Source organism: Cyprinus carpio, chromosome A5 (assembly GCF_018340385.1).
Source record: "Cyprinus carpio isolate SPL01 chromosome A5, ASM1834038v1, whole genome shotgun sequence".
In the NCBI taxonomy this organism is placed as follows: domain Eukaryota; kingdom Metazoa; phylum Chordata; class Actinopteri; order Cypriniformes; family Cyprinidae; genus Cyprinus; species Cyprinus carpio.
In genome coordinates, this window is record NC_056576.1 from 21,698,440 (window position 1) to 21,842,618 (window position 144,179).

The 144,179-nt window shown below is 37.8% G+C and overlaps 5 protein-coding genes across 17 annotated transcripts in view; 4 read left to right on the top strand and 1 right to left on the bottom strand.

Annotated features, from left to right (window-relative positions):
- The first annotated feature begins 8,564 nt into the window (after positions 1-8,564).
- Positions 8,565-80,958, top strand: LOC109088768 (spectrin beta chain, non-erythrocytic 1-like). Of its 4 annotated transcripts, XM_042756457.1 has the most exons (42): positions 8,565-9,050; positions 29,247-29,431; positions 59,435-59,586; positions 59,948-60,121; positions 61,939-62,030; positions 62,135-62,215; positions 63,059-63,174; positions 63,346-63,458; positions 63,573-63,760; positions 64,363-64,480; positions 64,583-64,741; positions 64,824-65,126; positions 65,631-65,784; positions 65,866-66,260; positions 66,352-66,456; positions 66,596-66,754; positions 67,366-67,577; positions 67,680-67,817; positions 68,023-68,242; positions 68,336-68,689; positions 69,299-69,481; positions 69,691-69,893; positions 70,353-70,443; positions 70,659-70,805; positions 70,914-71,177; positions 71,389-71,613; positions 71,892-71,981; positions 72,092-72,385; positions 72,547-72,677; positions 72,767-72,971; positions 73,148-73,525; positions 73,641-73,885; positions 74,207-74,345; positions 74,502-74,586; positions 74,749-74,945; positions 75,050-75,165; positions 76,741-76,816; positions 77,661-77,774; positions 79,251-79,432; positions 79,529-79,702; positions 79,812-79,854; positions 79,960-80,958. In XM_042756457.1, exons 2-42 carry the CDS (start codon positions 29,275-29,277, stop codon positions 80,167-80,169), a joined length of 7,182 nt encoding a protein of 2,393 aa, XP_042612391.1. In that variant the 5' UTR covers positions 8,565-9,050; positions 29,247-29,274; the 3' UTR covers positions 80,170-80,958. The 4 variants fall into 4 exon arrangements, with proteins under 4 accessions (XP_042612391.1, XP_042612394.1, XP_042612393.1 ...); XM_042756459.1 differs by lacking the exon at positions 77,661-77,774 and having other exon boundaries at positions 8,566-9,050; positions 79,960-80,957; XM_042756458.1 differs by lacking the exons at positions 8,565-9,050; positions 29,247-29,431 and adding an exon at positions 31,443-32,762.
- A 4,459-nt stretch (positions 80,959-85,417) lies between these two features.
- Positions 85,418-97,773, top strand: LOC109088766 (cdc42 effector protein 2-like). Of its 6 annotated transcripts, XM_019102898.2 has the most exons (3): positions 88,844-89,796; positions 89,907-90,034; positions 94,486-97,773. In XM_019102898.2, the coding sequence occupies exon 3, from the start codon at positions 94,812-94,814 to the stop codon at positions 95,580-95,582; it is 771 nt and encodes a 256-aa protein (XP_018958443.1). In that variant the 5' UTR covers positions 88,844-89,796; positions 89,907-90,034; positions 94,486-94,811; the 3' UTR covers positions 95,583-97,773. The 6 variants fall into 6 exon arrangements, with proteins under 6 accessions (XP_018958446.1, XP_018958444.1, XP_018958445.1 ...); XM_019102901.2 differs by lacking the exons at positions 88,844-89,796; positions 89,907-90,034 and adding an exon at positions 85,418-86,592; XM_019102899.2 differs by lacking the exon at positions 89,907-90,034 and having other exon boundaries at positions 88,843-89,862.
- Positions 97,774-102,370: 4,597 nt separating this feature from the next.
- On the top strand, positions 102,371-118,387 carry LOC109088764 (zinc finger protein ubi-d4-like). 4 transcript variants are annotated; one of them, XM_019102893.2, is made up of 12 exons: positions 102,371-102,590; positions 106,631-106,791; positions 108,251-108,358; positions 108,558-108,736; positions 108,851-108,943; positions 109,421-109,502; positions 110,146-110,187; positions 113,529-113,666; positions 114,094-114,225; positions 114,308-114,420; positions 114,628-114,709; positions 115,748-118,387. In XM_019102893.2, exons 1-12 carry the CDS (start codon positions 102,412-102,414, stop codon positions 115,828-115,830), a joined length of 1,392 nt encoding a protein of 463 aa, XP_018958438.1. In that variant the 5' UTR covers positions 102,371-102,411; the 3' UTR covers positions 115,831-118,387. The 4 variants fall into 4 exon arrangements, with proteins under 4 accessions (XP_018958438.1, XP_018958439.1, XP_018958441.1 ...); XM_019102896.2 differs by having other exon boundaries at positions 102,493-102,590; positions 106,699-106,791; XM_042756465.1 differs by lacking the exon at positions 102,371-102,590 and adding an exon at positions 106,511-106,545.
- Positions 118,388-119,283: 896 nt separating this feature from the next.
- On the bottom strand, positions 119,284-121,259 carry LOC109085375 (muscarinic acetylcholine receptor M1-like). The gene has a single exon (XM_019099936.2). The coding sequence runs from the start codon at positions 121,168-121,170 to the stop codon at positions 119,644-119,646; it is 1,527 nt and encodes a 508-aa protein (XP_018955481.2). The 5' UTR covers positions 121,171-121,259; the 3' UTR covers positions 119,284-119,643.
- A 996-nt stretch (positions 121,260-122,255) lies between these two features.
- LOC109085365 (unconventional myosin-Ic-like) overlaps positions 122,256-144,179 on the top strand; it is a 25,989-nt gene continuing 4,065 nt past the window's right edge. Inside the window, exons 1-23 of one of the 2 annotated variants that reach the window (XM_042756464.1) lie at positions 122,256-124,195; positions 125,391-125,523; positions 136,409-136,567; positions 136,976-137,091; positions 137,456-137,654; positions 137,729-137,809; positions 138,009-138,191; positions 138,328-138,426; positions 138,510-138,623; positions 140,339-140,410; positions 140,553-140,672; positions 140,849-140,931; positions 141,110-141,215; positions 141,897-141,977; positions 142,067-142,158; positions 142,256-142,350; positions 142,440-142,486; positions 142,565-142,645; positions 142,735-142,840; positions 142,949-143,066; positions 143,163-143,276; positions 143,853-143,929; positions 144,072-144,140. In XM_042756464.1, the coding sequence (XP_042612398.1) occupies positions 136,442-136,567; positions 136,976-137,091; positions 137,456-137,654; positions 137,729-137,809; positions 138,009-138,191; positions 138,328-138,426; positions 138,510-138,623; positions 140,339-140,410; positions 140,553-140,672; positions 140,849-140,931; positions 141,110-141,215; positions 141,897-141,977; positions 142,067-142,158; positions 142,256-142,350; positions 142,440-142,486; positions 142,565-142,645; positions 142,735-142,840; positions 142,949-143,066; positions 143,163-143,276; positions 143,853-143,929; positions 144,072-144,140 (2,179 nt within the window). In that variant the 5' untranslated portion in view covers positions 122,256-124,195; positions 125,391-125,523; positions 136,409-136,441. Of the gene's footprint in view, positions 124,196-125,390; positions 125,524-133,370; positions 133,756-136,408; positions 136,568-136,975; positions 137,092-137,455; positions 137,655-137,728; positions 137,810-138,008; positions 138,192-138,327; positions 138,427-138,509; positions 138,624-140,338; positions 140,411-140,552; positions 140,673-140,848; positions 140,932-141,109; positions 141,216-141,896; positions 141,978-142,066; positions 142,159-142,255; positions 142,351-142,439; positions 142,487-142,564; positions 142,646-142,734; positions 142,841-142,948; positions 143,067-143,162; positions 143,277-143,852; positions 143,930-144,071; positions 144,141-144,179 lie in introns of those variants that run through there. The other variant, XM_042756463.1, reaches the window with a different exon arrangement.

Genomic DNA, 144,179 nt, shown 5'->3' on the forward strand with positions numbered 1-144,179 from the left:
ATTATTGTTATAACTGTTTTTAGAGTTATAAGCCACATCTGCTTCTTCTTGCCTCAAATGTCATCATCTAAATTACGGAGCAGTCTCTTTTGTTTCAGACTGGTCCTTTTTTCCTTCACTCTGCCTCTTTATCTCCTACAACCATTTTATGTTAATGGAAACAATTCTAGTGATCTAAACTGGAGGTGACCTTCATAACTTGTTTCTGGAGGATAGGTAGAACTTGGTGGTGTGAGAATGAGAAAGAGAGAGAACAGAAATAGTTTGCTTGTCCCAGTGAGATGACTAGGAGGTTGTGAGAAGAATATAAATATCTTTTGGTAGGTCAGGGAGAGAGAGAGAGAGTGGAAGAGAGAAAGATACAGGGGAGAAGAAAGAGAGAGAAAGGGAAAAGGAGGGCCATCGTAGTTTGTATTTGCGTTTAATCATATGGATTCTCTTGGGCACAGTTGTGGCTTCAGCATCAGGGTACATCATCAGTCAATGGTGTCAAGAATCAAGAGCTATCATAAACTACACAGTCATCCATTTCATCTACACAGCATTGGTACTGTGGGAGTGTTGTGCACAGCAACAGACTTGAAAGCCTCCATCTATCTAAGCACAATCTCCCTGGTGTTCAGAGCCAAAAGATTTGGAGATCCATAACTGGACATGCAATGAGCCCGAGACAAAAATAATTACTTCTGCACACAAAACACACAAATACACACACATTCACATTCAAATACACACATAATTCAGTGACACACATAATTCAGCTTATTTTTGTTTGCTATTGCAAATGGATTTACATCACTTTTTTTACACACACACACACACACACACATATATATATTTACATATATATATACATATATACATATATACATATATATATATACACATACATACACATACATACACACACACACACACACAGTCACGATCTCCAGCTGGAGTGCCCATGAGCTCCATCCCATACCTTTACCACTCAACCCCGGACTCCATTTCCCAGATACCCCAGGAACTCTTTAGTGGACTACACCTGTTTCAACTCAGGAGGACTATTAAAGTTGCATCCTTTTATCCACTTATTTCTGTGTGTTGTGTGTTTGTAACTGCATTCCTAGCCATCTGTTGTTGCTGTGTTTCCTTCTTGCCATGCCTTGGTGTTTTTTGACCTTGGAATGTTTACCTTCCTGTTTGCCGTGCTGCTGGTTTGTGATCGTAGCTCCGTGTAGCTTTGTTTTTCTGTAGAATCTTTATCTTACTATCACTCTCTTGTTTAAAGTGATAAAATATAACTTAATATTATCTATCAGTCCAATCTGATTAATTTGATCGTTAACTTTTATTCTAAATCCGCGAGTGCAGCACATCTGCAGCGCGTTAGCATTGTTAGCTCATCATTAGTGTTTCCATTCGTGCCTATCGCTTTTTTCTTTTCTCCTCTCCTCTCTCTCGCTATGTTTCTTTTCTCTTTCACTCCGTTTTTTCACAAGTTCATCAAACAACTATGGTAAGAATCATTCATCAATCACGGTGAGTAATGGCTTCTCCTGCTATTGTTATTTGCACTGCTTGCCCCATGTATAGTTTATCTCTCTCTGTCGGCAACGAGGGATTCACATGTGATAAATGCAGGGAATTAGTTAGGCCGACAGAGAAGATTTTAGAATTAGAGACATGCATCCAAACTTTGGTTGAGTGTAGTGGGGTTGTTAGATATTTATATATTGGTTTGGATGATTCTAGCTCAGCGAGTCCTGTACATTGTTCGGTTCCGGTTACAATGCCTCTGCAGCAGGGCAACTGGGTGACTATGAGGCGGCATAGTCGGGGGTCAAAACACCGCTCCTCCATTCCGATCAAAACATTAAACAGGTTCTCCCCACTCAGTGAAGCACCCACTGAGAAACCTGATGAAAGTGCTCTTGTTATTGGTGATTCTATTATACGGAACGTGAAAATGGAGACACCAGCCACCATAGTCCAATGTTTACCGGGAGCCAGAGTGCCTGTCATCTTGGCAAATTTAAAAGTGCTGGCTAATGCTTAACGTAAATACAGTAAGATTGTTATTCACGCCGGCACTAATGATGTTTGATTTTTAGTTTAGATCACTAAAAATAACATTCAAGAGGTGTGTGAACTTGCAAGCACAATGTCAGACACTGTAATATGGTCTGGTCCCCTCCCTGCTTACTGTGGTGATGAGATGCATAGCAGACTGTCGTCACTCAATGGCTGGATGTCTAAGTGGTGCCCGCAGAATAACAGGTTTCATAGACAATTGGATGAGCTTTTGGGGCAGACCTGACCTGTTGAAATATGATCACTGATCATAACCTAGATGTGCTCTGTTTGACAGAAATCTGGCTAAAACCTGATGATTACATTATTTTAAATGAGTCTACCCCCCAAGATTACGGTTATAAACATGAGCCACGTCCAAAAGGTAAAGGAGGAGGTGTTGCTTCAATTACAACAATGTTTTCAGTATTTCTCAGAGGGCGGGCTTCAAGTATAACTCGTTTGAAGTAATGGTGCTTCATATAAAATTATCCAGAGAAACAAGTGTTAATGATAAAATCCCCTGTGATGTTTGTACTGGCTACTGTACTGCCACCAGGGCACCATACAGACTTTATTAAAGAATTTGCTGATTTTATATCTGAGTTAGTGCCGGCTGCAGATAAAGTTTTAATTGTTGGTGATTTTAATATCCATGATGATAATGAAAAAGATGCATTGGGATCAGCATTTATAAACATTCTGAACTCTATTGGGGTTAAACAACACGTCTCGGGACCTACTCATTGTCAAATCATACTCTAGATTTAATACTGTCACATGAAATTGATGTTGATTGTGTTGAAATTATGCAGCCAAGCGATGATATCTCAGATCATTTAGTTTTGTGCAAACTTCATATAGCTAAAACTGTAAAGTCTACTTCTTGTTACAAGTATGGTAGAACCATCACTTCTACAAAAGCTTCCTGGTGTATCCCAATTCCTTAGCATATCCAAAAACTCAGAACAACTTGATGATGTAACAAACTATGGACTCTCTCTTTTCTAGCATTTTAAATACAGTTGCTCCTTTATGCTTAAGGAAGATTAAGGAAAACAGTCTAACACCGTGGTATAATGAGCACATTCGCACCCTAAAGAGAGCAGCCAGGAAAATGGAGCGCAGCTGGAGGAAAACAAAACTAGAGGTATTTCGTATTGCTTGGCGGGAAAGTAACCTATCCTACAGAAAAACATTAAAAACCGCTAGATCTGATTACTTTTCACAGCAGTAATGACTTTATGAACTACCGTACTTCTAAGATCGATACAAATAGAGATAAAATTGTAACCATACAGCCGTCAGCTACAGTATCACATCAGACAGTGTACTATAGATCCCCTGGGGAACAGTTCCACTCATTCTCTACTATAGGAGAGGAAGAATTGTATGAACTTGTTAAATCATCTAAACCAACAACATGTATGTTAGACCCTATTCCATCTAGGCTCCAATGATGCGCACTCCACAGACGTGTCACGTCTTTAACTGCCGAACACATAGTTTTCCACGACTGTACGACCACTCACACCTTTGATAACTGTGCATGTCTTTTGGTCTGACTGTACATGTACCGGCAGCACGCAGCACCTGCCGCCACTAAATTACATTATATTTGTCCCATTGTCATTAATATACATACTGACTTCAACTTGGATCACTAAATAAATAGACTGCTGTTGTTATGTAAGTATGAAGGTTAGATTATTTAGTGTACAGGTTGAAAAATGTGGAAACCACTCATTGCATCACACCATCTCCTGACTGCATTATTATTTGTAAAATAGGGGCTTTATGGAGTGTGTGTCTACATGGTTATATGTATAACAGTTTGTATTTCATTAATTTAGGGAAATTAACAAGTGTCTTAGCCCTCAAGGGACTATTTGGCCAACCAGCTTATTCCTGCTTGAAAAGCAAAATGTTATTGATAGTGTATTTACTTACTACCTTCCAGCAACACTACATTCAATGAAGGTAAAATAGTAAAAAAAAAAAAACATCAGTTTATTTAAATGGAACCAGTTTCTAACTATACCCAACCCTACTTATGAAGATCTGTATAGTGTAATATGTTGAATTTTGACACTGCCAACCTTTAAATTAAGTTGACAGTAAGTAATAAACAGTATTGAGCATTGAGTAGAGTATTGTGCATTTTTCCTTACCACTATTTTTTTTTAATAGTTGTTTAATTTTAATGGAACCAGAACCGTTAGGCAAAACCGGAACTGCTTTCAGTACCTTCCTGTCCTGTGGTTCCTGCATTTGAGTCAGTTCACAAGATGGCCGCCGTTCCAGAGTCTCATCATGTCATAGCCGCCGTTCCAGAGTCTCTTCATGTAATGGTCACTGTTCCAGAGCCTCTCTACAAGATAGCTACACCTTGATTCAGAGCCCACTCTAATCCATGAGTCTGCTCCAGAGCGCTTCAGTCCATGAGTCCACTCTAGCTCCTTCCAAAGTGGCAGCCTCTGCCACAGGACCTCCAGAGGTGGCGTTCACTCCAGCTCCTCCCAAAGTGGCAGCTTCTGCTGCAGACTGTCCAGAGGCAGCGATGTCTGCTCAAGCTTCTCTCAGGGCGTTGGTGCCCACTCCTGAACTATTCGTATGTCCTGCAACCACAGAGGTCCCCCATGAACTATCTGCCTGTCCTGTCACGGCCAAGGAGGCCATCTGTGAACCCTCGGACTGTCCTGTTATGGCCAAGTAGGATCTTCCTAAACTCTCTGCCTGTTGTTACAGCCAATGAGGCCATTCCAGAAGGCATTCCAGAGGCATTCATAGCCATCCGTTGTTCCCGTGTTTTCCTGTTTTGTTGCCTTGCTTTGTTTTTTGACCTTGGACTGTTTACCTGGTTTTTATGATTGTTTTTATGACACTGCCTTGCTACCCATAGTTGATTGTTTGCTTTTATTTATATACATGCATACATACACAGTAGGTATAGAAAAGCATCACCACCCCTGTAAAATAATCACATTTGCTTTGCAGCATGAAATGAAGATGGACAGTATATTTTGTATTTATTCAGCTGTATTTATTCAGTGCAACTAGTAACATCCAAATGAAAGATGACACCATGTCTGAAAAAAAAAAAAAAAAAAAAAAAATCACTCAATTAGAAAGGTTTAGAATTGGTGTAGGCCTCTTGGTAGCCTCTCTGACCAGTTTCCTTCTGGCTCTTACATCCAGTTTTGAATGACATCCTGATCCAGGGAGGAGTGTCTGTGTTATACCAAATACCTTTCAGTTCTTAATAATAGACTTCACTGTTCTTCTAGGCATTGATAAAACCTTTGAAATGTTTTGTATCCATCTCCTGACTTGTGCCTGTCCACAGCTTTATCCTGGAGATCTTTTGACACTGCCTTGCTACCCATAGTTGATTGTTTGCTTAAAGCCGGGAATAAACTACATGATTTGTGCCCCAATTTTCTGCTGATTTACAGTCTGGAGAAGTTGACGCTAGTTGCTGAAAGTCAGAGTCAGTCTGCAGATTTAAGTTGACAGATTTAATAGAAAATTGTGTAGTGTATGATGGCCACAGACTATGATTCCATTCAGTCAGAAGATATCAAACATATTTGATATTTTCAGCTGATTTTAAAAAACATGTTTTCATTTGTCACATGTCTCCTAGCATCAACGTGCACATTTCAGCTTGAATTCATTGTGATTGGAACAACTTTAAAGTCTGGTAGTGTATGATGGCCAGTTTTCCTTTGTCACTGTTTACAAAGTCTGTAAGTGTATGATGCCTAGTGTTTTAAAAATCTGTTTAGATTTTAAAAGTCATATAGCCTTAAGTTGCACTGCCAAGAATTGAAATGTTCCAGGAAAGCTTTTTCATGCTGAGCTAATCAAAATGACCACGGCTGATCACAATTGAAAGTCAAACGTCTTTGTGTGCCATTGAAAAGTTGATTAGCTACACCTGATTGAGTTTACAATTAATTTTTAGGAGGGGGGTGATCCTTTTTCCAACTCAGTGATTCTGTTTTTATATTTTATTTGATTTCTTCTGGCATGTTGGTGTTATTTCTTTCACTTGGATGTTATGAGTAAAAACAGCCGGGTTAAAACAAAAACTGTGTCGGTTTTCAATTCAGACTGCAAAGCAACAAAATTTGATTATTGGGGTGATTCTTTACTATACCCACAGTAAGTCAATTAATTTTGGCAACCCCAAAACCTGTCCCACCTTAACCTCTCCACACCCATACTGCCATGTCTTTTATATGAGGACAGTAGGACAGATTTACAGAGAAACTGCAGACAGAGAGACAGACATTAAAAGATAAAACTGAAAAAGAGTGAGAGACAGAGTTTTGATCTTTTGACAAAGATTGAATGTGCTGTAGTGAGCAGAAAGCAGTTCCATGTTAGCATAGCTTCAGCCAGTTTGTCCCAGTCTGAGTGGGACCCAGTACACACAGATACACAGTGCCGCCCACTCAGCTCTTTTCCTTTGTCTCCCACACTATTGTGTGCTCTTTCAAAAGAGGGGACCAGGTAGAGATGGGGACCATTGTAAGTGGGATGGGTGGAGGTTTAGATAGAAAGAGAAAGTCAAACAGACATTAGTAAGAGAGAGACATTTTTCACAGGATAATAAGGAAAATCAACCCCTGAGTCAGGAAGAAACCTTATCTGTAAACTAGGATCATATATCAGTTTTAATCTGATTAAAAGAATATCATTATCAAAAGAATACTTATGCGTAAACTTGAGATGCTTGTGTTGTGTGTCTTTATAAGCCCATTATGAGAGTGTGTGCATCTAGAAGTGTGTCGGTCCAGACTGAGCAATATTCTGGTTCTCTTGAAACAACTTTTACAACAGAGAACTCAGATAATGAGCAACAGCTAAAAAGATCTCTAGTATATGTAAATTTGAAAGTGAATTACATGTAAGACCCAACAGAATTAGATAAGGGCATGAGCATGGTCAGTTGGCATACATAAAGGATATGTTTGAATACCTATCTGCTGTTATGTAAATGTCAATGACAGTGTCCATTTTATATTCTATTGGCAAGAGTATTTTTATGTGAGAACAAACTAGACTAATGTTTAGCAATCTCCACCAGGACCAGTACAGACCTGCTTGCACGTGTATGTGCTTTTCTATAGTGTAAGATGCTCATTACCATCTGCAAGTTAATACGTTTGATTTGTGTAACCACCCGCCATCAGATCTGGCAAGTGATGGATGTAGCACATGCATTGTTTATGTGCTGGGTTTGTGATTACGACTAAGTGAAAATGAAAGTGACATACAGCCAAGTATGGTGACCCATACTCAGATTTTGTGCTCTGCATTTAACCCACCCAAATAGCACACACACAGCAGTGAACACACACACACACACCATGAACACACACCTGGAGCAGTGGGCAGCCATTTATGCTGCGGCGCCCGGGGAGCAGTTGGGGGTTCGGTGCCTTGCACGAACCCACAACCTTAGGGTTAGGAGTCAAACTCTCTAACCATTAGGCCACGACTTCCCTAAGTGGAGAACATGTCCAGAGGCCCCAACCAGTCTGACTCTCCCACCCTGAAATGAATTAAAGACACCATCTCCCCAGTCACCTCTCTTCAAGGGTAACACAAGGGCCCCTGTTTCTTTTATGTATCTACAGGAGCCTTGAAGAGCCCCATCTCCATGTCCCAATCAAGAGCAAATTTACCTTGAAACAACTATTATTTTTAATGGTACAGATTAATCAGAGGTGTCTCTTCCTGTTAATAAACATAACAGGAATTTTGTCCTTTTATCACTACCGCCAGCAAATGGCTATGGAGGCCCCAACGTCCAGCACAAACTATTCCCTATTGTGACTCATTGTATATCTGAGTGAAACAGCTTCTCCAAACAGAAAAACTGTAGGGAGGGACTTGATTTTGTCCATTAATATCGATTAGATCGTTGTGGGTGGCTAATTGTAATTGACAGGTAGATGGAGGGAAGGGACTTTTGTCCCACCCAATGTACACATGGTCAGAGAAGATGATGAATGTAGAGGTGTCATTGCAAGGGGGAGAGGATGATAATGCTTTTGAATAATGTTTATGAGGGCACATTGTCTACCCAGGGCCTGTCCATTTTATGGGGGTCCTTGTTTGTGTAGACGCTGCCACCAGTGAACCAGTGTGTATTCACTGTTTCCTAGTTTGTTTTGATAGTTTTTTGTTTTTGTAGTATTTTATTAACTACAGAAGCAACCTAAATTACAGTCTGTCACACATGGTACTTACAAGTTTGCTTATCTCATGATCTAATTTGCATCATGGTGCCAAACAGGCCTATCCATCCGCATGCAGGCAAGCAAGTAGTCTAGTCTTAGTCTTCTGATGTTCACCTGCACAACTGTTGTTTTAAAGCACCCATAGACTTTACGAACACTGTCTTTACTAGAAAAAGAACAGCGAAATTAATTCCCTCGTTTATTGTGCATCCGTGGGCGCGAAATGCGTTCAACATACCAATCAGACGTAACCCTCTCTCGCACTGCTGTCCTTCGCGTGTAGGCGCGCGCTCGCGCTATATGTGAGCGCGAGGATGCGACTGAGCCCCCGCTACCCCCCTTCGATCATTCATCCTTTCGTCTATCAGTCGGACTAAAGAAAGACAAGAGCGACACGCCGGAGGTCGCGTGGACACCAAGGCTGTGTGACGATTACGGAGGAATTCAAATATTCGACGAGATCTGAAATAACGGTTTGAAATCTGCGTCGTTACCTGAGATCACCGTCACGCGAGGGATTCGCTTTATGTTTCATAACCGCCCGCGCAGCTCGGGCTGAGAAAAAAAAAATCCCACACACAAGGATGCGGATTTAACGGAAAAACTATCGAGAGCTATCCGACTTTTAAAACGGGAGGAAAACAGAAACACCTATGTGAGCTGGACGAAACCATTCCGCTTTGTCTTCGCAAGAGAGAAACGTTGAGATTCGCTGGATTTGAAAACACAGCAACGCCATCGGTAAGTGTGCGTGTCTGTAACGGGCTGTTCGTTTAAAGATCAAGCTTTGGTCACGGCGAATTAATAATGGCCACTACACATTATACGGTTGTCAGAATTGTGAGGTAATGTAACGTTCAGTTATCTCACACGGGTCGCGTGTGTGACTGAGTGTGAATGGCCATGCTGCTCGCCTTTTGTTTCGGCGTGTGTCTGCGCGTCCTCCGCGCACATTCACTCCTGCCCAGACTATCATGTGAGCTTTCCACCCAAACATTACAGTTCAACACACTGTGAGCGATATGTGTGCGAGCGGAGGGTATCTGGCGTTTTAAATGCAATGCAATGTGATATAGCGCGCTTCTTGCATGCCATCTGCTGTGTTATTTTGATTTGTCATAGGCGGTGGAGGGGGATGCATGGCCCCACTTGCAAGCATCACTACGATATTGCCAAATTGTTGTGAAAGGGAAGGACAGGTAGCTACTAAACCTAATGCACTCAACTGTACTGCACAGCATTTAATGGCAGTGTTTTGGACGGCTGTCTTTGGCAGATTAGAGCGTTTAATGATTCAATTAAATCGGACATGGCAGTGCCTGCTATTGCATGAGGTATAAATGGAGTGATACGGAGAGAACACGGGATTTGATGACATTAACGCAGCATGCGGCGAAGGATGGAGGGGGATTACGGCCGGTTCTGCGGTGGGGTCTCGTGCTGTTGTTTAAGGTCTGTTTCCTGTTGTTTTGGGTAGGTTTTCATTTCGTTTGGATAGGGTATTTTGTGGTGTTTTTAGTGTTTTGGATAGACTTTGAGTCATTTTTCAGGTAACAGAACAAAATATTCTTCCATTTCAACAGCAGCTAGTGCAGCTGAATGGTGTTGAACTTTCTGATCGTTCCTTCATGATTGGTCGAATAGAAATGTACTGTATGTATGTGATGTCTAAACAGAAATGTTGAGATCTGGTCCTTATGTAATCGCTCTCAGTAGGCCTTTAGCTGTTGATAAAAGGGAATAATTGTTTTTGCCTGTTTGTGAGTTGAACTATTGGTTTAATCCCATTTGTTTTTGTATGATGTTCATGCATAGGTTTTCAATTGTCCTGCATTTCTTCCTCTCTCTCTCTCTTTCACACACTGACCTATTTCAGCATTTCTTGAAAGGGATAGCTTACCCAAAAATGAAAATTCTGGCATTGTTTACTCAACCTCAGGTTATTCCAAACCTGCATGAGTTTCTGTTGAAAACAAAATAAGACATTTTGAAGAAAATGGGTAACCAAACAGTTGATGGTCCCCATCCATAGTAATGAAAAAAAATCTTAAATGAATAGGGACCATTTTTGGATTTCTTTTTTTTTTTTTTTGACCATTTCTTTTTTTTTCTGCCAAAATGTCTTTTTTTTCTGTTCAGCAGAAGAAATAAACTTATACAGTATCATATTGTGATGCCACACATGAATATGAATATAAACCTTACAAAAAAATTTGAATTATGTCTTTGCTTACTCACCCTCATGTTGTTCCAAACGACTTACTGTTTTTAAGATATTTTGAATAATGTTGGTAGCCAAACAGTTTTGGTTAACATTGACTTCCATTGTATGGACAAAAGCACTGAGAGTTTTCTCACACAGTGTCTATACTGGATGCGACAGTTGTCGTGTCGCACCACGCCGCACTGCAACAGCTAAAGTCTGTCTGTACTGGATGTGACAAAGCATTTGTATTTGTATTTGTACTTTGTGTCAGTACATCATAAATAGAATGAGGCATCAGTTTACTGTTGGGGATTTTTCGTGTCGTGTCGCCTTGTGCCGCACCGCATCCAGACAGCATCACTGATTATAATGAGTTCTATGGTCTTTTGGCATGTCGCTTTGCGCCACTCACGTCCAGGATAGACATGGTGTGAGAGTATCTTCTTTTGTGTTCCACAGAAGAAAGAAAGTCATACAGGTTTGGAACGTCATAACTGTGAATAATGGATGACAGAACTTCCATTTATGAGTGATCTCTTCACTAGAAACTAGGGGTGCATAAGAATCCATTTTTCTATTCACTAGGAACTGGGGTGCACGGATACCATTTTTTTTCATAACCAATCTGATCCGATATCAAAAATTCTGAGTATTGCCTGATACTGATCTGATACCAACACAGTTTTTTTTTAATCAGTTTAGAATTTCTATACCTAAATGTGTGTTGACCTGATCATCTCTCTTTTGTGTGTTAAACACAATCTACTAAATTTAAACAACTTCATTATAAAGAAAAATAACAAATGAAAAAATATATAACCATAATCTTTGGCAAAAATACTATTATAAACTAGGTTAGTCAATAATTCAGCAGCAAAAGGTACTGTAGAAAAAGTCATGAGTGCACAATAATTTTATAAAATCTAAACATGTAGTGAAAAGAACATTTATATTTAGTGGGGAACAAATAAAAGTGAATAAGTGTACTACAGATGGGACAGAACAAGAAAGGCTATTAATAATCTTTCATTGTGCAAAAGTATTATAACATGAAAGGCTCCAATACAAAGCGGCACAAAGCACTTATGCCCATTCCATGCACAGAATGATGCGCTTGAAGCAACACAGAGTCACAGTGCACAGCCCTCTGCATAGAAAAGTTCAAAGGACAAAGGGAAAAGCTATTGATGTGTAGTATATTACATCTGTGCAACAGTCTTTTAACAGTTTTAAATTTCAGTTACTATGCACGTGAAGAACAATACATAGTGCTCTCTACTCCAGTGTTGTGATCTAACAGACAGCTGGTACAAAGTAACATGATATAGAAACAGCACTAAAATCCAGCGAAATAAAGTCCTTTTAAAGTCATTGATCTTTATCTACAGATTTATAATAATAGCAGGGCTCCAGACTGCAGTCAAATTTGCGACTAAAAATATGAATTTGTGAGTTAAATTTTTGCTTTAGGTTGCCACTGGCGACTATAGAAATGTACATGATTTTAAACTTTTTTTCTGATTGTTTTGCGATCACATCTTTTGTTATGTTGATGTAATAAACTGAGATGATGCGCATCAAAGAAAAACAGACTGGATGTTTGCAAAACATATGATGCTGTGATGCTGAAATAATTATGGTCCGTGATATTGGCACAGATTCTGTGTAATAAACAATTCTTTGAGACTGTATATATCAATTTGGAAAAGACATTTAGTTCCCAATTTAAGTGATCCTTAGTTCCCAGGACATCTACAAGATGGATTAATATGCTGATAAAACAATAAAGATTAGACATAAACACATGACAGTATGACTGAAATGTTAAGTGTTAAAAAAATAAATAAATAAATAAAACTCTATTCTGTAGCACATAAAAAAATAATTTGGTGCATATTTTTTTTTTCTTGTTGGAGCCAATTACTCTTGATTATGATTTTCAGGAACACTGAATCATCTTGGAGATTGTTTTATTGTTTTGAGTGTCGTAACTAGGGCTGCACGATTAATTGAAATTAAATTGCAGTCGCAGGGCACCCGTTTTATTTATTCCCAAATTCTGTTTTATTTTTTTCCGTTTTAATTTTTCTGGATTCTGTTTTTTTCTGTTTAAATTTTTCTTGACTACTTTTTAATGGTTAAATTACATTTTATTAATCAAAAAGCATGTCTAATTAATTTAAATCATGAAACATAAATTTTCACATCAATTTATTAAAAGTTTAACAAAAATGACATGTTTAGGGCCCTATAAAATGTTTTATTTTTTCTTCGTCATATGTTTTATTGTTACCCAATTCTGTGTTTTAGCATGTCTAATTATTTAAATGCATAAAAACAACTTAATTTATTCCATTTTTTCTTAAAATAGACTTATGAAATTACAGATACTAGTCCATATCACATTTTGATTTGTGTAATGACCTACTTTTGATTAGTTCATCCAAAATTTGACAAATTCCGTGACATTATATGTTAAACTGTAAATTCCGTTTTTATGACTGTATTTCACGATTCCGTCTCAGTTTAGGGCCCTAGTTGATGAATGGAAGAAGAAAGAAATGGATGGATGCATCATTGTAGTGGCAGTGATGAGAGGAATGTGACATTGGCCCCCCCAGAGTGCTGATGGTTTAAATCCCCCTTACTTTCCTCTCTGTATGTTGCTGTGAGTGAGACCACTATTGTACCTACGCACAGGGTCCTGTGTTTCTGTAAGCCAAGTCATCATTACTACTGCTGGTGCTTTTGTTTTCACTAACACCCCTACATCCCTGCCCACCGCAACACTAGGGCACAGAGAGCAGAGATGGGCATGATGATAATATGATCTGTAACAGGATTTAGGGTTAGTGTGACTATGAAGCTTCAGGTCAGTTGGACACTCAGCCAACACTCCCCAAACCAGAATCAGTTCCAGATTCACAGCTATCCCTCCACTGAGTTGAGTTTTGATTTTTGTATAGATTGAAATTCATGCCACTGGAAAGGTTTCATGATATGTTTATTATCATTATATTGAATTGGTTTTGGATATCTTCTATCAGAGCAGGGTGAAGGGAAGGCTTTTATCCAATGTAAAATCAGCTGGACAGCGGCCCAAATGTCTTTTAATACCTCAATTTGCTTGGAGGAAATGTCTTCACCTGCCACAAAACTCGATGTCTGGGTCAGAGATATTCTAGTCAAGATGGTTTATATGGCAAGTAATTTTAACTCCATTAGCAGTTTTGCAGAGCTAAATTCTGGCATGTTCAAGTCCTATATAAGTGCAGTAAATATGATGCTGTGGTCTCCCTATTAGGGATGCAATGATACCATTTTTTCAGAACAGATCTGATCCGATCTGCCGATACGATCCACTCCGATACCAGCACAGTCTTTTTTTTTTTTAATTCAATTTAGAATTCCTATACTTCTCTGTGTTGACCTGATTGTCACTCTTTTGTGTGTTAAACACAATCTACTACATATAGACAACTTAATTTGAATGAAAAATAACAAGTGAAAAAAAAAATATTCATAATCTGACAAAAATACTATTATAAACTAGGTTAGTGGATAATTCAGCAGCAAAAGATCACGGGTACACAATAATTTTATAAAATCTAGTCAAATATTTTATTTACCAAATAAAAGTGAATATGTCTAAAATCTGGTAAAATGTTACACATAGCTCTTTGTATTGTTGTAAAATACATTCATGAAAAAACAAGTAATTAAAAAAAATAATTGACTATACTTTTATTTAATCCAAACTGTGTACATATTTAATTTTAAAGGATTTTGAATTTTAAAGCCAGGAATAACAATTAAGTTAGCTTAGGAAAAAAAAAAAAAAAAACAGAACTGCTTGTCTGACTGGTATGACAAACAATGTTAATTTGTACATTCTCGAACACATATATTTTAGATTCACAATTCATTAAAAATCCTCTGGTGTGTAAAAATAGTAAATATCATCATGTCATCCAGTTTTTTTACCCTAATAAAAGTTAAAGGAGCATTAAATAGTTAATAAAGAAACTTAATTCTAATGCTCATTATATTAGCATTAGCTGCACTTATGCTAACGATTAACTACTCTAATAACAGCGTTCATTTCAATCCGACATTCAAATTAAAATATTTAGTATTCATAACAGAAGCGGTTTCCCACAGCAGCATATGCAAATTCATTCTCTGCCAGCAGGAGGTGCTTGTAGAGCGCAAGAGAGAGCGGTTTCCCCGGTAACGGCTGTAATCAACCCATCACGAATGCAGCCCACGTGCTGAACGCATAAGAAATATAAGCTGTAGCCTAATGTTTTTATGTAAAATAATTTTGTTTAGTTTTTCATAGGCTAAATTATTTTCAGACATGAGCAGACCTACTCACATAATTAACGCGTTTAATGAACATTTACAAGCGCGGACTTTGGCAGAATTCATTACAAATAGTCATCAACTGCTATTAGTTAAAATTGAGCATATCAGAATGGATAAATTTGTTTTTAAGGGAGAAAAATTCAACAGTGCAGAAGCAGCAGCGAGAGCTCGTTATTGTAACGTGAAAGCACATTAAAATAATGCGCGAGCGCAAATCTCTCCGCTCGCACGCAGATTTCCTCTGCTTTGTCACAAAACCAGACACGCGTTCTCAGATACATGCTGCTCTCTTAAACGTGTCTCCTCTCACTCAAACTGTGTCCTGTGCACTCACAACTCTCTCTATGCTCATGCATATTAATTAGATATTAATTATTTTCGCACCTTTTTATTTCTAATCTTTTCTGTTCACATCTTTAGCATCGTTCTGGTAGCACGTGAAGGCAGCATCAGTGTAAACAGACAGACAATGGTAGCTTTAGCAACATAAGCCTTACAAAGTGCCGAGAAGCTCTTTCAGAAAGGCAATTTGGGAAACTAATGAATGAATGAAATACTTCTGTAGCTGGATCACGAACCATTGGCACTGCTCCATCAACAAGGAGCAACTTTTGTGCAAAACCTGTTTTATGCTGACCATCATTCACAAAGCAGTCCAGTATCAGGCTCAGATTTCGGGAGTAAGGAGAGAGCTATGTGGATTCATACATCCAGCTACAGAACACCTAAAGCGCTTGGGAGACATTCTTGTCAGTGCACCAATGGCGGACTGTGAATTCGCTGTGTACTCGCTCAGGACGGTTCAATGTTATAACGGCAGTGTCTGTCAACATTCGTGGGCGCGGCCTGTGGCTAATGTGACGTCACATTAGCACCAGCTCAGAAAACAGGTAGTTGGGAGACACTGCTTATGATCTAAGGGGATTTAAAAAAACGAAGTGGGTGGATTTTTATCATTATAGGGTGATTGTGTACACACACTTCCAACACACATTTATGTCCAAACCTATCCTATCCTATTCACCTAAAGTGAATTTAGCATGATAGGTCCCCTTTAAGGTGACAACACTGTCGGCTTTCATCGGTGCTAGTTCTTTGAAGTTGGCTTGGTGTGTCCTGGCCTTTTCAGTAACATTATCCACTGCATGCAGACAACTGTCAGCATAAAGACCGGGTAGTTATAAGAGACAGTGAAATGTAAACAAAAATGTCTGAGTGCACCTTTAACAGTGATCTTTCCCTTCAGCATTAACTGGACCAAGCCAATGTTTAGTGTTAAGTAGAGGAACTGCCTCTTGTGTACAGTTTGTTTTTAGTAAGCAAGAATAATTGAAATGCAGGCTGCCTGACTTATGATTAGCATGCTCATAAATACAGCTGTGAATTCATACAGTAAGCAAAATGTAAATTATTCAATGAATGCTAGTCATTACATGGACAGCTATTATTTTGATGTTACCACATGCACAGTAGCATTTAAATATGTTGCAGCTGCAGGGATCCAGACTCATTCTTCCTACTGGTCATTCTTTTTGCGACTAACTTTCTCGGTTGGTCGCACGAACACATGATCTGGTCACAATATTTTTTTATTTTTTGCACTACAACATGGGATTAATCAATGCGGGCTGATGAACTTTTATCATAGTTTATAATTATATGGAAATGAAAGTGGTTAACATTCAGCCCGTTCTTTTTCATCAGTAGTATTATTTGTGATTCGAAGTCGTGAACTTGTTGTCACATTTTACAAGAAAAGAAAATTGTCTGTTTTGCTTACATCTACACACCTTTCACTTTTCAAGACTAAAACAAAAGATGAATTCATTATTAATCTTTATTTAAAAGCACAACAATAATAATCGTTTATTAACAAAAACTAAGAAGATGAGGCATGGCATTGTAGTGTATTATATACCGACTAATAAATTACAGAACGTTTAGCAAACACTGAGGAATCAAATAAAATAAAATAAAATAAAAGAGAGCCTCCATAGCCTAATGTGAGGTAAACTGCAAAGATAACAAGCTTTTCAAAATGAAACAAAAAAAAAAGAAAAGTAAAATCTAAACTTGCTGTCGGTGACAGTGCTTGCATTTTTATTCCCCAAAAGAATACCAACATGTTCACCTTTTCTGGTTTAAGAACCGGTCTTTTACTTTACTTTAACTTGAAAACCACCGTTTCCTCAATATTTTTGATGCACGCTCCTTTGTGCTTGTGCTGATGCGGCAAGTATAAATAGGGCCCTATGAAATCCATTTTATTTTTTCAAAATTCTGTTTTTTCCATTTTCCGAGGTATATTTCTTATGTAATACAGTCTCAAGGGTCTACATATGCACAAACAGCCTCAGAATGTCCCTTTATCATCATACAGACACAGTATGAATTATATAATATATTTCAACATTCTTCGCACACCGTGGCAATATAATCGCCATTGGCTAGTAAATTTTTTAGCTTACTTGCCAGACTGATATACTGTTTTACACACACACACACACACACACACACACACACACACACACACACACACACACACACACACACACACACATACATACATGCACATACACACACACATTTGGTGCTTTCCCACAGCATGGTACGGCAGTGGCACTGCACAGCACAGCTCGCTTTTGGGGGGTTTTCCACTGTGTACAGTACCTGGTACCTGGTACTTTTGTCAAGTACCAATTCGGCTGAGGTTCTAAGTGAACCATACCATTAGCAAATTGTGACGTGTAAACCCTGCTGATCACTGATTTGTCGGAGAGGATCGTCACTACTAGTGGTTAGGGCTGGGTAAAAAATATTGATATCTTGATATTAATTGATTCTCATTTTTACAGAACTATATCGATTCTCAAATCCCAAGAATTGATTAGTCTAGCCTGTTTTCAGTTAATGGACTGAATATTAAAGGGCACTTCCCATCCAATGTATTGTGCTTTGGTACTTTTAATATGAAATAAAATCTCAAATTTCAAACACTCTCTATTGTATTGCAGTATTTAAACAAAAAATGCCATTTTGGCACTGTTAAATGTGGATTGATAAATCGCTGTAGCACCTCAGTTCAACAGACGCCACAGCGCAAGGTGCACGTGAACTAATCATCTCCTCCACATTAATACCAGTTTCAGCACAAAACAAATAGACATGACTAAACATCCGAAGGTAAGTTAAAAGAAAGAGTACAACTTTACAATCCGTATCCTGTCCCTTGTAATTGCTCAATCAGTGTTTCCTCTGCACAAAGACGTCAATATAACGGCTTATAAACAATGTCACGTAACGTCACATTTACCTCAGAAAAAATATTTGGTGACCATAAACCTATTGGTCAATTAGAAAATAAACTGTAGAGAGGGGCATTTTAATACATATATGCACCAAATAACATATTCATTATAAATTTTACTTTTCTTCAGTGTTTAATTTATGTTCGAATAAATCCATCAAGTTTTAATGACAGCCACCATTATGTTTATATATAAAAAATACGAATTGAAGTAGAAATATTATTATGTTACTGTAACTTTATTGTTAAGTTCATTAAGTGTAATTTTAACAAATCAGTTAATTTTTAACGTTAAACATTATAGTAATGTAGTACCGACTGACTTTTTTTTCCTTGAGAAAATTTGGAATGTACTGTTCTTTATATATTCAAAAGAATCGATATTGAATCGAATCAAATCAAACTGGTAATTGAATCGAATCGCAAGCTTGTGAATGAGAATTGATTTGAATCGTGAAATTTGTGTCAAAACCCAGCCCTACTAGTGGTCAACCAATATTGTTTTTTTGCCATTTGCAATAATCAGTCCCTGTAACATTCAATGTTATTGAACCACTTTTTGTGCAGTACGAGTCAAGGGTGAAAAATTCAAGTGCTTGCAGGATTCTTTAGTTAAATGTAAATGTATAAAATGTATTTTATAAAAGGACTAGGGCTGGGAGATATATACAAGCTGTATGTTATTATGAGAATAATTTTGAAAATGATTTAATGTTTGAGTGTATTGTGAATATTGAATATTTCAAATTGAAGCATACTTTACCAAAAGAACATGCTGAACGTCCAAAAAAGGAACATGTAACTGTGGACTGCTCTACATGCCTCTACCACGAGAGCTTTAATGAGAGCGGTTGCCAGATAACAAGAGTTTAAATCCCCGAATCAGAGCTTCGATGTTACAAGGATACATTTTCTGCTCTGTGTTTGCTTATTTTATGGAATCTGGCAACCATGCACACGTGCTCACTCCTCATTGCAGAAGCACCGCCGCCGATGATCTGAAAACACTAACAAGCTGGAGTTTAATGATCTAATGCAGGGATAGGCAACTTGGAAAGGAAAACATATTGTCCACAACACGAGACTGTGTTGTTTAACTGTTTTGGAGTCATTCTCTTATGCTAGGTTTTATGTATTGTTTTGTGACTTGTGGAAATGGGTGTTAACCGATCAGTTTCATTGATCAACTCAGATCACACAGTACTGACAAACTAAAACCAGAATTACATAACAGGGTCTGCATAACATCCACTTAAATGGTGTGTTTTTGTGAAACTCGAAATAATTCTTTCACCTTATGGTGGAAACTGATTTTTCAAATTGTGTGTTTGCATGTGATGGTGGTGTGCTCGAGTGTGGGTGGTTGGAGGAAAGGAATGATTGTGTGCATGTGAGTAGGAGTGAAACAAATAAAAAAAAATATTCTCTCTCTCTCTCTCTCTCTCTCTCTCTCTCTCCTCTTCACATACATTCAGTCAGTGTAACGATCATGTACTCTAGCGGTACTCTAATCAATTATGAGACGAGAGAGAGATGATTTAAACAGGGATAAAATAGAGGCCATTTCTGTGGCAGTGGGATTCCAATATGAAAGACCGTCAAGAGGAGGACAACAGAAGAACACACACACACAATGCCCAGGAGGCATATGGTCTCTTATTTGATCTGTTTTGTTAAAAGGGTGCAGCCAAAAACAGATCAGCCAGCTGAGACCCAGAGAAAGGAAAGTGAGAGTAATGAAAGTAAGGCAATGAAGAAATGATTGTCCACTGAAAAATAAAGGCCGTAATGTGTTGATGTTGGTGCTCTGAGGTCCAATTTTGTGTGAACATATATATTCTTTTTAAATCATATATATTGTTTTTTTGTTGGTGCTTTGAGTTTATTTTTTGTGTGAATATATTTATTCTTTTTATACATATATATGCAAATTCATTTTCTGCCAGCAGGAGGCGCTTTAAGAGCGGGAGAGATACAGGATTCTCCGGTAACGGCTGCGAAGCAGTGCTGAGCTCACAAATGCTGCCTTATCAAGCATTACATGCAAAATGAAATGAAAATGAAATTGAATTTTTTCTAAATACAGTCGGTTTCCTTCTGAAATACAGTGATATAAAAAACACCCGCATTGGTTTTTGATTTGAAACGTGCAGTGCTCATGTTTATTCAATGAAGTCAAAGCCTTTTGGAAAATCTATTTGTGGCGGTCAGTTTTGATATTGTGGCGGCCCGCCACAAATAAATCAATGTGTGGGAAACCCTGTATATAATATATATCATTTATTTAGAATACTGTGGTAACTAGAGGTCGACCAATATTGGGGTTTTGCTGATAGTGGTTTTTGGTTTTGATGATAGTTGGGTTTGAAGATTAATTAACCGATTAAAATTATGATTAAAAAACCGATTAAAAGAATGATTTTTTAAAAATGCATACTGAACAAAAACTAGAATAGTGCTTTATTTAAAAAGAAAAAAGGGCTGAATCATACTAGTAGTAATAATAATAGTAATAGTAAATGTTGAAATTATAAATAAAATCCGTTTTATTTTTTCCTAAATTGTTTTATTTTTTTCCAAATTCTGTTATTTTCGTTTGAATTTTTCTGGATAGTTTTTTTTTTCTGTTTTCATTTTTTTCTCCACTCCATTTTAATAGTTAAAGTTTATTAATCAAAAAGGAAGTCTAATTAATTAAAACCATATAACTTATACATTTTCACATCAATTTAATAAAAGTTTAACAAAAATGACATGATGTTTAGGGCTCTATGAAATGTTTTATTTTTTCTTACCATATTTTTTTGTTACCAAATTCTGTGATTTAGCATGTCTAATTATATGAATACATAAAACAACTTAATTTATTCATTTTTTTCTTAAAGAAGCCTTATGATTTTTTTCCCCTCAAAAATTCATTGTTGTATATTTAAATTTTTTTTCGTGTTTTTTTATTGTTGCATGATTCTTTGATATTTTGTTTTTTTTTTTTTTAATGTAAATTAATGAAATTTTTTTTTGTTGTTCAAAGGGGATTTACTATTAAAATGAAAACATGGAAGAAATGTTGTGCGATTATTCCTTAATTTTTTTTTTCTTTTTATTAGTAGTAGTAGTAGTAGTAGTAGTAGTAGTAGTAGTAGTCTATGTACATTCTACTGAAAAATAGACTGGACTTTTATTTTGACGGGTTGCCGTGAATACCTTTACAGTTTGTGATATGATGCTAGTTTTTATTAGTTTATGTGGTTTGTAGTTCATGAAAGCTCTCTCAGAGCAGTTCTGGAGATGTTGTTCATGTGTTTACGTCCTCATTTAGAGAGACGACAGAAGCTGAAATCACCGCGAGCATCACACGTGCTTCAGTATAAATGAAACCTCGCATCTGAGTCACGCAGAACATCCAGGATTCATATTTAAATCGACTTTTAAGGCTTAATAGTTACAGAAACTAGACCATATCGCGATTTGATTTCAGTGTAATGACCTACTTTTGATTAATTCATTCAAAATTTGACCAATCCTGTGACATTCCACGTTAAACTGTGAATTCTGTTTTTGTGACTGGATTCCGTCTGCATTTTCCGCATCATGGAAATCACAGGGCACTACTCACGGACGCGTCGCATTCAACTCGAGCAGCGGTCTAAAACAGTTTATTTATTCACCAAACGGACACAAGTTTACTTCAAGAATGAACAATGAGGCATAGATAAGTTTGAAGTTCAGTGTTTACAAAAACGGAGCAAACAGAAAGAGCGATCTGTATTATTGCTCTATAAATGAAACCTACAGACTTTATTAGAGCCACAAAGACAAACATTTAGATGAAAATGCTCAATATACAATTCATTATGTACATTAACAACGATTCGGGGAGAATTTAATGTATTTTAATGGAAAACTATGTGAATGGCGCTCTGTGGCGTGGCACGATTTTCTGTCAGCTACATTTAAATCCAGGTCTGAAGTTTCTCGCTCTGTTCAGCGTGCAGCATCACGTGTCTAAACAAATAGCACATGCTGTCAGTGATTTCAATCACTAGAGGCCACTCTCGCACTGTATAATGAAAACAGACCCTTCTCAGCCGCTCCAGCAACGGACGCAACCCGGAAAACTATCGGCATGGATTTTTGCCAATAACTGATTGTCCGAGCAATCAACTATCAGTGTCGATTAATCAGCAAAACCAGTACATCAATCGACCTCTAGTAGTAACACATTATTGCAAGCTGTTATGATATAACACAATAAATCATTGCATCTCCACAGAGCTCCAGACTGAAATGGCCACAGTTGCAACAACAAAAAAAAAATAGTAGCCATTGGCAACAGACAAGAAAACTTCATTAGATTTCATCTGGTGAGTAGGCGTTAATTATATCTTTAGACATGAGCAACAGTTTCCTGCACCTCTATTCAGAAGCTTTCTGTTGCGTCACCCTCTCTGCACACAACAACAAACATCTGATTCACTATTGAATAACTTCTGACTCAATGAATCAATCTCAAATTCAGGAGTAGTCAATTCTAATTTGAATGTTATTTAAGGCAGAAATGGATGAATGGGAAGAAAACAAACCCTAACAACACCCCTGGTTAGTGGTTATGTAATGGAATTGGAAAAGGTGATGATAGACGTATTAGTTTTGTTTTTAATACAGCTCAGAAAAGAGCCTTTAAAATGCTCTGTGTGGACTTGTTGGTGTGTGCTTTTATGTCTCTATTGCGACTATTATATCACTCTATTGCTGCCAGTCATATTCTACAGGGCTCTTATGTTAATATATTACAATAGACAGTCAATGGCAAAAATGAGGACAGAATAGGTGTTACTTTTTCTCTCCCCCTACCCATGATGCTAGTTAAATATAGTTGAATTCTGACACTCTGTTCTCAAATGAAGGCATATAACATTAATTTCATTTATCTTTTAATTATTGAAAATTAAGCAAACTTAATTTTTTGGCAAACCAAAGGGGATTTACAATTAAAATTAAAACATGGAAGAAATGGTGTGTGTTATACCCTAATTTTTTTTGTTTGTTTGTTTGTTTTATTCTAGTAGTAATAGTAGTCTATGTACAATCTACTAAACAATAGTAATATATTTCTGGTACAAATGTCTTCAAAATAAACCGGACTTATATTTTGACGGGTTGCCGTGAATACCTTATAGTTCTGTGTGTATATGATATGACGCTAGTTTTACTCAAATTAAATGGTAAACTGCTCATGAAAGTGAGTTTTGGAGATGTTGTTCATGTATTTATGTCCTCATTTAGTGAGATGAAAGACACTGAAATCACTGCGCGCATCTTCAGTATGTGTGTAGTAAGTGAAACTGCGTGTCTGTGCTATTCACACACACAGAGACACACAGAACATGCAAGATTTATATTTAAATAGTATTTTTGCGTCTTAATAATATTTACAGGGTCATGGGCTGGAGTGGGATGGGTGTGTCTGATCTGCCCCCACCCCACCCCAGCTTCACCCAACCAGACCTCCTCAGCACACTTCAGGCAGCATTCTGAAGATAAACACTAAAGCAGGTTAAAGAGATTTGGGAGAAAGGACCGGTTTTGTCTGAAATGGCCGCACTCAGGAGAGTTTTTCTCTGAGCGTTTGTGTGTGTGTGGATTTTGGCAGTATAAGTCACCTTAAATTTTCATTGTATGAAAAATTCAGCTTGGACATTCTGTCTAATACCTATGTGATTCACATAAGAATGAAAATTATACAGGTTCGGTATTTTTGACTATTGCTTAAATTTACATTTACATGAGGATAAATGCTTTATTGAATATGAGCTACAGACAACAAGAGGAAGTGTTGTTTTTATTCTGCAGGGAATTGACAAATGCTGAGATATGATAACTGGAAATGTATTATGTCTAAAGAAAGTTAAGGTAGTTATGCATAAATTAGCTCACAATTTCTGAATTAGGATACTGAAACATCTTATCAGATTTTTTGTCAGACAGGGTTTTACTCTTTAGTCTGACTAGCTGTAAATTCTGAACAACCTGAAACAGAACAATATGAAACCCTATTTCATTGAACCACATTGATATAAAGCATCTGTCACTGGTGTTATGAAACTTGCTGAGAGCTGAGCAAATCAAAATGCTGATTTTAGAAACATGCCTGATAGATTTGACAGAAGAGATGTGTGTATGTTGCATCAGTTCCAGAGGCTCTAGAGGAGTGTGTGGGTGTAATCCAGGATAACTGCTCTATGTCCAGTCTCTATTTTCAGCACTTCCTAATCTACACACTAATGGGATTGGAAACAGCCCACCTTCTCTCTGTTTTGGTTGAGATCCCTCCAAAATACGGGTTTATCTCTCTCTGTGTGCCTCATGCACACAAACTACCACTCACACACATTAATTCTGCTATATCACAGAAATACACCTGTTTTCAGTCTTCCCAGACCCAATAACACACATATTCTATTTATCTGTCCGTCTGTTAATTATATACATTTTTGGTTGAAGTTTTTTAGTCATATCTGTTGAGTTATATTCGAGTCTCTGCTTTTGAGTTCATTTATGTTTCTGCAGCTATAGACCATGCACAAATAGGAAGTTATTTGTCAAGTGACATTAACACAGCTAATGCTTGATACTTGTAGCCACCCACAACACAATGGTAACCACAAAAAATTCAACATGGCAGACACTCATTTAAATGTCGAGCATAACTGAACATTTTACATACATGTTAGTGGATTGAACACAATGAAATTAAGTCAGAACAAAATGTATAGCAGTTGTGCTGGTTGAGCTCATTTTGAGTAAATCAAACAAGCAGCAGTTTTTTTCAGATATTTCCAAAAATCTCAGTGTAGAGTATTGTTTTCTAGAAGTCCCCCCCCCCCATATTTCATTCCAGTCGTTGAAATAAATAGATGAAACCAGGTCTATAATTCCAGGTCTATAAACCACTATAATACATCTCTGTCCCTTGCAAGATCATCAGTAAATCTGAATTTCACCATCATGAGCACCTGGGGTTCCTTTGTTTGCGTGTCCCTGAAAGACACTCTGTATCCTCTAGAGTCCAGTCCCCCACTCTTCCTGCTCCCTTTATGAATGATGGAACTGTCAGTGAGGTGAGTGGATTAAAGCTGGACCCTGCCGAGAGATATCGGACACTTCGACACATGCTTGCTCACACTGATGTGAGAACTACACAAGCTGTTCCATACCACATGAACAAAAACACATGCTCATATGCCTCCCCTGATTTAGGCCAACAAATCCATCACCTTATAGCCATGCACACAGACCTCTATGGCCTCTGAGGCACTTAACCATGAAAAGATGCAAATACTGGCTTTGTTTCCATTAAAAAGCTATTGACCTGCCTTCCTGTCTGCCACCGACATAGACATATATATAAAATACATTTAATTGAACTATTTTGTAATCAATAGTAATACATTTTTTAGTGATAAGTTATTTTATAAACATTACTCCCACTTTGCATCATCTTAGGTGGATGTTTTTTTTTTTTGTATTCCATTTTTTTTTTTCTTTTGTCAAAATGCTTTATGCTCTCCTTTTCATAAACCTATGTGTATTTATTTATTTTGCCCATCAAAAGGGTACAGGTTTAGAAATATTCTGGTTGGACTTGGTGTTTAATGATTTTATATGCATACCACCCTTACAAACCCGATTCCAAAAAAGTTGGGACACTGTACAAATTGTGAATAAAAACAGAATGCAATGATGTGGAAGTTTCAAATTACAATATTTTATTCAGAATATTCATAGATGATATATCAAATGTTTAAACTGAGAAAATGTATAATTTTAAGGGAAAAATAAGTTGATTTTAAATTTCATGGCATCAACACATCTCAAAAAAGTTGGGACAAGGCCATGTTTACCACTGTGTGGCATCCCCTCTTCTTTTTATAACAGTCTGCAAATGTCTGGGGACTGAGGAGACAAGTTGGTCAAGTTTAGGAATAGGAATGTTGTTCCATTCTTGTCTAATACAGGCTTCTAGTTGCTCAACTGTCTTAGGTCTACTTTGTCGCATCTTCTCTTTATGATGCACCAAATGTTTTCTACGGGTGAAAGATCTGGACTGCAGGCTGGCCATTTCAGTACCCGGATCCTTCTTCTACACAGCCATGATGTTGTAACTGATGCAGTACGTGGTCTGGCATTGTCATGTTGAAAAATGCAAGGTCTTTCCTGAAAGAGACGATGTCTGGATGGGAGCATATGTTGTTCTAGAACTTGGATATACCTTTCAGCATTGATGGTGCCTTTCCAGATGTGTAAGCTGCCCATGCCACACGCACTCATGCAACCCCATACCATCAGAGATGCAGGCTTCTGAACTGAGCGCTGATAACAACTTGGGTTGTCCTTGTCCTCTTTAGTCCGGATGACATGGCGTCCCAGTTTTCCAAAAAGAACTTCAAATTTTGATTCTTCTGACCACAGAACAGTTTTCCACTTTGCCACAGTCCATTTTAATTGAGCCTTGGCCCAGAGGAAACGCCTGCGCTTCTGGATCATGTTTAGATATGGCTTCTTTTTTGACCTATAGAGTTTTAGCCGGCAGCGGCAAATGGCACGGTGGATTGTGTGCACAGACAATGTTTTCTGGAAGTATTCCTGAGCCCATGTTGTGATTTCCATTACAGTAGCATTCCTGTATGTGATGCAGTCCCGTCTAAAGGCCAATTTATACTTCTGCGTCGGTTGCATTTCCGGAATGATCTTCTGCACTCTGGACCGCCCGCCATTTTTAAATTCCGAAATTCAGTGAAGAGCCAACATGCAAATGGACCAAGTGACCGAGCGATTAATTGAAGAAGTGAGGAAATACAGCCATCTGTACGACTCCTCTTCGGGAGATTACAAAGACTGCCAGACGGCAGCGAATTCGTGGACTGTAAACACAGTGGAACCCGCTCGCGTCAACTAGCGTTTCGGCGGTGTAACTGCAGAGCAAAACAGACATACGCAGAAGTATAAATGCTCACGACGGCGTCGCCTACGTGCATAGCCTACGACGTACACTACGGCGTACACTCGACGCAGAAGTATAAATTGGCCTTAAGGGCCCGAAGATCTCTGGTATCCAGTATGGTTTTTCAGCTTTGACCCTTACGCACAGAAATTGTTCCAGATTCTCTGAATCTTTGGATGATATTATGCACTGTAGATGATGATAACTTCAAACTCTTTGCAATTTTTCTCTGAGAAACTCCTTTCTGATATTGCTCCACTATTATTCACCGCAGCACTGGGGGAATTGGTGATCCTCTGCCCAATTCGACTTCAGAGAGACACTGTATTTGAGAATTTTCTCACAATCATGTTGCCAATTGACCTAATAAGTTGCAAATTGGTCCTCCAGCTGTTCCTGTACATTTAAATTTTCCGGCTTATTTTTGCTTAATGTTTTTATTTTTTTGGAATGTGTAGCTCTCATGAAATCCAAAATGAGCCAATATTTGGCATGACATTTCAATATGTCTCACTTTCAACAATTGATATGTTATCTATATTCTATTGTGGATAAAATATAAGTTTATGAGATTTGTAAATTATTCCATTCCTTTTTTACTCACAATTTGTACAGTGTACAAACTTTTTTGGAATCGGGTTTGTAGATCGTGTTCAGTGTCATTGAGTGCAGGTATATCTTTCAGGGTAAAACAGAGAGAAAAAAAAAAGTAAAACAGTGTGTGAGGGATGCACGTTTGACCTGATCTCTGTTTCTCTCTTCTGGCCCTGGAGATTTGTAATGCTGTGAAATATTTATGGGATAAACTTTGTCCTACAGGCAATTCTCTTTTTCTTTCCAGAATCTCTGGATTCTAAGAACTCATCTTTATGGTGGGATTAGCATCAGTCTGAAGGAAGGAATGAGGGATTTGGTTTAATCTGTATTTTGTTTAGGTTTGAATTAATCTTAGTTTAGTTAATCTTTGCATGTGTTCGCCTAACTATTTCTTCCTGTGTGGAGAATAGTTTTTTTTTTTTTGCTTTTTCCCTTGACAGACAAAATAATATGCCTTAATATTTTATTCTGCAGTAACACTTGTGCATACCTTAAAGGCAGAATTCAAATATGCGGGTCCTGAATTAACCTTCATATCTGGCAAATGGGTGACTTAAGAAAATTTACTGATCATAAATATGTACTGGAATTGTATTTTGTATTGTTTATTTAATATAATTAATTATATCATTAATTAATTATTATAATTTAAAAAAAAATAAGCAAGTATAAAAAAAGAAAGAAAAAAAAAGCAGTTACAGCATAATATATCAGGTGAGCCAGTCTCTGTCTGTCTGTAAAATCTTACTGGTGACAAATGTGCCAGGACACATCCTGTTTTTTTTCTTCCTAATATTTTAATTCTGGTGGCTTAATGCTTGTAATATACAGTATCATATGAATTGCCACACAGAGTTAGATTAAAAAAAAAAAGTATTGTCACTTACATCGGTGAGGGCCAGAATGTCATTCATAGTGTATAATAAACCGATTTAAATGATAAATTATGTTAATTCCTCATAAAGTTATTGACCAGCTGGCAAAAAATTAATTTATTCAGCAAAGCTTTTTGTTATTTCCATTTGGCACTTGGCACTTGTTAATTTTGGCCCATGTTCTGATGTTATTGTGGTAAATGTTCAGAATACTAAATGTGTGCCAACTGCAGGACAGCTAATGGGCCCAATCTGTACTGCACCAGGTTAGACTTACCTCGTCTGCTTACAGTCTGTTACTACTACAGTCATTTCACCACTGGTACGATTTTAAATCTGCTTTCACCTTCAGCAATATTTGAAGGTGTGGTTTATAAAGTAATTGTAACAATAATATTTGATTGAATGTTATAAAGTTTTGAAACACTTTACCAGTGTAAAGCTCAAAATGTTTGTTGTAAAAGGTGTTGCAAATGTGATGTGGATATCTGTCCTCCACCTTTCCTCTGTCACATTTTTCTGAGAACACCAATAAAGTTTGTTTGTCATCTCTTCACTTGTTTACTTCTCTGATTTCCAGGGCAGCTGTTGAGTTTCCAGCTGCGACCATGAGCACCATCTCACCGACTGATTTTGACAGCGTTGAGATCCAGCAGCAGTACAACGACATCAACAACCGCTGGGACATCGCAGCTGAAACAGAGTGGGATAATGAGAACAGTTCTGCTCGTCTGTTTGAGCGTTCCCGCATTAAAGCTCTCGCAGGTCAGTTTTATTTTTTATTTCCATGTGTGCCAGTCGAGGTTTGGTTTTTGTGCCAATGTGCTTCATGTTTGTGTTGATCTCTGTGTGTGTGTGTGTGTGTGTTTGCATGCTTGCTTTATCAGATAGTTTTCAACAGGTTGTATTGTATGATTGTGTCCAGTAGGGGGTGGCATAAGGAAACATGTGGGGGAAAAAATCTCTTGAACTACCTTAATATGCTCCACATGCTCTTGCAGTGATCAAGGAGAACTGTATGCATTATAATATAGTTATAATAATAAAGTGGTTTCGAGTATGGTTTTGGAGTATGGAACATGGTTTTACATTTTTCAAAAGGTATTCTATATATAGACGTCAGCGTGTAACACAGCGGTTGATTTGTGTGTTGAAGTGCAGTGAGATACCATCTTTTGACAAGCAGTGACTTGATATCCACATTCTTCCAGTGCTGTTATTTACCTTGTGGCACTCTCTCATCTCCGGGGCTTTTCTGTTGTCATATTCATGACCCGCTGTATCTCTTTCTGCTGTCATTAGATGTGTTAAGGCCAGTTGTTGTCTGAATGTTTTTTTCGCACGTGTGTTAGGCATATCATGATTTGAAGCACATGATGAATCAATTTATACATACTTTTAAAAGTTGTTTGTGCCAGTTGTTGTATGAATTTTTTTTTAGTTTTTGTGGTTGTGTTATAAGAATATGTTTTGATTTTTGGTTTATTTTGATATAAATTTTTCATTTATTATGTAGTATGATGTTATGTATTTCTCTTTTTGTATTTAGAAAGTTTTTTTTTGTATTGTAATAAAACTAATATAAATGTATTTTTTAGATTAATATTAAATGGATATTGAATGAAAATGATTCAAGTTGATGTGTATGTTTGCTTATGGCATTAATATGTAAAAGATGGCTTGTTTCAAAGCCAAAAGCCCACACAGATATGTGTGCTGGGAAAGTAGTGGGACTGAGAAGAACCTAACCCTGTCATCAGGGCTGTGTGTGTATTTGGGACAAAATGGTCCCCAGGAGTTAGCTAAATCTGACAAAACCTCCCTTCGGGGATAACCGGGGGAAATCCTCAAAGGTAAAATGTTTCATAGATAAAGTAATTAATGGCTGGAAAAAGACATGAGTTACATGAGGCTTAATGGAACTGATAGCAGTATCTGCTGGTCTTTATAATTGAGTTAAGCTTGAGAGGAGTTTTAATTCTCTCTGTTGCTTTTATGCATCAAACCCAGAATGTGAAAACCACCATATCAACCAGAATAAACTACAGGCAAAACATTAATTCCTGAAAGTACTGATAGGGGAATGGAAACTGAGAATACTGAGCTAGAATGTCTTTTGAAGCTCTTAAAAGACAGAGCAGAGGAGGGTCTCAGAGGCCCAGTGCCCATGTCTCTCACACCCATACACAGTTAACTTTAGCTGTTCTTAGACATTTCTGTCCTCCTCTTTGTCTCTCTCACGCTCCATGTCTTTTTTTCATTACATAAACACATATGCATAATAAAAGCATTTTATTAAAGCAAAATGCAAGTCATATTGTATATACAGTAACACAGTGAACTCAATTTGTTCTCATTTTAAGTTTGGGTTTTAAATCCTGAAGACCTCGTCTTGGTCAAATCGTAATCTAGCGATAGTTGGTGTCAAAAAAATTCATAATAGCCTATGTTATTTTGAGATTATTGTATATAACAGATAGGCCTACCTGTTTACTTTTTATCCGTCTCATCATCCCATTCTGTGTGCTGTGATAAAATGCTTTCTTCCAGTGACTGTTGGCCTAGTGCTTCTGGCTGTGGTTTGACCTGTGACCTCTGTTTTTTGATGGTCACTGTTGGTGACATTTGCTAATCAGCACAACCTGCCACTGGACTGGTCTTCATTACACCACTTGCTCTTGTAAAATCTGCACACACAAGAAATGCATTTCCGAAAGTGTGTGTGTGTGTGTGTGCTGCAGTTCTAGTTGTGAGAGCTCGAAATTCTTAGATCAAATTTTTTTTTTGATATGTCTGCGCTTACATAACAGATTCTGTTTTCGGGTTCATTTGGAGGCATTACAAGATGAGTTTTCTGTCACTGCCGATGTTGCCAGTTAATGGGTGTGAGGTGGTGCGCCCTCACACTTGCACAGGAAGAAAGACAACGCTCGTGTGAGTGTTTCTCAAATACTTCCTTCCTGCCTTAACGTCTTATTTATCTGTGCACGTGCTCGAAAAGGCGAGAGGGACTTTTTGACATGATTAAAGGTAAAGGTCTTACAACTGCTTAACACCCACAAAAATCACTAAAACATAATATTACCCAACATAAAAATCCAGGCAGTTCTAATATAAGCTCAAACTCATGATTTCTGCTGACTATCTGATCACCTCCAAAGGCTGGTCCCGCACGCCCATCTCTCCTGTAAAACCATCCATTTCTTGACTTCTCCTCCTCCCCCGTCCACCTTCAGAAATGGTTCAACCCACACCTCCTCACCCTGCCTCTGTCTGTCATTCTCGCTCACTCAGCCTGGGATTTGCTCCTCCCACACACACCTTATGCAAATGCCAAAGCTCAGAAACCGAGAGAGAGAGAGAGAGAGAGAGTAGGAGGCTTTGTTTACTTAGGAAGCTGAGCGCAGCTAGATCTGTGGGCTTACTCAAACAAGGAGTGTGTGTGTGCGTGCACACAGACACACTGAGTCTGATCTGAGTGGCCGAGAGAGAGCAAGAAGAGTTTTCCACTGAGAGAGGAGTGCGTTTGAAGCAGTGAAGAACAGAAGAGAACAGAAGTATATTTCGTTTTTACTGTACATTTTTCTCACTTCAACTGCATGTGGGTTCCTTTAAGCCACAAAAAAGGAAAGAACGAGAGAGAGTCAATTAAAGAAGAGGGTTTTTTTTTCAAACGGATGAAGCAGAATGGCGCGGTTTTGCGTGCACTGATGAAGAACTCGGATAAACACGCACACCTGCAGAGTTTCTGTTTCAAAACCCAACGTTTTTGGACCTTTGAGAAAAGTTAAACATTTGGCTTTTTTTATTTTTATTTTTTCTTGGTCTGTTTTCTATTTTAATTTTTCAACTACACATTTTATGCGCTATGCTCATGACTCCTGGCTTTACTCTTGTGGAGTGATTGATTTGTTTTGGATGAAAGTTGAGAGTCAGGGTTGGAGGGACGGTCCACAGTAAAAGAAATTGAAATTACAGTGAAAAAGAAGCATGGATTTTGATCAGCGTGAACCTGAGCCATGTCTCTCGGCAGCTGCCTTTATAAACCAGGTGCAATATTCCAACATCCTGGAGGGCCGTTTCAAACAGCTGCAAGGTAAGACTGTTTGTTCTCTGTGACCTCATATTCTCTCTCTCTCTTTTCTTTCTCAGATGCATCTGTAGGTATAGCTCAGCCTCTCAGCTAATCATAAAACCATGTCAAATAACTTTTGTCTTTTGAACCACTTTATAAATCCACTGGGATGATCAACAAACTTGAATGTCACATTCAAAAAGTTCATGTGACCTCAGATCTAACTGGAAGACATGTTTGCCCTGACAGACTTAACCCCATCATCATGAGTGTCACTTATTTTTAAAAAGTTAGGTGGTGCACAGATGTGGTGGTTGTGAGATCACAAATTTGCTCATTTTCATGTTAAAACATAAGAAATGTACTGAAATCAATTCAACAGCACATTAAGTTGATATCAGACTAAGTTTCTAAGGTCTTGCTGATCAGTTAGAGTTCTCAAATAAATGCATGACATTTAAAGTAACAATACTTCCAATTTGAAAACTGTCATAATGTAGTGGAAACAAAATTGGCCTTGTAAAAAGGCCAGGACATTTCCAACCTTAACTCTGTCCTTTGCAGATGCTGGTGTATTTAGTTGCTGAAATTATCAACTTTCCTCTTCTCTCGCTGCACCAAAGATGTTGCAGAAGAGAAAATAGGCCTACAATGATTTATTTTTATGCCTGTGCATGAGAGAGAGAGACCCAGAGACCTGTGCTGGTCTCCTGGAGAGTGGCCTTATTTCAGGTACCGCAGGGCTGTTGCCCCAGATCCAAATTACACTGTTTTAAAATTGGAGTGAGAGAAGAGGACGAGAGGGAAGTTCAGAACGGAAAGGTTTAGGAGAGGGAGGATAAGAGGGGAGAGGAGAGGATAATAGGTGGGAAAGGAGTGGAGAGGAACAGACGGGAAGGGGAGAGGATAAGAAGGGGAAGTGTAGAGGATAATAGGACTGCATAGGAGAGGATAGAAACTCCTCTCCTATGTATTAATATAGAGTTCTGACGAACGTTTAAAACTGTTTTTTTTTTTTGTGGGCGTATCGTTCATTCAATATTTTTTTCTCTTTAAAAACACTTTTTAGACAGGCGCCACATAGCATGTGTGAACCCTGCTAATCCACCCCACACGATGCGAGATCTGATCTGCTGTGTTTGTGTGCACACTTGAGGCCATGGGGAGTGTTTCTCAGTTAACAGGGAGATAATGACTCAAGCATTGTACTCTTCAGGCCTATTATCTATTGTATAGAAAGAGTGACATCTGCAAAACAGGCCTTGATTATGAACACACACCTCAAGAGTCCTAGCTACCTACAATTAACCCTGAAATCTGGAAGCAAAGTCTCTAGTAATTCAGTGGTATGTTTTAAACTATTTACATTTAGATTGAGTTTATTTGACATGTTTGGTCCATGTTATTCTTTCAAAAAACCCTATAGAAAGCTCAGCGCTTCTCAACCTTTTTGACACCAAGGCCCAGCATTGTTCACAACAGTATTACCATGAGTTAAGAATTAAGAATTAATTAGGAATCCCTAAGATTCCTATTGAATTTCAACCCAAAAAAAAATATTTTAGAGGCTATTCCTTTCATTTTTATTTATATTCGGCACGGCTCGGCACGGTTTGCGTTTCCACTGCAGTTTAGTATCGCTTTAGAGTGGGCGGGATTATTCACATGTCATTATAGTTGCGCCACCTCTACTGCCACGACTCCTAAAAAAACGTTTTCATTCTGCGTCGCCTAATCGAGCTCTCGCTGGATCCGCTCCTCTGCTATCAACGTCTGTACTTCCACAACTTTTTGGTTGTTAAAAAAAGGTGCGCTCGTTCAAAACAGTTGCATTCGATCCTTCGCTGGCTGTGCTGATTTAAATCTAGTGGTTCTGTTGTGTCTGTGTTGCAAGTTCCACAATGCAGGTAGTGACTATTCTCTCGGGCCAATCCGTGATCAGCAGAGTTTACACATCACGTTTTGGTAACGGTACAGTTCACTTGGAACCTCAACCAAAGTGGTACTAAAAAAAGTACTAGGTACTGTACCCAGTGGAAAACCCCCAAAAGTGAACCGTACTGAGCCGTACCGTGCAGTGGAAAAGTGCCATTATATACCCAAGATCATGGGAATTCTGGATATTCAGTGATGATAAAAAAAAATTCTTGAGGGAGTAAATTTCAGTAAGAAATATATTATGTTTTTGTTGTTGTTTTGCATTTTAATGGATGTTTTGTTTTGTTTTATTTTAAATAATTTCAAGTAATCTTCAGGCCCCTTGTAAGTTTCCTGAGGCCCCAAGTGGGCACCAGCCCTCTGGTTGAAAACCACTGGTTTAGACAGACTGCAAGCTGATGGATGTCAAACATCAGTGTTTTATGCATAACACACATGTTTTCATTGCAAAGACATTGAAGAAGACATGGATCTTTGAAAGTAAGAAAGAGAACAGCATGTCACGTACTTGTTAATGATTACTGTAGTTGCGTCACTGCACCCGTTTGAAATCTGGTGCATACCAGCATTTTGACACACATTCACATAGACGCACACATACAGTGTCTCATGTATCTTTTCTTCTAGAGCAGCCTGTGATCCTCATCTCTTCTCATGTCCTCACACACTGGTAATTCCAGTCGGGTTACCCTTAGACTGACTTTTTAAACCTTTTTACTGAAGTACATGTGCATCGTAACAGGGGGCTTGCTCAGACGAGGTCTTCATGCTTGGTCAGGCTGGTTCTTCTCAGTGTATGTGTTTGATGCAACACCAGTTTATCTGTTGTGGTTGTAATTATCTTAATTTAAATAAATCCCTGCAGCAAGGTAATATTGCATGCCTGTATGCAGATGTTTGTGTGTTCTGCAGTGAATAGGATGTGATAAGAGTCATACAAGTGTTTTTATAAGGTTGTTGCTAGGGCTGGTCCGAATACCATTTTTTGAGCTTCGAAGCTTTGGTGTGGATTTTTTTGTGTGTCATATGAATATTCGAAGCTTCTGAGGGGAGGGGGCTGCTCAAAGCTTCTGAGGGAGGGGGCTGAACATATTAATTTCTCAACACCGAGTCTACACCAGACACCGCGCTAGATGGCAGGCCAGAACACAGTCAAAGGATAATTAAAAAAAAATAATTGACAAAAAATGCAACTAGAATTGCCTGTGACAGACTGTTACAGTGTCTTTTGTAGCTGGTAGTGAGCTGTCTGTGTTATATCCTTTAGGAGGACAGTCATTTACAAAAAGCCACATTTGTGTGGTGGTGTCCGGCAGAATATGTGAGCGGAGAGAAGCGTCAACAGTTTCCCCTCCGCGCTCCGAGCATTTAATAATCACTCCACTCCCACTCCACTCCTCGCTCACTGAAATTAGAAATCACCGCTTCCTCCTTCAACATTCACTCCGCGGCTAAAGTATTTCAGTATGTTTGAAATATCACAGTTCTGTTCATAACATATTAAAAAAATAAAATAAATGAAATAACAGGAGAGTTTAAACGTGGTTTATCGGAAAACTAGTGTGCAAACTGTTTTCCTACCACATGATAAGCTAATAACATGGTTGTCATCATTAAAAGGTATAATTGCTGCTTTTTGCATTGCAAATTTTGTTTGTGATGAAAATAACTACGTTTTCATCAGTAATTTTACCTATGGATCGATGCATTTCTTAGATTTCTGCTCATTCGAAATCGGATACAGATGAAGTAGCACTGTAAGATCACATTTGTTTGAATGCATTATTGAGAGAGCGATTGCGTGTTACAGTACTTGTTTAAATCATGCCTTCAGCTGAAAATATTCAGTAGGCTATCTAGAAGGAACAAACTAATTCCTTGAGAGCTATAACTTCCTGGACACATTTTCTTTCCCCTACATATTTTTAGTTTATTTAGCATAATCACGTAAAAACGGTACATGAAAAGACACTAATCTATTTTCAGTGAATGAGTTTGAGTGAGAAAATTGCAGGAAATCTATATATATAGTGAATATTTTCCAAAGCCTGCTTAATTGGCTGTGGGTGTGCTATACATATTGAAGCTCCAAGTAGCAGAAGCAGGCTGAAATGATGACCCAGAGCAGGAGTGTGGTGATGTAGGAGTGTCAGCTGACAGGAGCTGGAGAATATCAGCATGGATAAATTTTCATTCTGAAATCTCAGTGAAATTCTGCTGATAAGTAGTGTGTGTTTGTGAGTGTGCTTTGGTTTAAAAGGTTTTCTACCCCGGTGTCAGTCACCCTGAAGAGGTAAACATGTACTCCTCCCCCTACCCCTCCCTCTTAGTCATTACACAGAGATGCAGAGAAAGTCTTCATACACAGACACAAGCAATCCATCAAAAAAAAAAATCATACTAACACAATAAGTCTGTGTATGTAATAAACAACCCTGCTAAGGATGTTAACAGCCATGAGATAAGGGTGAAAGGGGTAGAGCGTCAGAAACTCATACATACTTCAACATTCACTTTATCAGCATATCAGATAATATACAACTTCAAAAGAGATATAGGTTTGTTTGAATACCATTAGTTGTGATCTATATCTGTGGTTGCTCTAACATGTGAATGTACATATTTTCTCTTTCTTTCTCTCCACCCAGATGTAGAGTTAAAGAAAAGTCTGTCAATATTTACATTGAGATATTTGTATATTCATTCTTCTGTAGAACATAAAATATATTTTGTCCGTGTATGAAAGTCAGTGGGGTTTCTGTGTTATATTTCATTGACTTTTATTGTATGACCAAAAATAGTTTAAACATTCTTAAAATATATTCTATTCTGCAGAAGAAAGAAAGTTATATAAGATTGGAACCACATGAGGTTGAGTAAACGGTGACCGAATATAAATTTTTGGTCTCCTGAATGCAGTCTGCAGACTCTTGCACTCTCCCTGTTATCACTGTTGATGTCACTGTCATCTTATGTTCTGCTCTTGGGATAGTCACAGTGAGTTGTTCCAGAAAAAAAATCCTCCCTTCTCACTCTTCTGCTATCCAGATGTTCTTACTCTGGCATGTGTGCATGTAAATGACATTGTATATGAATAATTGTACATGAATATATGGACTTTATTAGGGTTAGGAATTGAAAATCGATCCAATACTTAAGGTCAGAAATTGGATATTTGTTGTCAAATTAAAATTTCGATTCCGCCTATCGATTCCTATGCGCTTTTTTTTTCATCTGTGAGGACCGGACCTAGTGATCTGCTGTGAAATTGATATTTTGTTTAAGCGTTTCGATTTTTATTTGTTTTTCTACATTTGCAATCAGAAGCAAAAAGTTATATCTTTGATAGCTAAACATGTTGCAAGAGATGTGTCACCACCATCATGACAAAGCACTTTAATTTAATAGATTAAGATCGCGAACACGGTTCAAACACCAACGTGATTCTATTCCAAAATTACAATGATTCGTCTGTTTCATTCCTCAACCTTTGATGTGTATGATTACAATGTTGTGATCACTTGTTGGTTCATCCGTGCAGCGTACGATCACATCAGTGTGATTTGAACATTTAAATTTGTGTTCGCACCGCCATTGACCTAAAGAGAGTAGCTGTCATCTGTCATGAATGAAACATTCTAATCACAAACATTCTAATCACAGTACTGGCATAAGTTTATAGTAGGGTGACCAAATGTGCCATTTTCCCAGGACACGTTCTGGCCAGGATTTCTATATTGCCTAATATATACACGTTATGACTTTGTTTGCACTGCGCAGACCAATTGTTGTATCAACACTAATATGTAGTTTTTGGCTTTGGTTTCCTGTTTTCATACTTAATGAAAGTAATGATCGTTTGACCAATAACATGCAGACATTGTACGTAATCGACCAATCATGGTGTGTGAGAAGGTGGGTCTACAGAGAACAGTCAAAGCGATGCAAATACATGTACATACTAGTGTTCAACTTGAAGCAGCACTGAGCATACCGATCGGTGTATGACATCAAAGTACCGTGAGAGCAATTCAAAACCTGCTCTCTAGAGCTCTCATGGTACTTTGCGCAGCGCAAACAAAGGCAAAACGTGGATATTTTAGGCAATATAGAAATCCTGGCCAGGACGTGTCCTGGGAAAATAGCACGTTTGGTCACCCTAGTTTATAATTCAGATATAAACTGTATGTACGATGTGTATGGTAGCGATTAAAATAGAGTAAATCACCTTTTGAAAGTAGTTTGACACTTCAAATTAAGATTTATCATTACATTGTTACACCAGAAGGTGGCGAAAAGGGGCTGTTGAAATGTATTTGTATTTGAATTATACAAGAGATTCATTCAAGGATGATGATTCATTCAGTAATGAAACAAGTACTTCTTGAGTGAGTCATTTAATCATTAATTCATAAATTACATGTAATTTTGTTTAGTTGTGTAATGTTTTTTCTTTAGAATCAGGAGAGAACCACAACTGCCATTGGGAACTAAATTTATCCAGAATCATGCAGTTCTATTTTGCACACAAACAGCTCTTAAAGAGTCCAGTTTTTATGTAAGCTGTTGATTTTTGTTTGTGGTATTCAGCTCCAATAATGGTTTGCAGAAAAGAGACACAGGATAAATGTTTGATATCATTTCTTAATCACATTGGAATCGAAACTGGGAATCGATAAGCAGAATCGGAATCAATAAGGTACAAACGATACACAGTATTTGGAATATATGGAGTCAGGTTTTGTTTACCTACTAAATTAACTTCTCAGTCAATAGCAATACAGAGTACTTATAATAAGGTGAATAAAGGCTTGTTTTGTTAAAGAAACTTTAAGAACAACTTAAATTAAGCAGACGTTCACAAATCCTAATAAAAACAAGAGGTATTTACTTGGGTTTAGGTTAGGCATTTTAATGTAGAGGAAGTGTGTGTGATGTGTGGCTGGTGTGGTTTGGCAAGAGTTAACAGTCAGAAATTTTTGTAGATCATTGTTCAGTTTGATCTTCTGTTCCTTTTGAAGCAATGCATGGCAGGTAGGGTAATGATCGTGTAGATCTGTATAGTAACACACTCTGACGTAAGAGTTTGGCTTGGACCGGGACGTCTGGTCTTCAGTGAAGTGTTTTTGCCTGCAGCACAAGCCAGTGGCTCTTCAACTGTTGTCAGAAATGCTACGGAGATGTTTTGGGCTAGTTTGTGCATGTTTAGTTTCATGCAAGTCAACTTAAACTAATACCTCTCAGCTCTGATTCTCTAAAACACAGAGAAACAAACAGTGTAGTATGACTCCAGAAGTGTGGTTGGTCATGTATCTTGACTTCCTCTTTTTTGAAGTTTGTCATTTTTACACACAAAGTTCATTTCTGTTGACCTGCAGGGACTCTGTGTCTTGGTAAAATCTTTCTTTAGTGTTGTGTTTTTAGAGGAAAAAGGTCCATTTGGGATCAGAGGCATCGTAGCAGCATTGCCTATAGTCATTATGTTAGATGGTATGTTGGGAATTTTCTATTGACCAAATTAAGGTATATTTAGGTTTTCTGTTGACTTATTGAAAATATGATATTCATGTTCTGTAGTGAGTCAAAGTTGCTTTGTTTTAATTGCCTAAATGTAGCATATGTGTACTGAAATATTTCATTAAGCATCTTCCGTAAACTGACACTTAGGATTTATATTGAGCTTAAGTTTATGATTAATAATTTTACAGTATCAGAAACCATTTGAAAATAGCACAAGCACAGCATCATCTTACACCTGGAGTTTCAACAGAACTGAGACTGGATGAATAATATAACTGCTTAAGAGAGTCATGCCCCAAACACATAATTTCCAAACAACTGATCTATACAAACTGATCTATGTAAAATTTTTTAAAGTGATATTTTTTTAAGGGATATTTAATTCAATAATAATTTATTCACCCTCATGTTGTTCCAAACCTGTAAGAGTTTTGGAATGTACTGTAAAAGAAGATACATGTATAGAAGATAAGAATATTGATAGCCAAACAGTTTTGGCGCCATTGACTTCCATTGTAGGGGCCAAAAAAGCAAAAAAAAAAAAAATATATATTTTTTGTTTCAGAGAAGTAAGAAAGTCAAACAACATTGTGGTGAGTTAATGACTTAATTTGCATTTTTGGGTGAACTATCCCTTTAAGCCCTATTCCGACAGAACTGGTTTTCCCTGAGGAGAACAGGTACATTTGTGCTTCATAGACACATTATGTGACTTTAATCCAATCAGAATTTAGTATATATGTGTTTTTCATGCATGACCCAAATGATCTACTGGTTTTCGGATAACTCTGGTGTCATCTGAGAAATCAAACTGTTCGAATAGGAATGTCTGTAATGTGCGCCCCAATTTTTTTTTTCCATGTCTCATTTATTTTGAACATTGCTTAATGTAATGTAAATGTACAGAAGTATTTAGAAATAGTCAACATTTTTTAAAGCCTTTAGAAAATGAATCCCATTGGTGAGATGGTGAATGGTGAAAATGAATGGTGTTTAAGTGTACTTAAGTATGTCAAAAGGAAATCAAGAGGAGGGCTCCATGATGTCTGTTTAGCAGTAACTTTTATGCCAGGAGCCAAATGTAGTATGAAGGATGTGTATTGACGTAGTCAAATTTGGATAAAAATATAATTTTGAGTGTCTTAGCGAACAGCTTGTTCCGAGTCTGTGTCCCGTTGTCACTGTTCTGTTCACTGTCCTCCAGTATCACTTATGTTCTCCAGACATCAGAAAAACCTCTGAACCCATAATTTTCACCCCTCTGTGTGTGTGTGTGTGTATGTGTGTGTGTGTGTGTGTGTGTGTGCGTGCACGCAAGAATGGGATTGTGCAAGTTTTTTCCTCTCTGTTGGCCTATATACAAGCAAAGTTCGTTTAAAAGTGTGTAAGTCAACAGCTAGAAAATGTCTTATTAACATTGTTGCATAAAAGCATTGCAGCAAGGCTGATGTCAGGGGGGAAACATGAAGATGGCAGGTTTCTATTTAGATGCCTTCGCAAGTGAAAAATCCCTTTTAGTTATAGCCATTAGAGGTGTGTGTGTCTTCATTCTCTGTCATTTAGTTTGTGTGTGTAATAAGTACTTGGTTCTCTTCACTGTAATAACAGGTGTTTTCTTTGGTCTGGTAATTGATGCCATACTCACAAACATTTTGTGCCTGTTTTAGTAGAAACGCCTTTAATATTTAATATTTTAACATTCTTCAAGATAAAATAAATGCTTGCCAATAAATTAAGAAGTTTTTAGGTGTTTTTTCATTTCAACTGACCTGTAGTGAGTTTCTGCACACATATGAACATGTGAAGAACCATCAGAGCTGAAACTTAGCGTTTCAAGGAAGTAGTCACTGCATGAGGATGTTTGCCACATCACACATACCCATCAGGTGATTACAGGACACACCTCAGTGATTTCAAGTTAAATGAATAGTTCATCTGAAAAATGATAATTGTGTCATCATTTACTTAACGAATGTTGTTACAAACCTGTATGACTCTCCTGCTTCTGTGTAACACAGAAGAAAATTAACCTCTGAGCTTCTCTTCTGTACAATAATAGCTTACGTTGTCCGTGCACCGTTATCCTTCAGTAATGACAAAGCACCATAAAAGTGGTCTGTGCGACTTATATGCTGTATTTTAAGTCTTCTGAAGTCATACGATAACTTTGAGAAACACACTGACTTTTCCTAATCACTGAAAGTGTTAGGTGCTGTATTTTAAGTCTTCTGAAGTCATACGATAACTTTGAGAAACACACTGACTTTTCCTAATCACTGTTATTTTGCTCAAGCTGAAATTTTCTGTAGCTTCTATATCATATATTTATACGTCGGATAAATTATAGTAGTGCTGTAACAAATTGATTGATTCCGGGAAATACAAGCATTGACGGGTTCAGTCCCTGATTGTTGAACAAAAGCCAGAAAAACAACGCTCGTTAAGCGCGAACTGTTTCTGTAGCGTGTTTTTTATAGATCACGTTCGTAATGGGTTGTCAAACTGTCACAGTAAACGACTCAGTTAGTTTCCTCACTTTACCCTGAAGCTGAGATCATTTGCCAGCTTAAGTTAACGTGCCTTTCGAGTACATTGACACCCTGATATCACTGTCTTTACGGGACCTTTAACGGGTTGTGTGGCGGCACATATTCGGGTAATCCCATTTCCGCTCTATATGCCGGGCCATTATTTTACAACAATGAAAGGGGCTAAACATGAAGGTCGCTACTGTTGGGATTAGTGATTATGAAGGTCGCTACTGTTAATGAAGGCATTTTGTGGGATTAGAAATGTAAGCACAAGAAAAAGGCCCAGAAGATGTAGGGGTTAACAATAATGACAGGAGAGAGAGATGTAAGGATAGAACATACGACTCCCCACAGCACGCCCAAACAGCAGCTGGACAGCAGCAGTTATACCACTGCTACCAGATGTGTGTGTGTGACATGGTTTGGTTGTTAACATTGAGCTAGTGAGATTTGTGAGTTTAAATGCCTGTTATTGTACAGTTCAGTGTGTGGTTCTCTGAATTTCTCTAATTCTCATTCTTTGTTGTTGATTTCATTGTATTATGTTTTTTTTTTTTTATCTAAGTTAAGGCACTCTTGCTCCAGATGGAGTCACTCTGGTTTTGGGTCAGGCTCTGGTTATTTTAATTCATCTCTCCTTTACTCATTGGTGCTAAATTATGTTGTCTGATGTTGTATATTTTTTTTTAAAGAAAGTAATACTTGTATTAGGGGTGACCCCAAATAGTCGATGATTTGATGTTTCGATAGGAGGAGCCTGATTCGACTACCAATCTCACAGTCACATGATTATGCCATTTTGGCTATATGGGGGTGCTCAAATGTCTGATTTCACATGGAACTACCGGTTTTCTCCCATTAAGTTAATATACAGCCTATTAAGATAATGCTGTAAATAAGAATCTGAAAAGAAAGAAGCTTTAAATAAACATTTTAACATACGTGAATAAATCCAACCACCCTTATAGATTTAAGTTTCACTTTCCATAATCCGTGACAGACGGAGGAGCATCTTGGCAGCAGTGATTTAAAACTTTAACAAGACAAATTGACACAGGCAGAGTGAAAGACTGTCTTTTTTCGATCAGGTATAGGGTACAAGTGATTTCTAAATATCTCAGCAGGAGTGAAAGACTGTCTTTTTTCGATCAGGTATAGGGTGTGTATATATTATTTATCTTGTATAAGATGCATTTGGTTGAGTTGCGCTGGAGAAAATCGCTTCATTGTAGTACTACAGTGATTATCTCTTTAGCACGCAGAGCGAGCGGAAAAAACATCAGTTCATAATATTAATAACTATGACTAGTGTTATTTATCATAACATTATAATGAGAAATATATTATATTAAATTGTTTTGAGTTTACTATTTTTGAGTTTTTTTTTTTTGTTTGGCTTGTTTGTTTGCGTTGTTGCGTGAAGAACGCGTCCACAAAAGGAGTACATTCAGAGCCGTGCAGACACGTTCATGCATTCGTGCCATTTTGTGCAGATAGCCTATAAGTCGTTATATTACCGTTATGTTATATGAATAACGAAGCATATTCTATATGAGATAAATGATGAGTTAAATCCCATTGATTAAAAACCTGCTATCAAATACTTAATTCAGCGCGTGCAGCTCAAAACAAAAATGCAGAACATTTATAACTACTGTCATATCAAAAACTTTATAATGAGAGCACTATTATAAATTTTTTTGTGAATTCTTAGAGTTTCGCTGATGTTTAATGTTAACTACCTTTTAATTAAAACATTATTTTTGTATCTTCGAGGCGTCTGTTACACATTTTCTCTGTGTGTTAACGTCAGTAATTATGACTGTCGAATGTCTGACTTGACTCTTGGTAATGTATTTTGCCCCGCCCCCAAAAATATGATTCGACTATCAGTGGAATATTGGCAAGATTCGAAAATTACAATTCGACTATGAAAATCCTTAGTCTGGGACACCCCTAATGTGTATTCAAAAAGGATGCATTCACTTGATCACAATGGGGGTAATGCCTGTTGCATAACAGTACATGAAAGTTGCCTATACTTACCCAATGATGTAATTGCAAGAAAAAGTATTGAAATATATATTTTTTTATCCTCTCACCTCGTAGGCTATTTATTCCCTTTAGGGTTTCCTAAGTTGACATTTAGCTTTGACTTTGACAGTGAAATGCTTGTTGCATGTAGCAAAGATACAAAGTGAGATGAAATCTCAGCATGAAAACATGCAGATATTTAAGTTTAAAGAGTTTATCTTTAGGACATCAGAGCTAGTGCATTCCAATTATTGTTTGCACAGTGATCTTATATTGTTTTCTCATGAAGATATTATATTTTAAGTAGTTTGTGTTTTGTAGATATGTGCTAGTGCATTTATGTGTACGTGTGTGTTTACAGATAAATATGTTGTGTACACATTTTAATACCTCTGTCAGTGTGCTGTCAACACTGCACTAGCCAATGCAGAAAAACTCCAGACTCTCATCAGCTTTCAGACATACCTGAGCTGCTTATAGTAGTGTGGTGCAGAACAGTTTGTGCTAACCTAATATAACTAGTACACAGACACGCTCAAAACAAATGTCAGTTACCACAAGATTTGGATCACAAGACAGAAGCATCACAAGTGGAGCAGCAACAAAATATCAGGAAATTTCCATGTGATGATGAAATAGGAAGAATGCAAGAGGAGGATTAGAGCAGTGAACTTTTAAGTTTTGAGCTCCATGTCAACAGGCATGTGGCTGTGCTGTCTCTCTCTATTGCCCTGTCCCATGCTCCGTTTCTCCTGAACATCACCTCGGGAAAGCAGCTCTGTCACAACACGACCAGCCTACTGTGGAATTTGTGCGCGCACACACACACACACACACACACACACACACACACACACACACAATCACAGTTATAGATTCACACGAACACATGGAGGTTTTAGTACGTTCTCTCAAGTGTCCCCCTGTACAGAAAACGTCCTACATAGAAGACATAGGGCCAGATTTACTAAACAGGGCAAATTAGCATGAGAGCACAATTCGAAAACGGTGCTGATGGGCGTGGACATTTCTGCGGGTGATTTACTGACAACGCGCAAATTAAAAAACACAGACACAACATCTCATTAACATATCGACCAAAGCAATATACCAAGTGCAATAAGAGTCACAAATAAGCAGAGCCGATGTTCATTGTTTGTGGGTGATTTAATTGCGATACAGGCACAGCTTGTTACATGTAAAGTGACAAACACAAGCACAAAATAGTTTAAGACATGCTTTTTTGAAGCGTTAAATAATGGCGCATTTGCCAGTAATTTGACGAGTACAAACGTTAGTAAATGTATAGTCAATATGGTCAGGTGCAAAAATAACTGTGTGCACGCCTTTTCAACGCTAATTCTTCACTGTGCATCTTTAGTAAATCCTGACAGTACTATTTTAACAACAAAAGACTGTGCCTCTCCAGGACCAACATTGGCCACCCTTGAAATATACTCCAGTGTTCCCATACCTTGTTCTTTTATTAAACAAACTAAATAGCCTTATGTTATTTATCTCATTTAAATGACATAATATAATTTCTGTCTCTACATAGCCGTGCATATACAGTTCTCCCCTGCTCTCTGTACATGTGCGAATTGGTGGGCGGAGCTAAACAGGCAGTGATGTAGAAGCAGGTGCTGATCTTCTTCTGCAGAGGTGGGGTTTAGCCACACTATTATGTCATAAAGTGGCACATTCCACAGCCTGTTGTTTTTGCAGATTGGCTTCAATATAAGCAGTATTTAGATTAATGAGAAGGTTTTGAGGTCTGAAACTTACAGGATATTTTTATACCACGACCTCTTATGTCAAAAGATCAAAGGATTTTTGATTTCTCATTTCATGACTCCTTTAAATCAGTCTGATGAATGAACTGAATGACTTTTAGTCTCTCTTGAAATTCAGTTTAGTGTAAATCACTACCATTACTGATGTATCATTACCTTACTGTCAGTAAGCTTGGTGCGTGATGTCATGAAGGGCCATACTCCAAAAAAACTTTCCGAAACTTATACAAACCCAGAAGGTGTGTATTTGGCACAGAAATACTCTGCATACATCCAACTCGTTTTTTTGAAACTTTGGCCATGTTTAGCATGAGAGTCCAACTCTTTAACAGTGTAAATATCTCAGAATGCATGAAATAGCATTAGACCCCGCCCCCCCCCCACACACACACTTTAACAGGAAGTTCTGAGAAATGTAATTCCTCTAAATATTGTGTGCATGTAGTTAAGAAATTAATTCTGTCCTTCTATTACCGTTTCTGCTTATTGTGTTAAATGATTCACTTAATGTCTTCTCATCATTTTGCTAGTGTTATACCAATGTTAACTAGCTAGACTTTAACCTTCAAAAGACGCTGTTAATGTCCACAGACTTTTGTTTCCATATTGTAGTGACCTTTATGTTTTTATGGTAACTCTATACTGGGAATATTGCCATGCAAGTTGATGAACATGAGCTCATTGTGTTTTTTAGTGATGAAATCTAAGTACAGACCCATGTGACATTTTTATGTTAAACAGGTTTGTCTGAGATTGACATCAACATGGTTGACATCAATGCAGTAACGAGCACAGAGCTGTTTGTCTGTACACAAGTTATGTTGTGAGTGTGTGTGTGTGCGCTGTGATCTGCTTAAAAGCTGTTTAATGTGGTTCAGATCAGAAACCAACACCTCAATATGCCATGTATAGAGATGTGGTGGTGACAATTCACACAGATGTCATTCACACTCACTCGCATGCTTATACAGCTCCTGCACATCAAGGTTATTATTCTCTTTGTGGGCGTTGGACGTGCCATTTTCTAGACTGTGTGTTTGTTTATTCTGAAGGCTCGGTAGATATATGCAAAGCTTGTCTGGAGTGAGTCTGCTGATTGGTCGATGGGTTTCCTGTCTGCCAATAATCTAATTTGTGCTTCTTTTTTTCATTTGCTGACTGGAAGCTTGTGAAGATGCAGCTTTAGCGTTGTGTGTGTGTATGTGTGTTTTCAGGTTAATCTGTAATTGATGGATTAGTCAGCAGTGAAAATCAGCTGTTGACATTTACAAGAAACATTTACACTGAAAACACATTAAAACAGTATTTTGCCTGTTTTACATAAATATATATGGAAAAATATTTTCCTAGTATATCAGGAGTCAACAGCCTTTTTAACATGAATTGCCACATATTTCACTGTAACATCAAGTCTCAAAATGAAAGATCTCAGTCTAGACTTCTGGAAACATGAAATAAAATGCATCATGATCATCAGTGACCGTGAGCTGCTCCAAAAGGGGGCACACAGATCATCAGTCATGTGTGACCCTGAACTCCGTGACTCTGCCGAAAGACTCTTCAAAACAACAATGAGGTGTATAATGATCAAAATGGTCCTGACCTTCAGCGCTGGCTGGAGGAACCACCCATGATGTATTGAGAACAGCTCTGGACTGACAGATCACATCTCATTACCTCATCCTAAAATGAGGTAAATCAGAGATTTTACATTGTATAATGTAGGTCTTTGTGTACACTAGTCCATTCTGTAACTATGAGGTCTGTCAGTGTGGAAAGAGGCAGCAGACAGATGCGTGTGTGTGAATCAATTTCATAGATGCAAACTACTCACCTTTCGGTGAAAACTCACCTTTTTGAGATCAAAATAGGCCACCTGCGAGACTTGTGTAGAACCAATGAGGGGGGTCTTTTTTCAGTATTATTAGTACTAATTCAATTCAGTACCCTCTAGTAGTCAACCGCTTTTAAATGCTCCTGTGTTTTTGCGTGCACACTCTGGGGGGTATTCCAGAAAGCAGGTTATGTGACATACCCAGGTATGTTTAAGGGTAAGTAAGTGATAAACTCTGCTTTCGGTTCCAAAATCGAGGTAACTCTGAGGGTATGTAAGTAGCCATAGCAACTGATTCCCTGAACATAATCTGCTCCGGAGTAGGTTATGTTTCATGGTTAGTTTACTTCAGTGCTATCAGTGCATGCGTGACCTTATAATATTATATATGATTATAATATAATTATCAAATATACTATATATATATATAGATAGATAGAGAGAGAGAGAGAGAGAAAGAAAGAGAGCGTTGTATGATATGTTTATAAGTAATATATAAGGTAATATTATTCTATGCTATTATTTATTGTTATATCGTTTAATGAGAAGATCATTATACAGTTTAATTTGAGTACCATCAGCGTGGGGGTGGGGGGGGTGGGTGTTTTACAGTTTACTGTTTTTTACTGTTTACCTTAACTGTTTAGTTATTTTTTGCTATTTAGTGGTTTTTATGCCATTAAAAAAAAAAGAGAAAAACTACAGCACACTTTAATTAAAACTTCAGTACACTTCTGTATACGGCTGGGCGATATGAGCAAAAATTCATATCTCTGTATTTTTTGGCTGATTTGCGGTATACGGTAGCCTATATATCTCGGTATTTTGTATTTGGATTAAACAAATAAAGTGAATGTAAGCATGTAGGCATATAGCTATTATGTGCAAAAACGGGTTAAAATCACATTACACTGTAACATTGCAATCTAAAAACAACAACAAAAAATTTAAAGCAGAAGACTAATTGAGTAAAAAGGCTATTTTGATTACCCCATTACACTTTACAGTTGCTATCATACAAATACACTTACTTGTAGGTTTAAAATTCTACGTCACATTTAATGTCCAACTACAAATACTTCAGCAAAATGTATATTTTAGTCAAGTGTTATTGCGCTCCTATTTCATTGAGCTCTGTCTGATTGGCGCGCATGCGCGCTGCGGCGCTCGTTCTAAATGAAGTCTGTGGAGATTAGCGGAGAATCGCTAAAGCAGAAGCTCATGCACTTCTGACAGCAAAATGGAAATATTTCCATTGGGTTTTAACATTTACAGATGCAGAATATACCTGTGTGAATGCAAGTTATGCATTAATGTAAACAGCACACCTCAAACACATTAAACAGCGCGTCTCTGTCAGCCTCACACAGCCTTTCTGTCAGAGCATCTGACGTGGCGCGCCGCGAACCCCTTTGTACGGAAACCATAAACTATAGGCTTCTAGGAGAGAAATAAAACTCAGGAATTATTTAAATGCAAAACAAACAAAAGACGCTATGATTGGTTTAACTCTTCATCTTTTTCTGTTGCTTGTTGTGAATACTGCGCGTGGACAGAGGCATCACTAGATTTTTGCAAGGTTTAGATAGACACATCGTACCAGGGTACTTTGAGGTCAAAATGCATACCCACAGTGAAAAATGATTACAGGTTGTTTTGAGTTATAAATGATTACAGAGTACGCAATTATATATATATATATATATATATAATATATATATATATATATATATATATATATATATAAAAATAACACATTATAACAAGGTAATGTTTATTTTAATATATTTATTTTTTTATTGTCATCTCACACATAGTGGATCTGCATTTTCTATAATGTATTTCTATAATAAAAATACATATATGATATTTTTTATTATATAATTAGCATCAAACAAACAATACAATTCTTATTCTTAGTGATTAAAAGATTAAACAAAATGTAAAAAAAATAATAATAATAATAATAATTATTGCACAACCATCAATTAGGTGGCAATATGCGGTATTAATGTAAATGACCACGGAACAAAAGAAGAAGAAAGAAGCAGCATGGCACACTTTTTCTTTGGGTTGGTTTCCATGGTGATTCATCGCTCTGTTGAGAATGTTTTGTGTGTTAACTAGGGCTGTGTATCACCAGTCACGATACGATACGTATCATGATACAGAGCCCACGATATGATTCATATCACGAAACAGGACTGCACTGAATTTCACCTCAGCAGAATTTAGTAAAACAGGTCATACCATAGGGCCATTTCTAACTATTGGCAGAAAAGGGAGTTGACCCCTCTGCATCATGAAGGACCTCCATAACTGTACCACAGTACAATATAGGTAATGGCATATGTTTCATGTTTACACTAGGCACTCCCCACCAGGTACAATATTCTAATTGTTTGCATCTTGTTTTTAAGCTCCATAAATAATTATGTACTCATTCTAATAAATTTATATTGTAATGTACTCATACTAATATATATAAAAAATCATCTCTACATTGCTGGTAGGTTATCACTGCACAAATTAACATACTTTCTACATTTAAAAAAATAAAAATTATTCTTTCTTTTTAGCGCTGCCCTGCACGACACACCTGCTATTTTATCAATAAAATAGCTTAATCGCTCAAGAGCTACATTATCTTTCTCAACAAGGAGCTGGTAACATTATTGTTTCTAAAGGTATTAAAGCCACAGCTTCACTGTTAATAGAGAAACTCGGCAAAACTGTGGTAATTCATACATAAACAGTCAATCTCTCTCTCTCTCTCTCTCTCTCTCTCTCTCTCTCTGTCTATTTTTTCTCTCTCTCTATCGCTCGTAAATGATGAGTTGATGTTTTATGGTTTTATGATATTGGAGTGTTGATGTGTAAACTGCAAGCTTACAGATGTTTTCAGAAAGTCAATGCGTTTATCCACAGTGTAGAGAGCGTGTACACATGGTTGCCAGCTTGACAAAGATAAGTAGCACATTTAGCAGATATTTCTGTATTGCGCAAGTGGGAAGCTCTGTTTCAGGGATGACATCTCTTTATATCAGGCAACCCAGTTGTGTTCCTCTGCGGCCAGATTAAACTTTGTTGTAACCTATATATTATGCTCTATTCATTGTTTTTTTATAAACCTTGTACTTTCCTACTCCATTTTAAATGGTGTTCTTGTATTTAAATTAAGCGCGGTCCACTGCTGCACACATGCCATTATATCGATACAGGGACAACTGTATCGATACTCGTATCAGCAAATCTCTGTGACGATACATCGTCATATCGAACACAGCACTAGTGTTAACCGTGAACATACTCTGGGTCGACTGAACTTACTCCCGAACGTGTTTTTGGAACAAACATACCTCAAGTAAGCAAGGTCTGGGTTAATCAACCCAGTATATGTGACGGTAAGTTAATCTTGCTTTCTGGAACACCCCCGGTTTCGAATTACAAAACCACAAGTTTATTTACAACGTGTTTTTGCAGCATTGAGCACTGCAGTCAATCACAGGCATTGCTGTTGAAAGAAATGGCCAATCAGAGGGGTTTACTCATACTGTATAGTTTAGAATGCGCTCTTTACTCATTTTTGTTTTCGCAAGTTTACAGAGTTCTACATGCTTGCAGATCTACCTATTATAATGAGAGAGAGAGAAAAGGCATACATGGTGTAAATAAGAGATTGTTTGTGTAGTTAGTCATTGATTATATCAGGAGTATGCGTGAGTAAGCTCGGTCAGTTGCGCTCTCAGGGGGAGTGCCCTTTGTTTCTCTACATAATCCATTGACAATTTGAAGAAAAGTTTTGTATGTCTAAGAGAACCAAACCTCCATGTATACTGGTTCAGGAGTGACAAATGGGAGTGTAAAATATTAATCCGCTAAATTGTTTTCTGCCAGTCATTGCTATGATTGACAGTGATAACTGTAGCACTGGGCGGAACGAACTATCTGACAGGCCAATGTCAAAAATAGACTTGTGCATTAAGTGATGCAGTCTAAATTCAGAGTAATATAACTACAACAGCAACATGTCTGCGTTGCCTGAATATATTTAGTGGCTTCTACAGTTAAAGCTAAAACTTTAAACACTTTTTAATGTGTCCTTTTTTTAAGACAACGTGTAAAAAATATAGTTTTTAAATTAAATCTAAAAATATTTCAAAACATTTAATGCATTATTATTCAATTGTACTTGCTATACTACTTCAGTACAGTACTAAAATTTGTTAATAGTAATTTTATAATAAATTCAAAATTATTTTTTTCATCTCAAGTTTTTGGTTTCCACCAGGATTTTTGGCACATTTTTTCATGTCATCTCCATGGTTGTGTGTCTTTCTCACCCATGATGAGTTTGCATCCCTGCTATTTGAATAGCAGGCAGATATTTACTGATGATCTGTTCATATTGGCCATCCATCTTAATGGTCACATGACTGCTGTACCTTCTTGTTCCTATTTGCAATGTAAAGCAGGTCAGAGTCCTCAGACTCCCTTCTGCTTCCTTTATGTGTGTGTGTGTGTGTGTGTGTGTCCTCCTCCTTGGTGTGGAATGCTCAAGGTCTCCTCATTTCTAAACAGATCAAGGCTAAAGTACCAGAACACCACAACTCTGATAACACACACACTGTCCCTTCACTGCAGTTTTAGACCTGTTTGGTCAACACACATTCCTTTTATTTGGTAAAAGCTAAATATTTATACTCTTAAAGCACAATGCCCTTGCACACCTCATGTAGTGTGTGGGTGTGTGAGTTACTACTGGCAGTTATATTCTGAAATGGCATTCCAGTATTTGATCACACAAATTGTTCACATTTTAATAGATTTTCATATGTAATTAAAACATCATCATTCAGTAGGGTTAGGTTAGGGTTAGGGTAACCTAACCCTAAACATCATCATGCAGGCCTGTGCATTCAAACTAGTAAAGCGGAGCATTGCCATTATCTGCATGTAAGCGTGTTTGTGTGCTTGTGTGCTTGAAAGTACCTCCTCTCAGTGTCGGTGACCAGCAGAACAGGTTTCCTCAGTTGTGTGGAGCATTTCCTTGAACGAATTTGTAGGCAAGAGAGTGTAATCATATCAGTGGAATCAAAAGGACCAAGCCCTGTTCTCTATTCTAAATTCTTTTGACTGTGGCTTAAAATTACTACAGCCACATGTTATGCAACTAATGTAACTCTACCCTGTGCTCTGGCTGGATTTGAGAAACTGTCATCAAAACCATGAAATGGCAGGTTTTTAACATTTTTAATATTCAATAAATAACATTCCAAATATAGGCTAATAATGTGTCATTTGGTATTTAAAGGGATACTCCATCCCAACATTAAAATTTTGTCATTATTTACTTATCCCCATGATGTTCCAAACGAGAATATTTTTTGTACAAAAAGAAAACAAAAATAATGACTTTATTCAACAATTCCTCTCCTCTGTGTCTCTCCAAATCAGCGCAGTGCCATTTTGACAAATCTGACTAGTATGCAAGCGGCTTACGCTCTTCTGTGTCAGCTGCACCTCAAGGATACGTTTATTATGTGTTTTTACGCTTTTGTTTGAAAGCAAACAGCGCATCGACGCAGTGTGTCTTACACAGACGAGCGTACTAGTCGTTATTTTTGTTTTCTTCGTGTACAACAAGTATTCTCATTGCTTCATAACGTTACGTTTGAATCACTGATGGCAGATGGACTATTCTGACGATGCTTTTCATACTTTCCTGGACCTTGACGGTGTTATTTATTTTATGGGACAGTCTCAAGCCTTTCGATTTTCATCCAAAATATCTTAAATTGTGTTCCGAAGACGAACAAAGATTTTATGGGTTCAGAACGACATGGGGGGTAAGTGATTAATGACAAAATTTTCATTTTGGGATGGAGTAACCCTTTAAAGGCACAATATGTCATTTTTTCCCGCTAGAGGATGCGTATTCAAAACAAAACAAAAAGAAAGAAAAGACATAGTTTGATGACTGAGATGCCGTGACTGAGTGTGGAATCATGGGAGTTGTTGTCTTCATCCCCACAGCCGACTGCTTCTGCTCCTTCCTGTCGTGCGTATGTGTAAAAAAAAAAAAAAACATAGTTTGATGACTGAGATGCCGTAACGTTTTATCATGCTAGATACATTTGAAAGTTCTGTTTCAATGCTGCTCTGTGCTGTCGTCACCTGTCTAATAAAACGGGTAGCATATTAAAGCGTCTTTGGTGTTTCCATGTTTTCTACTAAACAAAAAAAATCGAGGGGTTATGACATCATTGGCAGGCGACACAGTGACACTATGGACATGGTCTGTGTCACTATTTAAAATTGCTAATTTCTCTGGACTTAAACATTCTTCGAAACATTTGGGATAATGTAAATCAGTAAAATATATAACACTGTTCTAGTGGTTTTTGGATATTTTAATAAAAAAATCTTAGATATTTTGCCTTTAAACCGTAATTATGACAAAGCTTCTTTGTTTCAAAACCCTTCAATAATAAAAACTGGGGTATGCAGGGCTGTATAATGTGACATATGATGCACGTGCTACGGAAAAACTGGTCCGTGCGATTAATAAATTTACCACTGTAGCACGCATCCAATACAGATTTGCACGTTCATAACACAGCCACTTAATAGGGTGAAGTGATTTCGTTGTGCTTGTTTGTGTGTGTGTGATTGATTACAGCCTACTTGGAAGTTAGGGGTGTGTGAAATGATTATTTTTGATCGTGGACGATTAAAATGTCTCCACGATCTACTTTTGAAGAAATGTCATAGTATCATGCTACAGCACACATTCTATCAGATGCAGTTCTGGCGCCTCCGTTTCAATATACTGTAGCCTAGTACAAGGCGACATACATCCATATCTAATGTTAACTCAGAAGTAGAGTTACACTCACAGGACACAGCACTTATTCACAATCACAAAAGTACATTATTTGCATCTGGTTCAAAGGTTAAACATTTAATTCACGCACTGTTCAGACGTGCGCTTTTTCTTAGCGCGTACACCTGAAGCGTGCGCGAACTACGAGCCCTTTGAAAATTAAACATTTTTTTTAGGATATGTTGTGTTTTGCGCTTTTTCTTAGCGCGTACACCTGAACACAGTAATGTCTAAAATGAAAGTGAACAATTGAGAGAGAAACGGATGCATGCAGCTCTTAAAGCAGCTTGCCATTAAAGGAATAGTTCACCTAGGGATGCACCGATCATGATTTTTCATGGCCGATTCCGATACCGATTTTTTTACAAGTAAACTGGCCGATACCGATTTCCGTTTTTTTTTTTGTTTTCTTTAAGCAACAAACAAGATGGAAAATATACATAAACAAGATGTTTATTTGGTATTCAATAGGCCAAACTGGCTTTTGGCTATTGAAAACAATAACCGTAACCATTTGAAATTAACGGCAGTGACTGCACAGTAAGTAGCCTACATTCAATACAAACATAGATGGTACAGACATCAGCATTTAGCTTTTGTTTTTTGATTTGGGTTGAAACTACATAGAACTGGCCTTAAATGAAAAGATTAACTGTAACCATGTGAAATTAAAGGCAACAACTGCATAGTTCTTCAATCCAAACAACACAATCGATACACATTCAAAAAGATGTTTCTTAATCAGCATTCAGTATTTGTTTTAGTTTTTAAATTTAGTTTTAAATAAAAAAGGTCTTTACCAGTGAGACTAAATAAAAGTATGCGATATATAAAAATTATTCCAAAATGTTAAAATCATGTTGGTGCGAATAAAACAAAGATGCAAAGTGTTTCATTCGTCCAATTAAAAAAAATATATATATGGTAATGATTCACATCTGTATTTTTTTATTTGAGCCAATGAAAAATAAAAAAACTATTGGCTTAAGTTAAAAAAAATATAGATGTGAATCATTACCCTAAAAAATTTTAATTGGATGAATGAAACCCTTTTTTTCAGTGTGCTACAGCAGGTGATTTTTAAATCAAAGTAAGTCAATGTAATTTTAAGGTAAAATAAAAATAATTATCCTATACAGAACTGATGTTTACTTCTGGCTTTTCAAACATGTATGCAAGTTCTACTTTACAAAAAAAAAAAAAAACGCATTTCAGTTTTGTCACAGTTTAGTCCGTTTCGTTTCTCATCCAACACGCGAGAAGTTGAGCTGAACATCCCTTCACAGTCTCCGCTTGTGCAGGGCGCGGACAGGTACAGTACGCTCGCGCAGGAAAGGGGCTCTTATTTGTGCGCCAGTATACCAGCGGCTGTTCACTTCCTGCTATCTGTGCCTCAGACATGTAGCTCCGCACTTCCAGTGCTGAACGACTGCCCGTGTCCTGCGCACAGATTTCGAAATACTTCGACGCAAATGACATGATAGCGAATGATTACAATGTAGTCTGTGCACGCGGGCGCACTTCTGGAATAATCGGCCGAAAAAAGACCAAAAACCGGCCGATTGTCGATCGCGTATTTTAAGCAAAAACCGGCCGGTTCCGATTTATGGCCGGTCAACCGGTGCATCCCTAGTTCACACAGTTTAATTTCTGTCATTATTTACTCACTCACATGTTGTCCCAAACCTGTATTAATTTCTTTCTTGTGCTGAACACAAAGAATCTGAGTAACCAAACAGTACCTCATCCCCACTGACTTTGACAGTAGGGGGAAAATTGGAAGTCACATAGGAACCAGCAAATGTTTGATTTTATCTTAAAAATAAATTTTACATTCAACAGAAGAAAGAAACTAATTCAGGTTTAAAACAACTTCAGACTGAGTAAATGATGGTATAAAAATAAAACACTGTGACAGAATTGACAGACAACAGAATTTTCATTTTGGATGAATGATCCCATCAATATTAATAAAACAACAAAATGCAGAGCTCATGTTTAGAGGAATTCAATCCAAATGGTGTATAGCAGCTAAATAGATGAGCTCCTCTAAAAGGGCCAGGAGACCAAATACAAAAGAGTGGCCAGCAGACATGCTAGATCTGTGAAAAAAACACACTATGCATTAAAGTAAAAAAAAAGATGCAACTGTTGAGAGCATTAGTCTCATAGAGGAGTGTCATGGTATAGGTTAGTTTGCAAATGTAGTGTTTTATTTAGAGTTTTTATTTAGTGATGTCTGCCCACAGATCTGTTCTACTTTGTGTAATGTTGAGGTTCAAGAGCTGTTTCTGCACTTTTCCATTTTAGCAAATAAAGAAAACTAGCATTCTATTATGAATGTGATATTGTGTAGCTTGTCAGTGAACTACAGCGCTGTGTATTAAATGCTGCTCCATCTGAAAGCACGTAATGGAAATTTACTACTAATCACAGATCCAGCTTTACTGACGAGATACGCATGACAATCACATGCGATTTATCGTGCAGCCCTAATGTCTAACTATATGTTTTTCTACTTATACCTTGTATATCCCCCAACTTCACATGCGATTTATCGTGCAGCCCTAATGTCTTTTTTTTTTTTTTTTTTCCAAGTGCTCATCACACACCTCACATGCGATTTATCGTGCAGCCCTAATGTCTAACTATATGTTTTTCTACTTATACCTTGTATATCCCCATTCACATCAAATGTTACACTCATGATACACTGCACTTATTCGCAATCACAAAAGTACAATATTTGCATGTGCTTAAAACCTGGTTAAACAATTCATTCACACTTGGAGGCTTTTGCATCTGAACTCTTAATTTGTTCATTCCATTTTTTGAATGTTACTGCTAAATACACCTACTGTACCTAAAAATGATGCACTATTTGTTTTATTTGTATATTATGTGTGTTTTTATTTAGAGCCCGACCGATATGGGTTTTTTGGGGGCCGATGCTGATACCGATATTAGGGAGTAAAAAAAAGACAGATACCGATATATCCAATTTGCGTGATTGGTTTCCAATCTGTCCAGTCTGACCAGGATCAGGGCTCTACAGACACACACAAACACTTTTCAGATCGTGTGTCCTTCAGTGTTTTACTACCTTTTTATCAGTGTGAATGTTAATTGCTCTGTGGTTTTCAGTCGTAGATATACAGGTGTTTCTGTTTTTTACCATTTGGTCCAATTCCCTGTGAAGTAACAAACTCAGCCCTATTGGAAGACCGTGTGTGCTTGTGCGTGAGAGAAGATCTGTGACCAGATGGCTCTGAGTCTGACCTTGTGTTGCCTCTCGCTGCTATAGTGATCTTGCATTATTTTGTTTGCTTGTTTTCAGCGTTTACAGGGAGCGTGTTTGTTTAATGACTGAGGTGTTTTGTGCTTGTGACATTTTTCTTACCAGCAATTACATTACCATGCTTCATTTAAACTTGTCACAGGAATTATCTCCTTGTATTAGTGCATGCGATACAACACATTAGTTTTCGCTCAGTCTTTCTGAATATATGTGATTGTGAGGGGCAGCATGTAGTAGTATTTGTGATAAACAGCTTGCTCTTCCTCAGTGAAGGTCATTCAGATGACAGCAGTGGGTTGAGCCTCTTACTGACCAGCCCCATATGCTTTCACATTTCCTGCACGCTAATGCTGCACCTTTCTATGCTCCTTAGACACTTATCTGTCTGCAATCATATTAAGCATTCCTGTTCTCTTCCTGTGCTTCTTGGTCTGTCTTATCATTCATTGATCAATCTTATGAGCAGATACACATTTATTTTTTATATACATGCTTTATAAAATCATACAATGCTTTTTGCTGTGGAGTCCCACCCCTCCCGTCATGTAATTGGCTTTGCTGTGAGTGAGGTCTGCTCTGATTAATGTGGGCAGCAATCAGTCAAGCTGTCAATGCACTGCAGTAATTGAGTCGCTTTAATAGAGTTTAGAGTTACAGTCAATCCTCGATCACTGCATGCCATTCATGAATGTTCATTTTATGCACAGTTGTAAAATACAGGTCCTGACATGGCATGTAGCAGGAACATTAATGGAGTCTTTGTTTTTTTATTTTTTTTTTTTAATACTTTTTGAGATGCATTAACAGGTTTGGCTTCAGCATGACCTTTAAAACTAATTTTTTACTTTTTTTCTTCCAGATGAGAGAGAAGCGGTGCAGAAGAAGACCTTCACTAAATGGGTGAACTCTCACCTGGGCCGCGTGACCTGCAGGATTGGTGACCTCTACACTGACCTCCGCGATGGACGTATGCTTATCCGACTGCTGGAGGTCCTCTCTGGGGAACAACTGGTCAGCAATCCCTCCATCCATCCATTAATCTATGCATCCACCTATGTGTCTATCTATCCATCCATTCATCCATCTGTGCATCCATCAGTCTATTCATGGATGCATCCATCCTTGCATGCATCCATTCATCCACCCATTCATCCCGGCATCCATTCACTCATCCATTCCATCCATCAATGCATCCATCCTTGCATACGTCTATCCATGCATCCATCCATCCATCCATCCATCCATCCATCTCTAATAAGCCTGTTTTTTGTTGTCTTATTCCTCTGGCTTAAAAATCAAATGCTGGGTTTCTGTGATAAATAATCAGTACACTTTCATTTATTATATTCGTTTACCTTGTTCTCTCACCCAGCCAAAGCCTACCAAGGGCCGTATGCGGATCCACTGTCTGGAGAACGTTGACAAGGCTCTGCAATTCCTGAAGGAACAAAAGGTTCATCTGGAGAATATGGGTTCTCATGACATTGTTGATGGAAACCACCGCCTCACACTGGGACTCATTTGGACCATAATTCTCCGTTTCCAGGTAAGAGGTAGTGGCTTTGATTAGAGGTGTGAGAAAGAGAGAGACAGACAGGTGGAGACTTCAAGCCAGAGAAATGACATCTTTCACTTGTCACTGAAAAAACAGCATCAACAGTTTTTAATTAAATCAGTGTTCATGCCAATGTTTTTGTGCACTGGTTGTAGTTGTGCAGTGCAGCCCACAATATTAAATATAATCCTGACTTGGGAGTTTGACTTATAGACATACATGTTGATCCCAAAAAAGGTTTTAGGTAGAGTGTGTGATTATCTGTCATTATTGTGATCTTTTGTCTTCTTTTAACCCAGGTCTGTTATTTATTTATTTATTTATTTTGTCCTCGGCTGTATCAGTCTGTCATCTATTCACAATGAAGTATAATTAGCATATTTTTGTCTGCCACTTTGTTGCCCTTTTGATTGGCCTGTACATTTTTGTAATCAGCTCAAAATTCCTTCTATTGAAACATGCTAATTATCAAAGCAGAGTGATCCAGACTGCACACTGTGTTTCATCACTGCTTCTGATTAGTTTGTGAAGATGTTGCTGATTTGTGTTTTATTATATTGCTGCAATGACATAATTACAAAAGATATAAGACTGAACTTTTCTCTTTTCATTCTTTGCTGAATGAATCCCAGCAGATTATAAATGATTGTAGGGATATAGTCTGAACTGGATCAAGATGACTTTATTAACGGACTTAATGAAGCTTGGCAGTGTTATGTTCTGCGTTAGTGTTAATGTACGTGTTTTCCGATATTTCGGTCTGTTTTAAGATATCTCTCAGCAAGAGTTCTTTTGGGCTGTGATACCGATCTTTAGAATGTAGAGCTGCACACTGTTAGCATGATGGAACGAAAGCTTTTTAAGCATTTGGAGTAAATAATCTCCCCTTTATCTACTTCTGTTTTATTTTATGTTGTAATCATTTATTTTATATACAGTAAAGTGAGTTTGATTAATATAATATGCTAATTTGTTTTTGCGCTACCTTCATATTTTGGGGTCAATAAAACTTTTTTTTTTATGAAATTACTACTTTTACTTAGCAAGGATGCATTAAATTGATCAAAAGTGACAGCAAAAATATTGTTATAAAAATATATATTTCAGATAAATGCTGTTCTTTTGAAAAATATATCACAGTTTAAGCAAAAATATTAAACACCACAACTGTTTTCAACATTGATCATAAGAGATGTTTTTAACCACATAATCATCTTAGAATGATTTCTGTAGGATCATCGAACACCAAAGACTGGAGCAATGCTAAAAATTCAACTTTGCCATCAAAGGAATAAATCACATGTAAAATATATTAAATTAGAATGCAAATATTTTAAATATTTTTTGATTAATTAAATACAGCCTTGGTTAGCATAAAATACTTCTTTTAAAAATATTTGAAAACTTTTGGCAACCCCAAACTTTTGAATAGTAGTGTATAAAAGACCAGTAAAAGATGTGATTGGCAGCAAACATTTCATTGGATTATATGATTTGTTTGTGTTAACACACTTAAAGGCCATGTACATATAACAGCTAAACAGATTTGTCACTGCTTTTCTGAGTGCTGAATCATGTATAGTACACACAGCGTTTGATTATTTATAGGAGTGACAACTGCATTCTACAAATTAATTCATTTTACTCCCAAAAATTCAGGTAGTGGTTACAGTATGTTAAATTCTCAGTAGTGTATACAAAACTGAACTCAACAGCTTATAGAACATAAACAAAGACCGCATCTATGGAAAAGGAAATGATATGCAGTTTATACAGTAACATTTTTTGCATCTCACTTGTTTGAACAGATCCAAGACATTAGCGTTGAGACCGAGGACAACAAAGAGAAGAAATCAGCCAAAGATGCTCTGCTGCTGTGGTGTCAGATGAAGACTGCAGGGTAAGAGTGGAAGAGAAAGAAATGAAGTGAATGAGTGAATCTATGATGCTTTATTAAATACACTAGTTCTAGTGCTGTACTAATGAATGCTACTTTCCTTTCAGCTACCCAAATGTCAATGTTCATAACTTTACTACCAGCTGGAGAGATGGTCTAGCGTTCAATGCCATAGTGCACAAACACAGGTATCGATTTGAGCTCACAAACACGCACACACTGTCATACAAGTACACCAGTACAAGGCTTTGGTTCTCAAACACATGACTTTGGTATGACTACAATTTCCACATAGTAGCATGTGCTTACACACCCCATGGTCCTTCCTTCTTCAGCATGTTCCCACACATACAGAGAGGCCTTCAGGGGCTTTAACCACCAGCGGCATTCTGGAATTTTAACTTTGTTCTGCATATGAATGCAGAAGTTCAAAAAGAATCACTCTAAATTAGCAATTTCTGAGACTTTTAAATTGCGTAATAGCCTAATCGCTCCAAGTCTATATTAACTTGCTGTCATTACAGCGAAAGAGTGATTTTTATGGGTTGTAATTATTATTACTAAGACATTAAATGCAAAATAGAAGGAGTTATAAGGTCCCAACTGTGTTTACTATGTATTGTACAGTATTGTATGGTTTTGTATGTTTGTATATTTCCTCTTTCTTCTTCCTAAGAAATAATTTCATTATAAACTAATTGGTCCCACTAATTGGTCTCCTCCTCAACAGTCCCACTAGCTCCTCATTTTTGCGCTTTTAATTTTTACTGTCACCCTTTTGTTTTGTTCTTTTTGTAGACTTTTTTAATGGATAGTAATTTTTGAGATTAGTAGTTAAATTAAGTTGACCTACTGTAAATAATGAGAGAATAAAAATCCCTCACTCTCCCCTTGCAGTGTTGAAGTGCTTCCCTCTTTTTTTGGAAAAGTGTATTGCAGGGTTTTTACAAACTGAAATGTCCTCTTGGAGTTTTACAACCACAAAATAACTTTCTTGTTGATTTTCTTCTTGCTCTCTTTCTCATTCTTAGGCCAGACTTAATGGACTTTGATAATCTCAAGCGCTCTAATGCCCACTATAACCTGCAGAATGCCTTTAATGTGGCAGAGAAGGAGCTGGGTCTTACCAAGCTACTGGATCCAGAGGGTGAGATACATATATGGGCATAAATAGCAAATGCATGCATCATTTTTAGCCAGATAATAAAGACAGAGATACCATCAAACACTCAGATTTTGAAACACCAGATTTGCCAAATGAACAGAATGAACATATTATTAACTAGCTGATGTACTTGTCTTATCTCTTGTTCTTTAGATGTGAATGTTGATCAGCCTGATGAGAAGTCCATCATCACATATGTGGCTACATACTACCACTACTTCAGCAAGATGAAGGCGCTTGCCGTAGAGGGCAAGAGAATCGGCAAGGTACATGGAGAGCGAGAGAGAATTACAGTCTACCCTTGTTTACATTTCCTGAGGAGTTTCTTTTTCTGTAAGTGTGGGTCATTCTGTGAAATGAATAGGTGTTTGTTTCTGTAGGTGCTGGACTATGCCATCGAAGCAGATCAGCTCATAGAGAAATACGAGACTCTGGCCTCAGAGCTGCTGCAGTGGATTGAACAAACCATTGTTACTCTTAATGATCGTCAGCTCGCTAACTCACTCAGTGCTGTTCAGAACCAGCTACAGGCCTTCAATACATACCGCACCGTGGAGAAACCACCTAAGTGAGTGATGTCCACGAGGACAAAAAATACTGTAAAAGAATGATGAAAAAGCAACATTTACTTACTGATCAGTTGGTGCATGTTATTCCATAGCAGAAAATTCTATGTGATCTTCAGTTAAAATGCATTAATTAAGTGAGTTTATGCGTACAAAAAAATATAATATTATATAATATATATATATATATATATCTTGTTTTGTATTTGAATTTTTAGCCCACTGGGTATATAATTTTGATACATCTTTCAAAAATATAATTTTTTAGTCATTTAGCCTCTTAAGTAAATGTATCTTAATTTAAAAATGAAAGACATTTGTATTGGAAAATTATTAAAAACCACTGAGTAAGAAAAGAATTGTTTGCATTGTTGGATAATGTTTAATAATAGCTTCTGTAGGCAATATTTTAGCAAACTCGCATTCAGTCTGGCCCAGTTGTGATATGTAACGCACACTTTTCACCATCCATTCAATTCCCGATGGCTAAAATCAGGTTTACAGGAGTAAAATGGGCTGCAAACAGGATTTTTATGTTGACTTTACTCATTTAATGTCCAGAAGTCATTCTAGACACATTGCTTTAATTCTGTATGTTTGACAGATTCACTGAAAAGGGAAATTTGGAGGTTTTGCTCTTCACCATTCAGAGTAAAATGAGAGCAAACAATCAGAAAGTCTACATGCCAAGAGAGGGAAAACTCATCTCTGACATCAACAAGGTATATACACATCAGATGCTCCTCTACATGTGAAGCTACACAAACATAACCTGAGTTATGAGTGATGCTCATGGCCAGCTGTATTTGCTGTTTGTCTGAAAAGCATGGGAGAGGCTGGAGAAAGCGGAACACGAGAGGGAGTTGGCACTGAGAAATGAGCTGATTCGTCAGGAGAAGCTGGAGATGTTGGCTGCACGTTTTGACCGCAAAGCAGCCATGAGAGAAACCTGGCTCAGCGAAAACCAGCGGCTGGTCTCACAGGTGATGTAGATTAACACTGAAAAAAATATTTATGGTTTAATGTGTGATGATAAGTAACATAAAACTTTGTTGCCCCCTTTAGGACAATTTTGGTGTTGACTTGGGTGCTGTGGAAGCAGCCACTCGCAAACATGAGGCCATCGAGACCGACATACAGGCGTATGGTGAGCGTGTTGCAGCCGTAGAAGCTGTTGCTCGAGAACTGGAGGCGGAGGGATATCATGAAGTGCGCCGCATACTGGCACGGAGGGATAACGTCCTTAGACTTTGGGAATATCTGAAGGAACTACTTGCAGCACGGCGAGAGAGGCTGAATGCACACAGAGACCTGCAGCGCCTTCTACAGGAGATGAGCTACATCATGGACTGGATGGAAGACATGAAGGTATCGACTTATTCAGACCAACATTTTATTTTCCACTGCTACAAAATAGTGTTGTTTTTGTTTGTTTGTGTTTGTTTTTTTGGAAATTGGATGGGCCCCAAAATTTGATTCTCTTGTGCGACACCTCATTCTTAAAATATAAAGAGAGCTGTGCAATTTCATGTATAAAGACCCATTTAAACTGTGAAAAAATATTTTTTTATAAAATATTGTGAATGTTTGCAAAATCTTGATCTTTTTATCTTACATTTAAAATAATTTGTGATTAACCTCATGATACCTGACTATTGTTTAGAAAAGAATGGAACTGTAATGTAAAACTTGATCATTCTTTATTATTATTATTATTATATTTTATTTATAATTATTTTATTTTTTTCTCCTGAACTTTTTTACTTACCTGCTAGCACTGCCTTGCAGCTCCCAGCTTTGTAATGTTTTACAGATTTGTCCATGGAGATCGCTGTCCACAGCAAATTATGCGTGTTTTATTTGTGTGTTTAGAGTCGTCTGCAATCTCAGGACAGTGGGAAACACCTTCATGATGTAGAGGACTTGCTGCAAAAACACACACTTGTGGAAGCTGATATATCCGCACAGGCCGAGCGAGTCAAAGCCGTGCAGGCCGCTGCGAAGAGATTTACTTCAGATGAACAGAGTGAGGATATTCCCTGTACATACAAAAACGTGGTTGTTGTAAGCTCAAAATTAAAACACAATTGGTTCTCCTCTCTTTTAGGTTATAAGCCATGTGACCCCACTCTGGTTGAAGAGAAGGTGGATCTCCTGGGCCGAGCGTATGGAGAACTGAGCCAGCTGGCAGCGGATCGACGAGCTCAACTGGATGACTCGCGAAGACTGTGGCAGTTCCTATGGGAGCTGGGAGAGGAGGCCGCCTGGATCAGAGAGCAGGAGCAGATCTTGTCTGGAGGAGACTACGGAAAGGACTTGAGCTCCGCTCTTCACCTCCTGTCTAAACATGAGGCCTTCAGAGATGAGATGGCAGCCCGGTATGGGCCTCTGGGGAACAGCATTGCAAGCGGAGAGGCCATGGTGAAGGAAGGACACTATGGAGCACCTGAGGTGACAGAACGAATCAAGGACGTGAAAGCACAGTGGTCGCACCTGGAGGAGGTAAAGCACCAGAGAATGGCTCAGACTTCAAAGTGTAATGTGTCTCTTTCACAATCTTATACCACATTTCACATTCTTTTTTTTTTTACAGGCCTCACAGTTGCATGAGCATGGGCTGAAAGAGTCTGTAGCTTTTCATCAGTTCCAGACAGACGGCAACGACATGGAGGCCTGGATACTGGAAACACTAAGACAGGTAAAACCAATACAAATATTATGTTTAACAGACTGTTTGCTATTACTGACTTAACCAGAAGAATTTATCGTGGTGTAGTTATGTTGCTGACTTCAGTCGCCAGATTGAATCTTTATTATTCTGTGTGTACTGTTTGTAGGTGTCTAGTCAAGAAGTTGGGCACGATGAGTTTTCTACACAGACTCTGGCCAGAAAGCAGAGAGAGGTAGAGGAGGAGATTCAAAGCCACCGACCACTCATCGACTCGCTACATGAACAGGCCTCAGCACTGCCTGAAGCATACGCACAGTCTCCACAGGTACACAAAACACATACACATAAGAAAAAAATGAGGCATTAACAAAAAAAATTGGCAAGCAATATCCACCACTATATATATATTTGAATTGACTGACACTGCTGTTAATACTTGTTCAAAGTTTGAGGACAGTAAGAAAGAAAAGAATACTTTTATTCATTAAGGATGTGCTAAATTGATCAAAAGTGACAGTAAAGATATTTATAATGTTAAAAAAGATTTCTATTTTGTATAAATGCTGTTCTTATGAACTTTCTATTCATAAAAGAATACTGAAAAAAATGTATCACAGTTTTCACAAATATATTAAACAGCACAAAATATTTTCTTTAGCACCCAGTCAGCATGATTTCTGAAGGATCATGTGACATATAGTGATGGCTATTGAAAATTCAGGAGTAAATTACATTTTAAAATATGTTAAAATTAAAAAAAACATATTTAAAAATGTAATCATATTTCACAGTTTTACTGTATTTGATTAAATAAAAGAAGCATTGGCGAGCATAAGAGACTTCATCAAAAAAAATTTAAAAAGATCTTTTTTTCCCCAAACTTATGAATGGTAGTATATGTTACCCATAATATGCATCTCTCTCATTCTTCAACAGGTGGAGGGCCGTCTCCCAGCAATAGAGCAGCGCTATGAAGAGTTAGAGGAGTTGTCGTCTTCATGGCGACAGGCCTTAGATGGAGCGCTTGCGTTGTATCGCATGTTTAGTGAAGCTAATGCCTGCCAGCAGTGGGTTGGAGAAAAAGAACAGTGGCTGCACAACATGGAGATTCCCACCAAACTAGAGGATCTGGAGGTGGTCCAGCAAAGGTGAAAAAAACGATAAAATGATGCCTACATGAGTTTTGTTTTGTTACTCTTATTGATATGGCATATATTGGTGTACTATGGTTTGTTTTGTTTCGACTGAAGGTTTGAAACTCTGGAGCCAGAGATGAACACACTGGGTGCTCGCATAACTGATGTCAATCAAGTGGCTCAACAGCTGCTTGGATCAGACAACCGCAACAAAGAGCAGATCGACCAGACACAGAACCAACTCAATAAGAGGTATGTTCACCAACACAAAGAGCAGATTGACTACACCCAGAGTCATCACACATGCTCTTACACCGACAAAACCACAACAAAAAAGAGATTAACAATACAAAGAACCAACTCAACACAAATACACACAAAGAAGGTTGATAAAATGAAATAATCAGATTCACACAGAAATGGCCTCATGCTTCTCCTTCCTCATCCTCTTCTGCAGGTGGTCTGATTTCCAGAGTCTGTCCGACCAGCGTAAACAAGCTCTGGAATCAGCACTGAATATCCAGAACTATCATCTAGAGTGTAATGAGATCAAGAGCTGGATGAAGGAGAAGACCAAGGTCATCGAGTCCACGCAGAGCCTTGGAAATGACCTGGCTGGAGTCATGGCCCTGCAGCGTAAACTCACTGGTATGGAAAGAGACCTGGAGGCTATACAGGTAAAAAGCAACACATCATGTCTAATACGACTGTGAAGACATTGTAGCTTCGTCCTTTCTCTTACTCATTCTCTTTTGCTTTCTTCTCCATAGGGTAAGCTGGATGACCTGCATTGTGAGGCAGAGAAGTTGGTGTCTGAGCACCCCGAGCAGGAGGAGGAGATCAAGGGAAGACTGGCTGAAATCCAGGAGGTGTGGGAGGAGCTTCGAGCCACCATGAAACGGCGCGAGGAGTCGTTGGGCGAAGCCTCTAAGCTTCAGGGCTTCCTTAGAGATCTTGATGACTTCCAGGCCTGGCTGTCTCGTACACAGACCACTGTGGCATCCGAGGACACGCCTACATCTCTGGCAGAAGCAGAGCGTCTGCTAGCTCAACATGAGGCCATAAAGAATGAAGTAGATAACTACAAGGACGATTATGAGAAGATGAGAGCCACTGGAGTTGAGGTCAGTTAGTGTAAAGTTAAAGTTTAAAAAATTTTACTAAAAAACTTAATTAACACCACTCTTCAAAACTTTGTCGTCTGTAAAAAAAATTGTTTTTGAAAGATGTCTTATGCTCATCAAGGAAGCATTTATTTGATTAAAATGCAGTATGTATATTATTACAAATATTAATACAATTTAAAGAAACTTCTAAGTAATTTATTCCTGTTATAGCAAAGCTGATTTTCAGCAGCCATTACTCCACTCTTTAGTGTCCCATGATCCTTCAGAAATCATTCTGATATGCTCATTTGCTTGAAAACAGCAGTTCTGCTTAATTTTTTTTGTGGAAACCCTGATACATTGTTTCATGTTTCTTTGATGAATAGAAAGTTCAAAATAACAACACTTGTTTGAAATGGAAATCATATGTACTGTAGCATTATAAATGTCTTTAATCTTACTTTTGATCAATTTAATAATCCTTGCTGAATAAAAGTATTTAAACCTTGCTGACTTCAAACCTTTGAATGTCAATGCATATTTTATTGAAATTTGACAAAGAGCTGAAAACAGTTGTTTTAAGGATAATTCAAGTAAATGATCTTTGAATTGTCTTGGCTTGTGAAGGTGACTCAGGGACAGACTGATGCCCAGCACATGTTCCTAGCCCAGCGACTGCAAGCGTTGGACACTGGCTGGCATGAGCTGAGGAAAATGTGGGAGAGCCGCCACTGTGTCCTCGCTCAGGCCTTCGATTTCCAAACCTTGCTACGAGATGCAAACCAGGCAGAGGGCTTCCTCAATAGCCAGGTTTGTGATTGCGATACTGCTCGTGTTTTACTTGGTTCCTATACAACTAAATACTAAATGTTTAATATTATATTAAAAGATTCTATGTCCTGCTTCCTTTTGAGGAATGTCACTGTTTCAGTTGAATAAGCTGCAAATAATGACTCTTGATTGGTGGATGAAACCTTAATGAGAGCAAATAAACAAGTTTCCTTTCTCTTTGCCTGCAGGAGTATGTTCTGTCACACACAGAGATGCCCTCCAGCCTGCAAGGGGCTGTGGAGGCCATCAAGAAACACGAGGACTTCCTCACCACCATGGAGGCCAATGAAGAAAAGATCAACGGCGTGGTCGAATCTGGACGAAGACTCATATCTGATGGCAACACCTATGCAGACAAGATTCAGGAGAAGACCGACTCCATTCAGGAGAGGTGAGCAGAAACAGAAAAACTGAAAAGAAGACAAGCTTAGAAGTAGACTTGGATGGGAAGACAAAAATCATGTTATGAGTATTTTTTAAATTTAGTTATTTAATTTTACAGCAATGCCACAATATATTTATATTTTTTTGCTATAGAGAGAGAGAGAGAGAGATAGATATTCCTGAAGGATCATGTGACACTGAAGACTGAGAGTTATGGCTGAAAATTCTGTTTGCTATCATAGGAATAAATTACATTTAAAAATATATATTTAATTATAAAATAATTTTAAATTGTAATAATATTTGACAATATTACTGATTTTGCTTTGTGATCAAATAAATGCAGCGTATTATTTGATACTGTCAATGATGTATGCATTGATGTGCCGGTCCTCAGCAAACCCAGTAAATCCATTCCAGATAACATCATGTTTTTCATCCTATGTTCTCCCTCGATTTCCTTCAGGCACCAGAAGAACAAACAAGCTGCCAATGAGCTGCTGGCTAAACTGAAGGATAACCGAGAGCTGCAGCACTTCCTACAGGATGGACAAGAGGTAATAACACAAAATATAGAGCAAACAAGACTATATATATCCATTATACTGACTGCATTATGAGACAAAGTCCTTCTGACTGACATAATAAAAGATATCCTTTCAAATAATCGACACCTGTGAACCACAGCACCTCCTATAGGATGAAGCCAGTGATGCCACATTTAGGCTTTTGTGTGATTAATAAGTCTTCTTTTCTATGCCCATCTCTACAGCTGACTTTGTGGATAAATGAGAAAATGTTGACAGCTCAGGACATGTCCTATGATGAGGCTAGAAACCTCCACAGCAAGTGGCAGAAGCACCAGGCCTTCATGGCAGAGCTAGCCTCCAATAAAGACTGGCTGGACAAGATTGACAAGGTATATTCTCCAAATAGCTTCATCAGGTCCATACTAAATTAACAAAAAACAAGGCATGTGAAGTCAAAACTACTACAATGACTTTTTCTTTTTTTCTTGTTCTCGTAGGAGGGTCAGGTGTTAGTAAATGAGAAGCCTGAGCTGGAGCAGACTGTATCAGAGACTATGAGCAGCCTGCAGAAGCAGTGGGACGAGCTAGAGAGCACCACTCAAGCCAAAGCTCAGTGTCTGTTTGACGCTAACCGAGCTGAACTTTTCACGCAGAGCTGCTCAGCGCTGGACTCCTGGCTCCAGAACATCTCCTCTCAACTCCAAAGTGATGACTTCGGAAAAGATCTCACCAGTGTCAACATCCTGCTCAAGAAACACCAGGTAAATTCAAGATTAAGTAGAAAGATTGCTACTCGAGATACAGACCACTTTAGTGTGAAATCAAACCATCTTGTAGTCTGTGGGACATTTGGGTGTTCATTCGTTCTCTCTGTGAACAGTTCCAGGAAAAAAATGTGAAATGTTTTATTCAGTGTGAGTTTTAATGAACCTAATGACCCCCTATGTTACCCTGTACCTGTGCGTGTCTCAGATGCTGGAGCATCAGATGGAGGTGCGTGAGAAAGAGGTCCAGTCTCTGCAGTCACAGGCTCTGGCCTTGGCCCAAGAGGATTCTGGGATAATGGAGGTGGATGGGCAGCAGAGAAGGGTGACAGACAGCTTCTCTAAACTGCAGGACCCTCTAAGACAGAGGAGGCAGTGTCTTCTTGCTTCAAAAGAGGCTCATCAGTTCAACAGAGACCTTGAGGATGAAATTGTGAGTCACATGCAAAAACTGCTACACACTGTAAAAAAAAAAAAAAAAAAAGTTTTCAAAGTTATAAAAGAGCACAATTTACATAAAAATACTTTCTCAGTCTTTCTACTTTCTTTCTTTCTGAACAGACTTTCTAAATGTGTTACTTCACATTTCTTTTGGATTGTTTGAAAAAAATTTCAAATTAAATTCTACATCCATTTCATACAATATGTGCAATATTCATTTGCAAAAATGATTATACAGAGTTTTGAAAGTAATTATGTTTTTGTCTAAAGTTATGGGTGAAGGAGAGGATGCCTCTCGCCACATCCACAGACCACGGTAAAGATCTGCCCAGTGTCCAGCTGCTCATCAAAAAGAATCAGGTAAATAATCGCTTAATCAGTGGTTTTGAAGCTATAAAAAAGTGTTTACTTTTGATCCCCTCAATAACCTTTTCCACTTTCTTTTTCTCTGCCTGATTGATCTCCCCCAGTCTCTGCAAAAGGAGATTCAGGGCCATCAGCCCCGTATCAATGACATCCAGGCTCATGGTAGGACCATGTCCCCTGGGAAGGAGTCAGAGATGGACAGAGAGAGAAGAGCTGCTCTTGATGAGCGTCTGGCGGAGCTGAGGGAATTGTGGGCCCTTTTGATTTCTGAGACAGAAAAGAGGAACATGAGGCTAGAAGAGGCTAACCGAGCGCAGCAGTTTTACGCAGATGCAGCAGAGGCTGAGGCCTGGATGGGAGAACAAGAGCTTCATATGATGTCAGAGGAAAAGGCGAAGGTCAGTAAGACTGTACAATGTAGGTGTATTGTAACTAGTATTTAAAGAGCTAGTCTATGTTATAGTTCTGATGAGTTTACTTAAGTACTTTGCTAAAGTGTTTGCTGTTTTCGATGTGTTTACGTACACAGTGCTTAAAGTTTTTATAATGGTTGTTGTAGGATGAGCAGAGTGCTTTGGTGATGGTGAAGAAACACCAAATTCTGGAGCAGGCTCTAGAGGACTACGCTCAAACCATCCATCAGCTGGCCAATAGCAGCAGACTTATGGTGAATAGTGAACACCCAGAGAGGTGAGGGGCATAGTAGGATCTCTGGACTGTCAAATAAAGCATTTGACATGAAGTGTTGAGATAATCCCTTTTCTTTCTCCCTTTTGTAGTGAAAGAATTACTCTAAAGCAGGCCCAGGTGGATAAACTGTACGCAGGGTTGAAGGATCTGGCAGAAGAGAGGAGGGGCAAACTGCAGGAGAGACTGAGACTGACCCAGTTGAAGAGAGAGGTGGATGATTTAGAGCAGTGGATTGCTGAAAGAGAGGTTGTTGCTGGGTCTCATGAACTCGGACAAGACTACGAACATGTGACAGTATGAAATCCACTTCTCATTTCCTGAATCTACACTACTGGAATTACAAAAACCTCATTCGATTGATCATATTTGATCACGATTGATCATCTTACATGAATACTGTTTCTTTAAACATTCTTTAAAGATTATACCATGCAATCTAGAATTCTGGATGTTCTCTCTCAACCCTTCAGATGTTGCGTGACAAGTTCCGGGAGTTTGCACGGGACACCAGCACAATTGGCCAGGAGCGCGTGGATGCAGTGAACGCTCAGGCAGATGAACTTATTGAGTCTGGTCATCCGGAAAACGCCAGTGTGGCTGAGTGGAAGGACGGGCTCAATGAGGCCTGGGCCGACCTGCTGGAGCTCATCGACACACGCACACAGATGCTTGCCGCCTCATATGAGCTGCACCGCTTTCACCAGGACGCCCGGGAAGCTCTGGGGCTCATACGGGAGAAGAAGGAGACACTAGCAGGGGCCGAACTTGGACGGGACTTGAACACTGTCCAGCACTTGCTAAGACAACATACGGCTTATGAGCATGATGTGCAGGCACTCAGTGGGCAGGTGAGAGCCTTCATTTAACCTTTTCACATATATGTTATATATATATATACATTTTTCTGATGGCTTGATTTTAATTGTGTCAAAAGATGAAACATTCTTTGACTCTTCGCTGCAGGTCACACAGGTTCAGGACGATGCTGCACGTCTGCAGAAAGCGTACGCTGGAGAGAAAGCTGATGATATCCATCGCCACGAGCATGCAGTCACAGAGGCCTGGGAGGGGCTTCAGTCTGCCACTCAAGCCAGACGGCTGCTCCTACTGGACACAGTGGAGAAGTTCAGATACTTAAACATGGTCAGGGACCTCATGCTGTGGATGGAAGGAATCAGCTTACAGATCCAGTCACATGACAGCCCAAGGTACATACAAACATACATTGTAAAGTCAAAATAAAACATACACTCGTTCAAAAGTTTGGGGTCACTAAGATTTCTAAATTCTCACAAAGACTGCATTTGATCAGCAATACAGTAAAAACAGTAATATTGTGCTATATTACTTCAGTATATTAATTAGTGTATATACAGTGACACACTGAGAAGTCATACATTTAAGTACACACAATAATATAAAAATGCCTCACAACTGTACAAGTAAAGTTATTAGTAATTGGTTTAAGATGGAATTACAAGACTAAAAAAACAACTGATGAGAGTCATGTATGCCCTGTTCTGTTGTAGGGATGTCTCCTCAGCTGGTCTGGTCATCGCCAACCATCAGGATATTAAGTCTGAGATAGAGACTAGAGCAGACAGCTTTACTGCATGCAGTGAAATGGGACGCACCCTCACCAACAACAACCACTATGCTTCAGATGAGGTCTGTCCGCACCATATACACACCAAAGAACATGCACATGTCTGCTCCAGGCAAGATAACACATAGACACACATTTGAATCACTGCATGTTAGCCAAGGAAACCCACATGCACCCACTCACACACTGTGAGGTAATTGGATGTCTGTGATTTATAGATTCAAGAGAAATTGGATCAGCTTCAGGCCAAACGCACTGAAATTAATCAGAAGTGGCAAGAGAAAATGGACCACTTACAGATCGGTGAGTATGTAGGAGGAAGCTTGTTTCTGTGGCTGGAGTCATGCTAATGAGATTTACATCAAAGGTGGAAGTTTTGATATAACTGATATGTATTATATACTTATATTATTTGAAATTGTTTGACCAAATGACACATCCACACTGTGTATGTGTGTATGTTAGTCCTGGAGGTGTTACAGTTCAGCAGAGATGCATCTATGGCCGAGTCGTGGCTGGCTGGACAGGAGCCACTGGTCAGGGCAGCAGACCTCGGCTCTAACGTAGACGAGGTTGAGAGTCTTATCAAACGGCATGAAGCCTTTGAAAAACTGGCAGCAGGCTGGGAAGATCGTTTCACACAGCTAGAGAAACTCACCACGGTTTGTTAAATACACACCTACACCAACAAAAATGCTAGCGTCATTTATAGCATCTGCCGTTTTTTAATGATCAAATAATGTTCTCTCATGTTACCCTCTGTCAGCTGGAGGAACAGGAAATTCAAAGAAGAAGGGAAGAGGAAGAGAAGGCCCGACGACCACCCACACCTCCCCCCGTGGAAGAGGTAGTACAGTCCGAGATGAACGATTCTGCTGCAAGGTAAAAACAGACTGTACTATTCTACTCAACTATCCTTTTTTCAGTGTGAAAGACACTAAACAAGCACTAAGCAAGTTTTATTGTTATAAGTTTTAAACAGTTTTATTTACCATTCGAACGTTTGGGGATTTTTTTAAAGACAATACTTTTATTCAGCAGTCAGCAAGGATGCATTAAAGTGGCAGTAAAGACATTTATAGTGTCACAAAATATTTCAATATCAAATAAATGTTCTTCTTTTAAACATTCTATTTATCAAAGAATAAAAAAAAGTCACAATTTTCCACAAAAATAGTAAGCAACACTTAAAAGCAGCACTTTCTCGTCAACAAACCCACGTTACAATGATGTCTGAAGGATCATATTATACTGAATACTGGATTAATGATGCTAATCTATTTCAAACCTAAAACAATTATTTTAAATTGTAATAATATTTCAAAATATTAATGTTGGTTTAGTATAGGGAATAATTCACACTATTAACTAGTTGCTTATTAGCATGCCCATTATTAACATATTGGCTGTTTATTAGTACTTACAAATCACCTGCACGACCATATTCTACATCCCTAATCCTACCCAATACCTAAACTTAAAGGGATACTCCATCCCAAAATGTAAAAGCTTTGTTCGTCTTCAGAACACAATTTAAGATATTTTGGATGAAAACAGGGAGGCTTGAGACTGTCCCATAGACTGCCAAATAAATAACAGAGTCAAGGTCCAGGAAAGTATGAAAGACATCATCAGAATAGCCCATGTGACATTAGTGATTCAACCGTAATGTTATGAAGTGACAAGAATACTTTTTGTACATGAAGAAAACAAAAATAACAACTTTATTCAACAATTCCTCTCCTCTGTCTCTCCAAATCAGTGTAGCGCCATTTTGGCAATTCTGAGCAGTACACAGACGGCATACAGTCTTCTGTATCAGCCGCGCCACAAGGATACGTTTTCTACGTATATTTACGCTTTGGTTTGAAAGCAAACAGCGCATCGGAGCAGCGCGGCTGACACAGAAGAGCATACGCCATCTGCGTACTGCTCAGAACTGCATAAAATGGCACTACGGTGTTGTTGAATAAAGTCGTTATTTTTGTTTTCTTGATATTCATCCAAAATATCTTTAGTTCCTAAGACGAATGAAGCTTTTACAGGTTTGGAACGACATGGGGGTAAGTGATTAATGACAAAATTTTAATTTTGTGGTGGAGTAACCCTTTAACTACCTTACTAACAATTAATAAGTGGCAATTAGGATTTTATTGAGGCAAAATTCATAGTTAATAGCGAGAATTGGATCTTAAAATTAAGTCTGACCTTAATGTTTATATTGTATTTTAGTAAAACCCTAAAAAATATTTTACAAAATTACCAGCCCCCAAATTTCAAATGCTAGGGTATTTTAAGTTTTTTTTATGTTATTTTATTTGGAAATACATTAAATCACACAGTTGTTTTAGGCTAAACAGCCAAATTTGGTTTGCCAGGTGTGGCAAAAAGATAATTTTGGGTGTAACTTTATTTTTAATGATGCATTTACACAATGTACATTGTCTTCTCTTTAAGGACGAGTCTGGACCAGACTACATTGAACCAGTCAGTATCTGTCAATGGTGTCTACAGTGACCAGGACACATCACAGGTCAGATACGCTCCACACTGTGCTTAAATTAAATTCTCTATTCATAATAGATCCAAATATGCATTCACTTTCATACGTGTTTACATTATATGTTAGTAATTATACAGACACAGTTTTAAAAGGGGACACTGGATGCCCATTTTCCACAAGTTCCCCTGATCCATCCTTGAGTTTTAACTTTTTAGCAAAACCTACCTTGAATCGTCCCTCATTCGGAAAGAAGTCTGGAGTAAAATTATTAGCGCAGACTTAAACAAATGTATGTGTATTCGGTGGTGCATTACCATCAAAGACAAAACTAATATGCTAATACAGAACAGTCTGTCAGCAGTCGTGGGTGGGGCCTGAGCAGTATGACGTCATATTGCTCAGAAAATCAAAACGGCTTGATTATTAAGACTGTTTAGTTATTTTGGTGATTAAAAAAAAAAAAGTAGTGAATGATTCATTGTAGGGTGGTTGTGTCCACACACTGCAAAGACACATTTATATGCAAACATGTGTTATTTAAAGGGAATTTTGCATCCGATGTCGCCTTTAAAATTCATGTCAAGACACATCACAGTCCTGGTCTCAACTGTTGAGTCTTGTTGTGTGTTTAGTGTCTTTTTCCTTGTTCTTCTCAATTATTTATGTTAATATTAATGTTCTGCTGTAAACTCTTGAGTCTCTTTGAGTGTGGGAGAATGTCACAACAAAACGACTGTCTAACAAAACAATCAGTACCTTTTCATACTGTGTGGATGTCCTTTTAATTGTCAGAACAATATTTCAACACACACAAGTGCCAGTTCTAACACACTCGCATGTTAACACACCTTCTTGTGACGTCTCTTATCTGCAGTCATTATCGGTCTCTGTATCTGAACTCAAGAAACCTGAACCTAAACCAGAGAGTAAACCTCAGTCTAACCCAGTTTCTAAACCTGTGCCTAAACCCCACAAGGCACAGGAGCGTGTGAGTACTAACCCTGTAGCGCCAGCCTGTAGCCCTAGTGTAGCATCGCTGCCCCATCGCTGCTTGTGCTTAACAACCCAGCAGCCTTGCAGCATGTCGGCAGCTATACCACACCTGCTAGAGGGCAAAGTCACAGCTCTGCTGCTTCCTATTGCTGTCAGTGGATCAGTCTTGTGCTTTTCTTTGTATGTATTTGGTTAGTGTAATGTTGAACGTGTAATATTTGTTTCTTTCTTAGGCCTGAGCTTTAACATCAGTGTTTGCAATGCACTTTATCACATACAAATTTCTACTTTATGATGTTAAAAGGCATCTTTGTTTTTCTGTGTAATGCTGTTGTTTTGCTGTTTGTTGTCAGGGACCCTTAACTTACATGATGTGTGTGTAGTGTTTGGGTGCATCACAACAACTGAACTAATACCCTAATACCCTACTAATCCAACTCTCACATTAAACACTGTTTCTTTATTTCCTTCAGTTTCGTCGGATTTTGCTTTATTCCAAGGCAACAATTTTTTCCTAACATTTACTTACTTGGCTTAGGATATGACATTAGTTTAACTAACTATTTTAGGCAGATGTGTCTTTGTGGCAGTGTTATTTCATTATTACCTAAACATACCCCAGGCTTGTCCATACTGCCCCCCATGTGTCCCCTCCCATTCCGTTCTTGTTGGTGTGTGTGTGTCTTTTTATAGTCTCTGTTTTTACTTTATGTCTTTGAGTGTGCCTTCGCTTTCCTTTGTGTGCATGTACATATTGTGCTTACTGAGTTTGAATATTTTGATTCAGATCTGCTCAATGATCTTATTAAATATCAGCCAGGAATATTTGTTTGTGATCAGTCAGGAATTATATCTCAAAAATTAGTCACAGATAAAAAAATGAGGTATAGGTTAATTTATAAGAATACTGAGATTTTTTTTTTCCAAAAAAAATGAATGCTTTGTTCTTTTATTCATTAAATTGACCAAAAGTGACAGTTAAGACTTTCACATTGTTAAAAGATTTGTATTTCAAATAAATGCTTTCTTTTTCTATTCATCCTAAAAAAGAAATATCACATCTTACACAGAAATATTAAGCAGAAAAGTTTTCAAAATTAATTATATATAAGAAAAGTTTCTTGAGCACCAGATTAGAATGATTGCTTTAAAATGTGATTTGAAAATATATTCAAATAGAAAAATTGTTTTTAAATTCTTATCATTTTTCATAATGTCATTGCAGTTTTGATTAAATAAATGGAGTCTTGGTAAGCATGAGAGACTTTCAAAAACAAAACAAAAAAATTATTTTGTTTAATGAACAGTTTGAAGAGTTCTGAATAAATAAAATATAACAGTGAACATAAAAATGCTTTAATGAATAACAATAGTGTAGACCAGTACAATAGTAACCTAATCAATATTTGAGTTAATAGAAACAATGCATTATTGTGACGTCTCCTAACTGCAGCTTGTTTCGGTCCACCAGGGATCAGAATCCGAATCTGTTAATGGTCCGGGCCGTGACAGCGGTCTGGACTCAGCATCACGCCAAGACCCTTCAGCAACACTGCCAGGGCGAGGAGGAGCAGAGGCCGCCACAGAAGCCATGGAGGGTATCCTTTGCAGGAAACAGGAAATGGAATCGCACAACAAAAAAGCTGCCACCAGGTGACACAGGAAGCAGATTAATTCTAAAAGGAATGATTGAGAGAACCTCATCAGGATAATTGTGTAAATGGTGTGTTTTTCTCTCTGTGCTTTTAGATCGTGGCAGAATGTATATTGCGTTTTACGTAAAGGCAGTCTGGGCTTCTATAAGGACAACAAGAGTGCCGCAAATGGAATCCCCTACCACGGAGAAGTTCCCATCAGCCTCAGTGAGGCTGTCTGTGAGGTTGCCCACGACTACAAGAAGAGAAAACATGTATTTAAACTTAGGTGAGAGAGAGAAATTAGTAGATCTTAATCAGTATTTATAAAACTGCAAATACACAAGAAAATAATCAAGTTCTTAGTATGTGACACAATGTTTTATTTTTTTTTAAAGGCTTGGGGATGGAAAAGAGTTCTTGTTCCAAGCAAAGGATGAGGTAAGTCTGCAAATGATGTTTCTAAGTCATTTTCTTATGTTAAGTTTTAGAAAAAGAGCCTCCTGTCATACTCTCATACCGTGACACAATCATTGTCTCCCTCAGGCTGAGATGAGTTCATGGATTCAAGCAATCCAGTCATCCCTGTCGTCCACCGAGCGTTCGCCGGGTGGCACACGAGGTCTGAGTCGGGCGATGACCATGCCACCTATGTCTCCCAGCTCGGGCGATGCAGGAGGCGTAACCATGCGCAACAAAGACGGCAAAGAGAGAGACCGCGAGAAGCGTTTCAGTTTCTTTGGCAAGAAGAAATAGGCACCCAGATATGTCACAGATCTCAACAGGGAGCCAACACTCAAAAGAAACTGATCAAGTTAGAAAAGGCAAAGAAAACTCTCATGTCACTTTGTGATACATTGTTTTTGCCCTTTCTTTTTTCCACCCACTCAATTTTTTTAAAATTCGTCTCATTTCACACATGGATCTTGTTCAGCCTCACCTCTTAGATTAAATGCCACTTTTGGCCAGATGGTGAGCTCTGAACTGAAGGAGTTCCTGACCAAGACCCGCTCCCAGACCAAGATCCACTCTGAAATTTCAGCTCATACCTTTTAATTTGACTTTTAACTTTTTCCCAAAAAATAATTTTATATTTGGGTTAGATAGCGTTTCTCTACTGTAATGACTGAGGTTGCTATTTTGTCTAATTCCCCTGATGATTTCCTTTATCCGTCTTAATTTCAACCTCTCACTTTCTTTGTGAATGACCACAATCCTTTTTTTCATGTTTTTTTTTTTTTTGGTATTATACTTATAACTAAAGATTTAATTATTGCTATTATTAATATGGTTTATTTGCTGTTGCATTTTTGAGTCAATTTAAAGTTGAATATTTAAAGATTGTAAGTATAGTTGGTATGATCTCATGTTCAGAGAGGTCAAAGCAGAAGCAGAGTTTGTGCTTGTCTTTTTTTCTTTCATCTACATGCTCTTCTGACAGACAGAATATTTTCTTTTCTTTTCATTTTTCTAGATATGACTTGAATTTTTTTTTTTTTTCCAAGGAGTGTTTATTCGGCTTGAAGGTTTAAAAAAAAGGTTAAAAATCCACTATTTATGATGGTTTTATTTTTTGGGTTTGAGGTTTTAAAAAAATGTTTAAAATTCTCCTTTTTTTGTGGTTTTTTTTTTTTTTTATCCTGTTCTCTTCTTAGTCCAGAAAAGTGTTTGTTGTGAAGATTGAAATTGAGGTGTGATGCTGTGGTTTGGACTTTGGTTTTACAATTGCTCGAAAGCAAACAGACACAACACAAGGATCACTTGCACAAGCCAACATTAAACTTGCGTCAACAAAGAAGTTGAGGATGGGTATTTCTTTTCTTTCTTGTTACTTTGAGTTGAACATGTAGTTGACCAAGTTTCCTATTGGAATATATTCTCAGGCGTCAGTTTTAGTATTCACACACCGGCGGACACACGCGCGTGCTTTTCTGTCTCGTAATCCTATACTTTAAATATTTTACAGGGTTGAACCTCAATGAGGGTTAGTGTCAGTGATGCTCTTGAGGTTGATGCTGTATTTATAGGTGTGTGTGAGTGTGTGTGCTTTCAGGTATATCGGTTGTGAATGTGCTTCAACTCTGAATGAGAAACAAAATTGAGGTATTCTTAATATGGACCAAATTGACAATTTTTCCCCCCGCTCATGGTGGTTGAGAGGTTCTGTTCCCTTTATTTGTACATCACAAGTTACTATAAATTATCTTCCTTGGAGGAATGTGAAATTTTTACCACATACTTATATAATTGTAGGTTTTATATTTTCGGCCACCAGGAGACTCCCTCCTGTCCCGTAAGTTGCAGGCAGAATCAATAGCAATGTAGAAGACAGGATTTCAGATATACTTTTGCAGTTAAATGCATGATGTATTGGTAACAAGTGTACCCACTATGGCATGAAAACAGTATTTTTGTAGGATAAAGATTTTCAGCCTCATGTGATTGTGAGAAACTTGCCTTGTGTGAGTTTTTTGATGTCATACAGTGAAGCCCCCTCCTCTGAGGTGTGTATTGAGCCATGTCCACTCTTATGTCATTCATCTCCACATTATCTTTGGAGATGCATTTAATGGGTCAACACGAAGACACTGTAAACTGAAAGCTGAGCCTAGGGTGTTTTTATTTATCTTTCTTTTTTTTTCTCTTTTCGTTTTTGCTGTGAAGTTTGATGTGAAGGAAAATGATGCAGACTCTCTACTGAACCTTGTCCTGTCCACAAAAAACAACCTCTTTGCAGTTTTCAGTGAGTGGACAATGCCACTGAAGCTCATTTTCCACTCTATTCAGTGACATGAACCTGTGACTCACTCAGAGTAAGACATTAGGAGCTTGGAATCACCATTATGAAACATTCTTCTCTGGATTGGTCTAATGTGCTCCATCCTCAAGGATAAAGACACTGCGGCACAATGATTTAGTTGTAGACCAGTGCTTTTGTTCACACAGGATACTGTCATTTAGTCAGAGCCTGCACATAGAGTTTGGGACTGTGCGCTGAATTGCTTCCTGAAATAAGTCAGTGTGTTGCTATGGATTAGTCTCTCATTTGTGCTGTTGATTTTTTTCTATTATTTTTATCAGAGTTACTTTATCTGAAAACTTCTACTTTCTTTCCTTTCTCTCCCATTTTACACTATCCAGTGTGATGTAATGTAATTGTATTGCAATACAGTGGATTCAGTGGGAGGAAACTCATCTCTCAGTAAAAGTATGTGTGGCCTCAAAGTACTAAGCATTAGATCTGATATAATCTGGGATTTTTTTAAGCAGATCCCCTCCCCCCCATCAAATAGTAAGTATTATATTTACAACATTTTAATGCATCTTCAAAAAATAATCACACCAAAACCATTTAAAATACCATTTATTTAAGAATATTGATTCCATTCTTGATTTTAAATCTGAGTTGTTAATATCACTACTATTATCTGTTGTTCTTATTATTGTTATTATTATTATAAAGGTCATTATTAATATTACTATTATTAATACTACTACTGTTGCAACTGCACCTCTTGTAAACTGCAGCCTATTCCTGCTGAGTTTCTCGTCTGTAATACCAAACCCCGCCACTTCGGGGCGAGTGTGCTGTGGAGCATTTTTCATTACTGATCTAAACAAGAAACAGACTTGTTTGTTGACTTGTGTATCTACATCTAATATTAGGAATAAAAACATGATTTGAAAAGAAAAAATGTGTGGCATTTTTTCTGATAAATGTTTTTTTTTTTTCTTCTGTGAAACTAAAGTTAAATGTGTCCAGTTATCATAGTTTTAGTGACAATGACATAAATTATAAACCACATATAAAAAATGTCCAGAGTTTTCATGTTATTAGATTTTTAACAAAAAATTAATTTGTACCAGTCTGACAAAGCAATTTGCTTTGTACATTTACAGCAAACTCAGAGTACAGGCAGTTTTAGCTTAAAAAAAAAAAAAACAATAATTATGAATTACAAAGTTCTAATAGCCTATTTGAAAAATATTGTTATAACTGGCTATTGTATATAACTGTCTTGCTAACTAGCTACCTGATGCTAACTTGAGGTCATTTCTAAATATAAAGTCTAAATTATTTTTATTCAAACAACTCGTTAGAATACATTTGATGGATAACAAAGGATTTTTTTTAACAAAGGCGTTTTACCCCACAGACTAGATGTGGAAAAAAAAGGAGTTTTAATTGTGTGTGTGTGTGTGTGTGTGTGTGTGATAATAATTGTGTGTGTGTGTGTATGTGTGGTGTATGTATATATGTATATTATTTATTTACAATCTGAAAATATAATAATATTTTTCTTAACATATACTCCCTATCTACAGGCCTTACTATTCTCATATCATACAGTTGCAATCAAAATTATTCAACCCCTCAGAGACTGCAGTGCTTTACAAATACAAGCTTTTCTGAAGATCCAGGATTTTATAAAAATTCCATCTATAACAGTTTACTGGAATATTAAAAGTGATCATGTCAATATATAATGTAATATTTTTGAGTTATAGGATTTTTTTTAAATAACATAGCTATCTCATAATTATTCAACCCCTATTCAACATTGCTGTTTTTAAGTCACCTTTTTTTTTTTTTTTTTTTTTTTGTATGGTGGGGAACAAAATTGTCTTAAAACACATAGGCTTTAGAATCTCTATTAAAAAACTAGCTTGAATTAGCTTGAGCTGTTGCACATACATAAACTTGTATGCCCATGCATGTGCTGACATGAATAGCAAATATATTACTTCAACAGAGCTCTCTCAAAAGCTATAGAAGAAATAGTGTTATCACATTAGAAAGTCTAAGGCTGCATGAAGATTTCCAAGACATTAAAAATTCCTAGAGACACCGCAGGCAGCCTTATTCCTTAGCTTAAAATGTGTTGTACCAGAAAACCTTTGAGTGTGTTAAAGAAAAAGCACAATATCATAATAAATTTGATCAGATCAATCTGCAATGTACAGCCAAAGACTTGCAAAATGACCTGATGAAAGAATGACAAACATTTTAATGCAGAGTATAAGTATGGCCTTTGTGTTGGACATCTTGCCGAATGCCACTCTTGACCAAGAAGTGCATAAAATGCTGACTTGAACATGTTATAATTCATTTGGGTAGACATGTGGGGTTCTGGAAGAATGTTTTATGGAACGATGGAACTTTTGGACCCATGGATCAGCGGTTTGTCTTGTGCAAAAACAGAAAAACACCATCTCCATGGTCAAACTTGGAGGTGGACCAGTCCTGTTATGGGGGTGTTTTACTGTTGAAGGAAGTGGAAATCATGACTGTATGAAGGATTTCATGGATTCTTTGAAGTATAAAGCTGTTTTGGCAGGAATTGTGATGCCTTTGGTGCAAAGACGGAATCTGGTGATCAATGGACTTTCTTGCAGGACAGCCATCCCAAAGTACACATCCAAATCTACTTATGCTTGGTTCAGGGATCAGCCATAGGATGAACCTGAGTGTCCTGTTCTGTGTGGTGTATATAGTCTCCTGATTTTATTTTGTTTGATTTTATTTGGTGGAGTTTGAAGGTGGAAGTGGAAATGTTATCAGTGATCTGAAAGCTTTTCCGGCGAGGAATGAGCCAAGACTGCAGTAGAGAGGTGACAGAAGCTTGTAAGCTTGTAAGAATAAAAGATTCTGCACAAAATTTGACTTTGGGGGGTTGAATAATTTTGAACAGGAATGTTTATAGCCAATTGGACTTTTATCATTATTCATTAATGTTACATTCTCAGAATCACTCAAATGTGTATTAAGAAACGTTCTCTAATAGTTCTCTAATAGCCTTTGTTGAATTGTTTTCATAAAATTGTGTTCTGTGCACTGATCTATAATATAGTCATGTAGATCAGTGGTTCTGTGCAACAAAATGCCTTGCAGGTCAGGGTGGTTGAATTAATTTGATTGCAACTGTATAACTGTGATGTTCTACAAAACAAAAAGCTTTAAAACACTTTTTCTTTTCTTTCTCCTGAAAATTAGATTTAGACTCACTCACTGTGAGATCCTCAGGTACATCACCAGTGTAAGCTTCATGGTGAATACTTCTACATCACTCTTATCAACGTAGTCCATAGTTACAACAAAAATTTATCTTGACTTTATCTTGTGTTTTTTTGGGGAAAAACAGTAGGAGGCGGTTCACACCAACAGGGCATTTCCCCCCACTCTACCCTAAATATAAGATTAATATTTATGTATGTCCACCACTTTCAAAAGCTTCTGACAGTCAAATATCATTGTTCATTATCTGGGTATAACTATGCTTAGTCTTGCCTTTTTAAACATGTTCTGTTCCCATACACATCTAAGTACAAAACAGACCTCGTTCTCAGACTGCTCTCCCAGCTAAGTCTTTGACAGGTCATGAACTTTGACCTTAACCCATCCACATCTATGAAGTTTACCAGAATCAGCTTGCCTCAAATGCAAATGTCTCTTCCCTCCTATTACTCCACTAGACACAGCAGTATCTGACTTAAGATTCTCGTGCTTGCAGAGCTGTTGTAGCTGAATTTGATTTGTTATTTTCTACAATAAGATTAAATATTTATCACTGTAACAAATGAGGGGTTGAGAATGAGATACATGTTCATGATCTCGATCACGTTTGCTCCAAACAGAGAACAAGCTGTTCTGAATCTGGCCTTGAAACTCAACCAGAAAGCTTTCAACTGCCTACAGACCTCCCAACAAGGCCTGCATGAAATGCCCCTGTAGGCCTCTCAACAGGTCCCTTTATACTCTGTTATATACTTGCTCAGTATGCAAATTTTAGTGAAGTAATAAACTGACTAACAGTGGTTCCTCCTCCTGTGCTTATTATGTTTTAAACCTTTAGGCCTGATGAGTGTCATCTATCAAGTCTATCAAGTGTTCAGAATTGCTTGCACCAATATATTAAGGCCGATTTAAAAGCGCGACGGCGGCCGCCCCTCCAGCCTTCCCGGGCCCCCGCTTTGTGTTCAGTCACAATGGCGCGTTACCCAGCGACCCTTAAAACCGCCCGAGTGCAGCACGAGGGGCTGGACCCGCACTAAAGTGTCACCGATGCTTTAAACTGTTGCCAAACTTGTCTTTGAGCCCCTAACGGACTGGCAAAAGATGTAAAGAATCTCGTTACCCGATCACAAAATCTAACACTGGATCTTCGCAACGCAATTATTGTAAGTAAATTCACTTAATTTTCTCAAAATAGGTGTTTGTTCTTAGTGCGCTGAATTCGACCAGGCGATATGGAATTATGTTTTATTAAGTGTATTAAGGGGGGAATGTAAACATGGTATTAAAAGGAAAAGATCGACTTGTCACTGTGCTTGTTCTAGAATAAACAGACATTTTTGGCTGTGTGGCAGATGCCGTTCATTCATCTGAATTTATACTCTGTTTGCGCAATAGTTTCGAGGAAAGGCGTGAATGCTCGGTTGATTTGTTATCACGGCTGTGAGAAACTTGTGATAACATTCACAAAGTGGAAATTCTGGTCCGTGTGGGTTTCTTGTTAATCCGCTGCAGATAAGTGTGTTGTAATGCGAGTTTAGTGCTGATAAACCGATGCGCATATTTCATTTTAAAGCGCAGTGAAGGGCGGCTCTCCGTGTTCAGATGAGCGCTGAAGCGAGCGGAGCTGAGCAGAATGTAGAGTCAGCATACTGCTGTGCGCGTGACCGAGCGCACTCAGCTCCACTGGGAAAAGCTTGCATGAGTTTGATCATTAGTGTAAATCGAGTAAGAACCTGACCTGGAAAAACATAAACAGGCGACTGGCTCTTAAAGCATGATTAATAGGCCTATAGTATTCATGGATTCGCTATTTATGTTACAAAAGTTCATTACTTTATTGTAGGCTATATTGCTGCATTGTTGGGCATAGACCTCTTACAAATAATTGTCTGACACTTTGAGAAGAATGCATTGAATTGATCACGATAGACACTATAGTGACTCTAAACATAGTTTCATTGCATTGATATTTGACATACCAATTAACTGGTTTGCAGCTAACCACAGAAATGGTGAGCAATGTGCAATGTCTCTGCACATGTGAACCAATGACTTTTGAACTTATTTTGCCTTCTGACTGCTGAATTTGCACATAATTTAGTTTGCTTCGTGGGGGTAGATGCATTCAAATTAGCCAAATTAGCTCCACTGGCAAGTCCCTACAGTCATGAGGTATGCTTTACTCACTGACTCCACTCACAGCTTCAGAAAGAGCTTCCTTAGACTATCTAAAGTATAATGTGTTGCTGGGAATGGCATGCATTGTGTTTCTGCTCTTATGTGCATGTGTGTGTTTCTATAGAAGTATGAGTTCTGGAATCAGGTCTGCTCTACACAATGCTCATCACATCTGGAGTGGATTTGGAAAACAGAACAGAAAGATGGATAATAGCTGGCTCTACTTCCCAATCAAAGCTACACACACACAGCAGTAGGACTACAGATTGTTCTGCAGGCAAATATGTGTGATGCTGAGGGCTGAAGGCTTGTCGGTTATAAGAGCAGATAAGGTCATAAGGGTAGATAAGCAGATAGACAAAGCAAGAAAATGAAAATAGTTCAGATATCAGACTGAGAGGAAGTGACAAACCAAAGATGATTTAGCTTCACGCTGGTCTTTGTATGTTGGGCAGAACCATCAAACATTGTTTTAACTAGTATGGAATGAAAAGATAAAGAGGAGAAAAAGGAAAGAGGCCATTTTAGACAGATTTAGACATGTCAAGTCAAGCCATTGAATGTGTTAATATAATGAAAAGCATCTAAATGTGAGCTGGCTGAATATGGTCTGATGATTATCAGAAATATCATTGTAGGAGGATTTAGACATGTCAAGTCAAGCCATTGAACCCAACTTTGGGTCAAATATGGACTAACCCCAACCATTGGGTTAAATTTTACATTCTATTTTTAACCCAAAAGTTGGGTTAGTCCAAATTTGACCCAAAGTTGGGTTGAAATAACCCAGCATTTTTTAGAGTGTAGAATTGCACTTTAATCATTATGATTAGTTGAAGAAAAACATCAGATATTACAAAGGGAAGTTAGAAAATAAGATCCTGGTGAAGACATTTAGTTTGGTCTGGAGTCTCTGAACCCATATTAGAGGAATTCCCCAATGTGAAACAACAGTAAAACACATAGCTGTGAAAGAAAAATGATAAGGAAGTTGTGGGGGTGACTGTGAGTGGGTGTTTTTTCTTGTGTGTTTTATGTATAGTGTCTTTTGATTATGATTTGATTTTGAGTTAAATTTTGATTTTTTAAATTTTTTGTTGTTGTTTGTTGCATAATTCTAGAATATGCTTAAGTTATCTTTTGCCGCTATGTCATGTGCACAAACGGTGTGACGTAAATTTCCATTGGACATCCTGTTATTGTCAATGTGTGAAGAGCAGAGCTTCTTTTTGTTACAGAGACAGACCAATTATTATGTGCTATTAATAGGATGCAGCATGCAGGAACAGTATTCACTGACTGCATGAGTCACAGGATTGTGTTTAGGAATTTTACAGTACAGGTTTTAAAGAACAAAAAGGAATCTCCATAGAAATATATTGAAAAGAACAAGGCTAAGATCCTCCCAAAGGCAGGCAGACAAGCAAGCACTTGGCCAGCTATTGTTAGAGCTGAATGCAGGATTGTGTCAATCAAAAAAAGTACTGTCTACTTTTTTAAAAGTTGAATATGTACTAATAAATATGATCTGTAAACTATAATGCCATTAAGACGTTGTCAAAATGTCAACAGAGGAGCTTCCAGTGACTTCTCGTTGGTGACATGCAGGACTTGTTCAATAATTTAGTCCACTTAAACCAGCTCCTGTTATCTCATGTTCATCTGCCTCACACTTTTGAGAGTATTGCCCCCATCTCAAAATCCAATCAACAATCAATAGAACCAAGTCCCCCGCCCAACATTTGTTTATTTTGCTATACTCCCTTACACTTGGATGTAGGTCACAGAATAGAATAAACAAGCTGTTGATATTTTAATTTTATCGCATTTTTAAATTAAATTCCTGAAAGGATTGAAAATGCATCTCTGTTTTCATATGTGATGACAAACTGTCATCTGTTTTTGAGTATGTGCGATGTGAATATGAGCGATTGGAAGTTTGGATAGGGAGACATTCACATAGTAATGGGTTATGCAAGTGTGTAGGGTGTGATAACCTCGGATTATGAGTCACCGCGAGCGTGTGTGATGCGCTACACACTCCCTTCGCTGGAGCAAACACGGAAGAAGCGGGAGACTACACAGCTGTAAACGCCAAAGAAAGGCCTGGATACCGCAACTGTAGATGTCACCGGCGATCCAGATCCACTGAGTCCAGTCCTGTCGCTCAGTTTCAGCAGTGATGTGAGGTGGGCTTACAGCGCTCTATAGCACGGCTCTGTTTCTACTGGATCAGCAAATACTCTCTGTTATAGGTATGCGGTATCAAGTGTTAGGGTTATTTTTATACTTCTGTCAGTTCTGCAGGTTTTCGTGTGGGAACAAGTATATATGGCCGAGCATAATTGGTATTGAATCATTTTGATCTGAAAGACCTGCGCGTAGACGCGTTTTGGATAGGAGTTTGATCACTCTGGCATCTCAAAGGTAGGCAAAATATAACATTTGCATGTGGAGTTTAAATAAATCGCATGCAGGTTAAATACAAAATGTTCTGTAATCATGTAGCAGTGTTTTCACGGAGTTACGCTTAGAACACTCCAGTCAGATTTTTGTAACGCAAGTGATCGTTTAAAAAATCTCTCTGATAAGCTCTTTTGAACATACAGTATAGGAAACTTCCTTTTGTGTCCGCCAGTGCTAATGTAATATATGGGGTGTTGTGTTTCTCGTGTGGCCACATGAGCGCACACCGCCTTGACTTTGGACTGCTGCCATGTGAGATGGACGGACTACGGAGTTACACGACTCTGCTTCAGTCACAAAAGTATCGTTTGCTTGTTTAAAAGATGAATGTGTATCTGTAAAGGATTATAATGACGTTAAAACGTTCCGGGTGGGATGTTGTATAGTTTTGGAGCTTGTAAGTAAATTGAAAGGGTACACGCGCGCACAGCTTTAAACAGAGGTAATGACAGCTTGACCACAGCCTCCACAACAGCTGTATTTTATTTCATTGCCTGAGTTTTTTTTTTTTTAGTTCTAGATTGCAAAATAATTGCAATTTGAATTAAGTGGAGCTGAATTGAAATGAATTGAAATTCATATTGCTGATTTTGATCTAGAATTTTTTTTTTCAAGACTAATTTTGAATGTTTTCTTGACAAAAGCCGTTTGAAAGTTTCAAAAGGTTTTGAAATGTCTTTTGGAGTTTGAGTTTAAAATTGAAGTTTGGATAATAGTCTGTGATCAGAAGTAGAAACATAACAGAAACATTTTTTTTTTGCTTTGTTTAGAATTGTATTAAAAAAAGTAAGTGTTTGTTTATTTTGTGATTTTGTTTGTTTTTGGTTGTTTTCATTGCTTTAAATCTATAGAGGATGGGATGACAACCATTAGGAAAACATAAAAGCATAACGGTGATCACGCATGACCTGTAAGTTAACCATATAATGGCTCTTTTGTTATCCCTTTCATATTTTTATCTGCAATCCCATAGAAGTGCTTGTGTAGATCCATGAAATGAATGAAAATTGTTCATGAGTTAACATCTATTTTTGGATATCAGACTCTATAATTATAGCACATTCAGTGCTCATTCTTCTGTTTGATTGTAAATATGTGTTAGTCTCTGAGATCTGGACAAAGATCATACCACTTGTGTTTTGATGCTTGACTGTCAGGTTTGACAGTAATTCTCTCTGTTAAACAAACCAAAAGCTGTTGTGTTTTTGTGTCAGTTGGTTCTCTGCTTTGTCTACCAAACAGAGCAGTCTGTTGAGGGCTTGTCTGAGCACAGCGCCCCATTTACGCTTTCCAGCAGCAACATTGTTCACTTCTGCTCTGAAACTGATAAATAACCGCAGGCCTTCAGAGGAGCGGCAGAGTTCATTTCCACATTGTGAAATACTTTAATTTAGTTCAGTGATGGTAAACATCATCTTTTCCAGAATCATATTCTTCAGAGTTCCACTGAATTGTTTAATATCTATGATTAGACTCTTATAAACACAGAGATATCAGAATACCATAAGTATCATAAGAAAAACCATTCACACTTCCTAACACTCCTCTGCGAGTCTGAACAAGACTCACCCCATTCCTTCTCTGGAAAAATTTTTATTCAGTTGTGGCTTGATTAAAGCCTTTCTGACATCCAAAGTTGTTATCCAAAAAACTAATGCTGACCCACTTTTGTTAAGTGTGCTATTCACTCTAACCTTATATCATAAAGATGATGCTGCTGTATGTAGTTTAACTAATTTGTAGAGTATTAATTTTGCCAAATTTATATAATGAAGTTAGATCTTTGACTGATCTGGTTATTTCATTCTAAATTGAAATTGAAATTTAAGACAGTATCCTGACAAAATCATTTATTTCTCTTGTACCTCATATGAAAATAAATGACTTGAGTGAAAATAATCTCACCTAAAAATGATTTGTAAATTTAAAACAAAGCATTCAGGTTGCAATGCAATCTAATTAATCACTCTTACCGCTTTTCCACCGGGGTTGGTGCCGGAGCTGGAGACCAACTGAAACAAGCTGAAGTTTTCCACTTAAAAATATTCTGAACTGACCCCAAAACCCTTCTAGTCCTGAACAAGGGAACCTATGACATCAGTAGTAGTTTCCACTACAGACCGCACTTTGAAAGGCACCAATTTTAAAATCTGTCAGAGTTCAGGTAAATTAACAACAACAGTTAAATATGTCAGTTCAGCAGTGGTCGCCAGAAGAGTCCGACACTCTCCTTCCACAAGAGACAACAGGCGATTCCTGTTACATGTTGTTCACAAGCCCCAGTGGAAAAGCGGCAACAGTCTTTTGGATCAGTTAGGCTAGAACTGATGTGTTAATTGTTCTCTGACTTTGTTTATCTATGTTTCATCATTATGTTGCTCAGTTTAGTGAGTCAGCGCACTGGCTTCTGTGAAGCATGCACATGTGTACTCACATCTGTGTGTTTGCCTTGCACACTCACAGATACAGGCTATCTCAGGTGAAGACAGGCATGCCTCCACCTGTGTTTCCACATTCCTCCAGTTGTGTTAGCAAAAAATGCTAATTTTTAACAAACTAGCATTTTGTCTTTATTCATTCAGTGTATAGGTTTAGATTTTAGTTTACATTGTGCGTTGTTGAAATACTTGATCATAATGTTTTCCCTTAAAGGGATACTGAAAGATACCTGTGGGACTTTCTTTTTTTCTCCAAAATATATAAGAAGATATTCTGAAGAACATTTAGGACCAAAAAACATGAGTGACCATTGACTTATAACAGGGCCTCCATACTCGGTCCTGTAGGGCCGGTGTCCTGTAGAGTTTATCTCACATCAACACACCTGCCTGGAAGTTTCTAGTATGCCTTGTAAGAGCTTGATTAACTGGTTCAGGCGTGTTTGATTAGGGTTGGAGCTAAACTCTGCAGCAAACCGGCCCTCCAGAACTGAGTTTGGAGACCCCTGACTTACAGTGTATGAACAAAATAAATACTGTGACCTTTTAAGTTCTATAGAAGAAAGTCATACAGATTTGAAAAAAAAAAAAAAAAAAAACATGAGGGTGACTAAATGATGACAGATTTCTCATTTTGGGTGGAACTATCCTTTTTATGATATAAATAAATGAATAATACTCAATTATATGATCAAACATTTGAGATAATGACCTACATACAATGTTGATGCAATCTGGAAGACACAAAACACTCAGTTGACATCTGGGATCAGTATACTTTGAAGGAAATAATGTGTAAACACACTGTAGTTTATTCCCTGGAACATTTCAGAACTTCTCAGACTTTTGCTGGGTTACTTACGCAACAGCAAGGTGGCTTTTCCCACACTTGAGATGGAAACACTGCCCTTTGTTTTTGGTCAGAGTGTGTGCTAGTTAAACTCACTTTGATAAAAGTCAAGGTTGAAGGAAACACACACACACACACACACACACACACACCAGGATATAGTTAACAGAACCGGCTCCAGAAGTATGATTTAATGCTAAAGGTATGCGTTATGAGTCATGCTCTAGAGCCCCTGATGTATTGTAACACACATACAGGTCTTACGGTCTGTTAAACTTTTCAGCACAAAAACATACACACTAACACTTTCACTCAAGTGTTCCCATTAAACTGCTGCTGAACCTTTATTGGCTTTGACAGCTGAGTGCACTATCAGCAGACACACAGAGTCATGATATAGTCATCTTTCCTATGTGCGCAAGACAAGTCAAACATGCCAAGACTAACAAATCCTGATTATTTGCTCCGACTCTTTTCAAATTACAGTTTGTTTATTATCTCTCACTTCTTATTAAATTTTGTAACATTTTTTCTGTTGTCTTCCCTTCTCTTAGTAAATCCCACTTTTAACTTTGACCTAAAGAACCCATGTGTTATATAAGTTGGGTCATTGAATTTGAATTGGGTTTCATCCTTTTGTGGAAATTTTTTTTTTTAAATTTTTTTTTACTTAAAGGTTGGCTCAGTTCAGTTGTAAATAAAAAGCGAGTTAACAAAAAGAGATATTTAAAATATACAGCATATTGGAAAGAACTGCATTTATTAATTTTGAAATATTATTGCAATTTAAAAAAAAATGCTTTCTACTTTTATTGTATTTTTAAATGTAGTTATTCCTGTGATGGCAAAACTCAGTCTCTCCAGTCTTCAGTGTCACATGATCCCTCAGAAATCTTTCTAATATGCTACAATGTTTCTTCTTATTACTACTATCAACAGTTTTGCTGCTTAATGTTTTTGTGGAAACCCTGATAGATTTTTTTTTCTTTTCACATTATAGATTACTTTCTTTTCACTTTTGATCAATTTAATGTAAGCTGCTTTATTTTGTCAAATTAGCTATGTCAGAGTTGAGTTATTGTATGTATGTGCTAAATACTCTCTCTTTTTCTCCCAAACTACAGGCAGACTGGACGTTCAATGTCTACAATGATGTAAGGATCGTTGTCCTGATGGGAATACTATCCTTCTGGATGTGGCCTTCAAATGTGAATTCTGGGCTTTGTGTATGAAAAGATGCTCTGAGCCAATGAAGAATTTTCCACAAAAAAAGAACCAAAAAGCATCCTGACTTTGTAAAGTTGGACTGATTTTGAATGCCAAGTGCATTGTGATTTTTGTCTCCCGTTCACGTGTACAGTCCATTTATTCTTTTCGCCTTTCCTGTCTTCCATTCACCCTGCTGCAAGGTCTGACTCTCTGTTGTGCGGGAGGACGCGGTGGGTCCAACATGTCTGCCAAGGCTCCCATATACCTTAAACGAAGAAGCTGTAAAGGAAAGAAGGAAAAGTTGCGTGACATTCTTTCCTCTGACATGATCAGTCCTCCACTGGGAGACTTCAGACACACCATCCACATTGGCAGTGGTGGGGGCGCAGAAGATCTTTTCGGTGACCTGTCTTTCCTACAAGGTAAATTTCACCTGTTACCAGGGCAACAAGGTCACCAGGGGTCTTTCCAGCTTAGTCGCACAGCGAGTGTACGAAGTCACCTGCCGTCCTGTGAGAGCTCACCGCTCTTAAAAAATGCCCTCTCTCTTCCTGTCATTGGAGGGGTGCAGGCACTCACCCTTCCAGCTCCGATGGCCACAGCCCCTCTGACTTCAACAGCAATGGCGACCACTGAGGTCCCAAGAGCACTGACTACGACCCAATCACCCCCAACATCTCCATCTCTCGCTCCACCTCCCAAACCACCCAGACTGCACCTGGAAGAGAGGAACGTGTCACGGCATACATCACTTCCTGCATCCACAAACCGCTCTCCACTTCATTTGCACACAAATGGACAAAGTCCAGATCCTGAGGAAAATGAGAAGTGTGTGAAGGATAGGGATGAGGAGGAAAAGTCATATCTGTCCAACGCTGGCTCTATGCTTTCCCTCCATCTGGACTTGGGGCCATCGATCCTAGAAGATGTGCTTCAGATCATGGACAACCAGAGGACAGGGACATTCAGTGGGGGACTTAAATCTAGTGGACGACAAGAGATATATACCTGAAAGTGATCAAGATATCAGAATCAAAGCTTGATGGTGCATAAATTGACTAATCGCATTTTCATCTTCATGTATCAAAACAGTTTGCCTTGTGAAAGAACTGATTTACCTGCTGTACAATTGCATTTCCTGGATATTTTGAAATTGTATGCTTATTATACATATAATCTTTGAAAAAGACCTTTGGAAGCTACAGGATTGGAACCAATTCGAATTGAATATATCATTGGATTTCTGTGTTCAAATAGATTGTTTTAATTCATCTCTGTTCATTTTGGCCTACAAGCAATACACTAATTCTGGCTACTCTTAGATACATTTTAAAACATCTGAAAGCATTTTAGCAAGCACATCTAAAACTACCTGCAGTGTGTATGTAGTATTACAGAGCAACATGCTATAGGTCTCCTGGATTCACTACAGGAAAAAAAAACAAAAATGACATTTTTCTCTATCAAAGCAGCAATGACATCATCCCCCCCCCACCCCCCTTCTGTGTTGTTGCAATTTGTGTAATCGGGTAAAAATGCGCAGCTCCTCCCTAATGATCTGGACACACACACATGCCAGGAGGCCTCTGCATCTACACCCTGGGATTGTAACTTTCTCTTTTTGTTGGGGAGTAGTTTTCATTGTTCCGAAACAGAAACCCAAAGGCTGTTTCTTGATGGAGCAGGAATATGGAATGTTTTCCTTTCATAAAATACACATTTTCTCCTGTGTTTGGTTGTTGTTGAGGTGTCTGCAATCCCTGAGGCTTTGACAGATGATCACTTTTCTTAGGCAGCAGTGGTTTTTCCTTTCGCTGACTGAGTGGTGGGGCCTGAAAGAAGGGTTTGTTACCTTGGTATCTCCCATGCATGTAATTCACCCCACATGGGTTAATAATACTCAGTGCTCTCTGTTCACAGATTTAGACCTATTAGTATTATTTTGTCAGATTATAAATTCAAATAAGTAACTATTTTATTAACTTACTCCGAAGTGCATCAAACCGTCAACAGCAAACGTTAACAGAAATATAATCATATTGCAATCAACTTTATGATGCTAACATTGCACTGTAACAGCAATAAAAAAAAAATCTACTGTGTTCAATTAAACTAATAAATTCTCATATTTAAAAAAAAAAACTATTTGAGATTTGAAAACTTTCCCACATTTATCTCTTCTCGAAAGCTTTGCTCTAAGTAGCAAGTGTTTTTGAGAGTTCTTTTTGTAAGCACAAGGACTAATTTCATTACACTAAATATTATCTTACTGAACAGGACCTAAATCTGAGACAGAATAAATAGATTTGAGCACTAATCATAACTCTTAGTGTTTATTTTGAATTTTTTTAAACTTACCCCTACATTAACATTTTTTTATTTTTTATTTGTGCCACTTTACTGCTCAGATGAGACAAAAGATAATGTTGAATATGAAAATATTTTCACATTTGCCTTTTTTAATGTTTATATAGCTCATATAAATAGTTTAAGGGTGATCAGGGTTACTGAGGATCTTATGATTTTGCATCATTCAAGCACAATTACAACAATAAAACAAACAAACAAAAACAATAAATAAAACTCCAATACCAATAAACAATAAGCAATTGGGTAAATATAGATGGGTACTTGTATATATATATATATATAAATAGGCAGATGCTTTGTACACCACTTATTAATCATCTCTAAAATACTTTTCTGCTCCACCACAGCAAAATACTGTGATCAGTCATGTTGTTTAATATTAATGCTATTTTCAGTTTGTGAAAATTTCAGACTTGGATTATTACTGGATTTTATATTCAATTGAAAATGTGATATTCTTATATTATTGACATGACTTATTTCACAAATACCATACATTCCTGACAAATACTTCTTACCATGAAAATGGATTATGTTTTTAAACTGAAGGGGAAGCAGCTGTATCTCTGTGAGGAATATTATAACATTGCTGCCTTATCAATAAAAGCGAATCATTAATTGCTTTGACTACACGTTACCCTTGTGTCATGTGCCTCTATAGCACTTGTTCAGATCTGCACCAGGAGACATTTTTGTCCATGCATTGGTTTTTATTTGGGCTTTTAGTCCGATTCTGTACTGGATATTTGCTGCTGCTGCTGTACACACTACATTACAGGATAAGACATAGAGACAGAAACATAATGGTGAATAAATGTTGATTTCTGATGCAATAGTCTGGCTGTGAAATCTGTTTTATTTGCTCATATAGGTAAACATGAAGGCAGTCAAACATTGCATGTTTTATGTGGATTTTGTGTGATACAATACAGATTTGTACTGACTTACCATGACCTATTTTAATACAAAAGAATTCTCTAGCTAAGACTGAAATTATTATGAGTGTAAGAAAGAGCAGAATTGCAGGTCAGTGCATGAATGAATCTGGTTTTACTGCTCTTACCTGTGACACTTTCTTCAAGTCTTAGCATGCATGCCTCTATTACTTCTATCTGTTTTGAATACAAGTAATGTCTTGAATTTGCAATTTTGAGCCTGTACCTTGTGGCTGAAACCCAGGCTTGTGGTTGTGTGTGTTTGCGTGTTCAAGGCCCATTAAGAGTTTGAGAGTGTGTCTGTGTACTTTGCTTATTTGCAATAGCTCCTCCATTTTCTGCACAGGCCCTGGGAATCTTTCCAACTGGCTTTAACACAGAACAGCCCAAGTCCCCGACCTTACGATCACAATACCATGGGAACACCAGCGAGAAAGAGGTGGGAGCAGTTGGAGAGAGTAGGAGGAAAGGAGTATGGAAGGAAAAGGGTTGAGGGAAGGTGAACGAGGGCCAGGATGGAAAAGGAAGGAAAAGAGGGAGTGAAGATTTATAGAAGAGCAGATATACTTGGCATCAAAAAGGAGACCATGGTTCACATTTAGCAAATTATTTATTGTCAAAACACATTGTTGCACTCATTTCTGGGCAGTCTTCGCGAGCCATGCTGTCCCTAGCCAATCCATATTTAAAGAGATACTTCACCCAAAAAGGTAATTTCCAAAACTGTATGATGTTCTTTTCTACTGTTGAACACAAAAGAAGATAGTTTGAGAAATATTTCAGTCTTTTCCTTCTCCAGGTAATTACATTTAGTGTGGGCTGATGTTCTTTGGATCCTATTGACTTTCATTGTATATAGAAAAAAAAAAAAAAACGGTTCTTCTCCAGACATCCCATTTAATAAAAATATCTTCCAAGAACATGTTGTTAATGTTTCCATTAAGTTATGGAAATGTCATTTCTGACTGTTCTTTAAACATTCAAAATGTTTAGTTTTAAAAAGTTTTTTCTTGGTTATGCAAATGTTAGCGAAAACATTTAATGAACATAATTCTCTTGCAAAGCATTATGGGGATGTTCTCTGAATTATGTACAAGTATTGTTTTTGTGCTAACGTTCTGAGAATGTTATTAAAGTCCTTAAACAAACATTGTATTAATGTTACTGGAAGAATGTTTGTTCATAGCTTTGCCAGAACGTTCCGAGAATGTTCCCTGGTATAGCTGGGATATTGGTGAGTAAATGAAGACAGAATGTTCACTTTAAGGTTAACTATCCTTTGATCAGACCTAAAATGAGCAGACCTAATCAGTGTTTATGTTGATTTTTGCTTAGCGTGTTCATGACGCTTGCATTTAAAAGTACAAATTAATCATGGATGAACCTTAAAATGATTTCTTTATAATGTAAAGGGTTTACGTACATCTTCATGTGTGTGATCTCTCTGTCTTAATGTAGTAAGAGAGCAATACGGCCCTTATATCACGGACTTGCTCTAATGTGTTCCTTTCTCCGTCCTCACTCCCACACTAACAGAATGTAACAGATAATAACCACCCAGGCAGTATCTGAAAACACGCACACATATCCAAACATTTCCATGGAATATGCTGAAAGTGCTTTGAGGAAGGGAGGACACCGAAAAGTATTCACCATGCACTCTACTACTTCAATGTAAGCCTTTGTGAGCGTGTCAAAGGATATGCTCTGTGTGTGGCTACTATTCACAACCTGTCACTTAGACACAGAGTTGAGAAAGAAAGGAAGGAAAGAAAAAGAAAAGAACAGATGAAGAGGTTTAAAAAGGGCCTACAAGAGAAACGTGTGCATGCATATAGTTTCCCCTTTAAAATAATAACAATAACAGCCAAATAATATTAATTAAAAAAGGATGCAGTGTCTGGGTTCAGCTGAGAACAGTTTCCACAACATGACATTAAACTAGGCGTAATCAGATTGTATTTTTGATAGCCTTTTTATGTTCTCCAGACCTTTTCAGCACTCTTAACAAAAACTACAGCCAGCTGCTGAGGCCCCAGACCAGCATATCAATCAGAGAACCAGATAATGTCCATTACATGACGTAGAAGGGGTCGAGATTTCCTAGAATTGGGTGAATTCTGACAAATCTTATGTTTTGTACATCACTATGACAAATGTGATTTATATTGAATTAATTTATCCTGATATTTAAACTGAACTCACTGCTGATTTACTTTGTGACGCTGACCATTGAGCAAAACAGCTGCTGAGACGTCATAGTTTTGTCAGATTAACCACTAGCGCCACCTCGTGTCCATTCGTGGACAGTACAACACTAGGAGTTTACAATTTAAAGGTTTTTCTTAACTTAATTTTGCCTGTTTACGAGTGAGTGTTTAATATACAAAATATAACATATTTGGCAATACAGTTAAGTAAACAAATGATAATTAGGCTAATAGCGATTTATGTAGGCTAGTAGTCCTACTTCAAGTGTCATAAGTAGCCTATGTAAGTAGGCTACTTGTATACACGTTAACCCCAGAAAATAATAATATTAACAATAATCCCGGAAGCAGTTTTTTCCCAGCATAATAAAGTGATTAAGAATTTGGTCTGTAAAATGCCAAAAATAGTTTCATCAAAAGTAGTCTATGACTCGTGCACATATTCCAAGTCTTCTGAAGGCATATTTGTGTGATAAATAGACGGAAATTGCATTCGTTGTTTAGCCTACTGAAAATCTGGCATCCACCCTTTGGGAAATTGTTTGAACCATACACTGTAATATATATATATATATATTATATATATTATATTATATTTATATATATATAGAGAGAGAGATAGAGAGAGAGAGAGAGAGACTTTTATTATACTTTTTGCATCTTTTTGGCTTTAATGGCAACCATTACAGTATTTCAGCTTTCTCTTTTTGTGCTCCACAAAAAGAAAGTCGTAAGGTTTTAGAAAGACAACAAATCTCTTCTGTTCGATGCATTATGCTGTGTCTATATTCTACCCAAAACTGGCCCAATCGCGTTTCGAGGGGGTCCCTCGTTAAAAATCGCCTTCCGGAGATACAATACACGTGTTTTGGCAGGGTTCCCCTGGTAAAATTCGCATCTCAGTGGCTAAATATCACATTATTGGGGTCGTTTCTCAACCCGCGGACATGAAAAACAACCTGCGGCAACAGTGTTTTTTTTGCTGCCACTCAAAAAGTATCTTCGACACGTCGAACATTGCCTGCGCTCTGTGGTCCTCCGGCACCCTCCGCAGCATATCTGCAACAGTTTGTCCAAACCGGTCGCTCTCATCATTGCCTTGACACAGTCTCTGTTTGCAGCTCCACCCGCCGTTCCTCCAACTGAGCCTCCAACCGAGCAACCTGCACTTGGACCCAGTCATCTTTTTCTTTTCTCTTCCCTTTTTTGTGCCATTCTTGGACTGGGGGGGGACGGAAGACTGACTGCGGGGACGGAAGACATGTGGGGACGGAAGAGATGGGGATGGGGGGATGGATGGGGAGAGAGATGGCTGCGGGGAGGGGGAGATGGGGGGAAGAGATGGCTGCGTGATGGTGATGGGGGCTACCACTTGGTAATTGGTCATCATCGCTGTTGGCTGGAGGTCTCACATCCGATAAACCAGTGGAGTTTGAGCTGGTATCAGTCCCATCCTGTGATTATGAAAGAAATAGCAAATAGTATAAGTTATATATAAAAGATGATGCATTCATTGTTAATTCATAGATAGATAGAGCTATAATAACTGCATATTCATACATTGCAAATGCTAAATTGTTTCATTTGTATTTTCTGTAAGCCAAATAAAATTACAATCTATTATATTATATAAATACAACCCATTACATATAAATACAACCCATTATACATGCTTTTTGACTCACAGGTATATTATTTTTGCAAAAAATCAATACCCCATGTGGTAGCATTGCTAGTTAAGTTAGCTAACCGAAACACAATAGAGGTACATAAAAGGACGTGCATTATTTACCTTATCGTCAAAGTTTGACTCCGTAAGCCGATGTTTGACATGAGGTGCCAGCCAAGATAGGAATAAATAAAACGCTGGGATTTTTTTTCCTCCTGGATCCCTGCTCCTTGTGGCGAGTTTTTTACGGAGACGAACGTACTTGTCTCGAGAGTTCTTCCATCTCTTCATGCACTCCGCTACATCTAAACCGACGTTGGAGGAAATCTCCCTCCACGAATTCGCTGCCGTCTGGCAGTCTTTGTAATCTCCCGAAGAGGAGTCATACAGATGGGCTGTATTTCCTTCACTTCTTCAATTAATCGCTCTGTCACTTGTTCCATTTCCATGTTGGCTCTTCACTGAATTTCGGAATTTAAAAATGGCGGGCGGTCCAGAGTGCAGAAGGTCATTCCGGAAATGCGTAGGAGGAAACGTGATACTACCAAGCCGACCAATCACAGATCTTGCAGTCCGCGTCGTCGCGACGCGTAGTTACATTTTTTGAGGAGGTGCGCGTCAGGGTACGGCGAAGGGTACGACGTATGGTACACGTCAATGCGTATGCTACGCCGTACCTACTACGCGCACCCGACGCAGAAGTATAAATTGGCCTTTAGAGTGGCCCCTGACCCGCGACCTTCCTCTAAGGGCCTTTCTTTTGCGCACGCGCAGAACACCCGCTGTGAGCGCAGTAGAGCCAAGATGGCGGCGGTGGTGGAGAATGTTGTCAAGCTGTGAGTATTTTTCATCCTTATTTAACTACACATGCCATTTTCATGTTGAACTTTGATATGTAACTTTTAAGTGATAATACAACGTGTTGGACATTTGTATAAATCGCTTAAAGAGAGGCAAAGACACGTGTTTGACAAGGTTATATCCGAGCTCTGGTGAAGTTAGCTGTACTAGCAGCTGCCGTGTCCCGCTGCTGTGATGCTTCATTTAGCTTCCGTCTTTCAGCATGATCACGGAGCAAAGCAGGTAGAAGGCTTTTCTGTTCCTCTACTGAGTGTGTTTATATCAGTGGTATCATAAAGTATCGCAAGAACCATTTTAAGGTACTCAAATGTTTGTTTCGCCTGTTTGTCAGTGCATTTGTTGCTTGGTTGTTCTGCTCAGTTCAGCTGTGGGAGCAGCAGATGTCAGTTTTATTGGATTGCAGTTTTATCATGTGTGAACACGAGAGACTCATATCACATATCCTGAAGCAGGTCACATTTATCTGACGCATGTTTTCATGTTATTAACTAAATAGTTTGACTGAAAGTTCTTTCCATTAATAACCAATGAGACACACGTGATCATCTAATGTATATTAACTGGCCTAGTTCTTGATCTGTTTTTGCTACATCACACTGTCCTGAAACCAGGAAGTACTTCTGGTGCAAACTGAGCTGTTACATGCTAGTATGCTTTCATTTAAATCACAGAATTATCTTTTCAATAAGGAGCTTTTAGAGGAAGGGCAGTGAAATTGTAAAATGGTGAGTTATTACCTTCAAACAGTTTCAGACCTGAGTTTGACAGCCTTGGTATCTCCTGGAAGCACACTTCCTCGTTCAGCCCTCAGTCTTTTTCTGACTGATGAGTTGAGGACACTGTAGCCAAATCTGCAACATTCAGAGAAGAAGATTTGCACATCAAAACACATCAAGAATTGTGTTCTGTCACCATGAGGAATCAGAATCAGAAAGAGCTTTATTGCCAAGTATGCTTGCGCATACAAGGAATTTGTTTTAGTGACAAGATTCCAGAGACGACAACAACACACAGGGAAAAAAAAAAAAAAAGGCAAATAAATTGTATAAACAGTTGTGCTATAGATGATAATGGAATAGAATTGAGTAAGATGCAGGGATGTACCAGGATGGAGGGGTAACAAGTAAACCTAAGGATACTGCACATTTCATTATGTGCAAGTCTATTAAATGACTATCAAGCAGTTTCAGTGAAATTGTCTGTGATTGGAACTAATAAACTACCATCTGGTCACATACTTTATTTTGCAGTATCAAACACTATTCTTCCTTGGAAACCTTGTTTTTACACCTTTTTTAACACCTGTCTCAGTGTTGCGATCTTAAGGGGTCAAGTGAGAAGGGTTTCTATTTCCACTTAGTTTAATAGGTGTTTCCTGTGACCACTTGTGATGTGATCATATATATGTTTCTGGGGTGATTTATTTTTTTTCCTGAACCAGTCAAGTGCAACCTGTAAATAAAAGTTCAGAAATTGCATTGGGTAGATGCTATCTATCAGGCACTGTTATTTTAGTATTGTTCATGTATTAGTTAGTTGATTTATTTTTTAATATTTTAAATTGAGTTTTGAATGCTAAATATTTTACTTGTAGTTTCAGTCATTATGTGCTTTTGTCACATTGCTTCATTTTTAAAATAGATTTTTTTTATTTCAGTCATTTTAGTACTTAAACTTCAAAGTAATTAGTTGCCAAGACAACATTTATCATTTTTGTTATGCATTACATATATATTTTTTCTGTTTATATTTTATTTCAGTGTTATCTCAATTAATAAAAATCTCAATTATCTCAATTTTAGTCAACCATAACAATGCTGCTAACAGGATGTGCTCCAAGTGCTATACTAAGATTAAAGTGACCCTATTATGCCATTTTTAAGGTTCCTAATATTGTTTTGGGAGTCTCCTACTATAGGTTTACATGCGTTCAAGGTCAAACAACGCTTTCATTTTCTCAAAATATGTATTTAATATCACCTCATTTTCCAGCAAGTCTCAGATTATTAGTTCGAAGCAGTTTCAGTCGATATGCCCACTGTCATAGTTCTGTATTTTAAACGCTCGATAGAAAATATAAACATCTATTATTATCATACTTACAGGTTGTGATTCAGTGGAGCAGCTGGTCCAAATAAACTAGATACTGAGCCATCTTTCAAGAGCAAGAATTTTATGAATCTCACAGAGATTAGAGAAGCAGTTGTCAGTAGAATGACGTGTTTGTGGGAGGGTCAAGTTTTTCTCGGCCGGCCAACATAGAACATAGGTGCTCATTATGCAAATATGTTATCCTGTGACGTGTAGCCATCACGGAAGTGGTATTCGAATTACTAACGACTCGTTCAGGCTGTTCAGAGTCAATTCTTTATTTTGGGGAGAGACAATAACTTTTTTTATCATGCACTTTCGACTTTATAACTTTGCAGATTGCTTGCATTCACATTCAGCTACATTACACACTGCATGAAAGGCAATATTCAAAATGGCATAACAGGGGCACTTTAATACCATAAGTATCACACATTCAGGAAATGGGAGTAATAAGTCCTTTGGCAACATAAAAGCAGAGTCACTATTTCACTCTAATCAGAAAAGGAGGGGCACTTTAAGGTCTAGGGTTACTATTTATATTAGCATTGTGTTGTAGGCAATCAGTGCTGTGACTGGTTCTGTTTAACTTTATACCTGGTGTTAAAGGGGTCATGAACTGCCTTTTTTTTTTGTTATTTAGTGCTGTTCTCTTAGGGCCACTTAGAATGTTATCAAGATTTATCAAACATCATACTTTAGAAGTAATAGGCTATTTCTGTCCTGTATTGAGTATTGACCCCCTCATCTGAATGCTCTGTTTGAAAAGGCGTGGCAGGTTGTAGACTCGGAAGTAAACGCTCACTGCTATGATTGGCTACCAGTTGTGTATGTTGTACGTTGATCTTCTGCGGAGGCGGGGTTTAGCCACACTATTACGTCATAAAGTGGCACGTTCCACAACCTGTCGTTTTGGCAGACTGGCTTTAATTTAAGTTGTTTTAGACTAACAAGAAAGTTTGAGTTCTGAAACTTACAGGATGTTTTTGTAGTACAATGACCTCTTATATGTCAAAAGAACAAGGGAATTTTGATTTCTCTGTTCATGACTCCTTTAAAAGATCTGCACAGCTGAAAGTAAATTAAAAAAGCACATTCACAGAATTCATGGCTGTTTATGGTTTTGCATTTGTGGTCATTTTACAACGTGGCTCATCTGATACAGAATTAGTCTTAATGTTTGACAGGTGAATAGGTAGTTATTAGCTGTTGTCTGGAAGGAATCAGAGTGCATTAGTATTTACACCATTTCAGTGTGCTCACATTTCTGACTACCTCTGAACATGGTTTGAAACACGACCCCATTTACACCTGGATTTAGAGCGGTCCATAAAGTGGATCTTAATAGCAGGTGTTCATGTGGAGGTCAGAGTGTCTGGTTTGTGGAATGTGCTTTCCGTTTAAGCAAGAGTCTTTTGAAGCTGCAGCTCTGTCTTTTGGTGTCTTGGAGGCGGACGATCATCCCAGAGATGTTTTGTTGTCTGGGCTTTAAACCCCTCAGAGGTCTTGGTTCTAACACAGCAAAGCTTTAAGCTTTTGTTTCATCCTCTATGACATCAACGCCCGTCTGTGCTCTAATCTCATGGGCTTTAGCTAGCCCGTGCTCTCTCCGGGCCTCTTAGAGGTTGCCGGGGTGATGGGCGGCAGTGGCATCTGCTAAGTGGCTGGAGTGAGAGAGTTACAATGACTGAGCTGCATGCCTGCAAGACCTCCTGCTGCATACAAACACACACGGGTGGCTAAGCTGAACAGGGTTGAGCTGGTTCCAGGGAGGCAGTGGTAGGGTGTGTGTTGACACTATCGCTTGTCGCTGACAAAAATGGCTTCTCTAGACTCCGTGTGAGTTTCAGAAACCACCTCTTGTAGAACTAAGTTTTGATTCAGGTTGTTGCATTTATTGTAGGCCTTGTTTCTCTGTCTGTAGGCTGGGTGAGCAGTATTACAGGGACGCTATGGAGCAGTGTCACAACTATAATGCCCGTTTGTGCGCAGAGAGGAGCGTGAGGATGCCCTTCCTAGACTCTCAGACAGGTGTCGCCCAGAGCAACTGCTACTTCTGGATGGAGAAACGGCACCGAGGACCAGGTGGGACACTAACTCACAGTAATCTGTTTTTTTAAGCGTTGAGTTGACACCAAAATTAGTTCAAACCAATACAATTGTTGTCAAAATACCATAGTTGATATCGATACAAGTTTTAACTATATATTATTTTCATATGCATATATCTAAATACACTACTGTGCAGGTAGGTTTCTTCAAGCATCTTAGAGTAGCCACAATTCTTCTACATTTGGTCTGTCTCAGTTTTTTTTTCTGTTTCTTCAAGTAATCCCAGACAGACTCTATAATGGTGAGATCAGATCTCTGTGTGGAGCACTGGATGTTGTCAGACTCTATGTATACAAAAATCTCACTGGATTACTGCAATTAATGGCAATAGGAATGTTTGGAAATGTAAACTAATATTTTCTACTGACACACTACAGCAAAAGAGAAATAACTGGCTTAAAACCATTTTGTTGGTGAAAATACTAGTGGCCAATGAATTTTGCACAGTAGTGTATATTAACATGATAAAATATTTCAAGTAGACAGTGTTTACATAATTATACAACAATATAATTAATATCTCTATATCTTTTATATATCAACATCTACTAATAATTTTATATACATACACCCCCCCCCCCACACAAACAAATTATTATATAAATATTTCTCAAATAAATAATAAATTGGATTGGAAGTGTTTTTATGCCTTCCCTTATTTTCACATAAAGGCCTTTTCACACTGAGCGTGATGCAAATCGCAGACGAATGGTGCTTTTGCACCGAGTGCGAAAGGATTGATTGCCTTCTGCTAATTCATGCGTACATGCTAGGTGGTGCTGACCAACAACCTCAGATATGTATCTCGTATATGATGTTAACATCGTCCGCTGATCAATACGCAGCATTAAATTAAGATAAAGTTTGGTTCTACACCAGAAACACAAACTATGTATAATGCTTTTTTTTAAATGCTTTTTTTATATATATGGAATAGCAGGAGATATGATCACATGATTGACTCATAACACTTGCACACGTGGAAGAAAACAGACAGTGCTCTTCCGATCACATAATTCAGTGGGAAATTAACAGAAATGATATTCTGTATAAAGAACATGTGAGAATAAATCTGTTCTCAGATACTAATGATAAGAAGAACTCCGCTCCCACTCTCTTCTCTCTTCTTCGGTGTGTTTACACTGGTTTTCGAAACAGCACCACCACTCTTGCCACTCTCACCACTCGTGATGTAATCAAATCTGATTGGATGGCCCATTTCATCATGGAGTGACGGGGAAAAAATCTATACACATGGTGAAAAAATGCCTGCGAATATGCCTTTTTCATGCTGCAAATAATCGTGCCTGTTGTAAATAGCCCCAAAGGGATTTATTATTTTAGTTCAAAACCGTAATCACGCCGAATTTTCACGTTCAGTGTTCAAGACATGACTTACTGTATGTATTTTTCCATGCCTCTCTCCCCAAAGGTGTTGCCCCAGGTCAGTTGTACACATATCCAGCACGACGCTGGAGAAAGAAGAGGAGAGCTAACCCTCCAGAGGACCCTTGTCTAGCCTTCCCATCTCTAAAGCCCGGTAAACAGCCACTCACTTCCTTGGTGTAATAAAAGTTGAGACGTTATTTGAGGCTGTTTTTATGAAATTCCCTGTATGCCATTCATAGATTTGTGTTTAGGTAGTTATGTTTCATTTTCCTGTAATTAATTTTTGATGACATTTCTATCCATCTCTGTGCAGTTGCCTATGGATGTGAATGTGCGTATGTATGTTTCAGAGCTGGATCTGGGGCTTAAGAAGGAGGTTTTCTCCAGTGATGGCAGCAGCTTGGAGGCTCTTCTGAAGGGAGAGCCACTGGATAAAAGATCTGGATTGGAGCTCCGCACAGGGGAGGAGGAGCCCAGCTCTACAGAGTACTCTACTGGGGGACTAAACCCCAGCAGCAGGACCCGTAAAGTACTGAGAAAACCACTTATGATTTTGATTGAAGGTGTCACTGTTGTTATTTTTTTAAATCTCACCTTGCTTAGTTATTCTATCTGATTGGCTTTCATCCTTTTGTCTGTGTAGAAAATTTTGGAGCCAGATGATTTTCTGGATGATCTGGACGATGAAGATTATGAAGAAGATACTCCAAAGAGACGGGGAAAAGGCAAGGGAAAGGTGAACTCTTGAACTTCTAAACTTGCATGCATGTACAAAGTATGTAAACTTACCTAGGGCCCTATCATACACCCGGCACCAGGCAAATGCATTTGTACGAATGGGCGTGCTGGTCTGAAAATGAGATGTGACCTCGCGCATGAGCACAACCTTCCCTCTCTGGAGAAGTGTTCAGTCAGCAAATCTGCCATGGTGCGAGCACAGCCAGCTTTTAAAGGGAATGGGAGATGAGATTAAATGGGTTTATTGCACGTTACGCCCAGAACACACCCATAACTCATTAAGAGAATAGGGACAACTCTTTTAGCCGATCATTTTTCCCATCGTTAAACTAGCAAAAGTGGATTTGGACACGCCCTAAGTGCACTTGTGCCGTGCACTTTAGACCATGCACTTAGATTGTTAAAATATGGCCCCTAATTTGTGCTAGCAAAATGCCTCTAAAAGGTTAAATTTATGATAATATCGGTTTCACAGGGTCGTGGTGTCAGCAGTGCTAGGAAGAAGTTGGAAGCAGCAGCTGCTTTGGAGGATCAGGACAGACCGTATGCCTGTGACAGTGAGTCATATACAGTATTCAGGGAAACCACATGACCCCTCTGTGATCTCATCTGGAGATCGACTTCTCTTTGCTATAAAAAGGCTGAGCTATACTGTAACACATCCAGTCACAATCAAAGATCTGTGTCACCCCTTCTCAGTATAGCTGGTCACGATGAGCTTCACCACATGAAAGCTTGCAAAAAGTACCAAACATTATCATTTTTCCAGGTTTTCATCATTTGACACACTGTACTTGAAAATAATTTCTTAGTCAGCTCTTTACTGTCTACTCATGAAGGCCCGAAGTACAAAAAAAGATTTTTGTTGAAAAGATCTTTCTAAAAAAAAAAAAAGAGCATTCTCCTTTATACTGTATGCTGTAATTTACCAATCCCACATATAGCCTGATTAAACTAGTAAGCTTAGTTTTTTTAAAACCAGAGGACAGTTTCTACTTAATGTCCATTTTGTTTCAGGTTTCATGTTGTTCTTTCATAGTTTTGGATCTCTATTCTCTGCCTTTGTGTCTTTGCCCTTAAATGTGTCATGATACTGTGATGCAGATGTTTTTTATGAGTTTATTTCTGCTGATTCTTGTTGTCAGTCTGAGTCTTTCTGTCTTTCTTTCTCTCCTTTTCTTTCTCTTTTCTCTCTTTCAGACACTTTCAAACAAAAGCATATTTCAAAATCTTCCGAAAGAGGTATATTGCTCTCTTTCTCTCTTTCCATCTAGTTCTCCTATTCTCGTTCTCCTCAGTCTTTTTCTTCTCCTTCCCCACCCGCTCATGTCTTGGTTTCCCTCTTTCTCTTTATTTTGTGTGCATTGCGAACATGATTTGTGCCTGACAAGAATGCACTGAACTTTTATTTGAAACTAGTGGTTATTGATGGCTACATTTTACACATTCAGCTAAGAAAAACTGCCTGAACAGTGTTAAGTCTGACAGCTGCTTCACAGGAAGACATTTCTCCACAGAATTAATTTATTTTTTCCCCCTAAAAAAGCTTTACCGCCTCTGGGCAATGTGAAATGTTCAGACACGTTCAAGCAGGTTGTTTGTGGCAGCATGGCTTAATATAACTTCCCAGATGGATGTACTCTCATATGTTGGATTTTTAATGAATTTTTTTTTGTTATTTTTGGTTTTTATGTGTATATACGATTTTTTTTTTTTTTTTTTTTTTTTTTTTTTTTTACGACCCGCTTGACGACCATCTTACATCATCTTTTAAAAGTGACCCCTATCCGTTTTTTGCATTTACACTATACACTGCTGAAACTACCAAACGTAGACGTTCTGACTCGGAAAAGGAAGTAAAACAGCACAAAATACAATGGATGCAGATGCAAATAAAATTATACAGTGTTTTGCTTTCCACAATATTTTGAAATGTCAACAAAAAAATCAGCCTGCACTGTCTCTTCGCCCCAAAGACTTAAAAGACATGAAACCACCGCATTGCCCCACTGTGTGTATCCTTCGTCCTCCATCGCGCCTATAATAAGTCATGCGATCTCAGTCGGTGGTGTCCACCTGAGTTGATGTCACTTTTTTTTAATGACGTACGACTCGCATTTTCTGGGGAATATCTGATTTGTCTGCTTACATGGCACACACAAATGCACTTATCCGATTCATATCCGATTTATTACCACATATGAATGAGGCCTGAATCCGATCTGAGAAAATCGGAATCCATGCGTTTTTTTCCTGCTTACACGTTCACCGGTCATATCTGATCTGTGCCACATGAGAGGAAAAAAATCGGAATTGGGTCACTTGAACCATGCAGTGTAAATGGGGCCATTGTGACCTGTTTGATAAGAACTTTATACTTAAAACTGTCTGTTTCTAACAGTTTACTCACATGCTTCATATGAATCCGTATCAGCAGGGACCTGGTGATAAAATATTATTATTATTATTATTATTATTATTATTATTATATTTATTAATTTATTTTTAATAAGAGAAATATCTTATGCTCACCAAGCATCTATTTGATTAAAAAAAAACAGTCAGACAGTAACATTATTAGAAGTAATAGTGTTACAGTAAAAAAAAAAAAAAACACCTTTTCTATTTTAATGTTTTAAAATCTGATTTCTGATTCTTGAAATTAAACACTGAATTTTCAGCATCTCTTACTCTAGTTTTCAGTGTCTGATGATTATACAATTATTCTAGTATGCTGATTTGGTGCTCAAAGAAACATTTAATTTTATTATAAATGTTGATATCAACAATAGAAATCTCTTGTAATAATGTAAAAACCTTTACTGTCACATTTGATCAGTTTAATGCGTCCTTGTTGAATAAAAGTATTACTTTCTTTCAAAAGAATAATACTGAACTCACTTTTGAAAAGTTGTGTATATCCATGTCTAGGTCCCAATACATCAATATTTCATTTTGTTTGTTTAGTATGTAGTTAATCAGCTGTCATTCATTGCGATATTTTATTCGTTTCACTTTAATTTGCAATTGATTCTACTGGACATTTCTCATACACTTTCCTCCTCGTACACTTTCTCTGATTGGTGATCAGTCTCCTTTTTCACAAAAACATTTGTGAGAAACATTTATCTTAATTGGATATTATTGTCATAAAATAATTACAATTCTTTAAAATATAACATTTAAATATATACATAGAAATTATTTGGAATGTAAATAGCTTCTCTGCTATTCACCTCTCTTTGTGCTTCATTGCCTGCTCTGTGTTGTCTCTCTGTAACTCTCTCATTTTCCCAGTTTTGCTGCTTGTAACACTCATCCTTCTCTTCACCTCCAGGTCGCTCCGTTTTTCTCATTCCTTTTCTGATTAGAGTGAAATAGTGACTCTGTTTTTATGTTGCCAAAGGACTTATTACTCCCATTTCCTGAATGTGTGATACTTATGGTATTAAAGTGCCCCTGTTATGCCATTTTGAATATTGCCTTTCATGCAGTGTGTAATGTAGCTGTATGTGAATGCAAACGATCTGCAAAGTTGTGAAGACAAAAGTGCATGATAAATAAAGTTATTGTCTCACATATGACAGCCTGAATGAGTCGTTAGCAACATATGTTCTACGTTGGCCGGCCGTGAACAACTTGACCCTGCCCACAAACGCGTCATTCTACTGCTTTTCTAATCTCTGTGAGTTCAAGGCGGGATTCATAAAACTCTTGCTCTTGAAAGATGGCTCAGTATCTAGTTTATTTGGACCAGCTGCTCCACTGTATCACAACCTGTATGTATGATAAATAATAGATGTTTATATTTTCTATCGAGCGTTTAAAATACAGAACTATGACAGTGGCCGTATCGTTTCCGCCACACACTGTATGCCGTAGATCAATCACAACAGACTGGGCCATCTGACCAATCAGAGCAGAGTAGCCTCACGGAAAGGAGGGGTTTAGAGAGAATGAATCTTAGAACTGCTACGAACAAATCATTTTTCAAATCAGTTGTTTGACCTTGAATGCATGTAAATTTATTGTAGGAGACTCCCAAAACAATATTAGGAACCTTAAAAATGGCATAATAGTGGTACTTTATTGGGATAGTTCACTCAAAAGTGAAAGTTGTCATCATGCACTTACCATCATGTTCTGACCAAATAACTTTCTAGTGTCAAAAATGTGAAAGTGTTATCTAACAATGACCAAGCTGGTCTTGTTCATACAGTGAGACTGGTCAGCTATTGTTGTTCACTATTTGCTTTCACTATATTGAAAAAAAAGGGCACTTGGTTCTGTGCAAGCAAATAAGTCATACCATTTTGGAACGACATGGCTGATGTTCATTTTGTGGGACATATTGGGCGATCTTATTAGCAAGCATATTAACATTTGTCATGGTGTTGAAGAATGAGTATTAATAAGCATCAGGAGAGCCAGGAACGGTGGAATGACCTCTCGTGCATGAGAGTGCTTTTAGTGTGAAGCAGCAGTCCCCCATGTGCTTAAGTACAGATCATGTTTCAGTGCATAATGACAATTACAGGTGCTTATACCTTGTCATTGTACTCTGTGTGTGTGTGTGTGTGTAGTCTGTGGGAAGCGTTATAAGAACAGGCCTGGTCTCAGTTATCATTACGCCCACTCACACTTGGCTGAGGAGGAGGGGGAGGAGAAAGATGAGATGGAAATTCGCGAACCAACTCCACCCCGACAAGACGAACCGAAGAGTAAGCAATTAATCATGCTTCTTGTTGCAAGGACTCTGGTAGCTACATAAACAGAGGCCATTTAACTGTCACTTTGAGTGGCATGAAATGTTTTGCAGTGTTTTGGCAATAAAACTAAAAATAAATTTCTTATAAACTAACTGGCTGGCACAGTGTCATTCGCATAAGTATTGACAGAATGGCTTTTATTTCATAACCATGTGAAGTGCTTTGCCTGTCTTCTAAGGTAGCATCCTAAATGAAACCTCATAAGTGGTCAATTTGTAATGCTCTATGTAGGCAGCATCTCACAGGATTTTAAAATGCATAATCAGCGTAATAATTTTAAACAAATGTTTCAGCTTCTAGGGGCAGTGTTGGATTGTGTCATTTTCATTGAACTCTATGATTGATGCTAGGTGTTTTCTGTTCTGTTTTTCTTGGACAGCTCCTAAGAAGGGCCCAGACGGTTTGGCTCTGCCGAACAACTACTGTGATTTTTGTTTGGGAGATTCTAACCTGAACCAGAAAACCGGCCAATCAGAAGAGCTCGTGTCCTGCTCAGACTGTGGCCGTTCTGGTAAAAGAGCCACACACTCACCTGCTTGCTTTCTTTGGATTTTTCTTGACCATATCATCATTGATCTGTTCTCTGTTCTCAGGTCACCCCTCGTGTCTGCAGTTCACTCCAGTGATGATGGCTGCTGTGAAAACCTATCGCTGGCAGTGCATTGAATGCAAGTGTTGCAACATGTGTGGAACCTCAGAAAATGATGTGAGTTTGTTTACCTCTATCGTGCCATAAAGGCATATCAGCTGCATTAATCTATTAAGAACTAGGTAGTATTTGTTTTCTTAAAAAATATTTGAGTTAAAAAAAATTGACTTAACCTCCTAAATGAAAACTTGTCCTGTCCCCCTCTGTTCATTATGCATCCTTATTTGGATTCTCTGTGAAGTAGTGTCATATGCTTTGCCACAGGACCAGCTGTTGTTCTGTGATGACTGTGACCGAGGTTACCACATGTACTGCCTCTCGCCCCCCATGTCTGAACCTCCTGAAGGTAAAGCAACATACAGTCATACACACACCACTGTTAAAGTTTTGGTGTCAGATTTTTTTTTTTAATTTAGCAAGGATGCATTAAATTGATTAAAAAAGTGACAGTAAATACATAGTTACAAAATATTTAATTCAAGTCCCTTTGAATTAAAGAGTCCGGAAGAAAATGAATCTGTTTTTAGCAGTAATAATAAGTAATGTTTCTTGAGCACCAAATCAGCATGTTGGAATGATTTCCAAAAGACCATGTGACACTGAAGACTGGAGTAACGGCTGCAGAAAATTCAGCTTTGCCTTCACAGTAATAAATTACATTTTAAATAAATAAATACATAAAAATAAAAAGAAACTATTTTAAATTGTAATGTTTCACAATATTCTTGTATTTACTGTATTCATGCAGCCTTGGTGAGTAAAGAAAATCTTACCAACCCCAAAATTTTGAACAGTAACCTATGCTTATCGAAAGACATAGAATTGACTTGAGGCTGGAATATACAAGAATTTTGCCCAGATTTGTGCCCCAGTTTACAGACTGGACAAGTTGGCGCTAGTTGTAGAAAGCTAGAGCCAGATTTGAGATTTCACAGACAATCATGTAGTGTATGATGATCACAGACCCTGTTTTTTTTTTTTTTTTTTTTTTTTTTTTTAGCTTCAGACTCTGAATTTATCCAGTGGAGGATATTAAACATGTTTGATATTTTGAGCTGATTTTAGAACACATTGTTTTCATTTGTCCTAGCAAATAGGCATGTGTGTCTGCGTGAGTTTGTTGTGTTTGAAATTACTTGAAAGTCTGGTAATGTGTGATCCTCAGTTGTTTAGTGTACGATAGTGATGTTACTATTTACAAATTCGGCAAGTGTATGATGCCTAGCATTTTTTAAATCTGTAAGATTTTAAAAGTTGTTTAGTGTTTTCCAACCATTATATATTGCTAAATAACACATTTGTTTTGAGGTTCCATTTTAAGAACAATATGAATAAGATATAAGTGTATTATAATAAGTGAATAACTGTATTTAATTCTTTACAGGAAGTTGGAGTTGTCATCTGTGTTTGGCCCTCCTGAAGGAGAAGGCCTCCATATACCAAAATCAGAATGCACCGCCATCGTGATGGCCTTTTTGGAAAGACAGACCCTCTTTCTCATAGTTCCCTCCAAGATTTGTTTGTTCAATTTAAGCAAACGAAATGGTTCAAACAGAAGTTGTAGAGGAACAGAAAAGGGACGACCACCTCGCCCAGGCCCGCAGACACAAATGGAGGGAGAGAAAGAGAGAGGGAGTGAGGAAAAAGTGTGCCCTCCTCCTCTTAATTCTTTCACATCTCAGCAGGTTTGATCTCAGTATGACTGTTACACAGTTCCAGGTTTCAAACTACCCCTGCTCTTTGTTTTCAACTATTAGCCCCCCACAACTAACACAGTACTTCCATACCAAACGTCAAAGCCAGTCAGAAACAAGCTTGACCCTTACAGCAGTACAGACATGGAGGAAGTCACTATGAGAAAATTATGACTCTGTTTTTGAGTTCCTGCTCATATTAGACCTGATATTTCCACCTGTTTCTGCAGACACTGTTTAACAGAAAACAAATAATAAACCACGGCTTGTATCTGCCAAAATAAATATAGCATACTCAGCCATATCCAAAATACTCTGTACTGACACTATGCTTATCATGGAGAGAAATAGTTGAAACCAATCAGCATGCCAATGCTTGTTCATAATAAGCGAAATAGAAAAGAAACAATAATGTGTTTTTGTATATTTATATATTTGTATAGCATATAAAAGTGTGTTATATTTAAGATCTTAAACAATAGAAATGGCTCATTATTATGTTAGGAGTTGCTTGGGGATTTTTTTCATAATGATAGCATCTACATATGCCACCGAAGCACAGAGTCTAGCAGTCAGTGTGTGAGCTCTTTACTAATTAATGGGTTAATGGTTCAGGTAAAGGTAGTGATTTTGAATTATATTTTTATATGATTCATTTTTGTGCTTTTAGGTGTCATTAGGATGTTCAGAAATCAGTACAAATTGAGTGAATGATAGTTGTTTGAGATGACTGGTAAATGAGGAATAGGATTTAGAGAGAGGAATGAAAAAGTCTAGTTTAAAAGAACGTCCAGAAACTATAATAATTGCTGGCAATTAATCGAGATATAGAACAATGTATTGCAGACTACACTGAGATCAGTTTGTGAATGTTCATAGTTTGGTAGATTTTACCAAGAATGGTGAATCCCTTTCAAAGTAATTCTGAAGGATTTGCTGTTGAGTACATGATAGAGTCGTCAAGTGTAAGGAAATACGTGGACAGAAACTTCAATGCCATAATTGTCATGTTTACTGTGATTACGTTTCATTGATTACAGTCATACATATATGACATGCGTTTTATTCATATGCATTCTTTTATCAAATGGAAATTCATCAAATCAAATTGCCAATTGCCAGCTTGTGTAGGATATTGAGCAAAAGTTCTTCTGGCACTCAAAAACTGAAGGGTCTGTCTCTAGATGTGTACTACGTTAAATAAGAGCATTACAGTTTTTCTGGAAAAAAATACAAAAAACAAAAACACAGCAATATCCAGAAACCACCCTTGAGGAAGAGAGATGTCAGAATGACTGTGAGCACCACATGGTTGGTTAGCCAGTAGGGATGTGACGAGATCTCGCGAGAACGTGCCGATATTCTTGCAAAACAATTTGTTGTTTACATATAGTTTATTGCTGTATATAATTCATTAGAATAAAAGTTTATTTTCATGAAGCACAAGTTGATTTCAAAATGCACCTACATTTTTTGCATTTTGTGGTTTTCAGTTGAATGAAAGACTGTTTTTCCTCAATGAGGAAATCATTGAGGATTTCTTCAAAAAAGTCTAAAAATCTCATCTCGTTCTCGTGAACCCAGTCTCGTGTCTCGTCTCATCTTGTCACACCCCTATTAGCCAGTAAATCTATTTTAGTGTAGCTTAACCGAGAGACTGATTTTTATCCTTTTTGGCATCAGATGTGTGCCATTTAAATTAATTTTTTTAAGAAAACTGAAAAAAAAAAATTGTCATCCTTTAAAGTAATAATTCAGACAAAAATTAAATTCTGTCATTTACTCACAAACCGGTAAAGCTTTCATCTGTGGGACATGAAACGTCTTGTCTTGGTCACCATTTACTCCCATTGTATGGGAAGAAAAATGTTTGGTTCCCAACATTCTTCAAAATATCATCTTTAGCGTTCTACAGAAGAAAGTTAATCATTCAGGTTTTGAATGGCATGAGGGTGAGTAAACGGTGACAGAATTTTCCTTTCTTTTGGCTGAGCTGTCCCTTTAATTAGGAATTTAATTATGGTAGTGAAGACCGAGAGCTTTGTGAGCAAGGTTGTTCAAGTGACCCAGGGCTAAATCCAATACAACACAGATGTGAAGTGTGGTATTTGCTAAATTTGCCAAAGCTTAGTTCGACTTCCTAGAGCAAGCTGAGGCAGATATACAGCCTGCTTCAAATGTTCCCCTATTTTCCTGTCTTCTATAGCCATTTATCTCCGCAATCCAGCCAAAACTTCCTTTGTTTAAAGAATAAATCTGGAGCACTGCATGCAGATGGCTCTTTTAACCCTGTTCTTTGTAAATGTATACTGAATGAAGAAATGAATTGACCTGAGATGAGTTCTGTGTACTCTGTAAGTCTTCAGTTTCTAAATAACTGCAGACCCCCATAAACATTTAGGCTTGTATCAGATACTGATACATTAATTATTGCTCATGGCATTCATAACGTACAGGATCTTATCAATGTTTTATTTTTGATTCTCAGTTTAGTTACTGCATGTTTACCTTACATGGTCATTTATACATAACACATAACATTTAGCTTACACTCACTCTGTTGTAGTCTCACAGTACCAACATAGTAAAGGATTATGGGAAATTTGATAATTTAGCTTCATGGTATCAGCCAACTAACTATTATTAAAACAATTAGAAAATATAACCGTTTACTTTTCCTGAATCTTTCTGAAAACTACACCGTTTATCTAGAAAGAAAGTGGCCATTTATTTTACTTTAATTTTTTTTTTTTTTTTTTTTTTTTTTTTTTTGGGGGGGTGTATGGTACAATTTTCTTTTTCCCAAGAAAAATAAAATTCACAGACCTTATATGTTGTTCATCACTTCTTGTTTACTTGTGCTGTGTACATTTATATTCAGTGGGTACATCCCCCTTTTAATTTACTGAAATTAGGAGCGTCCATAGATTAAATTACACAACTAAAATAATAAAAAATGAAATTAGAATTTCAGACGTTTGGGGTGAATTAAGAAATATCTTGATGTTTGGTTTTAGCTTGTTTTAAAACATTTTAAGTCATCTTCAGGTCCTTGTGGGGCCCCAGTCCCTTGGTTGAGAACCACTACTCTAAACATGTATTTCTGCTATTTACAAAATTGATATTCCTTGCGATTTTGAAAGTACTATTGAATAAGCACGTTTAAAATGGCGTAAGAAGATTTTTTCAATATTGTTGTCAAGTGGCTGCTAAATGTTATCCTGTACTCATTCCGCCTATACATAAGGCAATTTCAAATAACAATTTCAATTAATAAAATTAATTTTTACTTTTTGTTGGATTTAAGCAAAGTACTACTTCAATTTTTGATGTAGCCAAAGACATAGAGACCAAAAGGCTAAGTAACTTCTCATCAGTGTCTGACAAGATTCAGAATCAAGCCGTTTTGCAGTGACAGTGTAATGTGTAAAAGCAGAGGCCCACAAATTTAGTCATACAAATATAGAAGCAAATGCTGATTAAGTCATATTCAGTGTTGTTCCCTAGGTAAAAAAAAGTGTCTGCCATCTGGAAGCAGTGTATCTGGATCGAGCAATTAAAATCACCCATGCTGTAGAATGACAAATCATAAAGTGAAAGATTTCATGTTACTACAAGGTGTATTCTGCCTCACAGAGGCATGGCGATTCAAGCTGTTTGTGTCCCATTTTCGTTTATCTCCACGGCGACAAAGTAGCAGTGCCTTGAAGGTGACCCGGAAAGACTCATTGCAGAGGGCATAGCACATGGGGTTGATGGTGCTGTTTACGTAACACAGCCAGTATCCCAGCTGCCAGAGCTTTTCAGGCACACAGTAAGAAATGGAAGCCAAAACTATGATGTTGTATGGTGTCCACGTGAGAATGAAAGCCAACAAGATAGCACTTAGTGTCCGGGCTGCTTTTTTCTCTTTAATGATCATATTGATGCGATGTTTAGCTCTGAGCTGGTGGCAAATGCTGTGGTCTGATTTCTGGGGTGGTTTTAAGTGGGACTGTCTGGTGGGATGCTGAGCTGATGAGAACTCTCGCACACCCTTGGTATCCTCTGATCTACTCTGGAGATCCTTCAACTCGATCGCAGTTGGATTGGATGAAGGTGCTCTTGCCTTGATGTTCTGCTCATGTTCCTCGTCTGTGGAAGAGGACAAGGCGCTATCATCCTCATCTTCAATGTTCCAGCTGCTGTTGCTGTAAGACTCCTTGTAACTCTCATGAGCTGACTTCTGCAAAATGGTTGTCGTTTTGTTTCTTGTTGAATTGAAACACCCAACTGACTTTCCTTTGGCTTTGCCTGGTCCCTTTCTGGATTTTTTTTCCTTTGAGCGTCTAATGTTGCTCTTGGTACTGGTTTGGCGCACTGATTGTTTGTCCAACCCATGCAGAATATCTCTAGTGTTTTTCACAGATCCAACAAAACCAGCAAGTCCTTTCGCCCTGTTCTCGATTTCCCAATAAATTCTCCAGTACAGAATAATCATGATAGTGACGGGTAGGTAGAATGCAGCGATTGCGGTACCGTATGTAAGCGGAGGAACCTTCAAGAATGGGATAGAACAGGCCTGGGCTTCAGCCCCAGATGGTCGTCCCACCACATGAGGCCAAAACAAGATAGCGGGTCCCCATAGCACAAACGATACCACCCATGCCAGAGCGATCAATACAGCTGCTGTCTTCGGAGTTCGCTTTGTTCGATAAGTCAGCGGTCGTGTGACTGAGAAGTATCTGTCAAAGCTTATGACCAGCAGGTTCATTACAGAGGCGTTGCTCGCTACATAGTCAAGTGTCAACCACAGATCACAAGCGAGATGTCCCAGTGTCCAGCGGCCCATGATTATGTATGCAGTATATAGGTTCATTGACACCGTACCCAAGATCAGGTCTGCCACCGCCAGACTCAGAAGATAGTAGTTACTGATGGTCTGTAGCTGACTGTTGACTCGGACGGAGATGAGCACCAAGGAGTTGCCCAGTATGGTAATAAGAGAAAGAGGCCCAGTCACAAGCACAATCAGAACCACCTCCCATACCTGATGACCCCCGAGAGGATTCGTGGTAAGGTTTGCTGCTTGTGAGATGCAAGTGTGGTTCATGTTCTCAGGGAGACACAACATCAGATCCTTGAAGGGCCAAATGCATTCTTCCGGGGAAAACCAGAAAGTGTCTCTTGCATTACTGATTATGAACACTAGGGGTGCTCTGTGGCTCTGTGTTCAGAAAAGAAAGACAGGAAGGCAAGTTAAAAAAATTTTAAAGCACCTTGAGTAAATGAGGTAGCTATCATAACTTTTGAGATGATTTTTGTTATGTTGAATTTTGGTTTTAATTGTTTTTTTAATTGTTTTATATGTAATTAATAACCAGTTTTACTCTTTACCAGTGAGCTTTCTATTAATAGAAAAAACTTTCTATACTATATAAAAATATTTATATTATATACTTATTTTATTCCTGTGATGCAAAGCTGAATTTTCATGAGCCATTACTCTAGTCTTCATTGTCACATGATCCTTCAGAAGTCATTTTGATTTATTAATAATATGCCATTTATTATCAAAATTACTGTCCCCAGACCTATGAACGGTAGAGTATTTACAAAAGATGTGTATTTTAAATGAATGCTGTTTTTTTTTTTATTTACTTTTTTTCTTTAATCATCAAAGAGTCCTGAAAAAAGTATCACAGGTTCCAAAAAATATTGAGCAGATTCATAAACTGTTTCCAACCTTTATAAAAAATCATCATATAAGAATGATTTATGAAGGATCATGAGACACTGAAGACTGGTGTAAATGCTGATGATAATTCAGCTTCGCATCACAGGAATAAATTATGTTTCAAAGTATATTAAAACAGAAAACCATTATTTTAAATTGCAATAATATTTCGCAATGTTACGGTTTTTTTTCTACCTGCATTTTGTGATCAAATAAATGCAGCCTTGGTGAGCATAAAAAACTTATTTAAAAACATATAAAATCTTACTGATCACAAACTTTTGAACAGCAGTGTATCTGATATGGTTTGATATATAAAGGATGTATTTTAATAACAGGAATAATTTTGATAATGTTCAGACATTTCATTTAACATCATTTTGCAATGCACAATAGGAAAATATTAAAAAATCTCAAACGGTAATGTTTCTGCCTCATGTTTACATGGACAATGCAATGATACTGAGTATATGAATTTAAACTAAATGGATAATCCTAGTTAAAATAATTCTATTGCAATATTCACTATGCAGAGATTGTTTGCTTTTTTGGCTTTTGCTGTTTAAAATTTTTGTTAGAACTTATGAAGATTCAGGCAGTTTCATGGTGCATGGTCAATTTGTGTATAAATTTCCAGGTTAAATGTGAATGTGTACCATTAACACAGAAGTACAATTCATCCATTTCTTTTTGGATTCTCTAATCATCTTTTTATAGTCATATTATAGAGAATTTGCCAGGTACAGGACTTTCCCTTAGATGCAATTACAGCACACTTTTATTAAAAAATGCTGAATTACAGGATATGACCTGAGTACCTGTCTTTAACCTGAAAATCTCCAGAAAGTCTTAATATGATTCAATTTTATATAGCACCGGCCAAGAAATAACAATATAAGTAGTCGACAACATCATTAACATACCGAGTGTATTAATAAACGGACACTTACCTTTTTGGAAACAGCTCTTACAACTGCTGTTACCTTTAAATTGTACATTTGAGGTCATAAGATGTATATTTATCCCGATTTTTCCATGTGTCCTCTGTAGGATGATGCATGATTATCCCTGATTCCACTGGGAATACTTTGATCATCACCAGTACTCAAACAACAGCTGCTTCCATGGTTGTGTTTGACTAGTAGAAAATTCTTGTGATAGAAAATAGTTGTAGTAGTTCATCATAAGATGGTAGCCCACTGGCTCCTCCACCTCGTCTGGCAAGACGTGACAATGTGTCCTCTTCTGGCTGGAGGACCTGAGCTGCAGCAGCGGAAATAGGCGACTGTCATAATACGTGTAAATACTGAATGAGATTCATACTCAAAGCCCCGGTGACAATGTGCAGACACCACTCTTCATGTTTACCTCAAATGAGCTCTGAACACTGATGGGCTGGCGACCATTCACCCTCATTTATAAACAAGAATATGGTATATTACAACAATTGTGAGCCACACTGTTTTTCTCTCTCTATTTATACATTATACTTGACGTGCAAATAACCTGGGATTCCTCTCAGTGATGGTTTAATACATGTACACAGTGAGGTTTACATTTAGAGTTTGTGAGGTAGCTGTACAATACACAAACAGATTTAAAGAGAAACAGCATAACACAATAATGATGATACAATTCTTTACTTCAACAGTCTGAAAAGTTTTCCTTTTGAGATATTTTCAGTCAGTAAGTCGTGTAGTCATTTGAAGATGTGTTTTGTTTCAGTTATGCATTTTAAGACATTTGGTTTTGTGAATTTTTTATGTAAATCTGTACTCATTTGGACAGAATTGTGACGTAAACTGATAATACAGCTGAGAGGGAAGTAGTGCATTAAACCTGTTCATTGTATACTTTGCAAACAGTCTGTCAGCTTGTTTTATGTAAAACTAATTTGCAATTCAGTTTTTCATTTTCACAATTTTTAATTTCCTATGTTATCATTTATTTGACACTCTGGGTGTGACCATTAGACTACATCGATTAATATTGTTAGCCTTTATAGATTCATTACAGACTACACCTTTGAGGTAATCAGTAATCATCTCTCTTTCTTACACTAAGTCTCTTCTGCAGTGCTGTTGTAGCAGAATACAGACACATGAACAGCTCATTTATTAATTAGAGGAGAGTGAGGTAAGATTTGCCACTTTTAAATATGTTGCATTTATATCATTAAGACACCTGTTGTAAACTGAGTAACACTTTTTTAAAATTATTTTATTAAAGATATTTTTTCACATCAACAAACATGGGAAAATTTCAATCCCATTTCCTTAATATTTAGAACAGCTATCCTTAAGTAACTTCACCAATCCAACCTAACATGAGTATTAAGTGTTACTTCCTCCTTGCAGTTTCCTGGCCATGTAAGGGTGAGATTTTCATACGTTTGTGGAACATGGGAGCAAAAGGGAAAGAGGTGAGAAATGTTGTAAATAAATGTATGCCTAGGATGTCTGTGTTTTGTCTGTTAAAAGAGGCTTGACAGTTGTGAGGCTGGTCACGCTAACCAAGCCAGGTAAAAATTTTACAGTGTTTCCTTTAGTTTTTAATAGGTTGTCACTTGTACAATGCCCATTGCAGGGGTAAAAACTGTTTAGGAACAGTAGATGGATGTCATGATATAGGCAGGCACTGCTGTTTGTTTGATCAAATGTGCTGGTGTTAGTATGTTCCCCAAAATCTGCTATTCTAAAGTGTGAACAGTGAATCCTAGTCTTTAGCCATTTTCAAAAAACGTATAAAGACACGTCTTTTTCATCAGCATGACCAATTAATACTAGCACTTCTTACCTGTTCTGTTCTCTTTGTTTTTTCTACTTTATTAAAAAAAAAAAAAATAAAAAAAATGTGTAATGTGCTAGGCTAACCCGAGACTTGTCACATCACTTGTATACTGTTGCTCTCTTGTTGGTCTGAGTGCTTCTATTGTTCTCCTCTTAAGTCGTTTTGCATAAAAGCGTCTGCAAAATGATTAAATGCAAATGTAGCCTAAATGTTCTGATCCATGCATACAGAAACTACAAGCCACAAATCTTTGTGTGTGTATTCTGGGAAGCTCAAATAAATAGTCAACAAACGTTTACTGTAGTAGGCCATATCCACTGCAGTGCAGGGCGGTACGGCTTTCTTAGGGAGCCGTCATGAAGCATATTGTATTGTACTGTATACATCATTGAAACGCTGTCCTGCATAGTTCATTCACAGACACCAGGGGGCGCCCGACTGTTTCTCAACACATGCATCCCAAATGACAAGTTTGATAGTTTTGCGTCTCCTTTTTAGCTTGATATGTATAAACTACAGTAATCAATGCAGCAGAGAATTCCCCTCTACTTTTAACGGAACGTTTTAGTCCTTTAGATGTTCTGGGGCACCACAGGGGCTGGACTGAAAATGGGAAAGCGTCTGAGAAAACGGTTATTTTGTGGGATGTGTGCGACCCTCGGCACTTTCCCATTGTTTTAATCGCTCATCTACGGGGCAGGAATTCCAGAACGGCTCCCGCCCGCCGGTCACGCTAGTCGTCTTCATGGAATATTTAGATTTAGATCTCGGTCTTATTCATCTTTTTTTCTGTTGAGTCAGTATGTGCTCTCTACACCTGTCTACAGGAATGACGTGATGCCCGTGAAGCCTCACTGAAGCGAAGCAGACCGAAGCGCGCGTCCTCCCTGCACAGCGCGAGCGTGACCTTTAGGTGGACCAGGCTGTTGTGCTTTTGAAACGTGATCGGAAAAATTACAGGTAAGACAAATGGCTCCTAAATGTATCTAGTAATCTTTCCAGCGCATCTAGAGACTTAAGTTTTGTATGCTCCCTGAATTTGACGAATTCCTCCTTTGACACAATGTAGTTTAGGTAGGCGGCTGTCAGTCCGAGTCTCATCCGTGTCTTAGCTTTCTCTTATTTCTAAACGTCTTATGATATAAGTAGCCTATTTAGGAGTGAACAGTTAATTACATCTTTATTCAATTAGGTTAAATTATGTTAAACCAAACCTATAGAATCGCATTTATATCATTAATTTAAGGCATATATTTAAGTTTTCCAAAAAGAGGACAGTCGGGGGCGGGGTTCGTGGGTGGGTAGCAGTATATGTAGCAAGGTTTTTGTTGTTGTTTAGTTATTTTGTTTTTAGAATAAATAAAAAGAAAACAAGTAGATAGAATAGAAAAATAATATGGATTTCTAGTTTTAGAGGCTCATTTTTAAATTAAAATAAAAGTCAATAGAACAGAAAAAGAATAGATAATGCTTGTGTTAGAAGGTCATTGTTTATAATAAATAAAAAGAAAAAAGGAGAAAGAATAGAGAATGCTAGTGTTAAAGGCTTTTTTCTTTTTAAATAAAACAAGTAGTTAGAATAGAAATAGAATAGATAGTGCTAGAGTTTATAGAGGGTCAAATGAAGATGAAAGAGACTAGGACTCAGCTGCTTGGATTGAGTTGGGCAGGTCATTCCACCAGGTTAATCAAACAGTTAATGAAAAAGTCCATGAAAGTTTTATCAGGTTGAATGCAAAATGTTTCAATACAGGCATTTCAATCAAATGTATTTTATGCAATATTTGAAACCTTTAACCCACTTGGGAAAATCAACCCATGGCAACAGTTTAAAAAACGCAGATTTGGCAACCCTGGATCCAAAAAGAACTGCAGCAGTCAGATTTGACGGATCAATTGTCAGAAATTCAGCGGGAGCTGGATAAAGAAAACAGCCAAATCCTGGACATTTTGGGTGATTAAGAAATCCTGGCCAGATGCATTTTTTTTTTAGGTCCAAAAAGAGGACATGTCCTAGGAAAAGAGGACATATGGTCACCCTAGGCAACCCTAAACTTTTTTGAGGTGTGATGAATAATGATTTATCTCCTCACAAAAGAAAAAGCATATTGCTTGTTGTGCTCAAAGGCCTCTTCTTCAAGTAAGTTTAATTAACGTCATAAAAAAGAAAGAAAATCCTAATAATGTACTAAACAAACTCAAATGTCAAAAAGCAGAATGATATGTTATTAGCTACACCCCCTGTAGTGTGTATGGGTGCTTCTTCACCTTTTGGCGTTTTTATGCTCTAGAGATTTAAAAAAAATATATTTTATTTTTTTAATCAGATTTCACTTTTTCCCCTACATTAAAAATGCATTGCAAACTTGTGTCACTTATTTAGCTTCATATCTCAAAATGGCTTTCCTATATATTTATATATATATTCCAACATCATCACTGTATGATCTAAGTTGTGGCATCATTTCCACTACCGTAAACAACTTTACCTAAATATTCTTTTTCCAAAATATAGTATCAGTGAAGAGAATGTATAGGATACATAAAATGTTAGTTTTGACACTAGACTTAGGCTGATTCGGCTTTTTTATTTTAAAGAAGCATAAAATGTAATTTCACCACAGAATGTCAAAATTGTCCACAAGTCCACAAACATGTGCATAGTCAAAGAAACACCCCTAGCATAACCCCAGATAAACCGAATATAAAAAGTATTTTCATAAATGCAGTTATTTACATTTTAATTTACACACAATATACATTGCTTAAAGCAATGATGTACAGTCTAATTAAAAATAGGTACAAAAGCTGTCACGTGGTTGTTACCCTTTTAAAAGGTGCTAATATGTACCATTTAGTTATTGATATGTGCACTTTGGGTACTAATGAGTACTTTTAAGGTACCGATATGCACCCATTTGGGTAAATTACCTCTAGACACTGTTACAAAATTGTCTGTAACAGTCATTTTAGATCGTTGGTTTGCTTCAAAGGTTGACCTCTGTTGCATTATTGTGTGTTTGCAGCCCAAACTAAGCTTCAGTGATTACATTACACAAGTCCTTGTCTCAGTTTCAATCTACTTCTGTCACGTTTCTTTGTCTATCGTAGCTGGTCTAATGATCTTTCAGTTAACTTCAGTCTTGATTATTCCCAAATTCAGAGAGCACTGATGATTATGACATTGGAAACGGTAGGTATAGCAACTGTGTGTGATACTTTTTTAGTCATTTTATGACTATTATCCTGGTAACCACTGAAAGCATCTCTGAATGGGAGTTCTCATCTTGTATGTAACTCCAAGCAAAATATACATTACATTTGTATATTAAATATAATTTATATATTAAATATACATTAAATTTAAATATAAATTCAAATATCTATATATTAGAATATATAAATACTAGGACTAATTCCATCTGTTTTACATCTCAGTGTGATGCAAGGAATTGTTTGTTGAGCAAATTCACTTCAGTGACATGTTGGTGACACCTGCAGGCAGCTATTTGCCAAATAATAAAAGCAGAGCCATATTAGCTTTGTCAAAATCATACACAAGACTTAAGTAAAATATATGTGTGTACTTGAATATTGCATTAGAACATACATGGGAAGTATTATTATCAGTGTTCTTCTTTATAGTCAGTGCTGTTTAATGGAATGGATCACTTATGCAACTCTTGCAACAGAGTATTCCTGCATTGCTCTGTTCCAGTCTGGGCCAGTGAAATTACCAGGGGCCATGTGGTCATTCCTAAGTCACAAATAGCAGTTTCACTTTGGGACAGTGTGGTATGTGGTGAATTTGGGTCCATGAAATGGTTAATGCAGGGAACCTTTGTACACAGTGCCTGTTGTAGCCCAGTTGAAATAAAGGTGACTGAGTCTTCCACTGATGTTTGTGTCTGGCTTTTTGCATTTTTCCTTCTTTGACTCCACAACCCCACAATACCACTCTGTAAGAGCTAAAACAAATAAATAAAAAATATAAAAGGCATCAAAAGAAACAATATTTTGTGAAAAGCTAATAGAGATTATTGAACAGTCAAAAGATTTGTGATTTTATTTTAGGACAGAGGTTATTGTTTTGTTATAGTTTTATTATTTAAAGTTTCTGTCAAACAAATGAACTGTATTGTAATGCCAGCTGTAAAAAAGCCACTGCTGAGGAGCAGACAGGTGTTTGAAGCTACTGGAGGCTCAAGATCCTCTCCATGCAGACTGACAGTTGTGTGTAAAGCTGCGTTTCAGTCACTGCTAACCAAACCTCACAAAGAGAAACCTGCACAGCAGCTGTAGAAACACATGAAGACTTGTTTTTAAATAGTTTTATTCACCTACGAATGCTGCAGTACACTGGATGGTTCAAATAAATGGATTTCTGTTAGTTGATGAATGGCCATCCTATTCCAATGAGACTGAAACATCAGCAAGGAGGTGGTGGGTGATGATTTGGGTTGGAATATTGGCAAGTGAGATGTAAGGTCATTTTAAGGTGTCAAAATGGAGTTCATAACTGACCATTTTCTGCTGTGGTATAAAATGAAGAATAGTGCTCTCAGAAACAAAAGGATTTTCTTGCAAGATAACACACTATCCCATGCTGCATAAATACCATTGTGCTAAACAGTTTAAAAATGTGTTTCTACAGCCACTGTGCAGGTTTCTCGTTTCTGCATGTTTCTTGAAGAACAACCTTTCCCTTGGGCATGAATGGTGCAAGAAACCCTAGGGGATCAAATAACAAGGCCACAGTGGACAGTATACATCTATGTGTCCAAATGCTGATCCGTGAGGGAAAGATCCATGGCCATAATATCTATTGCACGCTCAGAGGGTGGTATGCTCTCCGAGACTGCCTTGTGGTTAGATACAAACTTATGCAACCTCAAACCTCCCATTCCACAAAGCTGACAAGCTTCTTGAGCCAACTGGATGCCCTTCTCTTCATAATTGACACTGGCCATTCCTTCATCTATGTTAAAATCTCTCATAATGAATTTTGCTCCTAGGGAGTGTGAATGTTTTCTCTAGTGTGCGAGATGCTTCAGTCCATAGTTGGCACACCCAGGGGATGACGATGCTCTGAAAAGATGCACTTTCACATGGAATGTTTGTGGCTGAGAGTTGAAATCTCCATTGCTCTACCAGAGAAATCTTAAGTAATTTCGATCCGCCTCATCAACGTGAAACTGATGGAATATGCACTCAATATCACACATCAAGGCTACTGGATGTTGTCTGAATCGCAAAAGAATGCCAGTCAGGGTATTCATCAAATCAGGGACTGCAAGCAGGTGGTCATTTATGCTGATTCCCTTGTATCGGGCAGAGCAGTCGAAGACGATGCAACATTTCCCTGGCTTCTTTGAGTGGTACACCCCATGATGCAGGGCATTTTGTCTGCTAGAGTAGAGAAATGTTTCCAACGTTTGGCTGTCTCACTTGTGGGGATGTGTGCATGGTCCACAGGGATGCATTGCTTTGTGTATGCAGGGGGAAGCTCTAGGACTGACGTAGAGTTAAAGCCTCTGACTCTGAGACCTGACACTCTTTCAGTGGACATCAGGAGGTTTTTTTTTGACCACAGAGTCACTGGGCATTTCTCTGCATTTAGGCCTTGACTTACTGCATGTTCAATGAAGACGGTGTCACTTTGTGTGTCTAATAAAGCATAGACAAGTTTCTCAGAAACTGGGTTGCTTTGTGAGGACAACCATACAGGAGCAATCATGGAGGTATTAGCAGATGTACTTCCTGATGCTACACTCAATGATGTTACCACAACCTTCCCATTCATTCCCATGCATTCTCAGAGTTCTGAACAGGGTATGGCTTTACTCCTTTAACAAAGCTGTCGTCATGCAAACAAGTAGGATGTCTTCCCTTGCATGTATTACAGGTATGTCTGTGACGAGAATCTCTGGCACTGTGACCTGGCTTCAGACATCCATAGCACAGCCTTGTGTCCTTGATGAACTCCGTCTCTGTTCTTCAAGAGGCTTTGAAGTAAACTTAGAACAGACATAAATTTGATATCCACTTTCTTGACAAAACAGGCATTACTTAGTGTTTTTAATAGTGTGCCTCAGATTCTCATGCTGTGTGATCATCTTCGTAAAGAAGACATTGGCTTTGGTCTCATTAGACTTAAAGTTATGTTTCTCCGTATTCGCTACCGCATGAAGAGCTTAGAAGGAAGTCATGGAGTTGAAGGCTATCTCAGCCTCAGCTGACATGAAGCTGGTGAAATCATGAAAGGTTGGGAATTCTTGAGTCTCACTCAGTGTTTGAGTAGCTTGACGATTGCAATCAGGCAGCATTCCAATCAGGAAGTTTGCCAAACCGCTTCCAGTTCTCTTCACAATCATTCAGGATTTCCAGTCCTTTCACATGAGGCATAGCGTCCTTGCAAGCATTCAGGAAATCTGAGAAACTTCTGAGTCAATCTGCATCCTTAGACTGAATTTTAGGCCAGCTTGCAAGTTTTTCTCTGAATGCTCTCTGTATTAAGAAAGGCTGTCTGTAACGATCTTCAAGTCTTTTCCATGCATCCTTGGAGGCCGCCTCATTATTTCTGTAAAAGACACCATCTAAAGCCTTCAAAGCAGGACCGGTGACATACTACTTCAGGTAATATAGCTTATCTGCTCAGGAGTACTTGCAATCCATTACAGCATTGCTTCTGTGTGGTCAATAGGCTGTTTAACATGAAGACAGATCCCAACCTTTACAGTCATTTTGTTTAGTCCGTGTTTCAGACTGTACAGTGATTCTGAACTGATTTGCACAGCAAACATACAACGATGCCATGTCTGCTCAGAGATGCTTTCAGTTAAATGTGAAATATTCACTTCAATGAGTGCCAGAAAATATTTGTGTGTGTTTTATGCGTGTCAGTGTGTTAGTCTGGTGAGGTCTATTTTTTGATTGATAATGTGATGAAGCAGCAACAAAGGTGCTCAGTACAGGATGTTTGTACGTGTGTTCTCGTATGTGTGCATGTTTGCTTTTGAATGAAAGGCCCAATTGTTGATGTAGAGAAGGGAAATGCCAAACCATACTGAAGCAAAAGACAGACAGTGGCTCTGAAGTGATCTTACAGAACACATACAAATTGTTTGTTTATGTGTGAGTTTGAAAGGGCATTGCATGAGCCTGAAGGGGGCTGGTATGAGTTTGTCTTTATCATGTGTTCATCACCAGATTAATTATGTACTAGATGTGTGGGGGTGTGTTTATATGTGTTTGTTGTCTACTACCATGGTCACCATGTCCATCACTGCTCTGTTTTTGATATGTCTGATGCTGTGAATAATTCATTCAGCCCTTCAGCTGGCAATATGCATGAACAGATCAGTGGTATCCATGAGTAGTTTTGCATTTAAATTTGAATAGAAAATTATGAAAATGCACACCCTCTTTATCCATATTATAAGTGGCACACTGGACTGATTAAAATCTTGTCTTCCTGTCTCCCTCCTGTTTTCCACTAGCCCTATAAATATGATTAATGAGATTGTACATCAGGCCTCCTTTGCATAAGCCAAGTGTTTTCAGTTCTATGACAAATGGATGGTTTGGCTAAATGCAGCCCGATATGATTTTCAAAATACAACCTAGATGGTAAGAGAGTGAGAATTCTTGAACCTTGATTTTTTTTTTTGTCAGTATTTTACACTTGTAGTCTTTGTCTTGTACTGAATATCAGCATGGTTTTAATTTGGCCGCTGGAAATCATCATAGTTGTGCTTATATACAGTACAACAGTAAGAGTGTGATAATGATTAAATATCTGAGAAAATACAACAGTTCAATACCCCAAAAAGTTAAAATGGAAATTGTGGGAAAATTTAGCAAAAAATTAAATCTTTAAATTAAAACATTGTTTATATATATATATATATTGTACTGTATTATAATGTATAATGTAATGTATGGATTGACAGTTATTAGAAATATGGCAGAGTTTTTATCGGAAATATGTAGGCAGATGTGCTTACAGTGCAATGAAATATTTCCAAAAGGGTCATCAAGCTTTACTGAAGCGTCTAAGTCCACTCCAGGTTTTCCTCTTCCTGTTCTCTGCCTGCGCCACTCTGATGAGTGATCCTAGAGAGAAAGAAAACAGACAAAAAAAGGGGAAAAAAAACTGTTTGCAGTTTGTGCTTCATCTGTTTGTAATTTTAAGACAGAGAGAGAAAACAGGCACAAAAAGAAAGGAGACAAATAGGCTTTTGCTGACAAATGACATTTATGCATCTGACAGCTATTCATTGATCAATTGTTACAAATGTGCATGAGTATTTATGAATAAGTATGAATATGAGTATGAATATGGGGGAGAGAACGAAAGGGAGAAAAGATAAAAAATATTCTGAGGTTAAATCTTGTGACATTTGTTTGGCCATTTTAATAGCCTATAGTCATGTTTGCATGTAGTGTCAGTGATCAGCTGATGTTAGACTATTTTCCCAACTCTCTCATTGTTTATTTGCCTTATTTGTGTAATTTAGATTCTGCAAAAGCTAAACCTGCAACCCCTTTTCTCTTTCCTTCCTTTGTAAAGGGATGACTCAGTCCTGCTGTTATTTTGTGTGCAAAGGGAAAGAGAAGGATAGCAGATGAAAGAAATAGAAACTATTGAAGAAAGAGATCTGTTAAAGATAGGAAAAAAAGGAGGGTGAGTCTGACAGAGACTGACTGAAAGTAAACCATAAAGTTTGATAACAGGAAAGAGAGAAGTTTTTAAAGTGGTCTTTTGACTAATCATCTGTGGGTGGGGCTTTGGTGTGGGAGACTGTCAACAGTGTTTTCCCCTTCATGGACTTCTAGAGCAACAGAGAAGAACAGAACAAATGCATTTGTTTTAGTGAGAGAGGGAGAGAGAGAGGGAGAGAGGAAAGCTGTATTAGAATGTAAGTGTAGAGGATGGACCGTCAACATGTATGAAAATGGATGTGTGTGCTTTAGTATATGACTAAGAAGACTTTAGAAGATGACTTTAGAAGATTTTGGTGTGTGTTACATGCTGAACCGAGAGGAACTACTTTCATGCAATAAGATGCACACACAAACTTGTCAGACACACCTTGAAGATTATTAGTGAAGGACTAGAAACACCAGAAGCGAGGGGTTCCCTTAAAGAGAAAGAGAGAGAGAGGGAGAAGGATGAAGTGCCGCCGCAGGGTAAGACTTCTTGTTTTTACATCTGTCTATGTGGGTGTGTCATGTATGCTTGTATTCCAGTTTTCAAACAGTGACTTTTTATTTCATAAAGTAAATCAGTGCCCCATTTAGTGTTTTCAGTGTATATATGTGCATGGTGGGTTGTGGACATATTTTTCTGATTGTTTGAGCGATCATCAGAGGTTTGTTGTTGATTTGCCACTCCTTCAAGCATAGCATGTCATACATAGCTATGGTGACACACTGCACAAGATCTCTTTCCTATGAGGCCAGCCTGCCTATCTTAGTGTCCAGCTGGAGATCACTCATATGGGCTACAGAGTACAGAACAACCCTTATATGGAAGAGCTGGAGACTTATAAACACAAAAGCCCAGAGAAACGGCTCAATGCCAGATTATACAGCAAAGCTGTATTACACCTCCCTCGGGGAGTACAGTACCCACATTCTCAGCTGTAGGAATAGTGTCCAAAGGCTATTTCTTTTGAAATGCAATGTAGAATTCTCTGTTAAATACATCCTCATACAGAAACTGATTATTTGAGTCACACAAGCAGCTCAGTGACTTGAGAGCTCTTTTACACCTGGTATTTCTTCAGTTTTGAGTACTTGCAGATGTAAAACTGGTCTAATATGTTTTGTGATCCAGTCACTCAAATTACATTTGGAGGTAGTCAAAATGCATGTGACCACATCATATTTATGTAAATGCTAATCTGTCCTGGTATATCGTGGGCAGCAGCAAAGAACAGACTACTCAAATGTCAATCAACCTTTGAGCTAAAACAATCATTGTAAATGTTGTTTATGTGTGACTATGTGTAATACAGTATGTATATATATATATATATATATATATATATATATATATATATATATATATATATATATATATATATATATATATATATATATATATATATATATATATATATACAAAAAAATCTTGAGAAAACTAAAAAAAATCTTGAGGCCACCAGCTAATAATTATTATTATTTTTTTTATCTGCAGAAACTCAGAAAGCTTGCATTTTAAGTTAAGTGGAGCATTCATTTTATGTAATAGTGATGTATAACTTTAAGTTTGTCTAACTTGTGTATCAGTTCGTTGAGCAAACTAAAATGTAATAGAGAATTAATTCTCTACACCAAAACAAGGTGTATAAACTTCACCAAAGAGAACAATAAGCACTCTAATGGTGACTTTTTTTTACAACAAAATATAATCAAAATGACTACATAGATCTAATTCTGAATAACAAAAATGTATTATAATGAGTCGCCATGCTTTAACCAAAAACTAAATATTTAATTACCAGTTACCATTACCAGTGCTCATACTAAATGGCTACAAAATTGACTTCATTTAATTTTTTATGTATTGTTGTCGTTTTCTACATTCTATAGATCAGTCAGCCTCTAAAATAGCTTTATCTGACAAAATAAAAGTTGGATTTACAGTGAGCAATACATTGATGTTGTAAGTGATATATTCAGCCGGACTCATGTATTTGATGGGTTCTTTTTTGAATATGAAGTTTTAAAACTTGTTTGGTTTAAAAAAAACATGGCCAATTTAAACACCCCAAATGGAACACAGAAAACATGAGGGGCACAATGAGGAAAGGATTTTTTTTTGTGTGCGTACATCTGTATCCTACTGTGTAAGAGTACATAAGAACATAAAACACACACACACACAGGGCGAAGAGAATGATGGATTAAGAATGGCAAAAGGAAATATTTAAAAATGCAGGTGTTTGGGGAGGGGGGTACACCAGGGTCTTGTGATTTGTTAAAATCTTGTTAGTCATTTGAGGGGACCCTTATCACTAATTAATTGGAAAATAATCTGTGGAACAACAGTGGAGCAGAGCCAAGGAAAGTGAACATCCACTCACACACAGTTATACCCAGCATATTATTGTTCTAGCATGAGGTTTCACAGGTGACCTTCCTGTTTCTCTCGCAAACACACACACACACACACACACACACACACACACACACACACACACACACACACACACACACACACACATTCTCTCTCTCTCTCTCTCTCTCTCTGAACCCACTCCAAAAACACACTTCCTCAAACGCTTAAGGTCTTGTCAAATTTTCCACTGGATTTACATGCAGAGGTACCAGCACTTACTCTGAAAAACATACAACTGTGTTTGTGTGTCAGGAACCAATGACAGTTATTTACATTGCACCCTTCCTTAGTAAATTTGTACTCACATGAATGTGTGTTGTTTGTACTTTTATAGTTTTATAGAATTGTTTTGATTTTTGCTGTGTATATTTGTGTTGTTTACTTCTAAACAATTTCAGAGGGATCTCCAGACGTTTATGTTTGCATTTTTATAATATGCAGAATTCTGAAAATGTTAACAAATTACTCAAAACATTTAATATACAACCACACAAGGGGCAGGGACGTGCAGAACTTTGTGAATGACGGGCGTTCCAATTCTGTGTAAATCGGTGGAATTTTTTTCAGAATTTCTGTGGCCGCAAATTCCATGTGGGCCTGGTTGTAAGTGTACATACACACACTCTCAGTTCCTGTATTGTGGCTCTGCTGTGTGTAAGTGTTTGCATCAGTGTTCTCTTTGTGTTTATTTATTTTACACTTTGTCTCTCTTTATAGGAGGTTGGTGTAGAGGGGGGTGTAAGGTTAGTGATGGAGAGCGCTATCTCAGCAAGAGATCGGGTCGGCGTCCAAGACTTCCTGCTCTTGGAGAACTACAACAGCGAAGCTGCTTTCATTGAAAACCTGCGCCGCCGGTACAGAGAGGGCCTCATTTATGTAAGACATACACAAACACCATATTACTATATAATATAATAAAATACTTTTAACTAGAGTTACATAGAATATGCAACTTATGACCATGTACATACTATAGGAAAAATATACAATGCTGTTTAAAAGTTTGCGGTCAGTAAGGTTTTTTTAAAAAGAAATTAATACTTTTAATGAGCAAGGATTAATTAAATTAATCTAAATTTATTTCAAATTGGAATATTTAACAATATTATTGTATTTTTTGATCAAATAAATGCATACTTGGTGAGCAAAAGAGACTTCTTTTAAAAAGATTTAAAAATCTCATCGACCCCAAACTCTAGAGTGGTACTTTACATTAACTGTGGTTTTCTGCTTTGTTCCACCTATCTTTCTCTCTTTCTACCTCTTTATCGGTCTGTCTTCATAACATATATTGGCTCAGTGCTGGTGTCAGTGAATCCTTACAGAGAGTTGGAGATTTACTCCAAACAGAACATGGAGCGTCACAGAGGAGTCAATTTCTATGAGATCTCACCTCACATGTGAGTGTTAAGTGTGTTTGTGTGTGTTATGGCCGTGAGAATCCCTGAGAACATTCCGCCAATTCTTTTAGTATTTCCTGGAGATTCCGGAGACTGGGCCATGCATACAACTTTCCACTCACACATACACCCACACACCCACATACTCATTTAAAAAAGAATCATGAAATCTTTCCCATAGAAATGGGGAAATATGTGAATGCAGGAAAGAACACTGCGCTTGTCAACGGATTTCACAGGATTTTTTAAACTTTTACACATTAAGTGTTTGCACACATGAAGAATAGTTCATGGTTTTGAAACCTATTACTGTAACTGGTTTTATTATATGTGAGCAAGTCTGTTTCTGTTTGTGTGACTTCAGTTTTGCCCTGGCCAATAATTCATATCGTGCTCTGCGGACTGAGAGACGAGATCAGTGTATTCTGCTTTCGGGAGAGAGTGGCGCTGGAAAGACTGAGGCCTCCAAAAAAATACTTCAGTACTACACACATATCTGTCCCACCCGCAACAACACACACACTATCAGAGAGAGACTGTTGCAGTCCAACCCAGTACTGGAGGTAAGCACACACAAACACTGCAAGGGTCCTCTGTACACAGCATGCTAAATGGCACTCTCACTCTGTCACAACAGGCTTTTGGGAATGCTAAAACTCTCCGGAATGACAATTCGAGTCGTTTTGGGAAATACATGGACATTCAGTTTGACTATAAGGTAAATGTAACACACTTTGCTTAAATCCAGCCCAAATTTACTGGTTTTCATTTCTGCTGATCACATTAGCAAAAGACTGATATATTTCATATTTCAGAAAATATTTGGGAATTGTGAGATTATTGTTATAGGCTTATACATGTAGCCTAACATTTTCTGCACTTTTATAAACTATTCTTTCTGTTTCTGTATTGCTCAGGGTGCTCCAATTGGAGGTCACATCCTAAACTACCTGTTAGAGAAATCCCGTGTGGCCCATCAGAACCATGGTGAGAGAAACTTTCACATCTTCTATCAGCTGCTGGAGGGTGGAGAAGAACCTCTTTTGAAGAGACTTGGTTTGGAGAAAACCAACCCACAACATTATCATTACCTGGTTAAGGTGTTTATGTTAACTGTGTCTATGTGTGTCCATGAAAGAGAGCAGATTTGTCTACCATTATCAGGCCATGGTTATGGTTTGCATGTTAGTGGTGTGTGTGTGTGTGTTTGTATGTAACATATACTCTCTCTTTCAGGGTAAATGTCCACGGGTGAGCTCTATCAATGATAAGAATGGTTGGAAAGTTGTGAGAAATGCTCTCACTATCATAGGCTTTAATGAGGATGAGATACAGGTGCACACACACAAACCCTTTGGACATTCAAGGTCTTCTGTCACAGTCAGGAAACACACTTACAAACTCCCTCTCCTCTTTAGGAGCTGATGGAGATTGTGGCAATTGTTTTACATCTGGGTAACATACAGTTCGGTGAAGATGAGGAGGGAGAGACACACATCACCACTGGACCCCAACTGCAATATCTGTCCCAGGTGAGCTGAGCACTCATGCTCTAAAGGCCCCGATATACTTCAAACAAAGTTCTTTTTCGTTCTTCATTTGAGGGCAAAAAGTAGTTTGAAAAGACTAAGCAACGGTATACTGTTTTCGAACATACCAACACCCCCATGCCGCTGGAAGCGGGGTAATAAACGTGTCACGCCGCCCGCGTGTACCCCCTAAACACAACAACGATGGCGGCTGTGAGAGAAGAACAGTTTCGTAAACATCTGGCAGTAGCATTGATCTGTACAATGGCAAAGAAAAAAAAATGAGAACAAGAAACTTAGATGTTATGGGGGTCCACTTAACGAAAACAGAAAGAATGATGGAGAGTTTGCCCTTTTTATTAAGCAGATGCGGAGCACAGATGAGGAAGTGCATTCTGCATAGTTCAGAATGTGCGCCGCACGGTTTGATGATCTCTTGAAAAGGGTATCGCCATATGTGAAACATGCAAAAACGCACAGGACACCGATTTCCACTACGGAGAGACTGGCCTTGATATTCCGAGTACTAGCTTGTGGGGCCACGCAACAAAATGTGGCTGAAACATTTAAGATTGGACCGTGCACAGCCCGCAAGATAGTCACGGAGATGTGTTCACCTGTCTGACCTCCGTAGAATGAGAAACTAACCGGGGGGAAAAATCGCACGTCAAAGAAGGTGGAGTTCCAGAACACACCCGCCGACTGCGTAATTGCCACGGACCAATGGTAGCTCAAAGATGTTAAGGAGCCAAAACAAACTCCCCCAAAAAGTTCGCTTTGGTGAACTGTTTCAAACTGCCAAAATGAACTTCATTTCGGCCTGATTTCGTTCAAAATGACGTCCTTTCAGTTCGTTATTCGATTTCGTTTGAAGTATATCGGGGCCTTAAGTGAGTTAATGTCCTGACTCAAGTGATATGTTAGTATGTGTCTGAACTTTATACCGGTTTCCGAGGAGTTAGACACTTGTCTCTTTAGAGTCACTTGTCTCAGGTTTGTTGTGTGCTATTTTGTGAAGAGCAGAGTGTCCTGAGGCTGTTTTCTGTTTTAAGATGTATACGTTGCAAAGTGATTTATATCTCCATTTCAAATAAAGATGTTAGGTTAAGGTTGAACAGGGGAGATCTGGCCAACTGAAACATTTTTTTCCCATTATAATTCACAGACTCCTGCACACACAGAAATCTACCTAGAAATACTTACTTGTGGCAAAACGTCTGTACAGTTAATAAAATGAACTTAAAGATTGGATTATAATTATAATTAAATATTATAATTAAAATAATGTAATACGAGTTAAACCTTGAACTAGATGAAATAATTGTCATCACACATTTTAAAGATCCAATTTATCTATTCAGTCCTACAAGTTTAACTTAATAACTAGTGTTACAATTGCTCCTGACCTTACAGACATGATGAAATCTCGTATGACATGTACCAGAGTGACAGCATCTGTCTGAAACCTGTCTGAATATTAGTGTAAATTCTACGACAACATTATAAAAAAAAAAAATGAAATCTTATATATATATATATATATATATATATATATATATATATATATATATATATCCCAAAGTATTTTTGTTGATAGTGTTTTCTTTGTTCGAAAAAGATAATGATCACGCTGTTGTTTAGTGTTACAATTGTCCACTTGATGTCCTGCAGACATAAATAGATGCAGAGAATGTACCTTATTTTTTTTCTCTCAACAGCTGCTGGGTGTGGATGGGTCAGTCCTGAAAGAAGCTCTTACTCACAAGAAAATTGTTGCCAAAGGGGAGGAGGTAATATCACAATATCCCTCTGTCTGTTTTGTCTTGCAACACACTTGATCTTTGCTTATATTCTCATGCATTCTGTCTATTAGTAGATGAACAAACAGTTGTGTTTGTGTGTGTGTGTGTGTGTGTGTTTATTTGATTTCAGATGATCAGTCCCTTAAGTTTAGAACAGGCTCTCTCTGCTCGGGACTCTTTGGCCAAAGCAATATATGGTCGTGCCTTTACCTGGCTTGTCCAGAAGTTAAACCAATCATTGGCCTTTAAGGTGTGTTTCTACTTTCTGTCGATGAGTACTGTGCCCCTGCTTTACTTACTAAGTGGGTTTATTTGTATGAATGTCATCAGGCATGTATAAACTGGAGCTTTTTTTGCTTTTTTCGGTTCTGATGTGCCCTCTAGTGGAGTTATTATAAAGATTATTATATTTTTGTATTTTTACAGGATGAGGTCTACTACTCCAGTAAATGTTCTTCTATTATTGGTTTGCTGGACGTATATGGATTTGAGGTCTTTCAACACAACAGGTGCAGTTTGAATTTTTATTTAATTTTTTGACTATTTGAATATTGGATGTTGGAATAGTAATAGTTTATTTGCATCATTAAAAACATCACATAAAAGAAAATATGGAAATAAAATTACATTAAGATATGAGAATGGAAGTAAGGAATAATTAATGACTGTCTTTTTTTTTGTCTGTAGTTTTGAGCAGTTCTGCATTAATTACTGCAATGAAAAACTGCAGCAGCTGTTTGTTGAGCTCACGCTGAAAAGTGAACAGGAGGACTATGAGACAGAGGGGGTCGGGGTGAGTGTGTGGGAGAAAAATAAGACAAAAATCACTGTATGAGTTCACCTACATTGAAATTATTTCCATTAATATATTTCTAAAACATTTCCATTAATAACACATATGTATTATTTAAAGGAATAGTTCCCCTCCAAAATTTAAATTTTGTCATCATTGGGTGAAGTTACTGTATGAAATTTAAATTTTGTCATCATTGGGTGAACTCGCCCTTTAATCAAGTGCTGAGGAGAGCCTCTATTATGGACAGCAAAACCCTGTTTAGACTTATGTACTTGTATTAGACTTATTTTTGTATATAAAAAAGGATACATTATTCTAATCAAAAGTGACAGTAAATACATTTCTACAAAAACAAACAATTAAATAAATAAAAATTAAGCAGCATGAATGTTTTCAACATTAATAATACTAAGAAATGTTTCTTGAGCACCGAATCAGGATATTAGAATGATTTCTGAAGGATTATGTGACACTGAACACTGGAGTAATGATGCTGAAAGTTCAGCTTTGCCATCACAGGAATAAATGCCATTTTAATATATATTGAAAGAGAAAACCAATGATTTAAACTGCAATAATATTTCACCATATTAGTGTTTTTCAGACAGACTGCTCACATTTCTTTCTTTCATTTTTGTTGTTTTTGTGTAAAACCTGCATTCCTTGTGTTTTGAGCAGTGGGAGAGAGTGGAATATTTCAACAACAAAATCATCTGTGACCTGGTGGAGGAGAAACATAAAGGCATCATTGCCGTTCTGGTCTGTCTGTGTGTTTTCCTTCTAAATATGAGGATTTTATGTTCATCCAGATTGAACTGAAATGAACTAATCTAATTGATTGTAATCAGGATGAGGAGTGCTTAAGACGAGGAGATGCCAGTGACATCACCTTCCTGGAGAAGTTGGAGGACTCACTGGGTGGCCATGCCCATTTTGTCACGTAGGACCACTGGCATACTCTCTGAAGCAGCATGGCCGATGTTTAAGGTATTACTGGGATGTTGTCTGATATCTGATTTGTCCATTTTATATTCCAGTCATAAAATGGCCAACGGGAAGATCCGCAAAGCAATTGGACGAGAGGAATTTAGACTTGTACATTATGCTGGAGAGGTTAACTACAATGTCAGTGGTAAGGAGAGAACATCCATTCATCCATCTGTCCACCCATAGATAATTGATTTGGTGCTGTGATTGTAGTTTTTATCCCTCTATTTTCAGGGTTTCTGGACAAAAATAATGACCTGCTTTGCAGACACCTGAAGGAGGTACAGTGTGTTTACAGTGTGAGCAAGATGGCATGGCTGAAAAATACATGTTAATAAACCCACTGTATCTCATTGCAGGTGCTGTGTCAGTCGGGGAATCACATTGTCAGTCAGTGTTTCCATGCAGATGAGTTGATGGACCAGAGAAGACCAGAGACGGTTAGATTAACATAAACACACACTCTCACATACAGACACATGCTGTACATAAACATAAAAAGAAATGAAGTCTTGTTGTCTCTGCTCAGGCTGCCACAGAGTTCAAGCTCAGTTTAGCTAAACTGATGGAGATTCTGATGTCTAAGGAACCATTGTATGTCCGCTGCATAAAACCCAATGATGCTAAACAGCCTGGTAAAAGCATATGTGTGTTGTATTGATAGACCAATAAATAGCATAGTTTTAATGTTACTGACATTGTGCGTGCTGTTCTCCCTCCTTCCTCTTCCTCTGCTTCTTCAGGTGGATTTGATGAAGTTTTGGTCAGGCATCAGGTAAAGTATTTGGGTTTGATGGAGTATCTGAGAGTAAGGAGAGCTGGATTTGCATACAGACGAAACTTTGAGGTGTTCTTAGAGAGGTCAGTCTCTCAGACACTGATTTTTATGCAACCAGTGTTTCTGCTAACAGAGGGCTTTATTTCTTTACTTTGTTTTGTGTTTTGTTTCTTGCACAGGTATAAGTCTCTGTGTCCAGACACCTGGCCAAACTGGCGTGGGACACTCCCAGAGGGGGTCGCCACTCTGGTCAAACACCTCAACTACAAACCTGAAGAATACAAACTGGGCAGGTGAGGGGTAAAAAGATGAAAGATTTTTAAGGTTTTTGAGGGAAGTCTCTTATGCTCACTAAGGATGAACTTATTTAATAAAAAAAACAGTAATATTGTAAAATATTATGACCATTTAAAATAACTATTTTCTATTTTAATATATTTTAAAATGTAATTTATTCTGGTGGTGGTAAAGCTGAATTTTCAGCAGCCATTATCCAGTCTTCACATGATCCTTCAGAAATAATCTTAACATGCTGATCGATGCTCAAGAAACATTTCTTATTATTATCTATGTTGAAAACATTTGTGCTGCTTAATAATTTTGTGGAAACAGTGATACATTTTTTCATTATTGCTTGATGAATAGAAAATTCAAAAGATCAGCATTCATTTGAAATAGAAATATTTTATAACATCACAATACCTAAATTTTGACCAATTTAATGCATGTTATTTTTTGTCCCTGAAAATAGTGACAAAAATCTAAAGGGGTCAGGAGAAACTCTTTTTCTGGCTCTGGGACGGCAGTGGAAGAGCTGGAATGATAATTCTTGAATTTCAAAAATGTATCTTAGTTTGCTTTATGTTTAGGTCCAAAATCTTTATCCGCTTCCCAAGGACTCTGTTTGTGACTGAGGATGCACTTGAGGCCAAGAAACAAACCATCGGTAAGACTGTGATGATGATAATGTTTCTCCACTGCAATACTTACTTGTAAAGTTGAGATAATTTGCTTTTGCAGAAAAATCTCCTTTGCTGTGTGTTATTATGATATAATGAATTCATTTACAGTATTGGATTGTTTTTAAGCTGTCACTCTGCAGACATCTTGGCGGGGCTACAGGGAGCGTGCCAAGTACCACCGGATCCGACATGCAGGTAACCTCGACAGATAGCCTAAACACAGACAGACAGGCA

Coding starts and splice junctions, on each gene's coding strand:
- LOC109088768 (XM_042756457.1), top strand. CDS start 29,275: ATGAGCACCATCTCACCGACTGATTTTGACAGCGTTGAGATCCAGCAG. Junction 65,785..65,865: donor ATTTACTTCAGATGAACAGA/GTGAGGATATTC, acceptor CCTCTCTTTTAG/GTTATAAGCCATGTGACCCC. Junction 66,457..66,595: donor TACTGGAAACACTAAGACAG/GTAAAACCAATA, acceptor TACTGTTTGTAG/GTGTCTAGTCAAGAAGTTGG.
- LOC109088766 (XM_019102901.2), top strand. CDS start 94,812: ATGTCTGCCAAGGCTCCCATATACCTTAAACGAAGAAGCTGTAAAGGA.
- LOC109088764 (XM_019102893.2), top strand. CDS start 102,412: ATGCGTATGCTACGCCGTACCTACTACGCGCACCCGACGCAGAAGTAT. Junction 110,188..113,528: donor TTCAAAATCTTCCGAAAGAG/GTATATTGCTCT, acceptor GTGTGTGTGTAG/TCTGTGGGAAGCGTTATAAG. Junction 114,226..114,307: donor CTCAGACTGTGGCCGTTCTG/GTAAAAGAGCCA, acceptor CTCTGTTCTCAG/GTCACCCCTCGTGTCTGCAG.
- LOC109085375 (XM_019099936.2), bottom strand. CDS start 121,170: ATGTTGTGTCTCCCTGAGAACATGAACCACACTTGCATCTCACAAGCA.